We start from the raw sequence: 121,896 nt of genomic DNA, 5'->3' as shown, positions 1-121,896 counted from the left end.
ATTTTTATATATATATATATAGATTACGTAAATTTTAATTTATTTACAACATAAAATAATGTGTATGTTAATAATGTTAATCCAATTATATTGTTAACTTATCATCATTTTACTTCCACTTAATGAAGCGCAGAATTAAAATTTAAAACATGAAAATTCAGGAAACCGTAAATTACCATTTATTTAACTAAAAACTATTAATTGTGAATTAATTAATATTGGTTCGATATATTTATAAAATTCATTTGCCCCATTAGCCAGCAATATATCCAATAAATAAATAAATAAAATTAAAAGAGGGAAATGCGATGCGCGCACATTTTTATCGCTTTTCATTTCAATTTCTTTTAACTCGTAAAACTTAATGATGCAGTGCTCTCAGCAACATCAACTTCAACTCGCATCACAGCATCAATTTTCTTCAGCCGCACAGCCCGAGCGCATCTTAATATTTATATAAACATTAAACATTAAACAAGTAACATATTAACTTACTTAAGTTAGCTTAAGTTAAGTTTACTTAGGTTTTTTAGAGCTAATGTAAAATAAATCATTTTGAACATAAAATTATATTGATGCAGGTCTTATTTTAGTGGTTGTAGCGGTGTTTTCTCAAGTTTACTTAATTTAAGGCTTAAGTTTACTTTAATTTAGAAGAAATAATATAATATTAGTATATAAAGAATTAAGTGTGCTAAACGGCACTTTAATCACGTTTAGCGAAGGTTCACCCCGTGACTAAAATACTTTAGTCACTGCTTTGGCCATCCGTGATTAACTTGCCACTTTTTATGTCTCAAAACTTTGTAAAAAGGAAAAAGAAAATAATTTTAAAGTTAAAATTAAATGGTGGAGGAGCCTACAATACTGATATGCTTTTACTTGTAAACGTTTGACAGATAAGCGGGTTTAAGTACTTTGCTTTATGTGCTTTACGCCCATGCGAATTAACAATTTCATCATTCGTCGCGATGTGGCGACTGCTATCATCTCATCAATCGTGCCCGGTCGTAATGAATCATAATGCGAGTCGATTACACGCAGCAAGAATACTGCCGAGCTGTAATTTGATCAATTTGCGTGATAATAGTTGTTTAACACAAATTGAACTTAATTTTCATTGGTAGAATATATTAATTGAGTCATTAAAAATCGTTAAAATTTTATTGAAAAAAAAAAATTGGTGAAAATTCAGGTGAAAGACAACTTACTAAATCTTCTTCTAGATGGCGCTGTAGTTGTTGAAGGACAAATTTAATAAAAAAAGTAAGTAGAAAAAGGTTTAATAGTAAATAGAATTTAGTTAAATAATGTTTTTAATGGTTAAAAATAAGAAAAAATGAAAAATGAAAAAAAAAACTTAAACATTACATCACTAAACGTAGATAAAGTGCCACTTAGCACACTAGATATTTAATATGCTATTTATGTCAATTTAAATACAAATAAGTTGTATTATACTAAAAATGCTTCATTTAGTTGCATTTGTGGTTTGAATGTTTAAATGCAGTACTGATATTATTGTTATATGGATAGACTATAGCAAGCCGCGCATGTGTATTGCGTTTTGCTCCGCATGGCAATGTCGATGTTGTTCATTGCTCAAGGTTTCCGCCGGACTTCAGTCCGCATTCAGCCGCCACCCGTGCGCCAGCCGGAGGAATCCACTCTGCCATTCCGCCACTCCGGGCACTTTGGTTCAGTACGTCGCGTACGCTCAGGTGCGCTTATTACGCGCTACCAAGGTGCAATCGTCGCGTAAATAAACCACACACACAAAACAAAACAATAATAAACAATCAATTAAAACACTTATAAAAATAAAACGTGCAGTTTTCACACTTGGAGGTTATGTAAACTACAATAGCGGTAAGTTTCATGAAAAATTTATTAACCTTAAATTGATTTTAAACTTTGAACGTGTAACCCGCCTGATAAGTTAATTTCGAGATGTATTTTACGAGTGGTTTTACGATCGCTTCGCTAAACCTTTCTTACGCAAATTGTACACCTTGGATATCGCTAGTGAAGACATGAAATGTTTTTCTAAACTGACTTAAGTCAAATAGCTAACAGTTAATCAGAAAACAACAAACATACGAGTACCAAATATAGTCCGCTATATAATGCCTCTATCGATCTGCAAACGTTAATTAACATTTTGTAATTAATGCATTAATGTCTATGCGCATGAGCAGTAAAGATTTGCGATTGACGGCACTGGGAATAATCGTAAGTAAAATAATGAGTTATAAATATGTCGTAAACATCAATAACTTTTATCCAATGTTTACCGGTGCTTGTGGTATTGTCAAATGTCGAGTTTGCGGAGTGGTTTTCTCTGTGCGCCCAATAAAATCGGTTACGAAAGCGAGTAAGCGCGAATTCGGGTTACGTCAATATTTACTCGCGTTTATTCGTTAGTCAAAGAGTCAAAACTTGCAATGTGCACATGTAAAACACACGCGTGCAACAGACGCATTGTAATATGTACATTTGGTTGCATACCATTCTCAATGAATGATGGTGTGTAAGGGGCTTTATAATTCAGACAATATCCAATGATGAAAAAGGAATTGTAAGTCGTGAGGAACTTGAACTTTTTGTTATGACAATGTATTCATATTCATATCTATATCACATATCTTAAATCTTAAATCTTTAATATAAGCGGATCTGATCTTTTTGAGTATAACGGTATTTTTATTTACACAATGACGTCATTATTTGGAGATATTTTCTGTATTCATATGGAGAAAATTACAATTGTAATTAGATATTCTAGATAAGTGGATATATGCCGCATAATTAGTGTGTTTTCGTGCAATTTATTCGTAATATTTTATAATAGATCTCAGTATCGCGGAGTACAAGTAGAGGGCAATTATCTTCACGATCACAAACATGTGATTGTATTCAATTTGTTGCAAGTTGCGATACAATACGGAACAAAGAACAAGTTTTATTGTGCAAAACTAGCGGCTTCGCTCGTGTTGATAATGTTTTGGTGTATTGATACATCAAATTATATTTTTTTTAGAGTCCGACCGAAACTGGATTTTAGCCGAAACCGAAACCGAAATTTCGGCCCTGCAACCAGTTTCGGCCGAAACCGAAACCGAAACCGAAACTAATTTACATAAACATATTTTTCTACTTCTACCTACACAGCGCCAGTTTTTCCACGTTTTTTAGATACAAAATCCATCTCGTGAGTAAAGTCCCCGTTTAGTCACTCGATACTTAATATAATATTAATTTGAGTTTTTTTGTGCGAACTGAGATGGCAAGTAACCACCGCTATTAGCCGCGAAGTTAGCCGAGCGACGCACGACAATTCACGAAAAGTGAGTTTCGGTGCGGCCGAAAGTTTCGGCCAATTTTTGGCCGAAACCGAAACTGAAGCCGAAACTAGAATTCTTGGCCGAAACTGGCCGAAACCGAAACCGAAACCGAAATTTCGGTCGGTCTCTAATTTTTTTACTTCCAGCTTTAAAATTTCACTCATGGTCTAGAGACACGAAAAGTGATTATTTAGTCACGGATGGCTAAAGTCGTGACTAAAGTACTTTAGTCACGGGCTGGAGCTAAAAACGTTCAAATACAACAATTAAACGCGAAAATAAAGTGGAAGTAGAAAAAATAGCGTAAGAATCACATCCCTAAACGTGGATAAAGTGCCGCTTAGCGCACTTGATATATAATATACTCTTATTTTTCAAAATAAAATTTAAAAAAATTCAAATGATCCTTAAACAACTATAAAATCGATTTTTTCCAAAAATAATTGACAATATCAATACTCGTATAAATGTTACACCTCATAACGCCTCACGTTTAATTTACATTCACGCAAACATATTTATAGCACTTAGCATCCACTTTATTGACTTATTACTCCACATCTCCACATCGCCACATCACATTACGTCATAAATCGTAAAATATTATCTCGGCTCTTAATTAAAATCCAGCCAGTTTTCCATACGCGCCCGATTGATCGAAACGGTTATAAATTATTGTTATTGGCAGTAATAAAACAACATTATTGTAAAATAAACTAAACCACGTCTAGTATCAAATCCTCCTGTTGCGCCGAACACATAAACCAACCAGAAACATGATACTTACGATAGTTATATTCGTTTTTGCGAATAAATCTAAACACTGTGTGGAAAATGGTGCACAACGGCACACAAGTGGCGTGTGCGTGCGTAAAATATCGTGTTCGGGTCACTGGTGGACCAAAGTGGCTGAGCTAAGGAGACAAGTCACGCTTGCGCACCGCTAATATAAATAAATTCGCCAGTTTACGACGGGACAAAATTGTGTGATAGTGTAGATGCACTTTAAGTGCACCACGCATGCGCAGTAAAACTGGTACACGTGTAACACGATACTATACTAGAAATATTTAAATAAATTGAATTCTCGGAAGAAGAAAAACATAACCTATCATTCAAGCTTCCGTTACGTCATTTTTACGCTTTGCATGAGTCATAATTATGATAATTAGCGTGTTTCGAACGTGTTTATTAAGATTTCATCACTTTTCATCATCAGGTCAGTGAGAGAATCATTTTTATTGACTTGCAAAAATATTATGTAAACATACAGGGTGTTTTTATACATAAAAATTTAAAAATTGAATTTTTACGTAGGAAACACTCTGTATAACATAGACACGAACTAGTTTTGTAATTTATAAGTTGCAATTGCAGCAATTTTACGTGATTGTCATAGAAAACTTAAGATATCGCAATATAGGCAACACGTATTGCAAATCATCCCATCCAAGGTTGAGACAATTTCCATTCAAGTCAAAGAAGTAATGATACATTGTTAACAACATGTGTGTTGTGTACTGACACGAAAATTAAACAATTATTATATTATCTCTTCGAGTTATGGTGTAAACATTTGAAACAGTTAGTAATAAGTTATAATAATTGCAAGAAAATACGCAAGGCATCTCATCTTAATTATCATTACAATTATTCTAACTATTATGATTATACAGAGTGTTAATTATAATATTTTAATGTTAAAATGTATTTTTTCTACTTTCACCAGTTTTTCCACGGTTTTTAGACACTAAAAGTGGTATTTTATTAACGGAGGGCCAAGCCGTGAGTAATATTCATTATCTACGGGTATTATATACGGGACGGAGCTTGCGCCTGCGCAGTAGCCTACGGAGCAGCGCAAGACCGTATGAAATGCCATGCGTTAGTCAAACATGTCAAAGGAGGCGCTGTTGTTGCTCGTGTCTGAGCTGCGCGATATGGCCCGACGTGTCACGTGGCCCAGCGCGTAGTATGGTATTTATAACCTTACATTTTGTAGTGGTGTGCGAGCAAATTTTGATGATTTAAAATAAAAAGTTGAAATACAAAAACTCAACGTGGAACTAAAGTGAAAATAAAAAAATAGCGTAAGCAACACGTGGCTAAACATTATTAAACACTCGATTGCTGAAACTTAATCAATCTCGTGAGTAAAGTCCCCATTTAGCCACTTGATATTTAATATAAATTTTTATTAACACCCTGTATATTTTATGGAATGCACGCGCCTTTATGGAAAACGCCGCAGAAAAAAACGCGCTACAACTCAGACACGCACCGAAAACGTGCGCAAACGATGCTTGGAAAAGTGTAACGGAAAAGTCGTTGCTAGATCACGTCACAAGTCACAATATGTCACGGCACAGATAAAACCTGACTGCCTTTTGCAATGCTATGCACTTCTCGGTATTCCGCGATGAAGTTTATCTCGACTGCTCTGCACTGCGTTTTCCGGGCATTTGAATACTCGGAAGTACAATTAAATTTAACTGCTTTAAGTGTAGCGTGTGTAGTAATGTGTAGTGTACTCGTAGGTATGTTTTGTGTCGGCGTGCGCTTTGTGTGTTTGCGGTCGCAAAATGGCGCTGTGACACTGATAGCGTCGAATGCCACACATGCGACGATGCGGCGGTTTTTTATTGCGTTTCCTGCACGAATAAACCACGAAGAGCTGCGCGATAGCGACCGCAAAAACAAAGCGCTGCAAAAAATAATGAGTGGAAAGGTGCTTTACGGAACTGTCAACATAACCACACATTATCTTGATTCTTGTGTGTTTGTTTACTTTTAACGCCGGACGCATAATTTATTTTTAACTGAAAATGTTGTCAAGTGTCATTTTTCGTGGAGTTCCTCGTTGTATGTCATTAACCACTTTAGTTTTATCTTTTATGTCGCTTGTAAAAGTTTCACGCACGTGTGAATACAAAATTTTAGGTTTTTTTGTTAAAATTTGTTATTTTACTAATTTTTGTGCACAAAAATTAATTTTTTATTTTCATCTTTAAAACGCAACTTTTTACACGGTTTTGAGACAAGAAAAGTGGTAATTTACTCACAGACAGCTAAAGCTGTGACTAAAGTACTTTAGTCACGGGGTGGACTTAAAATACAAAAACTAAACGTTGAAATAAAGTAGAAATAGAAAAACAAGCATATGCATCACTATGCTAAACGTGATTAAAGTGCCACTTAGCGCACTTGACACTTAATATACTATTTTACTTATAAACTTTATAAATTCCTGATTTTAATTTTTTCTTCTTCGTTAATATCTAAACGATTGCAAAACGCGTGCGGTGCAATGATTGTATCGACAGTCGATTAGAAATTTAAATTTGAATTTTAATCCACTGCAACGAGACCAGCTCGGGTCTGCCGGCCACAATATTTTAATCGTTTTATGGCGTTTTAAGGCCGATTGCGCCAAGGCGTGCGGAAAGTGCGTGCGATGTGCAAAGAATAAATTTGCGCGGCGTTTTTTGCGCGACGGCGCGTCGATAAACTCGCCATGGCGGACGTTGTTGTCGAGACTCGATGTGAAAATCGCGGCTATCTACAGCGCATGGCACATAACTTTGACTATGGCGCTACTTGATGTAATCCTTTGCCCTTTCCTGGCTTTCTGTTAGAAACTGACTCATGAATAAGTGATAGCATAACGTTTTTCTATGGAAAATTAAAAGTAAATAACGTTTTTGCATAAGTCAGAGGGACATAACCTCAATTTAAAGAAAACTCGATATTATGGCAAAATTTGAACCAATTGGTTGGTTTATATTAATTTTATCTGGGTAACGATGGAAAATATTTTAATTTCTAGCAATTATGAGCTAGTATATTTTTTTAAAGACATGACATCGATGGTAACATTTGAAATATTGTTGTAATTATGCAACCCAACATACATACAAATTGCAATGCAAATTTCTATAACTTAAGCACGATTTTTCAGCTAATTTGTTGAGGTGCACGTTGCGTTACTAGAAAATCATTTAAACAAAACACAAGTGAATACAACTGAGCGACGCGGAATTCATATTTAGACTTCAGCAAATATTTATCAGCATTTTTACTAGAGTAATTGAGTTTATAACCGCTTCACAAAAGATTAAATAGATGCTAATCCACGTAAAATCTCAATATTTTGATATTTTTTGATTTTTTTACCTTAAACATCATAAAAATCAAATTAAACCTAACCTCACTTAAAATCTACTAAAACCTAACCTAAAAAATTCCCTAACCTAAAATATAACCAATAAAATTTAGTACCAAGCAATAAATCATATTGTATAAATAATACAATTAATAACCAACGAGTTATTGCAAAATTATGGTTTGTCATTCCCCATTTATCAATTCATAGTATGAGTACAAATGTATTCCTAGTACGATACTAAATGCAAACGGAATGTTACGATGACTCCTACTCGCATCATTCAGGATTTATATCAGAATCGTAATAAACTCAAACAGGCGAGAAATGCATCCCATCCCGCTTTATAGGTTAGGTTATAAATGTATATTTCCTGTACTTATTGTAACAGTAAGTAACAGTATTACAGATAAATCAAAATGCGATATGATTGAAAACGCAGCCGGAAAAAATGCGCGCGCGTTGAAAATCGTTGTCATCACGCACCAGAAGCATCTGTTTCCTATTACCCTAGTTCGCGACGATATCCTTGTCGCCGCGCGTTTGTTGTGCGTGTCATCGTAAATCCTAATGTGGTACATCTTCGTGCATCGTGCAGATGGCATTCCGGCCGCGCGATTTTTATCTGTCCATTGAGTTTTTGTTTTCGTTTATTTTCACTCATAACTACCAACTGTAAACAACTTACGAGTTAACTTGGGCTATAAAACAAGAAACAACCTGGAATATAACCTATATTCTTATTTTGTTTTTTCTGTGATGCTATACACGTAGATGCAGATAATAGCGAATAGTAGATTCCTGTAATTTTCTTATTGCAGCTTAGAAAGTCGTTAAATTGATCAGTCCTAAAACTTCTTAATTAAACTTAATTGATAGACATCTCAACGTGCACGCATCAATTAATCGCAATAAATGCGTTTAAGTGCTTTCTTGTTAAACAGTGATTAATACACAATAAAAATACATTTTTACATTTATATTAATTAAAACGTGTGAATCAACCAGACCTAGTTTAAGATTAATGTAGGCAACCAACATTACACAAAAAACGTTGAAAATGATTGAAATCTTAATCAAATGAGTAGTAATTCATAAATAAACAATATTTATGTATCTATTAGTAAGTTATATATGATAAAATTTATGTTAAAGACATAATATGATTTGTTTGTCCGTAAATAAAATATTAGCGCACATTAAACATGCGTTCGTGAGTAGTGGCTGAGCAATGCGTATGCATATTATGATCATTGTCGAGATGTGAAATGCTCGTAAAATCATCACATCGTCGCTGCGATGCGTCGATTAGGATCGCAAACGCATCCGGCGCGCCGGCGCTGTTGGTACATAATCGTAAAATCATAAGCACGCGAATAAATGCGCGCGCACAACACAAGTATACACGCAACTTGTGGTACACACAGTGCGCAGCTAGGAGTAATGAGATGTCGTAAAATTTACGATTTAAATTATATATTAAATACTCGCGGTGGATTGCAAGATGGTTGTTTAAATTTAAATAAATCTATGCGAGGATGTATAAGAAGAATGGGAAGAAAAGAGAAATTTTAATCGAAAATTGAAATTTTTATTTTTTAACGTTTTTTTGATTTAAATTTACAAAATATTTGTAAAATTTTAAAGTCACAGCAACTATAAAGTTAATAAGTTTTAAAAATTGAAGAAAAAACTGCAAAAAATTAATTTTTTCTTTTATTTTTGTGTATTTTAAACTTTTTTTGTATGTTTGTTACACTTTCAAACAAAAACTACTCAATCAATCATCATGATTTTTGTCACACATATTTCCAAAGATAATACAAAGAACATAGAATACTTTTTATTAAAAAAAAAACAAGTTATCCTCATGTTAAATATTCATATATGACCGCCATGAACAATAATTGATTCGACTGCATTCGTTTTGACTTTGCTTCTGAAACCGATCTTCTGATGATTTGTTACCGATTTGATATAAATTGTTAAATTATCGGTTGCGGCTACACCTACAGACGCATCGACAGGCAAGTTGAGGTTATGTTTATCGTTGATAAAAGTGTATGTCGTAAGTTAAGCGTGAGTGCATGCAAGGCACTTGCGATTCAATTCGTCGACGCCTTAATTAAACGTTTCGCGAGCGATTTATTTATCTATACACTTTGACAAGCAAATGAAGCAAATATAAAATCAAAAAATAAAATGTTATAACCGGTATTTATGTTTTTATCATTAAAATGTGAATTTTATTTAAAAATATTAATTTTAAAGTTTAGATTTGTTACTAATCCACTTATATAATAAACTATGGAAGTTATAAGCATGCTGTCTTGTTGCATTTGTAACTACAACGACAAAGCCTGTAAATACCGGTATTAACTGCGTAGCGTGTTAAAGTGGTAATGATAAATATGATCGCGTCGTGCTCGAGCTTCCAGTTGAATTCAAAGCGCAGCGCACTGTTTCTGCAGATTCTTCTATGCGCCATCCAACTTCACACAAGACCGGGTTTTGTTTGCCTTGAAAAATGCGCTTATTTATCGTCAAAGTCAAAGCACTTTGTACGCGCTGTGAATGTGGAGTTGTAGAGTCAAAGACGTAGACGTAGAGGCAAAGAGAAAATAGCGATAGTAAGGTACATGCTATACGACGGGCAATGCTGTTTATTACGTGGACAGTGGAGTAAAGTGGAAAATGTCACGACGCGACGGTCACGACAAAGAACTTGAACCAGAACAGAACACAACGTGGACTTGAATCGGAGCGGATATGTGCTCGAATGGCCGCCGACAGAGTACACACAAGAAACAACACATAATTTAAGTGCCTGCTTTTGCTTTGCGTGTTCAAAATTTTAAAACTTGTTGTTGGTAATTTGCAATTTCACACTGATTTTTGTCTTTTAATTTCACAGAAGTAAAAATTAAAAACGAAACTTTAGGATAGTTTAAATTAATTTTCTCTGTGTAACGACAAAAATATTTTAATTTCTAGCAATTATGAGCTGGAATATTTTTTAAAGACATGACATCGATGGTAACATTTGAAATATTGTTGTAATTATGCAACCCAGCGTACACACAAATTGCAATGCAAATTTCTTTAACTTAAGCACGATTTTTCAACTAATTTGTTGGGGTGCACGTTGCGTTACTAGAAAATCATTTAAACATAACACAAGTGAATACAACTGAGTGACGCGGAATTCATATTTAGACTTCAGGAAATATTTACCGGCATTTTTACAAGAGTAATTGAGTTTATAACCAGCGCAACAAAAAATTAAACAGATGCCAATCAACATAAACTATCAAAATTTAATTATTTTGTTTTTTTGATGTAATAAAATCAAAATTTATTAAAAACTAGCTGTTGTCCGCGACTTCGATCCGGCAGTGTTTAATAAAAATGTAATTCGTTTTTTCTCTCTTGTTCTAGACATACTCGTAGTAAGAGTCAATTCTATCAATAAGATTAGCAATTTTAATTTAAAGAAATTAATTATATAAAGTTTTGTCAATAATGCACTTCAGCGCGCCATCTCGAATTCAACCATTTAACTATAACTATGATTGAATCTCAATGTCAAATTTTATTCTATAGAAAAGAGCTGTTTTGAGGATTTTCCCGGCAATTATTCGAATTTTTCTCACCTTTTAAACCTTCCCTAGACCTCCACGAATAATTCAAGACCAAGATAAGATAAATCCGTTCAGCCGTTCTCGAGTTTTAGCGAGACTAACGAACAGCAATTCATTTATATATATATATATATATATATATATATATATATATATATATATATATATATATATATATATAGATTAGTAAAAATTATTGTTGTTATAAAAAGACTACACTGTATTATATTTAACCTTGAATATTTTCTTCTTGCAACTTCCAAGAAAAAGAAAACCAGAATAGTTTGCAGATATGCACACAAGGACTTGAAATAAAGAACTAGAATCGTAATCGATGCGCCAATCGCACAGTAATGATTGTAATTACAAGTAATTCGCTGGCGTCGGTACTTACAGACGCAGCAGGACAGTGATGGCGGCAAATATTGCTGAGTGAATGAAATAACCTATCCACAAGCGCACTTAACTCATATAATAAGCTTTGTAATTTATTTACATCTGCTCAAATCAAAATAAAACAAAAACAAAAAATAAAACAAAAATTTAAATATTTAAAATATTTTCAATGAATTATTTAATTATTTTTAATTGTGGTTAATACTCTGACTTGCGGTATAAGTACGAGCGTTGCAAATATGCAACCAATTATACATTTGTTTCCCTTTTTGCTGCAGCATATATTTTTGCAAAATAATGAGTTACTTGGTTATCTTCAATTAGTCGCTTATTAAATAACGAGCTAATTGCATTCAAGCTTCAAGTTTAAGATAATAATAACTCAATCTTGAAGAAATACAGAAAGCAATAACACTTACCCAAATTATACCCAATTATCCAGATGGTTATTATTAATTAGTCGGCCTCATCAGCACAATGAAGATTTCATGCGTTTTGCGCGTTTTTAACGAATTCAGAAATTAATAATCAACAAAACAAAACAATACTCAATCAAATAATTAATTTATTAATTATCTTCGTACACTAAAATTAAATTTACAATCATCCGAACGGAAATATATAATTTTTTAATAAAAATAAAAATATAATTATTTTGATTATTGTGTAAGGATAAAATCACAGAGCGCGAAATATTTAATTGGGTATTGATTCAATAACGGTAAAAACACTTAAAAAGCATAGTAATATTAAATTGAAACTTCAATGACCTTCAATGACCTTGGAAAGTTCTTCAAGTGTTCTGGTTTCTTAATTAACCGGAAACAAGCGAAATAATTATATACCTCATCGGATGTGATGAGTTATTGTAAAGTAAAACTCACAATCTGGAATATAACGTATAACGAATTGAGTAAATGTCATTTCATGCGCTTAGGTTATGTCTATTGCTTAAAAGCGCACATAAAACGTCAATTCGTCGCGAGTGACTTAACTTTAATTACAAATTAAACATTTTCTTTATGTCAATTCCATATTTGTATTGAATACATTAAATTTATTCGAACATTTGCTGTATTTGTTGATTTTTTATTTTCGCTACGAGATGGCGTTGAAGTTTTACGCCGCATGACTGATCGTAACCTATAAAACGGATAAATTCAACGTTAAAAATTTACACCTTGGTGTTAATTAAACATTTATCAAGCGCGCTCACAATATTTTTAGCGCATTTTAGCACCTGTAAACTTTTGTTTTATCTTTTTAACGTTTTTATAGTCAACCGCAACGAGTTAATGCAGCTAATAAACTTTGATGTTGTGTTCGAAACGTTAAAACTGTTTTCATGCACCTCGCTGGCGAATGAAAGACGAGATTTACATGCGAAAGGCGAATGTGACGTGAATAAATCACGTACAATCTCAGGCAGTGTCACTGCATCATTCGTACTCATTGGTCATCGTTCACAGATAAGAATTGACTAATTTATGCAATTTGTGTTTTTTTCTGTGTGTAGTTGGTTGCCTATAGTTGGAAAAATACACTGCGTCGCGCACATGTGACTACTCTCGAGTTCTCTAAACGGTCGCCTTGAACTTGACTCTCCCTCTGTTATTGGCTTCCTTGGAGACGCGCAACACGCTCGCGCTCACGGTCAAGCACCATTAAATAAATCTATTAGAAGTTAGTTGATTCAGTGCAATACGAGTGTGAAGTGTGGAAAAAGTGCGTGTGTGCCTTTGAGGTTAGGATATTTCATCGTCAACAATGTGAGTTAATCTTGATTGTTCCGAACACAAACGTTGCTAATGTTGGTGTTAATGTCGCTAATGTTGATAAATGGTGTTTTAAAGCGTTTTCCGGCTTTAAAATATATATATACGTGTTTGTAGTTTATTGTAGCATGGCGATAGCGCAAAACGACTGCGGACTTGTGCTACGTGTATTTTCGAAACCGTTAGATAAAAATGTTGCACACGATTGTCGAGGTGATCTTCAGACTGCAGGCTACTACTCTAGTCGTAGATGTCTACTTGTTGTCTGTTGTTCGCATTCTTTTAGTTTTGGAGTCGGAGCGTGAAGCATGCGAAACAATAAAAGCATTTTTTTTAAACTGTATTATGTTGTGTTGTGGTAAAAGTATGCAACACACGTTACAATAGGAAAAATTGCAAGTCATAAACGGGCAAAAACAAAGGAGACTTGTTTTACAACTATGGCTTTTGTGGTTTAAGATGAACATTAAACTAAACTAAACTAAATTAAACACGGAAATGAGAATGAGGAGAGAATGGAAAGAAATAAGTTATTTTTTGTTTTGTTTTTTTGGTTTAATGTGGATAGTATTGATGGTATAGTGCGTAAAATTTAATTAAATCAGTCGGCTGTTTGAAACGTTTCAATTACTGCACGTAATTTGCGTCAAATCAGACAGCCCGCTAGACATTGAAGACTCCTACCGTGTTTGCATATTTCCATTCGCTGCGTGCACTTTAATCTATTTTCCGATGCACAGCGTGAATAAATTATACAAAACCACAAAATAATACAAAATAAGTTCGATTATTACTTGGTATTTGAACAACTATTTTATTATAATATGAAATATCTATTATTTTATTTGCTATATTAGTTTTGTTAGCTCCAGCCCGTGACTAAAGTATTTTAGTCACGACCTTGACTGTTTTGGCCGTAAAGTACCACTTTTTGTGTTTAAAAACCTTAGAAAAGTGTTATTTCAAGAGTGGAAGTAGAAAAATTGACTTTTTAGTCTGTAGTTTTTAAATTTCAGCCAATTTATTAAATAAACAATTAAATTTTCAAAATTTTCAGTTATCTTTCCTCTTCAGATACTTCATAATTTATTATTCTGCATAATTTTATTGTACTTTACTTATATTTTTTCTAAATCTTAATTTATCTCTCACTAGACAGTTTGTTTAACTTTAATTGGCAATTAATTATCGCTCGTACTCGTAATGTGCGTAATTCGAGCGCGCCGCTTAACCAACTTCGCACACGCCATTAAATTGCGCGTACGGGAAAATAAAAACAATTGCACTCGTAATGCGGCAAGAAGAAAACGCACGCCGAGCGGTCGTCGCGTTTTGTTTTCGCGAATAAATATTATTTACTCGAATGATTAATTATAATTGGTAATTAGGGACAGATTGCGATCGTTTCGACACGATTCGCACGGACGCTGCGCGGTTTGTTGTGGAAGGAAGTCGATGAAACGCAATGACTTATTAATCCACCGCAATTAGCGTCACAACAAACACGCTCGTAAATTAATGCGAACACACATCGGACAATTATTCAATTAGGTGAATTAAATTTATGTGGGGATATAAATTTTGCTAATTAAATTGATTTAAGTGAGAATTGTTAAAAATTCATGTGAATATGTTATAATTGCATGCAATTAATTTGTTTTTGTCATGGAAAATTAATAGAATGGTATATTAAGTATCAAGTGCGCTAAATGGCACTTTAACAACGTTTAGAGACGTGATGCAAGACATAACATTTGATTATTTGATATGACCTTGTACTGCACCGTAGACAAATGCGCAGACGCAACCTCCACCCCGTGACTAAAGTACTTTTTAGCTTTGGCTTTTCATGATTAAATTACCACTTTTCGTGTTTTTAAAGGTGGAACTAAAAAATCTATCTTCATAAAAAATTAAAGTAATTTTTCTTCATTTTTTTTATATTTACTGATTTTTTTGCCTAAGAAGTAAAAAAACATTTATGTCCTCAAAATTTTAATTATATTACTGTTAAATTAATTACCTGGCCATAAATCACAAAATATTACACATCAAAAACAAGAAATAAATGTAGGTATAAAAAACAATCATCCACCTGGTGTCCAACTTAAGTATTATTTACACGAAACGCACTGTCAATTTCCTATTTGCGTCTCGCCCATAATGTAAACAGCTCCGCATCTTAAGCGTCGAAAATTATTCGAACGTGACTTTATCATAAGGCACAAGCCGACAACGCCACAGCGCAGCCACTCGCCGCGCCAGGTGTTGGTTACAAATTTAAATAGGTTCGCGGACATTCTCTCGGCGCGCGCGCGTGGAAAAATTATGGAAATGCGACGTGCTTGTATGGAAATTGTGCAATTCCACCACACACACACACAAATATATATTATAGAGCGAGCGGAAAAAGGAAAAGAAAGGCCGAACGGGTTTGTCCATGCGAACAGGCGATTAATGCATCAATGCGCATGCGATTTAGAAACGGTTACTGAGTAAACCGGCTCAAGTGAAAAATTCGGTGGACATCATGTGGACATTAGCATTAAACGCAAGACTAAGATAAACGTGAAAAAGGAAAAAATCGACGGACATGCAATTGGAAACACGAGCTACGACATCATGAAGATGTTTCTGTACTTAACGTTTAGTTTAATGCTTTAATGTGCTTATTAATGTGCTTAGTATTAATCATAGTGTTTTATTATATACAGTATGATGCAGTAAAAACATTAATTTTGTTTTTATTTTGATATTTTCATAAATAACTCGAAAATTTAAAAAAAATCAAAAATTGAGGTTAATTTTCTTCTAAAAATTTTAAAATTTGTTTTATATTCTTTTCTAGAGTTTAATTTATCTTTATACAAAAATTTATTAAAATATCTTCAGTGGTTTAGGCGTGAAAAGTGTACAAACATACTTATTTTACCATTTTCATGTTGTATGTCAATTTAAATAGACATTACGCGTGATTTTTTCCTAATTCAATGAGTTTTCATGATGATGCGTGATGTGACAAGATGGGATGCATTCGCACGCGCGTGTGCAGATCGAATGTGGCGCGATAAACACATGTTCGTAATTAATTACCGGGTAATTTGCAAGGCGGCGTGTTTGCGGCTTGAACGCGCGCGTGGACGGCCATAACATTATGCAAAGCAAGCACCGCGCGCTACAAGCCGTAGGAAATGCAGAAACATCGGAAGAAACTCGCAGAAAACGCACAAATAAATAAACCTGGATAAACATTTTTTAAACATTTAGTTTAATTTTATTTTATAAATGATATTAATCAGTTAATTAGTGCAAGTGATGCAAATGTAGTTCCGCTTGGCGCATCATTTACCTCGGCGTTTACGCCCCAACGCTTAAGAAATAAAAAAAAGCGCAGAAAATTCAAGAAAGATAACATAACTCAGCGGTTAATTGCGTACCAACCTGCGTGTCTGGTCCGCGTCTGTGCGTAGCAATATAAACTACCAACGATAACGATAAAATCACCTCTAAGTAATAGCGAAGTGAAAATAAAATAAAAATAAAAATAGATAACTTATAAGAACGATTAGTGATTTGAATTTAATTAACATGGGCGCCAATGGAAATTTATTATCAGTTATTATTTAATTTAAGAGTATTGCGGAATATTGATTATCACAAACGCGTATTTTAGTTTTATTGGTCTGGATATTGAGTGGATGGTGGAGGCGTTGCCCCGGCGCATCCACCATTATTTATTATTTAAAAAATTCAAGTCATTGAATGTGAAATGAAATTTGTGATTGCAATAAAATTTGCAATTTTAATTCATTTGTAATTTGTATGTTAATGTTAATAGGTATTGGCAATAGGCATTGACAACCGTGTGTTGTTATCGCTTTCGGCTTTGTGCGAGATTAAGAAAATGCATTTAACCCATTGAGAATCGATGAGGTCGTCTGTATGCTCAAGAGTGTGCTCTTACCAGCGACCGCAAGAACTACTAACGCCGTTGGCACATCTATCTACGAGTATTATGAGAAAACTACCTACACATGACATTTTCTTCTAATTCTCTGGTTATACTTACTTGTTTTATTAGTAGTTTTACTTGGTAATGTCGTTGAGACACTCTGTATGTAAATGCATAGAGTTATTTAGTTGGAATTTTTGCGTTTGTTTGCCGATCGCCGATTATCGCCTCGAGATGTAATTGGAAATGGGCATTAGTGCATTAGTTATTGCTATTGATTGTGCGGACGAGTTACGAGGTGCTGGTGCGGAATTGCTTTCATTTGCCAGGGATAAATCGTGACAGTTTTAAAGACAAATTGTCGTGTAATGTGGAAATATTTTAAGGATGCGCAATTTGAATATAAGTATATCTTTAGAAAATTTATCTTTGTCTTTAAATCTCTGTGTAAGAAAGAAAAATATTTATATTTGTAGTAATTATGAGCTAGAATCTTTTTTAAAGACATGACATCGATGGTAACATTTGAAATATTGTTTTAATTATGATCTCAACGTCCCTTCAAATTGCAATGCAAATTTTTTTAACTAATGCACGATTTTTCAGCTAATTTGTTGGGGTACACGTTGTGTTACTAGAAAATCATTTTGACATAACACAAGTGAATACATCTGAACGACGCGGAATTCATATTTATACTTCAGGAAATATTTACCGGCATTTTTACTAGAATAATTGAGTTTATAACCAGCACAACACAATTCACAATTCGCAAATTCACATTAAATCCCAATTTTTTTTTAATTCTTGGATGTAATCACTTAACAATTTTTTTTTAATACAGTATATTTACCAATGCTGAATATCTAATACTTTTGAAGATATTTTAATTAAAAACAAACTTATAGATTCATTTGAATCAAATTAGTTTCATCAGTGTCCTTTGACGCAATTTTAAATAGAAAATTAAAAGCCTATCTTGACATTTATTAGCATTTTTGCATGGTTGACATATGCATAGCAACGAAGCAAAGAAATAGCTCAAAAACATTCAGATGAAGAGAATGACGCAAACTATTCAGACATCGCCGAGATTTCAACGCGCATACATTTTACGAGTTTGCGTCATTCTTCGGCCATTATTTTACGTTTGCATTTGCTTTAGTTGCGCGCAATTTGTACGAGTATATGCACGCATCGTAAAAGAAATACTCATATTTCATTTGCGCAATAAATCAAATTGCCAACGCATTACTTATTTGCCGTAATAACTATAAAGATTTACAAATCGCTATTGCATTATCACTATTAATTAAATCTCAGAAATTACAGAAAGTAATTTAAATATATTAACTAAATTTAATGTGAAAAAATGAATAATTAACGCAGAAATGCAGAAAATTAAACATTTCCGATTAAAATTATCAAAATTACTTAATATCACTTAATCTGCATTTACCAACTGATCGAAATAGTTTCCAGTCGATAAACCTAAATTCACTTGCATATTTTCTCAATAAAAATAATCATTTCTTAATCATGATCATAATCATAATCAACTAAACGCTGTTTTCTTGCACACACATCGCATGCATTATTAATACGAGTACAATCCAACGGTCGCGCACTTTTACTTTCGGCATAAATTACAATATGAATAAATAAATCGCCAACATGGTTCATATCAGACCGAAAAATTCACTTTTCGCAACTGCAATCGCAACCGCAACCACAAATTGCAACAAATACTTTAATACTTAACAAACGAAAATTTCAACGTTGGTATAAATCATTAACCTTCACACAACTATTCTACAATTATGTTTAGTACATTACAAGCTGAAACCCAATCAATAACAGTAATTTATTTGCGTTTATAATTAAAACCTGTAAGGCATTAATCATCCTTTTGCAGTCGATTAATAACATCATTTTGTAACGTCTCTTGCAAACAAGCAACAATTTATTATCCACTTGTGTAGCTATTAAAATTTACAAAAGATTTAAGCGAAATAAAATTTCAATCTGGATCATTCAGGTGTAAATAATAAATGCTTATGCAAAACGCGCTACTGGAAATTAAAGTTAATCACATGTGATGTGGATGCAATCATAGCTCTCCGACATGATTGAATACATGTATTAATCAGTGTAATCTTGAGTATATAATTTGCGAGTTTTGTAATCTTGGCGTTTATGATCGGGCGTTGAAAGTGTGCAAATGAAGTAATTATTTGCTTGCACAAGCAATTCACATTTAATATCTTGCAAATTCAAACCGAAATAAAAACAAAATAAGTCGATGTGTAGTAAATTGATATTAATCGTTTGTAATTAACGAGTAATTAGTTTAATGCGATGTCTTTAGTTTTACTTATACCTGTATCTTGGTAGTTGAGTAGACGTGTGAAGCTTGCGCAATGTTTCAATCAATCATGCTATTTATCACTTGGGCATCGTGTGTGTTTGACGTCGCTATCATCTTTAATTAATTAATTAATTAATTAATTCTATGCGTTTTTAGTTTTATTTTATTTTTTGTGTGTGTGGTTTGTAGATTATGGTTGAAATTATAGGTTATGACAAGTAATGTTTATATGTATTAGGTTATGTTGTTATATTATTAGAGTTATGTTCGCGCAATAGTTACATACAGTTATAAATATAGTGCAGATTGCAAACGAAAGCTCTTGAATAGTTATGAATGCGTGCGATTGCATATATGAATATTTATTAATAATAGCAAGTGGTTTGTAGGTAAATTGGTAGGAATTATGCTAGTATACTGGGAGTTTTATCGCCTTCTGCGGATATTTTAGAGAAAAAATTTGAATTTTGTAGGTTTTTATGGATATTGGTGTTTTAGCCAGAGAAATGTAGATGGCGTTAGTTTCACGCGTGAAGTATTCATGTTTTTTTGTAAAATTTATTAATTATTCTAGTAATACATCAAATTCATACAATTTTTGTGTGATTTTATGCCTAATTCATAAATTAAACATATTGGTAGATATTTTGTGAAGATGCGCTTAACCAATTTAAAATTTACATATTTCAATATTTAGGTTATGTTTGTGGATACTTACCGATGATATTTGTAGGTCCGCAGCTGACTAAACTGTTTGCTGCAATCATCGCATTTGAATGGCTTTTCCTTCTTGGATTTATCAGAACTTTCAGATTTTTCAGATACTTCAGACGTTGGTTGATCACTTTCGTTGTTACTATTATTAATATTCGACTTTTTATTGCACAGTGATAATGGCGATGAAATTTTTTCACTTTCTGCATTTTTATCACGTTCTTTGATGATTTCCGGTATTGTTTCACATTTTTCAGTAAAAGTTTGATATTCACTGCGTTGCAATGATGTTAAACAACTTGGAGAGCTTCTAGATGGCGACACTATCGTCGAACTTTTAGTGTAATGTGATTTTTGTATCGCAAGATGAAAACTTTCAATATTATTATTCGAATCATTACAAATCTCAAAATAAAAAATAACTTTTTGAGCCTAGTAATTAATAATTAATCATTTTTAACACTAGCGCCATCTAAACCATAACGGTTTGAACTAAATCCAGTGATTTATGATAAAATAACTATGCAACCGTTAGATTTGTTCAAGAAAATCGAATTTTCTATAGAAATATACTTACCATAAGCAATCTAAACCGCGCAATAATTCAATTTCTATCTACCACGCTATTATATCCAGAGTAAAACCTCATCTTTCATTCGCAATCTCCGCGCGAGGCGTAAAACGCAAGCGAGCGAAACGCGCCGCTGCCATCTCACGTATACGTTGTTTATGTCGTCGTCGTTTGTTTCGCTCGCTGATTTTCCGCGCGCAGACGTTTAAATTTAACGATAAACGAACAAAAATGACTGACAAAACAAACAAACCGCAAAACACCAGCGCATAACATTTACGTCTCACATTACAAACACAATAAAATCACAATGAATGAAAACAGAAGCACAGAAGCGCACAAAAAATCACATCGCAGAAGATTGAATCAAAGCGAAGAACATGGAAAATGTAACGAAACAAAAAGCGTGTGTGCGTGCTGTCTTCAGAACGTTTGACATTGTCATGCGATATTGTTAGGAATCATCGAGCGTGACACACTCGACTGCACAAAAAGCGAACACACACGCGGAAGAACTGCGTCTACGTCTCGTTAACTTCAATTGAAATGATGAACGAATCGCAAATCAAATCAAATCGACTAGAAAAGCATTAGCTTAAATATATTTCTATTTGCGCAGCAATTAAATGTAAATTTATTCCGCGCATTGAGGTTACTAATTGTCAGTTGCAACGAATGTGTAAACATAACCCAAGTTTAGTGCGTAAAAATCGTTAATTTGAAATTCGAACGTTCACCAAAGCGGAATTTAAAGTATGCAGTGTAATATCACTACGCACAGATGGAAAATGTATCGAAATGTATGTAACCCACTCGCTGTGAGCAAAATACACGTATATAATTGCAGAGCGAAGCTTTAAATTGAAATTTAAAATGAAAATTACAGCGTGAGTGTAAAAGTTTTTAAGTGAGGTTAAATAGTCCAGCTGGCGGTGGCATGACGTCAACAAGCATTTTAACCTAAAATTTCAGTTGAAATTGATTTTTTGCTGTTTGGTAGTCGTGCGTGTTACCAATCGACAATCGCAGCTTCTGACAGCGCACCGCAAAGTGAAAAGTCTAACATGCGCGCGCGGATCCGGGATGAACATGAAATAGTGAAATGCTCGGCGTGCACAGTTAGCCGAACGAGCACGTTTCGCCATCAGATATGGACCTCAACAACGACGACGACGTCGTCGCAAAGACAAGAGAACACGAAGCTTCCTTATATACTATATATTCTTATTTAGAAAACTTTCAAAGTTATATTAACATACCTTTCAAATGTGCTTGGATGTTAATTTGGTTGCATATATTAATTTTTTATTTGTTTTTATGTTTTCAGATATATCTTGGTTGCCTATATTAATTCACTCAATATTTTTTGTTTGGTTATGTTTACTGATGTAAATTTGGTTGCCTATATTAATTTTATGTTTGTTTGTTTACAGATAGAACGTGACATGGCCACCACATAAACCACAACTAATTGCGACCGGCAATTACCGGCCAACATGCAAGACGTGATCCGCGAGGGGTCGCTGCGTCTGCTCGCCACCGAGAGTTCGTGCGACGTGATCATCAGCTGCATTGGTTTCAAACTCGTCGCGCATAAGATTATCCTCTCGATCGCGAGTCCTGTCCTGCAGGATTTACTCCAGGAGAATTCCACGCAGCAGCCGACCATGTTGATATTTCCCGACATTGCCGCAACGACAATGTCGTTAATACTTGATTACATCTACACCGGACACGTGACACTTTTTCTAGCGCAAGTTTCCGAGTTTTTAGCACTGATTAAAATGCTGCAGATAAAATTAGAAGATGATTGCGCGAAAATATTGGTAAATGCTTTGGAGGAGCAGCGATTACCGAAGGAGGAGCCGGTTAAGAAGGAATTGGAAATTAAGCTGAAGAAACTCGTGCCTGATTTGATTCCGATCACGCGCAGTAATCGGATTCGCGAGCGACGCTCACGTGGACATTTCAACAAGGTCATTCCAAGTCCATGGACTCCGAGGGACAAAGAAGTGTTGGAAGATCCGAGAAGTGATCGATTATTTTCGGTGAGCAATTAATAATAATAATATGCATTCTTGTGATTGATATGAAGATATGAAAACGTCACGGTGTGTTTTTTTTGAGAGTTAGATTAGTGATATATCAAGCGATAAATATAACTATGCGTTTGTTCGTTAAGTGAACGTTGGGTTGCATACTAAAAATAAAATCGGACGACCTGCACGCATGGATTGCAACTTATTTAATGTTAAGTAATCTATTAAGCGCGTCGCGATCGCTTGTAACTGCCAATCAAACGTTGATTGCTCTTTTACTTTGCGGATAATCATCTAATACTGATGGATTAAAATCGAATGACTTTCAGATTTTATAAGCGTTTTAGGTTAGGACTTTGAAATCGTATATTGGGTGTTTTTTTATTGCATAATTAATTTTTTCTTAATTTTTGTTTGCAGATTTGTAATGATTCGAATAATAATATTGAAAGTTCTCATCTTGCGATACAAAAATCACATTACACTAAAAGTTCGACGATAGTGTCGCCATCTAGAAGCTCTCCAAGTTGTTTAACATCATTGCAACGCAGTGAATATCAAACTTTTACTGAAAAATGTGAAACAATACCGGAAATCATCAAAGAACGTGATAAAAATGCCGAAAGTGAAAAAATCTCATCGCCATCATCACCGCGCAATAAAAAGTCAAATAATAATAATAGTAATAACGAAAGTGATCAACCAACGTCTGAAGTATCTGAAAAATCTGAAAGTTCTGATAAATCCAAGAAGGAAAAGCCATTCAAATGCGATGATTGCGGCAAACAGTTTAGCCAGCTGCGGAACTACAAATATCATCGGTAAGTATCCACAAACATAACTTAAATATTGAAATATGTAAATGTTGAATGGGTTAAGCACATTTTCACAACTTTGCATCGGCGCACATAAAAATCGCAATGTGCGCCTTTTCGGCGCGCGGACGATTGGCGAATGCCAGTTGATAAAGATAAACAAAACGTTAAGCGTCGAAGCGTCGTAAAACGTTCCGCACGTTTCCTATTGAAGCGATTGGAGATCAAACGCAGCACCGCACCGGCGACGGCGACGATGCCAAATACGCCGTGGTCTCTTCGTGCGCATAAGTGGCATAAGCTTGTTAGGCGCTGTTTGCAGATTTGCGCGCTTATTATTTCATTTGCATACCGCCAACGATGGGGGAATGTTATGGTGGACTAGTTGGAGTGTTAAAATGCACATTGAATCAATTTGTGTGTTTTACAATTTCGAAAATGATTGAATTTTAACATGATTTTATAGAAAATTAGATTTTACACGCGTTGGTAATTTTTAAGTACTGTAATATTGTAGGTTATGTTTGAAAAATAGAATTTTTAGACATATAACTAACTAGCTTTATCCCGCGGCTTCGCTCGCGTTGAATCCATCAAATAAATATTAGAAATCAATGAAGTTGCTTCCGTACGCGTCTGTAGTCACAGAAGAAGTAACAATGAAGTAGAATGGTGGGAAGTTTAAAATGGCTGAAAGTATAGTCTATGGAAGTATAGTGTACAGTCTCCATAGTGTAGTCAATTGGATTTGATGTTGACGTAGCTGTCGGTAATACAGTGTGATAATACAGTGAGATGGTACTATAGTACTTAGGTTTGAGCTTCACTGCTGGAATGCTAGATGGCGTTAAAGTAGTCAACTAACCAGATGCAGGGGTATTATTGACTAAACAATTTCTTTATTTTATTTAAAAAATAAAATTTTTTATTCAATAAAAAGTAGCCTATAACCATTCGGGGACCACTAAGAATATATGTACAAATTTTCATGATGATCCGTTAATTAGTTTTTGCGTGAAAGCATGATAAACATCAGGACTTTCGCATTTATAATATTAGTAGGGATGAAAGATCATCAAATTTTGAGGTTAGTTTAATTATTAGTATTTTTTATTTGAAAATGCGCAGGCGCAAGCTTTGTCCCGTAGATAATGCCCGTAGATAATGAATATTATTCACGGCTTGACCGAAAAACATCTTTTCCTACATTTGTTGATTGTTTTAGGCGTGAAAGATTAATAAACATCATTCAAACATCTCATAAGTAGGAATGTAACTCCATATGGGGGTAAAGTAATTGTAAACATTAACACGTAAGGTAGTTAACTACTTATTTACTTAGGTATTCTTTGAGAAAAGAAATTAATTATCTTTGTTCTTACCAAAAACAATTCCGGTTAGTGAAAGACGTTGCCATGTAGGAAATCTAATGTAATTAAAGTACCTACTACTATAATAAGTTTATTTAAAGTAAAATTAACAGTAAACTACACTGACATTTATCACCTTGCCTGGATCGCTGTTTTACCTTCAAAAAAAAACTTTGCGTTTTTCTCTATTTGGAATGGAATCAACTATACAGTAATTTAATTATGTAAATCATCGTTTTATAAGGTAATAAATTATTTTCGCGCTTGAATAGAAACCAAACCTAAAAAAATAATGATTTCTTGTAGTAATACATCAAAAATACTTAACTCACATTTCCACATATAGAAAATTAAAATTAAAATTAAAATATTTGTTAGGATTACGCGAGAGTACTCGTTAAGATGAAGACTGTGAAAGATTTGAAACCTGAAACTTGCGACTGTTAATGGTATCGCGATTGCTTTTGCCGGAGCTTGAATTTATTCGGTATGCAAATGCAAATGAGTGCGTGCCACCGTCGGTGGATTTATTGCGCATTGGTCGCCTAGAAATGCACGGGCTGTCGGGCAAGTGCTTAAAGAATATCGAAAAATGCGCGATTTGCGAGTTCCATGAAACGTTCCCGGTGTACGGAACCAGAACCAGAACCAGAGCTGCGTGAGCGTGTGTATGTGATAGAACGGTTAGGATGGTTTGGAGTATTAGAACACGCGCATTGATATGGACACCGAGGCGTTGTTGCCGCTGTCAGGAGTGTCAGGCGTACTGCGACGTAAGCTCATAAATCAAATTCTCCTCCAACGATGCGAGTAGTTCAGCGTGTGCTTAATCTACGTATTTATTTTTTAATTTAATATAAGTAAGTATTCACTTCTTAACTTGGATATTGTAGTGGATGAATTATGAGCATTAAAGTGTGCTAGATATTTTAATAATATTTAATAATAATATTTAATCCCTACGAATATTATAAATGCGAAAGTCCTGATGTTTGTTACACTTTCACGCAAAAACTACTCAACCGATCATCATGAAAATTTGTACACATATTCTTAGTGGTCCCTGAATGGTTATAGGCTACTTTTTATTTAATAAAACAAAATATTTTTTAAATAAAAAAAAAATTGTTTAGCCAATGATACCTCTGCATCTGGCTATTTGACTACTTTAACGCCATCTAGCATTCCACCAATGAAGCTCAAACCTAAGTACTATAGTACCATCACACTGTATTATCACACTGTATTACCGACATCTACGTCAACATCAAATCCAATTGACTACACTATGGAGACTGTACACTATACTTCCATAGACTATACTTTCAGCCATTTTAAACTTCCCGCCATTCTACTTCATTGTTACTTCTTCTGTGACTACAGACGCGTACGGAAGCAACTTCAGTATTTTAGATATTCGCAAGCGAAGCCGCGGGTTAAAGCTAGTATTTAATAAAATTTATTTCTTGGAAATTATTTAGTGAAATGCGAGTAATTTAGAGGTTATGAATAATGAGAATTAGGTTATCTGCTGAAGTGAGTGAGTTTGAAGGTATATTACCAACATTACTGAAGTTGTATAGTGGGTTGCCTACCCTGAATATTTTTCAGGCGTAATTACAAACTAAACTCACAATTTCTGAAAATTTCATATTCATTACCAATAATATATCTTTCCACATATTAAAAGTCAATTAAAACATTAATAACAAAAATTTTAGTAACAAATTTCACAAGTTTTGCACAATTTTCAAAATTTTCTCTAAAATTTTCCAAAATTTCCTATAATAACTTTCAATATTTAAATTCCAGATCGATTCACGACGGAACAAAAGAATTCTCCACCCGGTGTCCAGAATGCGGCAAAGTCTTCAACGATAAAGGTTACTTAAGCAGCCACATGAAAATCCACCGCGACCGCAAGGAGTACGCATGTCAACACTGTCCGAAACGTTTCAATCAGCGTGTGGCTTACAATATGCACTTACGCATACACACAGGTGAGTTACAGTTTACGACATTAACAATTCGATTAGATTCGCCGTGGATTGATAAAGTAGACTTATACGACTTGTCGTTAACGTTCGTGTCGTCGCCGCGGCACGTGCAACGGCGCTTTACATCACGCTTAAATCATCTTTATGCGCTGCGCGCGCAGATGGAAATTCTTTCATCTCTGGCTGGTCGTCCACGTGTGTGGTAATCAAGGCGATAAAAATCGTTAAAAGCAGGAAATATTAAATTAATCAATGCATAAAGAATTAAGTGCATTCGTAGATTGAATTATTTGATTTATTGAAAGGTAAATAAATCAATTTGATGCTTATTAGAATGCATATTGTTATAATTAATTTTAGTCGAAATTAAATTCAATCTTTGATCATTTTTCAATATAGACCGTTATTCACCGTCAAGTTGTATCATGTAGGTTCGTTTCCTAGCGTTTTACTATCGCTTGAGATGCTTGCGTTGTTTGCATTTAATGATAATGTAAATGTGCGCAACAACGGCGCAAAGCCGTGTCTCATTAATAACGTCTTGCTGCATTTACATCTCTACTTGCAGAGGTATGTTAGTAAAGTACAAGTCTTGTCTGTGCAGAGAACGGAAAATGTAAAAGTAAACAGAAAATACATCAGAACAGAACAAAGTAAAACTTAAAATTACCTACAAGTAGGATAATGTCTACCGCGGCAATATCATTTGGTTTATTCTTTAGCCTCAAACAATGCTTGAAATTATTTAAACTGCGGGAAAGTATCACAAGTAGTCGGTTAAAATTCAAAATGGGAGATTTTTATCAAAAAAATTAATTTCTTTTGATTTATTCTTCTTTTTGAAGCGAAAACTCTTTAGAATCGTTGTGATTGCAAAATTAATGAAACGACACTAAAAAGATACAAACGTATTCGTTTATATGGTTTTGCTTGCGAGAGAATAAGATATATATAGTGTTTCCTATTATCTTCGTCTCTTCTTTGTGCGATGCTTCGTAGCTTGCCACAAGGCACTTGATTCTGAATCTTTCCTGAATATACTGTAATATGGTAGGATAAAAAGGCAAAAATGTGGCTCAATGTACTAAAAGTGACATTTTCTAATTTTGCCCATTTTATTCAATCGCGAATATCTCGTAAACTAAAAGAGATAAGAGATCTGATCGCTTCTTAATCTACGGACTGATAGGATAGTTAAAACGGAAATCTAAGAGATGAAATTTTAAGTCTTAAGAAAAAATTGCCAAGGGGTGCTTGATACTTTTTTTCGACGATTTTCAATAATTAATATCTCTTAAACTAAAACCGATAGCTACCAACGAATTGCCAATTAGGAAAGATTGGAAAATTCTCTATCAGATAAACATATAAAATAATTATATTTCCAACAGTAAAAGGTCAAAAACGCGACTAAAAGTGCTAAAAAGTGACATTTTGCAATTTTTGACCATTTTCTTCAATTGTGAATATCTCGTAAACTAAAAGAGGTAGAAAGGTCAAATCGCAGACTCTTAATCTACGAAACATTCTCTACAAGATAGGCTAGTTAAAATCGAAATCTAAGAGATGAAATTTTGAGTCCTAAGAAAAAATTGCCAAGGGGGGGTGCTTGATACTTTTTTTCGACGATTTTCAATAATTAATATCTCTTAAACTAAAAGAGATAGCAACCAGCGGATTGTAGATTATGAAAGATTGGAAAATTCTCTATCAGATAAAGATATAAAATAATTATATTTCCAACAGTAAAAGGTTGAAAAACGCGACTAAAAGTGCTAAAAAGTGACATTTTGCAATTTTTGACCATTTTCTTCAATTGTGAATATCTCGTAAACTAAAAGAGATAGAAAGGTCAAATCGCAGTCTCTTAATCTACGAAACATTCTCTACAAGATAGGCTAGTTAAAATCGAAATCTAAGAGATGAAATTTTGAGTCCTAAGAAAAAATTGCTTGATACTTTTTTTCGACGATTTTCAATAATTAATATCTCTTAAACTAAAAGAGATAGCAACCAGCGAATTGTTGATTATGAAAGATTGGAAAACTCTCTATCAGATAAAAATATAAAATAATTATATTTCCAACAGTAAAAGGTCAAAAACGCGACTAAAAGTGCTAAAAAGTGACATTTTTCAATTTTTGCCCATTTTTTTTCAATTGCGAATATCTCTCGCAGTGCAGTGTTCTGATGGTCACTTCTGCCGAACTGCACAGATGATTTTTTGCATAAATAATTGCAGTTAGATTAAGATTAATTATTATCTCAAGTTTAACATATTTTTCTGACGTGAAATTAATGTATAAACACACAATTCTATTGTAGCGCTAGTAACATTAATTAATCTCATTAATTGCGTCTGCAATTATTGTGTAAAATTTAAATATTTATGTAAATTCGTTGATTATTGGTTTGCGTGGTGTTTTCAGGCGTGAAACCGCACGAGTGCGGCGTCTGCGGCAAGAGCTTTTCACGGAAGATGCTCCTCAAGCAGCACCAGCGCGTCCATACCGGAGAGCGGCCATACACGTGCGCGGAATGCGGAAAGAGCTTCGCGGATCGCTCCAACATGAGTCTACATGCGCGATTACACACAGGTATCTAAATAACCCATTTTATGCTTATAACGTATACAACCAACATTCCTCCGCGTGTATGTTTGGTTGCCTACATTAAATATGTTTTAGGTGTAAAGCCGTATTCATGTACGTTGTGCCCGAAGAGTTTTACAAAGAAGCATCATTTAAAGACGCACATGAATTTCCACACCGGACTTAAACCGTACACATGCGAAAAGTGTGGATTGTCATTCTCGCAGAGCAGTAATATGCGCACGCATTACAAAAAGTGCATTCTTAAGACAGTTAGTATTAATAACAATAACAATAATAATAATTCGAATAGCGGTGAGGCTGATAATGATAATACCGCCATTGCCAGCGGAAATAGCTGACAAAGTACTGATTTTATGCCAAATAGTGTTTAGATTTTTTTGTTTTCAGAAGAATACTTAATATTTTTACGTTTGACGTTTTTTTTTTATATATTTATTTATATATTATTTATTGTATTCTATTTATTAATATTTATATGCAAATATTTTATGTGACCAGTTGACATACACATTTAAATTGTCATCATCATCAGATTAATCAATATTATATGCAATATTTGATTTTTAATCATGAATTTCTTGTATCCTTGCAAACTTACGGGCAATAGAGGCATCGTGTCCTTCATGTGTCGAACAGAAGTGCCATCAACGGATGTTTCAAGTCTTAAAAACAGACCACAGACTAATACCATCAAAAGTATCATTAATGAACGCAAAATCAGCAACTATTGGCATAATGAGCGTGATTTTTACTTGTATTCAGTGCTTGTGGGTAATACCATCGATGGAATACCTTTATCAATATACTACGCTTGTGTATTATCTGGTGGTAAGTAAATTATCTGCATAAACATCAATTTTAAATTAAATTATTTACAGGAGTTTATCAGCTAGTCCATTTCATAACATGCGTGTTGTTTGTGTTGCCTATCATGCGCTTGGAGATCTTCTATGGAGAGTATTCTAAGTTGCCTAACTCTCAGATGTATAAATTATCATCTATCTTTTACGGTAACTAAAATATTTTTTATTTATTATATTTTAATGTTTTTCAATGATATTTTTAGGATTCTGCATGTTAATTATCATTGTTAACTTGATCTACATTCCTTTACAACTAACAGACATTTCTTTTATACTTTTAACCGCTATTAATTACCTCATTTTTCCACATATGATGAAAACTTGTCCAAATAATGTTCCATCTTGTTATGATATTATAAAACAAGGGGTTATTAATGCAACATGTTATAAAGATTATTTAGGGATGAAATGTGACGGTTATGATGGTGTTGTAAGATATATAGGACTCTACCGCTCATTGTTAATATTTTACGCCCTAAATTGTTGTGTTACTATTATTATTGTATTACTATTTAAACTTTATTTACAGGGAATTGGGTTTATACCAAAGTGATGGCTTCAATTTACAATTAGTTTTCGCTGCGTCGGTAACATTGGCGTTTGTAATCTGTTATCAGTTTGTTTCAATGGCGTTCATGGGCAATGTAAACACATTTCATATTCTTGTATAGGCCCGGTTCAATTTTGACATGTTTTAGTTCTTATTGGGGTGTTATATTATAAACTTGCCCATGAATATGATTCTATTCGTAATGGCGCTCATAGAAAATGGCGGCACTAACTGTATAACCGAAATGGTTGCTTTTAACGTTGAAATAGTCAACTTTAGTGATGTATTAATGGCGATTGGGTTTACAACATTCAAGTTGGGATTAATTACACCTATAGGATTGATGACACATTCAGCATACATCAAAAAATGGAAGTTGAACACTGGAGTGACTACAATATTACTGATTATCCTACATGGTATTATGAATATATGGCAAATGAGTATTATTTATGGCGCTGCGGGTATTTTATCACATCATTCGGGTGTTTCCTGCAGTGCATTACTTCCATACGGTAATATTAATTATATTTTCAGTTAACACTTTCTTTAACGTCCTGTATTTATGAAATATGTGTAATATTGGTTGCCTATATTTTAAATGTAATATTTTAGGTCCATTTTATATCCAGCCGTATTTAGTCATTTCTTTTCATATTTCCACGTTGTAACCGTGATTGTACCAGTTTTTCACTTATCACATTGGATACTTGAAACGGCAAAAATAGTAAGCAACTTAAACACGATTAAAATTAGTAGAAACTAGTTGAAATTAATTGTTTTTATTCCAGTCCATACAATTACACTTCTTAATCATGAATATTATTGATTTAAACCCAAAATTAAGTAATTTTCAAAGTTTAACTTCTGCTGTGATAGGACTATACTGTATTGTTGTTACAATAGCATTCAATTCAAATTATTTTATTAATTTTGTGAATACTTTGTTGAGAATTACGCAAATTCACACGCAACAATTTTTTCTTCTTGCAATTGAAGTAAGTTTATATTTATACAAAATATTTATGGAATTTTAATATTTTCTTAAGGGAATTTTATTGTTTTATTGTTATGGAGCCCATCGCGTGTTTGATGACATACAATTCGCCACCGGAAGGCGTCCATTAAAAGCTTGGTTAATGTACAGTTTTCTGTATCCATTTTTATGTCTAATTTTAGCCGTATGTATTAATTCATTACATAAAATTATCTTAAATTAAATTAATTTAATATTTTTAGTATTACACTCTTATGCACCATATCGACAACACCATCGTCAACGAATTAATAATCAGCGATGAATATGCATTCAATTTTCGTCTTGCGATCATTTTATTTGATTGTGCAGTCATAATTACATTATCATGTTTTTATATCATTTATATTTGGAGGAGCGAATCGGTAATTATAAACATTAAAATATAATATTTATTAATATATAATAATTCTTTTTGTAGCCAATGGATGAATTAATAAAACCTGCGTTTTACTTTGGTCCAACTTTAACAATGGACAGAATCCGACGCAAACGGTTTTTGCCTCATCTTTCAACGCGTTTTCAATATGTATGGAGACAAGCGCAGAATGATCGTGATATTTCCAAATTTTATTATCGAATTGATAAATGTACTTGTGGGGATCATGGACGCATATTCTTAGAAGGCGATGATGATAATTTTCGTACATTATTTCCAAAACTTGCGCCTACTATAGAACAAAATTAGATTTTTGAAGTTAAGTCACATTATGACTGATATTTGTCAATATTTTTGCTAAGTTATCAGAATGATCTGTAAATGTACAAGAAAACCAGATATTGTGACTGATTTACGCCGTTTTGGTACTTTATCACCGGACATATTACGTGTTAGACGTGGCAAAGATGAAGAAGCAACAGTGGTTATTCATGAACGAATTATTACTAACTTCTGGCATAAGCAACGCGATTTTTATTTATATTCAGTACTTTTGGGTAATACTGTTGATGGAATGCCTTTGACAATGCATTATGCTTCAATACTATCAGGAGGTAAGTAAAAAAAGAAGAATATTGTTTGTTTACAATAACAGAAACAGCGAGAACCGGTATCACGACGTGTGCAAGTCAGTCGGGTAAAGATTGTTGTTGGTGTCGGTTGTGTTAACATTTTCTCGTGTGTGATACAAATTTTGTTCGTTTTACGTGTAATAAACCGAGAATTATCCACAGGTATTTATCAATTTGTCCATTTTCTAACATGTGTACTATTTGTGTTGCCCATTATGCGCTTGGAAATGTTTTATGGAAATTACACAAAACTAACAAACTCTCAGTTGTACCGAATGGTGCCTATATTTTACGGTATAAATTGTTATTTTACATTTTCAACAATAAACCAAAACAATTTTAGGATTCAGTATCCTAATGCTTGTTGTAAATTTAGTTTATGCTTATTTAGCTGTAATAAACACGGCGTTTTTACTTTTACCTGTGTTTCTGAAACTATTTTATCCGAATATGAGAGACTGTCCTGATGGCGTATCAAGTTGCTACAACGCATTGAAACAAGGTCAAATTAATAGCACATGCACTCAAGATTATTTGGGAATGAATTGTGATGGTTACAATGAAACTATCAGATATATCGGACTTTATAGAACATGGTAATTCAATTTTATGTTTTTTATTTATTTTTAACAATAAAATTTAAGGGAATTTGGAGCAAACCAACTAGAATCTGGTAACTGGCAATTAATTCTTGGATTATTGCTAACATGGTGGATTATAATTGTATTGTTGATTGTTGGAATACGATTTCTAGGAAATGTAAACAAAAACGTAATTTATTTGAAATAATTTCATTTAATTATTACATTTTAGTGTTTGTTAATAATATTTATCGTAAATATTTTTATAAATTATATATTCTTCATAATGGCGGCAATGAAAGATGGCGGCACGAAATGTTTGGGCAATATGATATTCTTTAACTTTGAGAATGTAAATATTTACGATATATTTATGACAATAGCGTTTACAACATTCAAGTTGGGATTAGTAAAACCTATGGGAGTGATGACACACGTAGCATATCTTGTAAATTGGAAATATAGTGCTGAAATCACAACATTATTGATTATTGCACTTCATAGTGTGATAAATATTTGTCAAATGTTTATTATTTATTTTATAATGGGTGTATTATCTGAGAAAATAGGTGTATCATGCAGTGCATTACTACCACACGGTAATATTAATTTATTTTTGTTTACTTATTACTGGTACATGCTGTGGTACATGGAATTTGTGTAATGGTGGTTGCCTATAGTAAATCAACGATATGTATTAAATATTTCAGGACCAGCTATGTATACTGCAGTATTTGGTGAATTTTTCACGTACTTTAATACACCGGGCATAGTTGTAATACTTTTTCATTTATCGCATTGGTTATTAGAAGTATCTAAAATTGTAAGTGTAATAATATAACAAATACATGATTAACCAACCTTTAAAAACTTTTCTTTTACAGTCGATACAATTGCATATGTTGACATTAAACATAATTGATCTAAAACCAAGTTTTGGTCGATTTAAACAATACATTATTTTAATAATGGGATTTATAGGCATTTTTGTAGCAATAATCTTGCATTTTATTTATTTTATCAATGGAAATATCAATCAAATGCTTATAATAACACAAATTCATGCAGAACAGCTTTTTCTACTAGCAGTTGAAGTAAGTTATTATTTTCATATGTAATTGTTAATATTTTACTCCTTTGAAGTCCTTTTTATTGTTTTACTGCTATGGAGTCAAGAGAATTTGTGAAGATTATGAATACGTAACCGGAAATTGTCCTATGAAAATTTGGAAAGCTTATGTATTAATTTATCCTGTTTTATGCATTATTTTAACAGTATGTATAAAAGTTTTGCATAAAACTTACATTAAAACTATTAATTTTAGTATTATACGCTTGTTATTCCAATTGACAAGTCCATTATCAACAAATCAAGAAACACCGATGATTTTACAGTCAATTTCCGCTTTTCTGCAATTTTAATCGAATTTTTGATTTTAACAATAACATCATTTGGTTATGTTGTGTATCATTTCAAGAAGATGAAAGTAAATATATTTTTAATAGCGTTTAACAATTATATTACATTAAATTTATATTAATTGTAGCATGCTAATGAATTATTTAAACCAGAGTTTTATTTTGGTCCACCATCGGAAGCAGCTCGCATTGTACGCAAAACTTTCATAAGATTACCGAAACGTTTGATAAAGTATAGACTTGAGTCTGTGCGTGTCGAACATCGCCTGGATGAGTTGAAACGCTATCGACATGCACGAGTATTTCAAGAAGATTACTCACAATTTCACGAACAACCAAGAGCACGTAGAAATCGAGAAATTAATCTACGGAATAGAGAAGAAATGAAAAAATACTTAAAAGAGATAACAGACTAGGCAACCACGTATTCACGTAATGTTAAAGTCAACCTATTGTATGTGTAAGCAAGTAAATACTCTATTGTACTCTACACGTTATATACTTTTTCAGTATTGTATATGTATATAGTGTGAAGGTAGCTTTAGATTTATTCATACTAGATGATGCACGACATTATCCGAACATTGCCGAACGTAGCTGAGCTCGCCTCGCCTTGCGCTCTGCTCGCGCCGCCGATTAGTTCGTTATTGTGCGTGTTTGCAAGCGTTCGCGCTTGGCAGGAAGGAGCGTCCATCCGTTCCTTGCTCAAGTGAATCGCACACACACGCTCGGTGTGTGCGGACTGTTTGGTTTGGCGCCGGTCGTGGTCCACGCACGGTGAACATGCAACATGGCCGTGCTCGCGACGAACACGAGCGGACACCTGCAGAATCAGTTGACGCGCTCGCTGGAGCGCATTCTCGAAGACGCCAACCAGAGCGGCGAGCTGAAGCTCAGCAATCGCAAGCTGAAGGACTTCCCGAAAGCCGGCCTCAAGTACAATCTCAGCGACACAGTCATTGCTGGTGAGTTTACAAAACAAAACAAATGCACACCGAAAACAAACAGAACGCCATCTTCATATATTCATATCGAAAAGATGAACTCAATGAAATTGTGATAAAATTTCGATATCACAAGAAAACAGGATGCGGGAATGGGTTATCTTCATCGTTATCATTTGTATACATTGCTCCACATTGCTTTTCAGCAATTTGTCATAGACGTGGGTTGAAAACAACGTTTGTTTTATTTATCACACAAACAAAATGTCGGAATGTTGACAACTACGCATGTTGCCATGGTTACAATTACACTATTCAATTGTTAAAAACCAAAATCAAAGTTGCTTTCAACGCGGAACAATAAACTGCAGAGGCGTAAAAAAGTCGTAACGCGTGTTCAGCTGTTAGTTCAATGCCTTAAGACACTTGATACTTTTGTTGGCTCTTTCATCTCTAATTTCTCAATGGAAATGCATCTGCTTTTTGTTCGTGGGCGCGTTAATTGCGCCCAAACAAACGAACGATAGTGAAATCAATGAAATCGAGGAAGTGCCAAGTGGGAATATACGGAGAAGTCGTTCGGGAACAAATGTGAATCGCGAATGAATGACTTTATCAACGTTTACGATCCGTGCGCATGCCTCATGCGCCATTCTTGTGCTTTGAATAGACACAAGCATTGTCTGGAATAATCAGCGAGATAGTTTACGACGCGTAATAGAAAGAAAATTCTTGGAATACAAATGTCGCTTTCGTTTAAGTATTGTGGTTGCTTTTCCATTTATTCCTACGCCACGCCACGCGCGTATCTTGAATCAACTTGAATCTAAATTTACAAACATTTTTCACTCCTACAGCTTTGCTAGTAACAAAAAAAAGAAGGAAAGTTTTGCTTGCAAGCTGGAAATAATTTTATGCATTTCCGAGAGGATGAAGATTCCTCGTTCCTTGTGGCTTTTTGCTTGTACTTGATACAAATACAAAGTTCAAGCACGTTGCATGCATTTCTTGCGGTTGTTTGGAGCTATTCTTGAGTTTTCCGCAACGTTCAATTATATAGCAATTAGACTTTGGTCTTGTAGGATACATGTACATGAGAATGTATTCTGGGAACGCCAATTTGCCACTACAGATTAAATTTTTTCTTAAATCTATTTTTTTTAAGTTGACATGTGTTACGAATAAAATGATTAAGAAAATTAAATGTTTTGCGCGCACACATTCTACGTTCTATAAATATTGTCGCCAAGGCTCCGCGGGCGCCGCTGGCGAGAAAACTGAGTGAAAACAAACGACAAACTGGCGGTCAGTGAGTCATCGTTTTAAAATCCAAACAGATGCAGATTTCAAACATTTTCAAGTAGCAACGCTTGCGGTTAACTAATTTATATCATATCAAGAATTGGCTACTGCGGTAAATAAGTTGATTGTAGTTTAATTGACGTCAAACAAAATAATCACGAAAATTTGTGTTTTTTTCTTTATAAATCGTATTTTTAGCTTTTTTCTGGTTGCAGTAGAAAGAAAAAATAAGCATTCAGAAAAAGTAGCTAATTGCAGCAATCTGCAAGGTCTGCTGAGTTTTTCTCACACTTGAAAGTATTTATTTCATCACATTGTACACACATTGCAGCTAGCGCTAATCAAGACGTCTTACAGTTTAATTTATAAGTCCATGAACTTGTTTATGGTTTTATTCTAAATACGAAACAAAATTAACACAAAAAAAAACTAAGAGAAACGTTGAAAGTAAACGTATAATTCATTTTTTACTTAATCCTAATTACAACGTCTAATGAATATTTAGGTTTTATGGCTGTAATTTCACCGGTTTTCTTTGCATGTTGCCCGTTTCACTCCATAAGGGTAAACGCCCTTCGCGTGTCAGCGTCTGCTTGTGCAGCATGCACATCGGTGGTTTTCTAGTTAACAGTTTACACGTTGTTGGATGGCGTGTCAATGCACCTGCTACCCTTTTTCAAAACTGGCAACTTTCAAACTAAATTTACAACATTTCTGCTCGTTTGCCTAAGTTTTAAATCTCCCTGAGTGTTTTTAGGGCTTAAATCGAAATTTATTGCGCACTGCTAGTTTTATTAAGTAATATACACATTGTGTTAAATTTATGATCATTTTTAATTCATCAGGATGTTATTACGCTCTGTGCGCTGCTGTTTTCTATTAACAAGAGGAAAATATCGCATCTTGTCTGGTCATGTTCCATTTTTAGCGCGTTGGCTAACATCACTAATGCGACATATTTATTCATATTTCCGAGTGAGCAGCGTGCAGAAAACAACACATAAATAATACATCAGTTTATTTTTTATATTTTGTGTTTTTGTTTTAATTTTGTTGTTGTCATTTTTTGCATCATTATTATACGTAGGTACTACAAATAGTGAAGTAGTGGAGATAGCACACGAAGTGTACTCGAGTTGAAAACGAGCTAAAAATAACTGGAGCTTGAACATTTCGAGGTAATTTTAGTAAACATCGCATGATATGTGTTTTTCTATCAGAGTGCAACATGCAACGTAGCTACATGATAGCGTGATGCAGTTTTACAAGAATAACATCATCATAATAACACCGCACTAAATGTATTACAAATTATTTTTCCTACTTCCACTTTTTTGAGACACGGAAAGTGGTACTTTAATCACGGACAGCCAAAGTCGTGAATAAAGTACTTTAGTCACGGGGTGGAACTTGCGCATGTGCAAAACTCTACGGTGCAGTAAAAGTTCAAATAGAAAAACTAAAAAAACTAAAACGTTAAACGTTGTTAAAGTAGAGTTTAGCGCACTTGATACTTTATATAATATTTAACCATAGTAAATATTGTGTTTATTGGCCACGTTATAACTTTAGTTTTGGGTGTGATTGACTATTGTGCGGTGTTTCCCATGAATGATTTGAATAATTTAGTTGACATTAAACCGTAAAGTCAGATTTTTACACATTTCGTTCATTATCATTTACTAAACGTGCGCCTGGCAGTTAAAAAATTACTAGTCATTGGTTGGTGTGTGTAACCATAACCGTAGTAAATATTGTAGTAATACCCAAGCGCCCAACGTGACTAACGCCTCGTAATTACCCGAAGCTAATGAAACAAATTACGAAAATCATTATTCCCCAGCCTGCTGTTAGACGAGCAATCATAGCAGCAAGCGTTGTGTTTAATATGCTACAAAATACAACACAATACACTGTATTCTCTATAATCTCAAATGAACTTTACAGTAAATTCTATTAATATGCATTTCGGTTAATTGTATAATCAATACGAGCATTTTGGTATTTTTAACTCAGTCGCATTAAACTAAACTGAAATGTTGAAAAATGCAGTCGTTAAAGTTGACAGAGATGATTAACCGAAATGAAGGTAAAGCTGTCATGACCGGAAAAGCTAAAATAGACGGAAGAACAGCGATCTCTTTCTTCAGGTTGGAATTTCTTTGAATTTTGTTTCATTTTTTTGCTTCTGGGGTGGTTAAAGATTGAGGAGATTAAGCACAGACGTCAGGCATTAACCACACAAAACATCATTACATAAAAAGGTCGGGAGAGCAGGTAGATTTAATAAAATGCAGGGAACAGGTGAACTAAAAGATGCGATGAATTTGAAAACGCATAAAATATAATTTACTTAAAAGTTTTACAAGAACTTTCAAAACTTTTCAAATAAAATGAAACTTTACAGCTTTCTAATGTAAATTATATTTTTATGTTTTATCTTCTCTTATCTTGCTTCTCTCAAGGTTAAAACAGTCATTTTGGTGGTGAATATTCTCCCAGTTTGCTACTACTCGCTTGGGAGTAGTAAGTCTGAAATTTTAGCTTAGTACATGCTGCTGTTCGTGCAGATTCATTTCCCCGATGGCTGAATGCCCAAAATGTTTGAGAGATGATGAAAAAAAGAGGGCAGGAGTCCGCCACTGCAGTCGGTTTGGTAATCTATCAACGCACAACCAACCGCACCCGACACGAGAGTCTGGCACGAGTGCAGGAATAACAACGGGAAAAGACTGCAGACCAATACTAGTCGATGTTGTATACATTTAGGGGAGAAATAATGCCCGGCATCGTCACGCTAATATACTAATACGCTTATACAATTTTATGTGCATCCTAACCTAAACAAAACTCAAGTAATAGCAGGAATGGCAGGAAACACGAGTGTAAAACTAAAAACATTTGATTTTTTGTTTTACTGCATGTGTGTTTGGTTAGGTTTTAGTATTCAAAGCAAAATCCGGTCAGAGTGGTCAGGATTACGGCGCTGTGTTACTCATTCCACGTTTCGCTTTCATCGTGTATGCCTGGCGGCGGCAGACGCAGACACGTGGTTCCCAGCTCAAAAAGACCACGATTTTATTTGACTTGTCTGGAATAGGAATCATATCACATCCCGATTTGTTAATTTAGTTTTCTCTTTTTATGTTTGGTTGAAATTCATTTCATTCGGTGATTCCCCGTCGAATATACACCCGCGCACGCTGTTTGAGTATGAATGAAGACGGCGAGACGCAATCGATAAACGCCCGGCACAGCGTGGCGGCGGCAGACGATGCCAACAACACATGTGCATTGTAGGGCCCTTGAAACTTTTCCGCCTCCGCTCTTAACACCGCATTAAATGTCGATAAACTCGCTGGATAATCGCGCAAAACTCTTTTCTAGGCTTAGTGCATCGTACTTCATTTTATCTCGTGGTATTATCTTATCATTAGTGAGCAGCGTAGTGGAGTAAACATGCAACTGATTAAATAAAACCTCCGGGAAGGGATTACTAATAGCTAAACCTTTGAGGTAATCAGCCGTGAAAAATTTGACGTAATTAATAAAGGGTAACGTTTTATGTTCACTGAATGATTAAATTTAATGGCATATTGATTGAGCTTTCTGTTATCTCGTCATTATTTTAATAAGGTGTTATTAGTTGTCTTGTCTTCACAATGATAAAATTTTATTTCTTTTGTTTTGTGTCGTGTGGAATTAAAGCATACTTCCAGGAATAAGGTGTAACTATGTGGATGTATAGCGTGCAATGTGTGTTAAAGTGTGTATTATGTATCTTCTCATGTTTGTGGAGCTTGCGCCGCGATTGTTTTTTCTTCTATTGTTTCTGCTTTGTTCGTTTTCCTGTCACTTTGGGTTTACATCCTTTGTTTATATGCAAAAGCATGATGAGGAGTTGGAGTTGAGCTTTCAGTCTGGTGAATTGTATTAAGTCAAGATACTCTTGGGTTCAAATTTGAGTATTTTCTTGATTTACATTAGTTTTTAGGTAGATTTTGGAGTAAAATTTCATAGAAACGCAAGAAAACGTGAACTAAAAGATGCGATGAATATGAAAAGACATAAAAATATCATTTTCTTAAAAGTTTGCGTAAAACTTTTGTAACTTTAGCAATAAACTGTAAGTTTTTATAGTTTTCTAATGTAAATTACATTTTTATCTCTTATCTTCCTATTCCCAAGATTAAAAGAGATATTTTGGTGGTGAATATCCTTAGAGTTTGCAACTAATCGCTTGGGAGTAATAAATCTAAAATTTTTATTCACGAAAATTCATTTCTCCGTTGACTAAATACCAAAAATGTTTCTAAGATCATGAAAAACTGCGTAATTTATAACTTTTACAAATTATTTCGTTATTTTACCACAATTTGCGTCCCATGTCTGCATTTCCACTTTCTGATGTGATGTGGTTGTGGTTAGTTTTACTAAAGTGCAGTTCTAACCTGGTATTACTGTACTCGTATGCAAAGCAGGACGTCGTCGCGGTCGTGCCGGAGTCGGAGTCATGCGAACTTAGGCACTCAGACAGGAAGCGCGTAAAGATATCATCCTGTCCGGGGGCCGTTTGGCGCGTCGGACGTGTCCGCGTCTGGCCACTTCTTGGTTCTTACGTCTTTTGTTTTTCCTTCTTACACACTCACAACTCTTGAGCTTTTTTTTTAACTTCAACAACGTTGAATCGGGTCACGCAAAACCAATTTCAACACGTCTTCGGTCTCCACTTCTTGAAGACTTTACACTTTACATTTATTTTTTATTTTTAAAAAGATAATTATCAGAAAGTTGTCTTAAAAATCTTTGTGACGCAGAAAACTTTCTATTTTTCTTCATTTATGACGTTATAATATGATTATCAAATTGAATTAATACTTGACTCACCTTGATTCGTTCCTATTCGTATTTTACTATATCATTACACAATGCGCACTCACAATCACGTTCGAAATGAAATCATACTTACTCATTGCTACATTATACATTATACTCGTAAACAATAATCGTACACATATTGAATGAAACATTGTTATTGCTTTTGGCGTGTTATTGAATATTTCGGATTATTACGCTTCGCATTCGATTTGATTGCGGATTGTTTGTCGACTTTTAAAACCGTTTCGTAATTGCATGACGTGTTCATCGGCCATTATCGTAAATTCATACCAATATAAATATCTACAACGCAGAGAGATTTCAGATTTCAGTTGAATGACTTTTTCTAGTTTTTGGCTCGTTTGTGGCTCGGGTTTATTGTGTCATGTCGCCTTTTCATTTCGATTCGGATGCAACTCTTGTGTATTCGTACGAGGGAGTACCGTTAGTCGCTGGCGCATGATACCAACGCTGAATCTAAATTTAGACACTGACAGCGCGGACCTCGTGCGACCAGCGCCGCAGCTTGGTGATATAATGATTAATGAAGTGCCTTCATGATTGCACACGCCATGTAATCTGCAAGTTGGATAGTAGGATGCATACGAAACGGGGCAAAAATTAACACTAGAGGAGAATTTAGAGCTAATTTTAACATTAATGTCAGGGTTAAAAGTGAGTGCTTTTGGAAAAGTGGCCTTATTATGCAGGGAAATGTGATATTTTCACAGAAATTGTTAGTTTAATTCTTGAAAAGTTAAATTTTAGACTAAAATTTGTGTTTTTTATACTTGAAATTGATCGTTACATCAATATTGACTTAAATTTTTTTGAAAAGTAGACATTTATTACTCGAAAACAAAATTTTGTCGCAAGAACTTGCAAATTGGGTTGCCTATGGGTGTTATCTCTACCTGCGTCTGATTGGTCACATAGAGGAAGTGACGTCAGTGTTGAGTTGATTGTTCTTATTTATATCTTCATGAATTTCCGAATTTTCTTTTAATATCGCAGCTACCAACTCAATAAATTCCTATTTTCTATTCTATTATTAAATTTTCCCAAAATATATTCAAATTTTAGTTTTTATGAGTTTTAATGAAGTTGTTGACATTTTCTGATATCAATCTCTTTAGATATGAGTCTCTTCATGTTTAGTCGATATTCCTCATCGTATAATAATGTTATCATGTCAAATTTGATCATTTTATGGTTATAGTCATGTGCGTTTGTCGGTTTTTACGATCCGCACGCAAGTATTATCCTAAACTTGCGCTGCGAGTGCAAAAACTATTCCAGACTCGAAAAGGGTCGGTCTTTCGGCAGGAACCCTCTTGGAAAAAGAATCGGGGACGAAAATAGCGATCAATACGCCTGGAGTTACTAACCTTGCTTACTCTACATGCCCAGCTCTGTCATCAAATTGTACCAATCAAGTCGTCGGCGCAGAATATGAAAGTGTGACCCCTCGTAAAATAAGAGAAGTTTATTCTCTTGAATGTGAGTGCATGCGCGCATTATTACGGCATGAATCACACGTGCAGTTGCAAGTCATGCGGAAAGTTATATATAGGCAACTAAAATTACGTTTTGAGGTTAATATTGCGATATTGTCGTGATGGTTGCATATATTTTATATTTTTACTTGGTCTTGATATATATTTGATGTTTGATGTGAATGTGTAGGCGTATAATGGAGGATTAAATTTCCAGGCGCGTTTCTCATTCGATTTCCTTTAATGTGATTGAAAGGAAGTCACGTTTCATCATCATCAACATCCTACTACCTTGAATTTTATTTCTGCGCGTGGATTTTGTATTAAAGTTGAAAAGGTCATCACGAAGCGCCCCTTCGACGACATTACGTTTATTGCGTTTACTATTTTTACCTTTTTCATATCAATATCGCGCTCTCTGACCTAAATAATTATATACTCGGTGGAGTTTTAATGTCAAACCACAGTGGCACACGGCTATCTGTTTCTCCGCTCTTCCTTGTGCTTCCTGCGTTGAAACAACCTTGGAAAGGTTTCACAAATGTCAAAGTGAAATCCTAAAAATAAAGAAATAGTAATTGATGGTAATTTACTACTAGTAAATTGTTTAGTAACTTGCTTCTGGTTAAATCATTACCTGCGACAAGAAGCCGTAATGAATTTTTAAGCGTCGTGGAGGAAATTGTAAGAAATGTTTGCTGTGCGCGAAGATTAGCGCCGGGTTGTTGTGTGTGCGCCGCTCGCGAGGATAAGAATAAAAAAACCGATTTATGGGTTCAATCAACCGAACGCAGCGATTACGACTTCTTTATAGTCGTCACAAGATGTATGTACAAACACTTCCAGAGTGGATTGCTTAGGAAAGTTGTGGTTCTTCGAAAATGTTGTATAACAAGTTACAAACGTTGCCTAACTTTCAATATGCAACCAATTATACATGTCGTAAATACATTCGGTGTTTATTTGTCTGGTGCAGATTTATCCAAGAACCGATTCAGTGAACTCCCCGAGGAAGTGACCAGCTTCTACTTCCTGGAGCGCCTGCAATGCTACCACAACACAATTCGATATATTCCAGACACCGTCGGCAGTTTGCAGTGCCTCAACTATTTGGATCTCAGCCGTAACCAGTTAACATCGCTACCGCGAGAAATCTGTCAGTTACCTATACAGGTATGTTAGGCAACCAGTTATACACGTATTGGTTGTTATTGAATGCGTTTTGTATTGTTTTTATAGATTCTTTTGGTATCTAACAATCGGTTAACATCGCTACCGGACGAGTTATGTCGAATGTATCGACTGACAGAGTTGGACGCCTCTTGCAATCAACTCACGCATCTACCACCGCGGCTTGGCGAGCTGACTGAATTGCAGTCGTTGATTCTGCGCTCGAATCAGTTGCTCTGCGTGCCGATCGAGATTACCTACTTGCAGCTCGTCAGGCTGGACCTGCGGGCGAATCGCATCGGTTGCCTACCGCTCGAGATGCGTGATATGGACAGTCTTATTGAGTTTTATGTCGATGATAATCCACTTACGCTACCACCAGCTAGTGTAAGTATTAATTTAATATTTTAATATAAATTATTTATTACAATAAATATAATTATAAATTGTTTAGTTGTGTAAACGCGGTCGTATTCACATCTTCAAACACCTGGAGAATGAAGCGATTCGTTTGGGACACAAAATAACATCGAATTTGAATGGTACGTTGAGTCGCCGGCCTGGCAGACGGTCAGTAGGCTCGTCGAATGCGACATCAGCGTCTAGTACACCGGTGCCGCCGACACACATCCCCGAAAGACTGAAGCATAAGCGCGCGAACGTCGACAGCGGCTATAGCACGAGCAGCGATGATAAGCGATGGTCGCAGGAGTTGACCAGTGAGATGGATAAACACTGGTCGGCGTCCACGCCGGTGATGAATCGCCTGGCGGATATGAATGGCTCGAGTACATCGACGCCATCGACGATCTCACCGGGGCCGGATGGTTCGTATGAAGAGAGTACGTTCGTTGCTGGAAGCGAACAGGATGTTTGTGATAAGAGAGATAGGATAGATAAGGAAACTAATTCAAGGTAGGTGTTTGAACATCATTTCACGTCTTATTTATAGAAATTATGAGTTTTTATTGTTTTCAGAATTAAAATTATTTATTTTATGCAAACTATTTTATTTTTGATTATGGTGGTTGTCAATTTTGCGAGGAAGTTGTTTTGATGAAATCAAAAACTGGTACTTTTGTTGGTTTTTGTGGTTTTATGTTAAATTCGTGTGGGTTTTTGCGATTTATCAGAGATTTTTTATGTTTTTGTGAAAATTTCACATATTTTAACCGATTTTATTGTTTCAGTGCGAGATTAAGTCCGTGCCATGACAATATAACGAATGGTAACGGCATCGACGATAAAAACAGGCCTTTGCATCAAATACAAACTTATCGGTAGGTTTTATGTGACATTTTAACACACCCAAAGTAAATCAATTTAACAATGTCATTACATATTGTTTTATAAGTGATTTACATGAACAAAACATCAATTTGTTGTATTATGTTGCTTGTGATAAGTAAAACAATTCAATTTGTTTCTCTACTTTAGAGAGTATAAGGAAGCTTTGCGACAACAACGCGCCCATGATATCGGCTCCATCTACCGGCCGAAAGATGCGGACGAACAAGGTTATAAAACTGAACCCAATACGCCTACACATCAACCCACGCGAACAACGCTTGCTACATCCAAGTCGGATCCCACACCATTAAACGCCGTGCTGAGTAGTCCGAAACATATTTTCGACGATACTTCGGGCAGCAAGAAACCAGTACAGAAAGTGCAACCGTCGCGTCTTTGTAATACTATTTATGCCTCTCCGCAGACTTCGCCAGGCAACCCGCACATCAACGGCAATGGATTGGACAACAATAAGAAATATATTTGTGATTATGTCAAACCGAGTTCACCGGTGAAAGCTACCTCAGGTAATTTTACTTTTTTTTTAAGAAAAAACTTAGTTTTAAATTTGTTTTTCTTGTGATTGTTAGGAATAATGACACATGATAATGTGCCAATTACAAATGGCTGCTCGAATTCGAAACCGGGCAGTCCTCGTGTGCGAAGCAACGGGTTCAAACCGAGCAGAACCATGCCGTGGAGTAATGGCGAGGCGCTTGCGCAAAAGGACAGAATTACGTTTACAATGCGACGGGAGATTGATAAAGCTCGTGAGGAAACTGATTTGATTAATCAACTACGTACTGTAAGTACACTTAAAGATCTAATTTAAATATTTGCATTGTTTTTATTGTTTGTGTTTCATTTTGTTTAGATTTTGGAAGCGCGATTAAAAATGGCGCTGCCTGCTGATTTAGCACCAGCATTAACAGATGGCGTTGTACTCTGTCACTTGGCAAATCAGATTCGCCCGCGGTCGGTTGCAACCATACACGTTCCATCTCCTGCTGTTGTAAGTTTTAATAAATTTAACCAAATTTACAGTTGATTTTATGTGTGATTGTAATTTATTTTAGCCTAAATTAACAATGGCACGATGCAGACGTAACGTCGATAACTTCCTTGAGGCGTGCCGCAAAATCGGCGTGGACGAGGTGAGTGCGCATCCATTTTCTTTCCGTTGTTTTTCTTTGTTTACCTGTTTGGAAATTAGTGATGGGGTGAGACTGTGGTTGTGGTTGGTTGCAGGAGCACCTGTGCAATAGTGTAGACGTTACCGAAGCGCTGGCCGGACGCGGCCTGCCCAGACTGGTGGCGACCGTCGAGGCGCTCGGTGCCATCGAGCGCCGCTGCTTCCTGCACGAACAACCACAACTACAGTCGACGTTGCAGCCGCCATCCGAGCAGATTCCCGCCGTTATTACGCTCGGCGACCATTGCGCTTCGCTCGCTTTAATTTTATTTGCGTTTATTATGATGGTGTTTCTATACACACACCCTGAACTTGAATAGTTTATATAACTACTCTATTTTCTCGCAGCCACATTCCAATATTTATTCGAAAAAAGAGAAACGAAGGTGCTTTATTAGGTATTCTAGACTAACAATGAGATTAAAACAAAACAACACATAATATCAACATACTTGTGATCAATTGAAACAATTGAGTGCCTATATTAATATTTATACACGAAACGCTTAGTATTAGATTCTTTCGTAATATCCTAACGCAGAAAGAATCAGTAGCAACAAGTATTATTGCAGCTTTTTTTAGTATTAATGAAGTTAAACTTGAAATCGATGGAATTGATATGAAATAACAGAAGATATGCAACTATTTTTGCGCGTAGCTATTTAAAAGTAAAAATTAGCCTAACTCACAGGCGCTAACAAAGTACGAATAACAATTGAATATTACAACAACGCCAAACGATGAAAAGTATCTGAAGTATTGTTATTTTCTAGTCATTTTTACAACAAATGAACAAACAACACAATCACATTACTAGATTCTATAAGGATTAATAACAAGTAGGCTAAAGGTGGCATTTGTAGTGCTTTCTATGATTAACAAACAGTATTAGAATAATACCAACATCAATTTCAATGCATCTTCCAAAAATGTTCCAAATATTTACAACAAACGTTTACAACTTATTAGCGATTAAGAATTATTAATTATTACATATTGCAAACTCAACAAATTCGTTACTGGGCTTTTCAATTCGATTATTTTCATTATCATGCATAAATTTTGTTCTAAAACTGTGAATTTGTTGGGTTTTTCTGCATTTATTTTATAGCTAAGTACAATTTACTTAAAATATTTTCGTAGTACTTAAGGTTTGTTTTATTTTACGTTTCTTTTTGAATTGTTTGTACAAAATATGAAAACAAGGTTGTATTTATTGCTTTACTTGGGTGTGTTTATTATTACGATTAGTGAACCCAATGTACTGTATGCATTCAGAAATATAACCTTAAAAGTTAACCTAATGTTTTGTTACAGAATATGGTGTGTTGCTCATCGGATGTGTTGGAAGGTCGCGGTGTCGTGCAGGTGGCGATCACTGTCATCGAACTGGTGCGGTTTCATTCGCCAAAATCGCCGCAACATTCCGCCTCGGCTGCCACGGCGACTTAAATTTTCACAACGCTCTCTCACCTTTTCTCTCCCTGATTTTCAACAAAACAAATTATTTATTTATTGGATCTCTCGTTGGAGATCTTTTCCTAGTACCCTCGTAGCCTTTCCTCTATATGTAGTTATTATATATAAACGTCCTCGTTTTTAAAAGTTCACTTTAGTTTACATTTACAGTAAACTTAAGGCACGTTACGCCATCTGTAAGTGTAAATTGGTACTTATGAAAAGAGTTGAGGCTCTGGACCAGCTCGAAGACGCTCTCGATCGAAGGTGTTTCTTTTAAGACATGTTTTGTGTTCATGTTCATTGACCATGACAAACGAATTGTGACTAAAGCTCAATGTAATCATAATCAAATGTGTAACAAGTGAACAAAACAATGAACAATTGGCCTATAGTTAGACAACTGATGGATTTACATTGTTAAATTGTATTAAGTTGTGTTTGGTGTAGACATATCAGAATTAGTTCGTTTTGCAAGCGTGATTCAAACAGAAACCAAGTCTGATTGACAATAAGACAAAATTTTGCAGTTTGTGCCAAAGATTTTCAACATTTTTCGCATACAATCGTCATATTTTAGAATCTGTGTTGGAATGGATCAACAAATGGAATGAAAGACTTGAAATCGACTTTAAATTTAAAGTAAAAGTAATAAATTCTAGGAATTCTTGGCCGTTTTGTAAATACAATGTAGTGTAAAACGGTGTAAAACAATTGAATTGACATTTATAGTAATGCGTCCATTATTCGATTTCTTATTCGTGTTTAAACACTACAATTGTACGATTACGAATTTAATTACACGTTCACGAGTTGTGTGACCGCGCAGGTGTGTGCCTGGGCTTTTGATAGTTCCGAGACTTAATTATCAAATTATTAATTTAACGATTTATCCAGTACATAATAACGTTTGTATATTATAATTAAATTATACCATACGGAAACAACGCGTTGCGAACTGATCGCCACTGCGTTTGATTTTCTAGTCATGTCATATGCATATTAAATTTAATTTTTATTTCGTAAACGTTAGAGAAAAATACCTCTCATCCAAGCATTATTATTATTAATAAGAGTAAATGATTTCACGAAACAAATATTTAATGGCAATTTCGAAAGGAAATTGGTGTGGTAGGCAACCAACTTTGTTCCTTATTTGAACCTGTTGTAAAATACGCGGTAAAATTTTCCCGGAACTTTGTAGGTTACAATCAACATATCAGTTGATATACTCAGGCTCGTTTTGTTTCGTGTTTTTTGTTATAAACTTTAGTGTTAATGCGTAATTAAGTGTGTAAATATAAACAAAATGAATGCCTTTTTAAAATCAGGTAAATTATCCGCTGATTCTGCCGGTGCGTCAGGTTCATCAACGAAGAAATCAACAACTAAAAAAGCACCAGTCCCATGGGTTGAAAAATAGTAAGTTTTTCTTACTTTAATGTTATAAATGCTGTAAATAAACTGTTTCTAGTCGACCGAAGACAGTTGCCGACGTTGTGGAACAAAGTGATGCAGTTGCAGTGCTGCAGCAATGCATGTCAGGAGCAGATTTGCCCAATCTTTTATTCTATGGTCCTCCTGGCACAGGTAAAACCAGTACAATTCTAGCAGCGGCACATCAATTATTCGGTGATATGTATCGCCAAAGGATCTTGGAGCTGAATGCTTCAGATGAGAGAGGAATTCAAGTTATTAGAGAAAAAGTTAAGACTTTTTCACAGATTACTGCAAGTGGTACAAGACCAGAGTAAGTTTTTAAAGTTAATTGTATCAAATTCTTTAAACAATTAATATATCTACTAATATTAGTGGAAAACCATGTCCGCCATTTAAAATTGTCATCTTGGATGAAGCTGATTCAATGACAAACGCAGCTCAAGCCGCGTTGCGTCGTACAATGGAGAAACAAACGTTAACGACGCGTTTCTGTTTGATTTGTAACTACGTTTCGAGGATTATAGAGCCTCTGACATCAAGATGCACCATCTTCAGGTTTAAACCATTACAGGAATCTATGATCTATGAAAGGTTTGTTTGATTTAACTAAAACAACACGTATTTAATTTTAAAATGCATTTTTTAAGATTAAAATTTATTTGTACTGAAGAAAAAGTTGAGTGTAACGACGAATCTCTTAATACTTTGGTGGAGACCTCTGGCGGTGACATGCGACGAGCTATTACTTGCCTTCAAAGTTGTGCCAAACTAACCGGACAATATTCACCGATTAAGATTGATCATGTTTATGAAGTCACTGGTGTAAGTTTATTTTTTAATATTGTGATAATAATTAATATATGGGATAAAATTGTTTAGGTTATTCCAAAAGAATGGGTCGATAATTTTATGAAGGCTTGCGCATCTACGGATTACAATGAACTTCGGAAATATATTGAGAAAATGTTGTATCAGGCGTATTCATCCAGTACTTTCCTGGAACAATTCAACGAATATATGATTAAATCAAATAAGTTGGATGATAAACAAAAGGCTTGTATTGGGCAACAATTAGGGGTAAGTTTTGCTGTTTTTAATGAATTATTTCATAGTTTACCTTATTTTATGAGCGTGAGAGCAAAAACAAAATTCGTATTAACAAAAAATCAAATAACAATTTGCATTGCAGTTGATTTCATTCAGATTACAAGATGGCGGCTCCGAATACGTCCAATTATTAGATCTGGGGATAACGGTAATGAAAGCGCTCAAAATGAAAACAACATCGAAGTAACTTATTTATTACATTTTAATGATGCATTTTCTACATGATTTCAATACGAATACCAACTACGAATTATAATATGCTAAGACTTCATCGTCTTTTGGTTTAAGAATGACTTTATCCCGTAGATTTACAACCCAGCCGGGATTCAAACCGAAGAATATCTGACGCGGGTCCTTCCTTGTGCATAACATGTCATAATCCTTATCGTCCTCGATCCGGGGCAAAACATAACCGTACTTTTGTGCTAACGCGAATCTTTCCTTCGAGACTTTCTCGGGATCAGCTAGATATCCACGCTTTGATGCATCTGTGTAATATTCAATTGCATCTGGCGGTGGTATCATCCTTTTCGGGATTGGTGTTCCTCTTTGGAAGAAATGTTTGGTGTTGCACATTGCCTGTAGGCTATGTGGATCATAATAAGCGGTTGTGATAGTCCCACCGGCTTTCTCTACAGCTGCAATTACTAAATCTGTGGCCCATTGCACCTCAATGTTGATCTTTGACTTGAACTGATCTGCACCCTCATCAGTGAGGTTGACACCAAAGTGTTTCTCATCTGGATTCATCTTGTATAAGCCTGTGTTTATTAGTGAGACTAGATCAATTGGTTTTGTGGTGTCAATTCGGTTTGTATCAATTAACAATTGAAGTTTTTCTAGACTTAGAGGTGGATATTGTCTCCTTAAACTATAAAATATTAGAAATAATTAGTTTATGGCTAACTTTTGATGTGAATAATCTTACTGATGGCCTTTGTAGTATGGTTCTTGTGGAAATCTAAGGTAGAATGGATTGTTTCCAGTTTCATAACCCAGACGCATGTAGTTTTGACGCTGACCGGACCCTTTATTGCCTGAACCATGTTTGTCACCACCGTGTTGCCCTCGTCCACGTTTTTGGCACTTTTAATAACAAATAAGTTATAGTTTAGGTAGAAATTGTAAAAAGGGACTTACTTTTTTTGAACCGGGGTTATCTCGGATATTAGCCAAGGAAACACGTGGCAGGATACGTAGAATATTTAAGGCTTTGTCTGTTATGTTCTTGCTGCCCATTTTATGTGTTTTCCGCTCAGATAATTCAATTCCAAATGAAAATATTGTTAAAATGTGTTCCAACCTCACAAAATTCCGACGTCAGATAGGTTAGACCGAGAATAATATCGAAACCCCCACGCAACAGCACATACTCAACTCGAGCAACAACGATACATGAACACACAACAGTTGAAACAAGTCGAAGTACGTAGTTAGCAGACGTGACTGAAAGAAGGTTTTATTTGTGTAGTTTAGTTGCAGTTCAGGTTACATGTTAGTGTAATTTACAGTAAGAAAAAGAAACAAATCCACCGTGTCAGCAGTAAAGTAATAACAATGAAACGAGTTGTTTAGCACTTAAAGTCATGGATAAGGGAAGGTATAATTTTCATTTTCTTAAGCACACAGTTTACAATCAACTGCAGTACCTAACAACACACAAATACATACTAATAATGCCTGTAATTTCAAGATTCTCCTTGCTGCTCTTGGAGCCTGGTGAAATCTACTTTGAAGACTTCAGTGCAACTCTGGTAACATCTGACACAACAATAAAAACCTATGACCTAAAGAAATCTGAAGGAAGACTGAAACTCTGCTCTAAATCTCTGGTGTTTGATCCCAGAGACATCCAGAAACCACTCATCAAAATACCACTCAAAGATGTGCAAATCATTGAGAAATGGAAAGGTAGCAACAAGTTTATTGATGGTGACAATGTCATGAGGATTGAATCAAAACAATACATTGAGATGTTGGAGGGAAATGTCACAGCTCCATACAAGTTTTGCAATGATGGGAAATTTATAATTTCTTTGAATTATGCACAAATTAATACTTGCCTGCCTCAAATTACTCAACTGATGAGGGCAGCCACACTGCCAAGTATTGAACAAGCAGATATGGTAAGTTGAAAAGAAGTTGTTTACCTGTATTACTCATATATGCAAATGTTATGTCTACATTATTAGTTTTTATTGTTTTTTACATTTATCATGTTGTCATGAGTCATCATCTATTTATGATTAAACTAGTGAATATTTCCACTTAGTTAACTTGTTATGTGTATGTGTTAAATTCTATGAATATTTTTCCATAGATAGCTGTAATTGTTCATGCGCGGCATGCACAAATCAAATTTGATCCACTTTGGATGGATTTGTATGAAAAAATCCAATTCGAGTGTCAAGTGAATAAAATAACGCCGCTGGTTGTAAATCCCGGCAGGATTGTGCTAACGAATTCGAGACTTTATTATCAGCCTTACAATAATTGTGAAATTGTAAGTTAAACAAACGAAAAAGTAAACTTTTATGTATTAGTAAATATTTACTTTTAGAGTCATGTGGTTAAAATCAACTTAAACAGTATTAAACAGATATTCCGACGGAGATTTTTACTCAGACACATTGTAAGCCAGAAAATACAATTGTTTATTTTTTTAATTTTTATTTTCCGTTTTATTTATGTACAGGGTATTGAAATATACTTCAATGAAAGCAATTCAAAACATGATCACATTTACATCTCACTGCTCAATGAAAAAGAGCGGAATAATTTGTACGATATGATTTTACAACAAAACGAACTCAAATTATCCAACAAAGACCAGGATATGATGACTCTTCAATGGCAAAATGGCGTGATATCAAATTATGAATATTTATTATATATCAATAGGTATTTTTCACTTTTAAATGTAATGATTTCTCTTTAATTGTTTAAATTTTAGTTTAGGAGATCGTACTGTAAACGATTTAACTCAATATCCAGTATTTCCGTGGATCCTCTTGGACTACACGTCGAAGTCGATCGATATCAACGACAAATCAATCTATCGCGACTTATCGAAGCCAATCGGTGCCTTAAACCCGGAGCGTGCGAATAAAATCGCTGCGCGTTATGAAGAAATGTCTGAACCTCGCTTTATGTACGGCTCGCACTATTCTACGCCTGGATTTATTTTGTTTTATTTGGTTAGGCTATATCCGCATTATATGTTGTGTCTTCAAAATGGCCGATTTGATCATCCGGATAGGATGTTCAATTCATGTCAGCATTTATGTAAAAATATCTTGGCGGATATGTCAGATTTTAAGGAATTGATCCCGGAATTCTTTGATGTTGATGCCGGTGGAGCGTTTTTGGTAAATAGTTTGGGGATTAACTATGGTTACCGCCATAATGGAGTCAAAGTTGGCGATGTTGAACTTCCAGCGTGGGCCGAAAGTCCCAAACATTTTGTTCAAACATTAAGAAATGCTCTTGAAAGTGATATTGTATCAGAAACATTGCATTCATGGATTGATTTGATTTTTGGGTATAAACAACGTGGGGAGGAGGCAGTGAAAGCTAAAAATTGTATGTTTTCAGTAATAATTTACCTAAAATTTCGTTTTATTTGACTGTGTATTGAATTTTGTAGTGTATTACTATTTATGCTATGAGGGTAGCGTAGATTTGGACTCTATTACTGATCCAAACGAGAGACACACGTTAGAAGTGCAGATAATGGAATTTGGGCAGATTCCTAAGCAAGTGTTTCAAGTTCCACACCCGAAACGAAGAAAACCCCTACAGATGTTAATCGAGCCTCAAATTCAAGTAGAAATGAACAGTAAGTTAACTTTTAATTTGTGTAGCCTATAATATTAGTAAAATTAATTTTAGTTGCGGATATTTGGAAACAATCAAAGCAATTGGAATTAAAATCTACGTTTTCATCTCATAAAGATAAAGTTACATGCGTTTTTATTACCGAGGACAATGAAAAAGTGATATCGGTTGGATACGACTTCAAAATGAAGGTGTTTTCGCTCAAACAAAACCGACAAGTGCGTAGTGCCAGCCTGGGTAACATGCCACTAAGTTGTTGCCTAAAAATCCCTAATAGTAATACACTAGTTATTGGTACATACGGCAACGAAATGTAAGTTTTATTAAATATTTTGTATTAATTAGTTGTTTGTAATAAATTTTTCTTCAATTAGAATCTTATACGATTTGGATTTTGGTAAAGTAATCCAAACTGTCACCGGACACGACGACGCCATTTTGTGCCTAGCCTACAACTCAAAACCTAATTCACTCGATGTAGTTTCCGGTAGTGGGGATTGCACGGTGTGCGTATGGAACGGTTCTAATCTCAACGGCGTCATCAAACCAATTCAGTATCATTCGCACACGTTTGACCACAATTCTCATGTAAAATGCGTTGCTTTTCATCCGATGGACGATCACTTAGCCGTAGGTACCGAAGACGGTGAGATTTACATTTGGCAAGCCAATGAACGCACATTAGAGCGCAAATATCACATGCACTCGGCCAAGGTCACTGCGATCAGTTACAGCCCCGATGGGCAGAAACTCATCAGTTGCAGTGCGGATAAAACTTTTCAAGTTTTGGATATCAACACAGGAATGCCGGTGTATAAGAAAAGTTTTAATGCGGCATTGAACTGCTTAAAATGGAGAGAATTTATTTTGTTGTTAGGATCTGCTGATGGGAAATTATATGTGTGGGATATAAATGCTGTGAGGATGTTGATGGAGGTGCAAGCGCATAGAGGTAAAGTGATTTTCTTAATAATTCTGCATGATTTGTAACGATTTTCTTAAACAGGTGCTATTTTATCATTGGACATGAGTTCCGACCTGAAAACAGTGGTGAGCGCTGGTGATGATAGTGATATTAAAATTTGGGGCCCGAATATTAACTTATTTTCATAGCATAAGCTTGAGATTAAAAGTATTTTAATTATTAAACATGTTTGCGTCCGTTTACAAAATGGCCGTCTGTCATTTCTGTTCACTTTGAGTTGTTGCTTCTTTAGTTGCAACAACATCATCATTATCATCTTCATATAATTCATCTTTCAATTCTGGTTTTGTTTTCGAAATACTTTGAATCTCTCGTATTTTTCTCTTGTCTTCCACGACAATAATATGATTAATTGTGCGATTTATCAATTCAAGACATTTGTTGATGTATGTTAATCTCGCTCCATCTCCACTTTGATGAATTACTAGATCTAACAAATCTTGTTCGATTTTTATCTCTTCTACTTTACCTTCTAACAATTTTTTAACAATCATTTCCATCTGCAGTAGCTTTGTATCCGGTACAAACGTACACTTTCCAGTTGTAGGATCAAAACCTTTGAAGAAAATATGCGCAAATTTCTCCTTTTGATCATCCTGTGTCTTAATTAAATTGACAACGATCTGTGCCATTAAATATAGGTCCTGTTCTGTAGGTTCTTTATTTTGGCGGCCATATTTAGTCATATTTTTTATAGCCACTATGGCTATGGTTCTCATTAAGTTCATTTTGCGTTTATTCATCGATATAATATCTGCATATCGATGTTCCTCTCCTTTGGGATATACTAATCTATCAACATCAACTTGAAAGTTTTCCCAGGATGCACCACCCTTTAATCTGGTACCTTCCAAATGCCTTCTGAGTTTCTCTTTGTAGAAATAAAATACATCCAAGACATAAGTGTGAATTGAATATAAATGGGTGCCGTTTGAATAATAAATTCGACTCTCTTCCAAGCTGATTATCAGTGTTGTCGCATACAAGTTCAAGAAACACACAGATAGCACCAGATAAAACGAATATATCAGGTAGAGTAAACTCGTGTTCATGCTAGTGTAGAGATTCGGCAAGTGTTCAGTGAAGTTTATTGACGCGAGGTACAACGTCACTAGCGCGCTGTAATAATCTCTAAATTCGTGCATATTCTCTCCAAATATCGGGTAAATAAAACTGACCATCATAAGATAGACAATAATTTGATACAGAAACATTCCTAATAAGTGCGGGCCAGCTTGTAAGATAGCACGTTCCATGATTCGAAACAAAACACCAAAGTGTAAGAACTTCCATAATCGTAAAGTCGCTAGTGATAGTGTAATGCCATAAATAATCGTGGTTGCCTCCGAAAGTGTTATTAAATGGTAATAATTAACGAATCTGTTGTGGTCAGTCTCAACAATAGTTTTTAACAGATCAGCGGTGTATTGTCTACGCATGAAAAACAATGTTATGAGAAGCACACTGAGAATGGATAAGGTAACATCGAGAAGATTCCAGAAGTTATTGAAGTATTTTCCTTTGAAGACCAGAATCTGCACCAGCCGCTTGAGCAGCATTATTACAATAACAATGGTGAGTAGAATTAAAAGAAACGCGGTCAATAGTTCTAAGAAAATGTCGGTGTAAATCAGTGATGTGGTGAAGATTTGGCTTGATTTGCGATATCGTCCGCTTGGTGATCGCTCGATTATTATGCGAACGCCATTGAACATGTTTAGATTCGCGTTGTAGGTGAGAAAATCTATAAACAACACGGCTGTGTTTATGTCTATCCATTTGTGTTCGCGGAGAATTTCAAGGATAAATTTCGAGTTTTTTAATGTTCTTCCGAGGTATGCAATGTAGCCACTTCCGTCATACATTTTATAATGTCCTGTGTATAATGAATATAACGCGTTACAAAATGGCGGAGGTTTTAAAATAGCTTACCTATTGTTGAGGTTATGTCTGATCCGTTATAATGATCCCATTTATCAAAAATTGGTGCATCATTAGTGCATGGAATTTGCAATACTTGAAGAGGATCAGGTACAGTACATTTTTGTTGACGGCGTTGTTGTCGTAATTGAACAACACCCAAAATTCTTGTTGCGAAATCCGCTAAAAGGCCAGCATCAGACGCGTACCATTTGCCGTACCATTTTGTTGGGTGGATTAATGGTATTATAACGTGTTCCAAATAATCATACACACTTAAATAATTATTATTGATTCGTTTTTAGTTTTTTTAAATTTGAAGTTAAGTTAACTTACTCTTCGATTTTTTCAATGTTGTCTAATAAATGTGTTCTGTCGCTGTAAATACTCTCCTCGACCATTCGATGCATCATTCTGTTGCTTCGATGGATAACAGAATCGTATTGAACTATGCAAATCAAATAAAGAATCGCGATGAAAAGAAGAAATAGACACATGTCTTTGAATAAACTAGCAACTTCAAGTCTTGTCTTAATTGTTTGCCGTAAATTCTAAAAAATTGAATTAATCTCACCCAAAGTAAAATAATTTAAAAAAATTTACGAATAATTCATTGGGTGTTAGCAGCCGGTAATGTTTCCTGAAATATGGCCGCATCAACACTTCTCCAAACTTTTTAAAGAGTACTTTTCGCTGTCGTTCGATTTCAATCACAATTGCATCAAACCGATACACTAATTTTTCCACCTGAAAAGTTTTACAAGTGAATTAATGTGATTATAACCTATTTAGACTTACATAGCCAACATGTGAGGTTATAATATCAACAGCAATGATAAATACATTTTCCCAGACGATGATCGACATCAAAATTGAGAGAAAAGTAATAATTATCCATAAATATGCTGATTTATATGGCATCCAAAAACCAAAGATTATCAAATAAGCCAAGCAGAATATAATCCATCCAATTAGAGTATATCTTATGACTTTTCGTGTTTTGAACGGGAATCTTTTGATTGCAACAACCAAAGCCACAGACAATTCACTTCGTTTACTATTTCGTAGGAAATAAACAATAGTTAGGTGAATGGCACTAGATATTACACTGCTTGCAAGCACGAAGCAAAATATTTCAGTGTAAACTCGCAATGATCCATAACCAAAGGAATCCGCTCGTGAAAGACTAGGCGGTCGAAGTAACCAAATCACCACGGTATAAGTTGTATAAATCATGCTTAGAATCACTGTTAATCTCTCTGGATAAGTCAATTCTTCATCGTCTTTCACAAAAATATTCCATGTGTGCCTTCCGAGGTAATGAAACCTCAAATGTTTGACTAAATTAACTTTTTCTTTAGTTTTTTCTCCTGTGTCTGGAGTAACATTTACTCTTATGTAATATGAATGTTTTTCTAAGGGTGATATCCAAGTGTTGACTTTAAACTGATATGGTGTTTGTTTTTGTAAATCAAAAATGGTAATATCTTGACAGAACCATTCGGGGTACAAGCCGATTCCATCAGTCCATAATAAAATAGACTCCAAATCACCGAGGTGTGTTGCATTTGTCAGTATCATCCAGTCAATACTATCACGTTGTAATAGTAAACATCCTGGATCAGGATAGTTTAATACATGCGGTTTGGATTTTCCTTTCGTACCGGTAATCTGCGCCATTATATTCGACGTTGTGCCTGCAGATGCCAAGGATCCTGTGCGTACAACCAGCATGTAGCAAAACCGGTCATTTTTTAGATTATCGGAAAGGAAGAAGATTTTATCACGTCCAAATATTTTCGGTTGACGCTTGATACTCAAAGCCAAAGCTATTGCATAAGCAATGAGGACAACGATCACGTGAATAAATATTATATAGTTGACAAAGTCTGCGATGACGTATTCAATATCCATTTGGATTTCGAGGCGATTTGGGATAGGTTTAAAGAAAACACTGTGTAGGGACGTTGTTGAACAGATACAATGTACCAAAGAGTCATTATCACCTCCGGTTACTTTAACCTGTTTATATGAATTTAATTATTAATTTAAATTTAGTTTTTTTGCTGAGATTTTAACATACATTGCATCCTGCAGTTGGTACCCATTTATGTTTTGATCTGCTGTAGGTAACGCATGCGATTTGTGTGAATTGTACTTCATACGGAATCATATCAGCAGGATTATCCTATAATAGTAAATTAAGTATCAAGTGCGCTAAACGGCTCTTTAGTAACGTTTAACGGCGTTATGTTTATGTTTTTTCCACTTCCACTGAAAATCCACGTTTAGTTTTTATATTTGAATTTTTTATTTTTTAAATTTTGAAATTTGTTTTCACACTACTGGAAAATGTAAGGTTTCTTGATTAAAGCCTGTGACTAAAGTACTTTAGTCACGGTCTTGACCGTACATGATTAAAGTACCACTTTTTGTGTTTCTGAACCGTGGAAAAAGTGGCATTTTAAAAGTGAACGTAGAAAAAATTGTATTAAAGTTGATTATGTTAATGTTTTATCTTTAAAACTTACATGTAACATATCAGTATGTGGTATCACAGCCACATAAAACAAGGTGTCGGTTTCAGATCTAGGGTAAGGATTTTCAATTGTCCAGCTACTAGTTTTGCTTCCATCAACAGTAAATTTCGATGGTTTATTAGTAAAATGATGATTTCTCGGGCGTTGGTTAACACTTAGAGCTACCTGTGATAACAACAATTCTATAATATAGTGTATGTTTTAAATTATGTGTAATTACCCTGAGTTTGACATGTTTCTCTATCTTAAACCTTATTAAACATGTCTCCAAAGCGTATAAACTCAGCCTGTGCACGTTCATTTTCCTATCAATTTGTAAAAATTCATCATCTGCTTTGGGTGCTTTCACTTTATAACTGTCATATGGTACACTCTCATTTAAAATGGGAAATTGTATATTGTAACTTGTTCCGGACATTTTCTTAGAGTCCTTAAAAAAGTTTACTTCTACGATGTTTGATGATAGATCGCTACTTGGTGTTAGCATGTCCTTATCATAATTGCTGATAATAGCAGTGATTAAATTTTCTCCTTCGTCTTTAAATTGCTTTGATGGGAGAACGGATATGGTGCCGATTTCCATTGGTTTAGATGCCATATATTTCCCTTCTTCAACTGCAATCAATGATTGAGTTGTGTTGGTTGTTTGAAGATACTGTTCACCTCCGCTGAGTGTGGTTGCTATTGCTTTGGAACTTTCTGTTATGATATCTAGACCGCTAGTTTTGATAGCATCTATGGCAGGGTTGCCAAAAGGCATTTCATAATCAGGGTAATCTTCTTTGATCACCGGCTCTACATCAGGCATTGTAGTGGTTTCGACTTTTTCTTCTTCTATGGTTTCTTCAAGGAGTTTTTCACCGCAATCAGCATTTAATCTAAGAAGTAGAATAAAAATGAGGAGTTTTGATAGTTATATAAAGAGAATTCAATATTCATATGGTAACCGGGAGTAATTTGAAATGTTGGCAACCCTGAAAAATAAATAACCACAGCTAAACTTACTGGGCTTGTGCTTTAGCAGTTGTCTCCTCATATTTAGCATAGACATTTTTGTGTAGTTCTTTTAAATGTATACTCCCCATTCGTTTACAAAGATTAGCCAAGTTTTCTTTATACTTTGTATCTACCTGACCAACATCTACAAATCTTGATGTTATGCTCGAGATTTGTTCGTAAGTGGACATTGCTTGAATGTCAACCTAATAACATGAGCATAAAATTTATATTTTTAACAAAATTATAGTAATAAATAATATTACTTCGTTCATTGACTTCATAATGTTTGCTTTCACCATTTTTTCAATATCTTTACCAACAGCTTGTTGATTCACTTCGTTCAGTAAAGCAGCCGCATATTGCGGCCCAATGGGATTCCCTTCTTTACTTAACTCGTTCAAAGTTTTCAAGTCTTCTTCTATCTTCTTTTTTGAAAGATCAGCTTTTCTAATCTTGAATTAAATTTAATAGAAATTAAAATTTCTAACATAAAATATGAAATTTGTACCGTGATTGGATTGACGTTACACTCGAAAGAATTGTGAAAAATATCTCGGCCTTCTATTACTAATGTTTGTGAAGGTTGCCCTTTGATTGAAGAGAGTAACACTTGAAAGTGTTGATCCGCAGTTGACACCACTAAATTATCTAATAAAAAAAGTAAAATGAAAAATTAATGATTTTAAAAATATAAAAATGCATATTTTTGTACTTTTTCCATTTACTATTTGATAAACAGTATAATATGGTCCAAATGTATCCAAATGTTGGTCTTTAGCGGTACAAGACACTAGAAACTTTGTCTTTAAACTGATACCACTCGACGGCGTGATTTTACAATCGGGTTTTACTATTTTCGGAATGGTTTTAATTCTGAACCACGATTCAAAATTGTCTTTTACAGTCGCTACCACAGCAACAGAGTCGGAATACTTCATAGAATTTTTTGGAATAATCATTCGCTTATTTTCGTTGATTATTTCTAACTTATCTGCAGGTATTTCTAAAATAATTTATAAGAATTATTAAAATAGATGTATTTAATTACTGTTTAGTACTTTGTGATCCTTGAACAATCCATTTGGGTCTCCAACTATTAAAACCCAAACAATTAGCGTTTGAAGGTTTTAACTTCAAGACAACGTTAAGTGTCGGATTGGACATTTAAGAACCACCTTTATCACAGTTTTTTTCACAGCTTATATCAACTTTACAGCTGAATATTTTCCGAGGTGTGACATAATGTGTCGCGGAAACTTCTCCTTGATCGTGTCTTACCATCGCGGTAAATTGCAAATCATCGAAGCATGGATTCATAATCCCAATAAATTTAAGACCTATGAATTATGTTTACAAATATTGGTGTAATTTATGTAATTATTTAGATTTTAGACCTTTCATTGGAGCAGCATCTTGACATTTAATTTGCTTCATGCATATTTCTTTAGTTTCTTTCTTGTATACGCACCTAATACTCCAGTTTATTTTTGGTTCTCTTTTGAAATGAAAGCGTGAATCTGTTATGTCCACCGTGTACGCAAGACCGGTTAGAACGTATTGTAAGTGTCCTTGTTTGAATATTATCACGGGAGGTTCCGATATGTAATTTATCGGACACTTAAACACAATACAAATTACAAGAGAAATAAAATTTATGTAATTTGCGGCAAACTTGTGCAATTGTTGTTCCTCCACCCTTTTCTACAGCATGCAATTGTAAGATATAATTTCCCGGTGGTGCAATTCGTGCTGGAAGAGTAACAGTAATTTCGGTAGTTGTAGTTTTTGGATCTTCGCGATGCGTGAACACCGTTTGCTTTGAATGTAACGAAGTTAAGGTCCATTCGGCATTTATTATATTGTTACCAACACATCCTGGCTTTACATCAGCAAGTTGATGATAAACGTAGTACGTGAATCGTTTATTGGCTTTCTTATCACTATTAAATGTAAAAGAAAATTGTATGTGGAATTAATAGTAAAGATTTTGTTTACCATTTAATATCAACTGACGGTTTGCAAGTCGCTCGTTGTTCACGCTGAAATTAATATATTTAAAGTAAAAATATGCAAAATTGTCGTTACACTTAATATTATACCAGGTTTGATTGGATTATATTAAAAATACTGCAAAATATTGTTATTATAACTATAATCTTCATTTTGTTCGTGTATTTTTTCGTTATAATTGTCTAACTTGCTGTAACTATGAGACATCAAATTGTATTTATGTGGTTAATTAGATTTTTTGTTTCCATGACAAACAAAATCTGATAAGCCAACTTTAAAACTGGAATTTATTGTTTTACCAATGCTTATTTATTAACTAAATGAATTTAATTGTTTGAACAAGTACATTCTTTCATTTTATTTTAAGTTTGTTTGTATGAAGTAATACATATTTTGTTGCAGTATTGTAAAGTATTCTTAGGTGGGCTAGTGTACACGAATATGAATGTATGTAAACAAGTTTTTATCTCAAACAGCGATAGTGACCTCGTGCAGTTGCTGTCGGCTGTGTGCAACTCCAGGCGTACGTAGTTCCATTTCGGTTGTCGAGTGAGTCGCGCGTTTTCATTGCGACTAGTTTTATTTCTTCAAATTATAATTAGATAAATTGCGGAATGTTCAATTAACAATTGACGGCATTTACTGAAATTGGATGTGAATGTGGTTTTGCTAGCGATATAGGATGCGTTGAATGTTCATCAATCGCCGAGTTATCGGCGGTTCACCTATGCGCGTGTTCCGTCGGCCGTCGGCCGTCGGAAGAAGATTCAAGAGCCCGTCGATGATTTACGATTTTTAAAAAAATGTATGTAATTTTTAACGTTGTTAATAAAATATAATGTAATATTATATACCTCTTCATATTTTTTTCTGGTTTCCCCATTGCCGTTTGCAGGATTTATGTCTTAAATCATATTCCATATAAATCATAAGTGCGTCGAGCGTGTACAACATATAAATGATGTGTTGTTGTTTTTAAAACGTTGAATAAAGTAAAAACATAAATAGAAGAATCAAATATCAATAATAAAAACACTCGGTGGTCGAGTGGAGACGAGCACCTGTTGGCATGCCAGCAGACACGGTTCGAGTCTCAGGTACAGAAGGCATTTTTCTCAAATATAAAAATATCAGGTGAAATTTGGGTTGCATATATGAATTGCAACGAAATATAAGAGAAATTGAAATACAAGTGAATGCAATATGAGAAATATGAAAGCAAGTGGAGGAGCGGGAACAGAGAAATAGAAGAAGAACAAGGAGTAGCAGAGAAGAGTAGAGACAGAAGGAAGAGAACAGAGTAGAGAAGAGGAGGAGATAGAAGAAAGAGAGAATAGGGGTGACGGAATTTTTAAATTTTTTGGCACGTGTCGTTATAAGACAGTCTACGGTCGATCTCCCAGCGCCTCCGGCGCTCTGGTCGATCGCCCACTGCTTCCGTCCATTGCTCCCGGCCCAACCTACAGCTACGATGTCTCTGCGCTTCATCCCCGGAATTATCAGGCATATCAACAATTTTTATGGTGGGGATCACCCCAGAGAGGGGAACTCCTTATAAGGACAATCTTGTAAAAAATATTTCTAAGTTTTAAGTCGTCTCAAGAGAGGTGACACTTAAAAATATTCTTACAAGTTCTGACCTCTACCTGAAATGAAAGAAGGAGTACACAAATCATACAGGTTACCTTAACAATTTTTATAGAGGGATCATCCCTGAGAGAGGGAATTCTCTTAGAGACCTGTACCTGAAATGATAGAAGGGGTACATTCAACGCATAAGAGATACTATTTCTTAACATTTCTTTATTAATAAACACAATGTAATATAATACAAGTTTAGTACCTTAACAATTTTTATTGTGGGATCATCCTCCGAGAGAGTGAACTCTCTTAGAGACCTGTGCCTGTAATGATAGAACGGGTATGCATAAATCAAAGAAGTAAATATATCTTACTATTTATTTATTAACAATAGAATACAAGTTTATATTTTACAAGTCAACAGAATACGTGCCGCCATATTGAAGCAGGACTTACGAACTGCATAGCCGCGCACGTGCAAACAAGTACTACTTTGTAAAGTTCTACCGGGATAATGAAATTAACAAAATAGCCTATTTTCTATGTGATTGAAAATGAAAACAAATATACAGGGTGTTACAAAAAGAAAATTTACAACCCAAACAGCGTTTTCTCTAGACAATCAGGGAAACTAATATACCGGGTGTTTTAGAAAGAAAATTCAAAGTGCAAAAAAGAAAATCCTAAAAACAACAGTTGAAGCAAAATTTTCACGGACACAAAAGAAAACTAATATACAGGGTGTACCAGAAAGAAAATCCCAAGTTCAAAATAATGAACATTCAAAACTCAGAAATAAAGACAATCTTCTACGTGCGGTTAGGAAAACAAATATACAGGGTGTTACAAAAAGAAAATTTTCGAAACTACACAGATGCTAGAAAAGAAAACAATTATATTTTAATATATTGTGAATATATATTTATTAATGAATTAAACCGACGGGTGAAGCATCATCATAAATTGATAGAATATCCGATGGAAAACATCTAAATCAACAGACGGCAAGCGACGGCGCGTGGCATTACTGCCGTTAAATACGATAAAAATAACTAATTCTTTGTAAATATTAAGATATAGGAAGACTACGAAAACGAAGAACTATTCACCGTACAAGATTTTATTACGTCAACAAAAGACTTCTTAATTTAATGATGCTAACAAGTGCAATTCGATTAAAAACGTTCACGTGTTCAGCGAAAGGATGACCGAGCCGACGGCCGACGGCAAACTGAGCGCGGTCGACCACATGAATATTGTCTTTTAATAATCCACAGATAATTTTTAAAACTGTCTTTGTAATAATTAAATCATGCATGTTATTTTCGGAAACGGGACTAATAATTCTGATAGGAATGGAACCACGTGTTTGTAATTTGCAAGATAATACAAGCAAAATTAATATTCCTCAAATGGAATAATCAATTTTAGTTACACCGCCTTAAGTTTCCCTGAAAAAAATTTATTACACACGTACCTTTGCATTGATGAGGAAATTCTATATCCTGTAATATATTCTACCAACTAAAAACTCGCGTAGGGATAAACAAACACTTATATCTGAGTTAAGAAGACTCTAACCGCGACAAATCATTAAACCAAACAGCCGCACATGCCTGTCCCGAATATTTTGCTGATGGCCGAAAGAATACACGTCGATTAACCCAATTAAAACCTCAAAACGCGTGGCGATTAGAAGAACACGACTGCGGACCACGCGGTGTAACGACTGCCGTGTGCGCTGCGCGTTGCCAGGTACAAGGCAGGTACGTCGCGATAATACGCGTCAGTCGAACAAAAAAGTTGTTTATAACAAACGTAGTGATAAGCCCGTAGTTGAGAAAACCAAACTAAAATTTCACAATGTTGAAACAACCGACATACACGAGTGCAAGTGTACGAGTACGAGTACACGAGTACAAGTGCGTATACACACAACTATCATTATAACTCGCGTTACGGAATTTTCTCGCAATAAATTGCGATACCGGGAAATAAAGAATTAAATTCCGCATCTGGAAAAATTATTCCGAACTAAGTTTGAGACCGCGTTCGCGAGTTATAACAATAAAACTGCAATTCCTATTATAACTCGCGTTACGGAATTTTCTTGCAAAACGTTTTAATACAGGGAAATAAAGAATTAAATTCCGCATCTGGGAAAATTATTCCGAACTATATTTGAGACCGCGTTCGCGAGTTATAACAATAAAACTGCAATTTCTAGCGCAACGAGTACAAATGCGTATACACACAACTATCATTATAACTCGCGTTACGGAATTTTCTGGCAATAAGTCTCAATACAGGGAAATAAAGAATTAAATTCCGCATCTGGTATAATTATTCCGAACTAAGTTTGAGACCGCGTTCGCGAGTGATAACAAGAAAACTACAATTCCTAGCGCAACGAGTACAAGTACAAGTGCGTATACACACAACTATCAATATAACTCGCGTTACGGAATTTTCTCGCAATAAATTTCGATACAGAGAAATAAAAATTAAATTCCGCATCTAGGAAAATTATTCCGAACTAAGTTTGAGACCGCTTTCACGAGTTATAACAAGAAACGGCCGACGGCAAAGTAGCGTGGTCGACCGCATAAATATTGTCATTTTAATAATCCTCAGATTATTTTTTAAATCCGTGTTTGTAATAAATAAACCATGCATGCTATTCTCGGAAACGGGACTAAGAATTCTGATAAAAATGCTACCATGTGTAATTTGCAAGATGATGCATGCAAATTTCATATCACTCAAATAGGATAATCAATTGAAGTTGAACCGGCGTAACATTCCGTAAACAAATTTAATTACGCACCTACCTATGCATTGATGAGGGGATTTTATGTCCTGGAATATATTCTATCAACTGAAAACGCACGCACTGATTAATAGACACTTATTTCTTATTTAAAGAGACTCTAACCGCCACAAATCATTAAACAGAATAGGCACAGATGCCCATTGCGAATATTTTGCTGATGGTCGGAAAATTACACGACGATTAATCCAATTAAAACCTCAAAACACATGGCGATTAGAGACACATGTTCGCGGACCACGCGGTGAAACGACTGCCGTGTGCGCTGCGCGTAGTCGGGTACAAGGCAGGTATGCAGTGATATCACGCGTCACTCGAACAAAAAAGTTGTTTATACACAAACGTACTGATAAACACGTAGTTGAGAAGACAAAACTAAAATTTCACAATGCTGAAATAACCGACATACACGAAATCGACTTTTACCTTCAATATTTATCGGCATAAGAAAGGAATTTATTGACTTTGGGATGTCTTAAGATTGAGACAAAACAGGAATTTAATTTTCCATTATATTATATATAAATAATTTATTGTATATGTAGTTAACTGTATACCTTATATGCTGCGTCATTTTTTTTGAGAATTGTTTGTAACAAATGAGCCGTTTATTTTGAAAGTGACCTAACTCCGTTTTTCAATTTTTTGCCGGTTACCATGGTTACATGTACAACTTCATGTTATTTATCAGTGACGCACTTCAGATTGCTTATATTCAGAGAAAATACGGTACATTTTTTACACATAGGTTTTCCGAATTAATTGAATAACTGACCCGTGTGGTTTGAAAGTGGCCTAACTCCATTTATAGTTACATCAAGGTATTTACTATAGTAGTATTGATAATGTCGGAAAGCAGCGATGAAGGTAATTTCAATTAATTAGTATTTACAAGTCCACCTCATTTTTGGGACAATTGCGTTAGTTAATTAACCTGTACGTTTAATTAATATAAAACTTAAAATTTAAGATTAAATTATAGAAATTATTGCACCCATGAGGAAGAACCGAAGAAGACCACTTAGTTCAGATAGTGAAAAAGAAATAGTAATTAATAAAAAAAAGCGAATAAGAAAAAGAGTTATAAAACAATATTCCTCGTCAGAGGATGAAGATTCAAATAACAATGGAGAAAAGATTGATGCACCATATATCCAAAAAGTGCGAAAGATAAAGCGGAATTCAGGAAAAAGATATTGCAGTTAAACCGGAAGTATTATTCATGAAAAAAATTTCGAAAACAAAGATTGTGGTTGTCGGAATGCGTGCACAAAAAATTATAATGAAGAAGAAAGAAAGAATATTTTTGAGAAGTTATGGGGTTTGGCAGATTTTAACAAACAAAATGTATTACTTCACGAAGCTGTCTGTGAAACGAAAACGTTTTTTTTCTTCAATTTGAAACATCTTAAATTATGTTGAATGGACTTGGGCATCTTCAAATTTTATAATGAATCTGGCTGTTAATTTTGAAAGTGGCCCAACTCCATTCTTGATAAGGAAACGCACGTTATTTACTTAATAATTGCCACTATTTTAACAGGAACTTTAAATTTAACATCCTAAGATATGCTTAAGCAGTATGACTCCTTTGTATCTTATACGTATATTTTTAAATTCATTGAAACGCAAAACTTTCAATATCTCGATTTGAAGATAAATGGAGTTAGGCCACTTTCAAAATAAGCGGCTCAAATATCTTTTAAATGAATAGCGCTTGCGGCAAACGGATTGATGATTATGAAAGTTTGAAAATTCTCTATTAGCTAGGAATTTAAAATTATTTAATTTTCAATAGTAAAAGGTCGAAAAACGCGACTAAAAGTGCTTAAAAGTAACATTTTTCAATTTTTGCCCATTTTTTTCAATCGCAAATATCTCGTAAACTAAAAGAGATACATAGGATCTGATCGCAGTGTCTTAATCTACGGACCAATCTCTATCAGATAGGATAGTTAAAAGGGAAGGGGGGGGTGCTTGATACTTTTTTTCGACGATTTTCAAAAATTCATATCTCTTAAACTAAAAGAGATAGCTACCAACGAATTGTTGATTATGAAAGATTGGAAGATTCTCTATCAGAGGAAAGTATAAAATAATTATATTTGCTACAGTAACAGGTCGAAAAACGCGACTAAAAGTGCTAAAAAGTGACATTTATCAATTTTTGCCCATTTTATTCAATCGCAAATATCTCGTAAACTAAAAGAGATAAATAGGATCTGATCGCAGCGTCTTAATCTACCGACCAATCTCTATCAGATAGGATAGTTAAAAGGGAAATCTGAAAGATGAAATTTTAAGTCTTAAGAAAAAATTGCCAGGGGGGGTGCTTGATACTTTTTTTTCGACGATTTTTGATAATTAATATCTCTTAAACTAAAAGAGATAGCTACCAACGAATTGTTGATTATGAAAGATTGGAAGATTCTCTATCAGAGAAAAATATAAAATAATTATATTTGCTACAGTAACAGGTCGAAAAACGCGACTAAAAGTACTAAAAAGTGACATTTTTCTATATTTGCCTATTTTCTTTTATTGTGAATATTTCGTAAACTAGAAGGAACAAATAGGAACAAATCTCGGTGCCTTAATCTACGGAAAATTCTCTATAAGCTAGTTAAAGCGGAAATCTGAAGCGGAAATTAATTTTAAAAAAAAATGGGCGAGAGTCAGCTATGCATTCATCGTCATAAGGTGTCCGAACACAAGTCACTTGTACCGCTGCCCTCGTACGGTACCCTGAATGTGAGTCACTTTTACCGGCAACCTCATACGGTGCCCTAAACACGAGTCACTTCTATCGCCACCGCTACAGTATCGCTGCAGTACACCGAATAAGACTCAACTAAATCAACAAAACCCCTCTTAAAAACGATAAATCTTTTTATTTTACGATAATTATAGAGTTTCATCATGTAAGTGCCTCAACAATTCAATACAAAAATTAAAACAAAAACATTTCATACAATGGAAAACAAACTTTCTGAGAATGGCAATGGTCAGATAAAAATTACTTACGAGTACGAATATGTTTCCGGTTGATCTAGCGACTGACCACGTCACACAATAACCGACATTAAAACCGCAGCATTGTAATTTAAAATATAAACATCAAACGCACAATTAGCAAAACACTGCAGATGCATATTACAACTAAGTCGATTTATGACCGAATATAATGCAAACTTATAAAATAAAAATCCGATAAAACGACACGCGTTGCGCGATACACGTCTGGATACGCCAGAGACCGGCACGAAACTAGTTGCAATCCATCAATAGCATGCCGAAACTGCGCACGCAAGAATGCGACAATTCACAATAAGACTCTGTGCCTGCTGCATAAACCCGGCAGGTAAAAGCAATAGATGCGCAAAGCCAGCGCGTCGATACCACGCGACCTTGTGCGCGAATTGCAATAGATGCGCAAAGCCGGCGGCGCGTCGATTGCACGTGCGTGACCATGTGCACAAATTGCAATAGACACGGTACATGTTATCAGAACTAAACTAAAATGTGCTGCATGCAACTGAGCGGCGAGAATCATACACGTAGCATCTCACACGGCGAATGTGATAAGACAGTGGTTTATACACAAACGCTGATATGATTCAAAACGAATACAATTCTATTTTATGATTATTAGTTCATGCTAGTGCCATCTCTAAATATAATTTACGATGCGACAATTCACAATAAGACTGCACCTGCTGCATGAGCTCCGCAAAGTAACAGCAATAGATGCGCAAAGCCGGCAGCGCGTCGATAGCCTGCGACCTTGTGCGCGAATTGCAATAGACGCGGTACCTGCAATAAGAATTAAACAAAATGCGATAAAAAAAGTGCCTTATACACAAACGCTGATAATTGAACTGTCTTCAAAACTAATACAATTCTATTTTATGATTTTTAGTTCATGCTAGTGAACTATAATTTAAAAAAGTGCTAAAAGTACTAAAAAGTGAAATTTTTCAATTTTTGCCAATTACTTTCAATTCCAAATACCTCGTAAACTAAAAGCAATACAGATGAAGGGGTTGAAGAATATGAAAGCTTAGAAAATTCTCTATTAGGTAAAAATATAAAATAATTCAATTTCCTGAGCTAAAATGTCCAAAAACAATTTATATTTTATGAATACGACTCACTTCTACCGCTACCCTTGTACGGTGCCCTGAATCGAGTCACTTCTACCGCTAACTTCATACGGTGCCCTGAACACGAGTCACATCTACCGCTACCCTTGTACGGTGCCCTGAATCGAGTCACATCTACCGCTACCTTCGTAGCGTATTCGTCAAAATATAAGTAAGACTCCATTTTATACTTTGCCAAATAGCAATTAATCTTTATTTCTATTTAGAATTACAAAGTATCAAAACAAAGAAAAATCAAACACATATTCAAAACTTATCAATAAGATTCAAAATATGCTGCTCCTCCTGATCCCTCCATTCCTTCTCACCTTCATCCCCCAAATTCCCAGCGTATTCCCTCATCACATGCCTGATGGTCTTCACAGACGCATTCCTTAAATTCAAAATCTGCAACACCCTTGCTTTAATGCTCGGCGGGCCTGCATTCGACACTTCCAACACAATATAATCAACCAATTGCAATGTAAACAAACCGCCTTCCAACCGCTTTATATAACTCTCATCCTCATCCATATTCTCATCCAATTGTTCATCGATAGTCTCCACCTTCTCCAAGTACTTAAAATGCAACTCCATCAATCTATCCACCTTTTCATGATCATTCTCTGTGAACTTCGAAATCAATCGCTGCCTCTGCCCACCTCTACAATTTCTCAATAAAGAAGCAATAATCGAAGCAACGTGTTCTTCGTGTTCTTCAGAAGAAAACACACGCTTGCGATTTTTCTTTGGTGTTTTCATAAATAGGGGAAACAAAGTCCTCAAGCCCAAAATATCAACGAATTTGTTACAGTTATCTTTACCATGTGGCCCTGACACCGCATAATCTAATACTTTCAGGGAACCATTACGCGAAGTCTTCTTTTCTCTCAACATTAAATTCATCAATTGTAGACCTTCACCCTTGAGGAATTTGTCTCTGTTGGGGATGCACATCAACGCGCTACACAAACAATTGAATAAATTCTGCATAAGTTCATTCTCTTCGGCGTTTGTTGGATCATGTCGTTTGTAAATAGCCAGCTGTTGTAACAAAACATCGATACCGTCAATATCTCCAAGTAGAGATCGGTTTACATCGTTATCTTGCAGTAGAATGGACAACATTTCACAAGCATATAGTTTATTAGCATCAAATGGACCTTTTACCTTCAGCCTCTTCAATATCCACTGGAGTAATCCTTGTTTGGCAGCATCTACGCAGATTTCCGGGCGTAATTCAGTCAAATTCTCTACAATGGCGAGACTGTTATGAACCCCATCCGCTTCCTCTTTGACAGTTTCATCTAGTCTGTCTAAATTTTGCACTAATAATGCAATTATTTGATGTTCAAGCAGAGCGTCAACAAGTGCCTCAGCTCCCTCATCTGATTCGTTTAGAATATCAACATCTGTTAATTCTTGCAATAATTCGATACTACCAACAGCTACGTCGCTGTTATCATGTGATAAAAGTTCTAATAAACTTGGAATGACTTGAAGTTTGACTATGAGTGGATAGTAATCAGGGGCGGTTGCTAATATGCGCATTTCCTGCAGGATTTCGTGGAGTTCCAATTCGCTTTCCATGAATTTCTCAGGGGAATCGGGGAATTTAATCCGCATTTCGCGATTTTTCAATGCTCGCTTTTCGAAATTGAGGACGATTTTCTTTATAGCTGCTTCATCAAGTGCTTCACCCTAAGTCACATGAAATATGATTAGAATAGTTGGTAGTTGTAGTTTATTAGCGAATAAATGTTACCTCTGTGTGTTCCGTTTCTACAAATCGAAGTATTTCGGCACGTTCTTCTTCGGTGATGGTGTCGATTGCAAGTGAGGGAGTAGGCGATGAACGACGCGTCATTTCTTTGGCTTTTGCACGTGCCAAACGCCGCATCTTCTTCTGGCGGTCATCGTCATCTTCTTCGTCGTTTTCACCAGGTCGTTTTACAGCTTGCGAAGGCTTTGATTAAATTAATATTGTATTATTAAATTATTATGGTACTATTTATAATACTTATTTAGTGGAATAATAAACAAAACGAGAAACAAACGCAAAATTTTAATTTAAATGTCAATGTTAAGCATTCGTAAAGCAATGAGTTGTATAAAAAATCGATGTTAAACTTATCTCACCTTGTAGTTTAACAACTCCCCAACATCCATTTTAAGATATAAAGTCTAAGATTGCAGAAAAATGTACTGAGAACTAATATTTATTTATTCATCCTTGCGGTACTGCTAAAATGTTTTACGCGTTTTTAAGGTTACGACAGTTTTGGATGCGACTATAGGCAATCAATTGTGCAGCGTATACATTTTGACGGCACTATCGGCACTGAATGAACGTAGAAAATTCTCGAACGGCATTCAAAAACCTCCAAAAGTGAAAAAGACCAAGGCGTATAACCAATTTTCGGCGTCTTAAAGGTCATTCCTAAGAGAAATTATTGTTATTTACATCATGGTTGATTACAGCAAGTGGAAAAACATCGAGGTGTGTATTTGCGGCACACATTCCGCAATTTAACCCTAACATTTGTTTCAATTTCACTTTCATTCGCATTTTATTTACATTCAGAAATAGCACAAGTATGCTCTATTAAAATAACATGTGTTGATAATATTGCAGATCTCAGATGATGAGGATGATACACATCCAAACATTGACACACCTTCACTCTTTCGATGGAGACATCAAGCCAGAGTGGAACGGATGGATCAGCATCAAAAGGAAGTGGAAAAACTGAAACAAATCAAATCCGAACAAGAGAAAAAAATCATGGAAGCTAAAAAGAAGCTTGAGTCAGGTGGTGATAATATGGATGAGTTGAAAAAAGAGCTTGAAAGGCTACAGAAAGAAGATGAGAAGCTGAAAAAAGAAGAAGATGAATTACATAAGAAAGAAAAGGTAAATTTTTAAGAAAAATCGTTTAAAAAAAACTATTAATAATATAAACATTTCAGATTATGCCATGGAATGTGGACACTATCAGCAAACCAGGCTTCGCCAAAACCGTAATCAACACGCGCCCGCCCGCCCCAAAGGACGAACAACTCTCCGAAGAAGAACGTGAAAACCGCCTGAAGAAATTCATCAAGGATCACGAAAAAGAACTCAAACACTACGGCATGCTACGACGGTACGACGATTCCCTAGCGTACCTGAAATCGCACAATTATCTCGTCTCCGAAGACACCGCCAACTACCTGGTCATCTGGTGCATAAATCTCCAAATGGAAAGCAAGACGGAGCTGATGAATCACGTCGCGCATCAAGTCATCTGTATGCAGTATATCCTCGAACTGGCCAAACAACTCAGCTGCGATCCACGAGCTTGTCTAGACGCGTTCTTCTCAAAGATACAAATTGCTGAACCAGAATACAAAGCGTCATTCGAAGACGAACTGGAACAATTCAAAAACCGCATTAAGCGACGCGCCGCCGAAAAGATGGAGACGTTAATCAAAGAAGCCGAAGAAGAAGAACGACAAGCACGTTTAGGTCCAGGCGGATTAGATCCAGTCGAAGTGTTTGAAACACTTCCAGACGCGTTGAAGAAATGCTTCGAGAGTCAAGACGTGAAGTTACTACAGGAAACAATCGCAAATCTGCCCGAAGAGGACGCAAAGTATCACATGAAACGCGCGGTGGATTCCGGTTTGTGGGTTTTGGACGCAAACAAAGATAAAGGCGAACCCGAAGGCGATGAGGCCGCTGGCACTTCATCATCATCGTAATAATCATGCAAATTATACAATTTTATTATGTACATCAAGTAATTTCTTCAATTCACACTCGCTTTTCATTTATTATCTAAAATGGTTCCAAACTGTCATTAAATTCCGATGTGGACAGATACATTTTTAAATATTTCATTGTCCGAAACTTTTCTACAAAATACATCAGCTCGTTACGCTCGTCAATAACCAACACCTCCAATTGTTTCGGCAGTGTAAAGTTTGTTCGCAATGCTGTGCAGTATGAAACATCAATAAATCGCAATTCTGCGCATTCCGTGAACAATGGTGTTATGTTAGTTACACTCCGGCATGATTTCAATATGATTTTTTGTAGTTTGCGGCAGATTGCCGCTATCGCCTCGATACCAATATCGCATACTTTGACACAATAAGTCAGATCCAATAGTCGCAAATCGATGAATACATTTACGCCATTCTGGAATAATGCGCTCACATCATAACCGCTGATGATACAATTGTGAGTGAAGGCAAACTCATCAATCGAGTAGAAATTCGTCCAGAACTCCGATAAGAAGTCGCCGGTTAAATTAACGCCGTACTTTATATAAATGCGACGCAACAGTTTGCAATTTTGGAGTTTTTGTAGCGATCGCATTGTCAATCGACGCGAATCCAGCGATAATGATGTTAATTTCGCGGCGAGATTCGTAATCACCATCATCACATCGTCATCCTGCAGGTTTACCAATGGTGGACATAGTCCTATATTCAATTCTTCAAGTTGTGTGCAGTTGAGGACAATTTCCAGTATTGCTTGGGTGCTTAAACCCATTGCTTTGACATTAAAAAGATTCAAACTCTTTAAATTCTTAAACACAACTATATCTGTTGATATATTGTGACAATGCAAGTTGGAAGAATCAAAATTTAATCCTTCCAGTTTCGGGAATGCTCTGCTAATGTATGCAATGACATTGTAAGAGATATATTTGTAGTTTTTAAGTGAAATCTTCTTCAAATTCGAGCAGACTTTGTGTGCCTGCATGAGTATCACTTCTATGTCAGGCACATTGATTAAAGTGAGTGTTTGCAATGTTTTAAACTCTCGTAGAAAGTTGTAGACGAATGATAGGCTTGCTTCGTTGTTGGCGATTGTAAGCGAAGTGATAAAACACTCGCACATGATTGCACGTCGCCAAAACTTGCACACCAATGTACAATAGGTAATAAGATGGTGACGATCGACATACTGGAAGATTTTTGTGAGGATATTTGATGGTAGAGTGGCCCATCCAGTTGGTTTCAGGATTAAAGGGGGTTCACGCGTGCTACAATATGATTGCATCAATGATTGACGTGCTTTTATGTTGTTCTTTAATATATCCAGGGTTTTATTGAAGTTTAGTGAGACTGGTGCCATTTCATGTTCGCCAGTTTCCATTTTGTGTTCTTGGGTGGTTTTCGTTTGAAAAAATTAGGTTTTGATGTAACGCGCGGCACACAGTGACAGCTAGCGTAACTGGAACGTCTACGTCAGCGAAAACGCCGGGCTGCGGTGTACGTTGTGGAAAGAAAACAATTTCTGACGTGTCGAATTGTCTTCATCAGTATTCAACAATATTTTCCAACTAAATCAAGAAAACTTAGTTAATAAATTTTAATTTCTATTTGAATATAAAGTTTAACGCTTGAAAATGGCTCCTAAAGATCCTACCAACCCGAAAGACGAAGAAAAGGTACGATTTTTATACAAAACATGGTTATGTCAATGGGAAATCTATTAATTTTATATTCCAGCCTCTGAAAATCAACAAATGGGATGGTTCTGCAGTGAAGAATGCTTTGGATGATGCTGTCAAAGAAGTAATACTGTTTAATTATACCTTTTTAAAGTTTTAACTTGTGATTTTCTTTTAGGTATTAACTACAAAGTTCAATTATAATGAATCTTTTCGCCTCATGGATGGCAGACTTGTTATCTGTGGTATTGCTGTTGGTGTTGCTGGATTTGCATTGATCTGGGATTACTTGTACCCATTCCCACTGTCAAAGTATGTATTTTATCATTTTTATTTGATAAAATTGCTTATTTATGCATAAATACTATTTTTCAGACCTATTTTGATTTTCTGTGTCACATCATACTTTATTATGATGGGAATTTTAACATTGTACACTACTTATCTGGAGAAAGGGATTTTTGCTGTTGCTATCCAGAAAACAGACACAAAAAGGAATGTTTGGGAAGCTAGCTCATATTTGAAAAAGTAAGATTTTAAATTAACTCGAATTTAAACTTAAAATTAAATTAATTTAAATTTAATTATCTCACATGAAAAATCAACCGACGAGATTTTATTTATAATTTATATGATTATTTTAATTTCTGGTTGTTTACGGTAGGCAACCCAAATAACACGCCGCCATTACTAAGTTTAAAATTTAATTTTTATATTTCTTTGCAGATACGATGACATGTACACACTAACGTTAGCATTGATATCAAAATCATCAAAGATTCGCCTGGAAAAAAGCATCACCAAGTCAGTGGCAGCATTTATCGACACAGAGGGCGGAATCGTTGACGAGATCGTCGAATCCACAGTGAAGAAGATGCACGACGCCCTCGTGAACGAGTGTAATTCAAAGGGGAAGAATACGAAGAGCGATTAGCTCCCCTCGTTTTTATAAGCTCATAATTACGAAATAATAAACATATACCTATAACCCAACACAAACGTTAATCGACTTGACGCCATGAATTTTAATTCGAAATCCTCTATTCTTTATTCTGTATACATAGTATACACACATAGGAGAGTTTTATGATGTCTATAAGATAATTATTCTTTTGCAGCGCGCTTAAGATTTAAGCTTGAATGCGCACGAGAGTTTCTATTGTTTCGTGCGGTAATTAGACATTCCGCTCGGTGCGCGCTCCCGACAGGTGCGCGCTAGTTGTAGATCAGTATCGGTCGGGGTGCGATGCGTACGCATTGTCAGTAGACCGTCTAATCTTGACGATCGCGCCATGCTTCGAGGAGTCGGTCGACTTCTTGCGTGCGGCGTGCGTTTGCAGGCACCTACACAACATGCACAGGTGGATGAAGAGCAAGAAACGCGAAGAAGAAAACAACAACAACTTTACGTTATGCAAGCGGAACACACGCAAAAGGAAATGTTGGTTGCCTAACAATACAAAGTTTGGTTAAATTTCCTACAGATTTCTTCTTTTTTTACTAAAATTATTCATTTTTTGCATATTTAACTCGTTAAAGATTAAAATATTTAATTGTTTGGTATATTTTTGTAGGAAAACAATGCTCCCTTAATACCCTTTCAAGTTATACACTTGCCAACTAACCACAGCACGGACAGGTTGAAGACTCGCCAGAAGAAACACGCGCAGACCGCGCACGGAACGAGTCCATTGCTCTGCACACTCCACTAGAGCGCATCTCCACTGGCTACCTCATTACTCGCGACAATTGCACCTCTATTTCCTACGCGCCGCACACCGCACGAGAATCTCATCGCGGATCGCCCAATAGCGCACCAGACGTCGATTATGTCGAGTACCTGCTGCTATCCGAGACGATGATGATGCTTCAATCTATAATCTTAAATTCTTCAATCAGCGTGCAACAATGTAGGTAATGAAAGCAGTTTCTGCTAAATGCTAATAGTTGTGTACCTTATAGTGTTCGAGTTGTACTCGTTTATATTGTTGATTGTTCGTTGTAGTATGGTGTGTTGTTCGATTGTTTACCTCGCACTTCGCACTCGTATGCCAATTGTGGAGAGAATCGAAATTAGAAATGACCGTGGTGGACGCGTGATGAAATTGAAGCACAGGAGGAGGCGCAGGACGATTCTTGAACTCTCGTGCGCGCAAGACATTCGATCGCGTTCGGATTCAGTCACGATCGCAATGAAATTGACTTGCGCAATTCGGCATCAGGCAGATTCAACGGTTTTTCTCACGAAAACACGCGTTTTTAAATTATAACCTGTTAACAACACAAGAGGGCGCTGATGAATGTATGAATTTAATTATACTCACAATTTCCGTGGGTTTGTTTCAAGTTCAAAGTGCAGTGCCGTGTGTGTGGCGTGCATTTCTAATTTCCACCGGCGACATTTGACCCTCGAAAAAACAAAACCTGAATGAATTTTAAAACCCATATTAACATTAACAACTTGGTGTGTGTTGGTTTTTCAGTGGAGGTAGAAATAGGTTATGTTGAAGTTATGCCCCGAAGCGACGTTTTTTACATTCAAATCGTAATCTTTACATAGTTAAAATAACGTTATGAATGAATTGCAGGATGACTAGATGACTACAAGTATGCGTACAAGCAGGAATGACTTGGAAGTTATTTAGATTTGAGTCGACGAAGAAAATTACACGTTTTCTTCGGGCAAAACGCTCATTAATTCCGTATTACGCGTTGCGTCAGCATGGCCGCGCCACGCCATGATGATACCACAAAACAATTTTCGTTTTTCGATTGTTTTTACACCCAACACACACACACACACACACTTGGACATTTCCTCAATCGCTATCGGATGAATTATGTTCGGTTTTCATTCATCCGCTCAGGAAATTTATTGTTTGAATTAGATCATTCTCGATTTCTCATCGAGCGAGTTGTCGACACATCGACGCCGGTCGACCACAAGTCGATTCCTTTGTGTTTGTGATTGCGGCGATTGCGGGTTTGTTCGGTATTCTCGCGCGCGCGCGCACCGTGTGCGTTTTTGAGCGGATGCTGAAGAAACTCATCACCGACAAATCGACGCTGGATGTGCTCCTCTTCTCGTCGACGCTTTTTCTGTCGGCCATTCTTTCGCGTCGCTCCGTTGTTTCATGCGTTTCATGGTCTCAACCAAATCGATTCACAATGATATTATACCGACGATTTGCTGTCGGACCGCGACCTCAGGTTGCGCCACACGAATGCCATGATTTCGTTTCGTGCGAGATATATCGATGAATTCGTGACGAAATCCGTGCATCGTGCAACTATTCTATGATTTTCAGCTTTTTTCATTTCATCCAAATCTTCAGTTTAACAACAAATTTGTCCAGTGCTATAGATTTACTAAGAAAACTGTATCATATTTAACCTAAGTTTGTATAGTTAGGCAACCAACATTTCATTTTGCGTGTGTCATGTGTAATCAAACATTTTGAAAATTTATTGAAATAATGTTTTGATACGTTATAACTCTGTTATTTAAAGTCGTAGAATATTGATTGATATGTCAATTGATAGGTAATTTATTAAAGAATTAACTTATGAAAGCAAAAATACTTTATATCGCGTTGTTTATGTGTAATTACAAAAATAATGCAACAATTACAAAGTTTTAGCAAAAAAATACAATTTTTAGGTCCTACAGCGGCCATTACGGATAGAAAACTGTTTAAAAGCATCGCAAAACATTAAAACTTTCATTCTTTTAAATTAGTCACATAAATAAATACTTTTTAAATAAAATTTCTGTGTAAAAACCGCGGAAATTCATCAAAATAAGCGTGGAAACGCAAAATTGTCGTCCACATCATCGCACAATGACATTATTATATACTTTGCGTCCACATTATAACAGTAGATAGGTACTTATTGTGTTTCCCTGTAAACACACGTCGATCAAGCGATCATTTTCATATTAACTCGAATCCCAGCTCACAAATCTAAGCAGGAAACTAAGCAAACAAGTATAATTTTGTTTTTAGTAAAATTACATAGTAAATTGATAAATTTGGTGAAAAACCGTTGCAGGAAGACTGCATGCAGGAATAGAAAGATGGAAGACAATAAAAAGTGCCTAAAACTAACGCCAGCAATCCGAAGATATTAAAATCTCGTTACCGTGCGCGCGGTCCACGTACTGTCATATCGTCGGATGGTTGTAGGATGCGAGTCATCCTCGTCTCGGACGAATAACGCCACTTTTTGATATCTCTTACAGCGTTACATCAATAGCACGCAATGCGCACTTGTACAGCGTTTATTCACATTGCCAAAGGCATTTTTACAGTGTTTTTTCGGCGTTTTAGACGTTTTTATGTTGGCTACATGTATTAGACTTTTTCTTTTCATTCTTTACATTGTATACTGTGTGTTAGAAATGATTTAAATAGTAAAATTAATAGGAAATATACATAAATGTTAGTATTTCGTAATGTGGCTGTATATTTGTAAATAGAATTGCTCAAGAAGTCATGATCAAGAAGAAGCATGTCAGGAAGAAATTGTTGTTCATGCTTTGTGGTGAACGGATGACGATATTACATTATAATGACGAATTTTGTTGTTTGTATAAAGCTACTTGGGAATCTGAGAGGATGAGAGGAAGAAGTGCTTTTAAGATGACTTTTCTTTGACGCTTCATGGATTTTAAGCATCAACGACTTCCTTTTTGAAGGAATTTTTTAGATAAATTATAAATTTTTAGTGTTTTTCAATAAATTTAAACCTTTTTATACGTTTAAAAGGCTGGTTTGCATGAAATAATAAGTTTCACTTTCAAAATGGCTGCCGGGAGCATGAAAATTTATTTTTTTAGGTTAAAATTCACACTTTGGACAAATTTGAGGTTAAAAAGTAAGAAAAAATAGTGAATGTTGCAGTATTTTTGCGATTACACAAAAACAACGCAATATTTAGGATTTTTTCTTTAATAAGTTAATTCTCAATTAAATTACCTACTAATTGATATATTAATCAATATTGTATCACTTTAAATAAGAAAGTTATAAGCAATCAAAAAATTGTTTTTAAAAAATACTAAAATTCTGTCTATAAAATGAAAAACAAACAAAATTTCGAAGAAAAAGCTAATATTTTTATTTGTTTGTGGTAAAAATGCGTTTTAAAAAATTTATTTTGAATTTTGGAACCATTTTCGTGCATTTCACTAAATCTAAAACTTTAGTGCTGTTTAAAAAGTGATTAAAGTAGCATAAAACTCTTAAAAATCGTTTAGTCTCTAGTCTTTCACAAGACACTTAATTCAACTTTAATTTAACAGTGGTGATTTAACGCAGCGATAAAAATCGCTGCTTAGTTTGACAGGAAACAAAGAAAAATGACAATTGTCAAGCTCGAAATACGAAAATAATGCTCGCGTTGTTTTTGCTTTCTGCTTGGCTTCCCAATTCGGGCTCTCTGCAACGCTTCGAAAAACTAATCTTAATCGTAGTTTTCTTCGGCGCGCACTGTTTTTGTTCCTCTTTGTGTTGTTCCTCACTGCACCAGTGCTTTAATGCGCGTGCATTGTTATATTAGCATGCTCGGTGCGCTCATCTTCATCATAACCGCTGATGATTTTTCCGTTTTTAACGCGGCGCAAGAGAAAAAGAGCGCTCAAGTAAAGAGTCAAGTCATGTGCGGCGTGGCAAGAGCTACGAGTAGGAACATTGGTTTTTACCAGCCACGCGAGCGCGCGTTCTTGTTTATCTAGCCAACGGAGTGAAGTGAGTTGAAGTTCAAGTCGGATGGTCGGATGGTAATTATCGTCGTGTTCCGGTGTGCGGTGCGGAACTCTTTTTCCATCGCCAAGACACTGCGCTTGCTCTCGCACGTTTGCGTGTGCTCTCGTTTGGGATTGTGTGCGCCGACGCCGACTGCTAATGAGCGTTTGATTCCTTTTATTTGTTCGTTATTTGGATTTTTCTACGTATATATGTATTTTATTTTATTCCGCGCGTTCGTCTCGCCGGTGTTTTATACGCGAAGCTTCATGGTGTGTTCTTTGGTGTGTTTACAGAATAAAATTAGAAATGTGGAATTAACGCGCGACCGAAACGAACCGAAACACGCTCGGAATATTTCATTAGGATGCGCGCAAAGATTAAGAAGCGAAACACATGAAAAGTTGCACGCAAACAAAAGTAATGTTTTTGAGGCTTTTGAATGTGTTTAAATCGATTTTAAAGAAAGCAGAGAGGTGAAAAGTTTGGTTATATTGGTGAATATTTAGCGTAGCATAAAAATTATTGTTTTCTTTAAATTACAGGTTAAGTAAGATAATTAGGTAATTATTATATTAACCGTCCTTTAGATCTTGATGAGAACTATTAATTGACACAAAAATAATTCCATTATCTCTATTAGTTTCTGAGTTATGATCAATTTTAACTTTTTTGAGGTTAAAAATTCAAAGTTGCACTATTTTAGCAATAACCCCAAAACAACGCCATCTAGAGTTGTTTTTTAAAAATAAATTAATTCTCTATTAAATTATCTACCTCCTGATATACTATTCAATACCCTACAACCATAAATAAAGAAATTATAAGCTTACAAAAAATTGTTTTCGTTAAACACTGAAATTTTCCTTGTAAGAAGAAAAAAATGCGCGATTAAAAAGTACAAATGAAATTTCTCGTCCGGCATGGGGTGTCACACATGATAAACCAAGGATGACCGAAAACTCAGGGCACTTATCTTTCTGCATGGCGGTACCCTCTTCGTGCGGCTGCGCCTCGCTACTTTCCAGCGCGTTTTTATTCACTTTATTCGAACTCGTATGCGTACAACTCGAATGAAGTTAAACTTTTTTCTTGCGCGTCGCGTTCCATCTTATTACCATCGTTAACCGTTTAAAGTTTACTCGATGATTTATTCCGAGAAAATGTGCATGTTTAGTGCAGGGAAAGAGTTTCTTCATAGAAAAATAAACATAGTAGATACACAAGAAATGGAAACAAGGCGCACGCGATGATAATTAATACAGTTTTTAATTAACAGAGTGAATTTCATTGGAATATGAAATTATTGATGTGTATTTGCTACGCCACTGGTGGATAAGTTTTGACAGAAGTGTCAAAATGTGTTTTTGACATTTTAGACTTAACCACACCTATTTCTAAGCTTAAAAATCACATTTCTTTGAAAAATCGTAATTTTGAAGATATATAAAGATGTATTATGAATTTAAGTTGGAAATACAATGCATAACTAAAACAGTTTTTAATTATCAAAGTAAATTTCGTTGGAATATGAAATTATTGACTACTTGCTACGCCACTGGTGTAACCTATGACAGAAATGTCAAAAAGTGTTTTTTGTAAGTAAGTAAGAAGAACCGTGCTGTGAGGTTGTTAAAAGTTGTAAATTTGTTCAAAATCAGTTGGTAAATGTATTGAACTAGTGTAGTATGTCAACATATTAACATCTTTGTGTTTTTTAGTGATCATTCATCGATATTGCACTTTTAGACAAGACACAATCAATGCAACAACGCAGATTTAAAGCCTCTACATACCAATCATAGATTTTTTTGGTTAAAACGACATCTAACGACATTTATACACAACTAAGTGTCAAACAACAGACATAACCTTATAATATCATGTAAAAGTAGTAAAAAATAAGAAGTAACGTCCTGTGAGGTTGCCGTAAATTGTAAATTTGTTCAAAATCTGTTCTGCTAACATATTAACATTTTCATGTTTTTTAGTCATCATTCATCGATATTGCAATTTTAGACAAGACACAATCAATGAAACAACACAGATTTAAACCTTCTACATAGGTACAAATCATAGATTTTGTTTTTAATTATCAAAGTAAATTTCGTTGGAATATGAAATTATTGACTACTTGCTACGCCACTGGTGTAACCTATGACAGAAATGTCAAAAAGTGTTTTTTGACATTTTCAAAGCGAAATACCACTTTACCAAAGTGTTTCTAACCTTAAAAAGTGTATTTTATTAAAAATTAGTAATTTTGAAGACAAATAAAGACAAATATTACATTTTTCTTGAGATAAATGGAAAGAATGCGAATTAAAGGTCCTAAAAAGTGACATAACCTAAGTTTTACTACAAAATTTCACCATTTAAAGACATCTTGTAACTATAACAACTTCCTCTCCCTCCTAAAGTTTAGTTTTAATAGCCTGGCTAATAGACAGGTGTCATCTTCAAAGTCTAACACGCGTCACTGACGATGCAATGAAAAGCAAGCAAGCAAGGTGTAGGTGTAATTTCAGCTGTTCTGGTTATCGGTTATCACTGAAACCGCTCGACGTTAATAACCGTAACGTGTGCTCACATGAGTGTACAGTTGCAGATAATCGACAAATACAAACAAAGCTTATTATTTTCGATATCAATACAATGTAACTGCCAACTTGCAACTTGCAACGTGCAACTTCATTCGCAAAACAAACAAATATGTAAAGTTTTTTAACTAAAAAGAAAAAAACCGCAGATTTATTGCAAAGTTTTGTTACAAAATTGATTATTCAGCTCGTAGTCTATTAATTAGCACACTATCTAACGCAATATTAATTAACCACAATTAAAATGCGTACATCTCGCCCAGTTTTAATGCTGCATATGCTTTTCCACTGCAATATGAAGTTACACATCATGAAATTAACAATCAATTGTTTGTTTGCTGCAAAGTGCAACTTCCAACTGCAGTATACAATTTCACAATGTGATTTCTCACTTATTACGACTTTACTGTAAGCTACATCGTGAGCAAACGAGCGTTAGACGCTCATTACGATTTATTATTATAAATTAATTAAAGCGCGTTGCGTTTATTCATTTATAAAGCACATTTTAATTGCTTAATTAACCACTCCGGCGCGTTCAATAACCCCTCAAACGTGTTAAAAACGATTCCTCAAAAAATCAATTTATTATCAATCTGTCATGGTAAATATAAAAAAAAAAGAAGCGTCAAGAAGACACGACAGTCGACGGCGCACGGATGAATGGCGATGCAGCAGCTCCCGGTGTTGGGATATGAGTGAATTCGACGCATCAGCGACACAAAACGTGTTTCCATTCTGTCGGCGGGCCGCTTTTCTTCGCATTGCGCAATGCCAGCAGGCGCACAATGTAGCCGGCGACCACAAGAAAAGAGCGTTTTTAATTCGGACAAATTCTCACGGTGGCTAATGAAATAATTCCGGAGTGATTACCTGCGTGGCTGTTTTGCGTCTGCGTACAGAGAGAGAGTTCGTAGTTCTTGACCACAATTAAACCTATTACACATTATGAGCATGAATTATGATCACCTCCCGAGTGTCATAAACGTGTGATGTCCTGTGTGCGCATGCGTGGATGACGCCATCCTATTTAGCAACATGCGCGCCAAGCAATTATAATAATTATAATTAGAAAATTGTGATGGGATGCGTTCGCGAGTGCCAGCTTGTGTGATGTATCCGTGCATGGCGTTAATAAGATGCTCGGAATTCGAGGAGCCATGCAGGAGCGCCCGTCTTCCAAATGCCACTCGTTTTCTCATCGTTTCGAGGCACAATGCATGCCACAGCGCAGGTTTAAACCCTCTACGCGGTAATCATAGACATTTTTCGTGAAAACGACATCTAACGGTGTCTATACACAACTAAGTGTCAAACAACAGACATAACCTTATAATATCATGCAAAAGTGGTAAAAAGTAAGAAGAACCGTGCTGTGAGGAAGTTGAAAATAGTAAATTTGCTTAAAATCTGTTGGTAAGTGTATTATACTAGTGTGATATGCCAACATATTAACATTTTCTTGTTTTTTAGTCATCTTTCATCGATATTGCAGTTTTTGACAAGACACAATCAATGAAACAACACAGATTTAAACCTTCTACATAAAAATCATAGATTTTGTTGGTGAAAACGACATCTAACGGAAGCTATACACAACTAATTGTCAAACACCAGACATAACCTTTTAATACCGTGCAAAAAGTGGTAAAAGTCAAGAAGCAGCGTTAGTAAGCTGGTTGAAATTTGTACGTTTGTTCAAAATCTGTTCTTAAGTGTATTATACTGATGTGGTATGTTAACATGTTAACATGCTTTGTGTTTTCAAGTCATCATTCAACGATATTCGCCGTCTTACACGACAGATGGCAGTCGGCGGCACGTCAGCAAACTGTCCCTACAGGCCTGCGCGAATGCATTCCAGCGCATTTTACGCGCTGGCACTTCGTTATTCATCTCTGGTGCACTCGGTTTATCCTAGGATCATCCTGCTGACGAGTCCTACCATTACACTGCAACTTTTCTACCACTTATATCTAGCTTGTGAATTTTCTAGAAAATCAATTACATTGTGTGTAACACAACAGCATAAGAAATAAGAACAACAACGGGCGCACTTAGAAGTGTAAACGCTCGCTCGGCTGTGGGAAAACTATTTCCATTCTTGCACCAGAACGGCCGGAACGAAGTCGTTTCTCGTCTTCATGCTGAAATTTCTCAATCCGGCGTTGTGTTGTTGTTGCTAAACGTGTTACTTCATGGTAAGAAGGTGAGACACATCTAGATACTAGACATACCTTCAAAACCTTACAAAATAAAAGCATTTCTAAGCAGTTGTAGAGTGTTTAGATGATCATCATTCGGCGCGTTGGTAATTACCTCTGACTGATGATGGTACCTCGCGATTGTCGTGCTGGTAATGTTAATTGTTCGTAGTTTTTAAATTTTTAATGTCCTACCCGCAACGACATGCTTCAAGGAGCCGGCGAAGAAGATCTCGCGATGCGTAAAAAATAACGAAACGCACCTGTGTACGCACACCGGCACCGGTAATTTGGTTAATGCGTGTTCCGTACCGTTGCGCGGCACCGCATCTAACATTTAGAAATAAAAAATTAAATAAAAATTCCGACATGGAAATGTGCGCAATCTGAAGAAAAAATCCACTTTAATATTATTAATATCAAGTCTTGTGGTGTACCAGCTTTTGTTTAAGTTTAAGTCGTTCTTGATGGCACACCATGAGGTGTACTTAGGTGTACACCATGAGGCACAGGTGCAACGTCCGTCTTCCTATTTCTTGTGCGAGTGAGTAAAGGTGGTGGTGGTGGTACCCGTGGTACCCCACTTACTTGCGACGGTATGATAATTACTCAGTCGCTTTGTGTGCACGTAGACGGCAGGTATACCTATGTTGCGGCTGGGGAGTGGGGGAAGAAACGCCGGCAACCTGTCGGAGCTAGCGAACCGTGCGTTCTACCTGTCGTCGTGGTGCACCTCGTCGCAGCTGACAATTCAGTCGAGGCTTACTCACCACCGCGTGCGGACGCGCACACCAGCTCACCTCTCCTCCAACAATCTCCTTCGAATAGAAAGGTGTACCACTCACCAGTTTGCGATACGTCATAAACATTAGTTGTTACCATCATCATCGTCGTTGCGTAAAAGTGGTACCATCAATTTTTCAACTGGTGCCCGCCTGCGAATGGCACTGGAAGAATTCACGGGTGATTTCGATAATTTCGTGGTCTTTGAGTGCCATCCACAGCGACGGGCGCCGTCTCACACACACACCAGAATACCAGCAAATTAAGGCCAAGTGCAATTAACGTGGTGAAATCTCTTTCTAACGCCGGGACCCCTCCGGGCTTCGGAAAGCCACCCGAAAAAAGTGCGTGAGTGAATTCCGTAATTGTAATTATCTAACACGCTGCTTCACTCCTCCTCTCCCTCTGGTGGTAGTGGCCGCGCGGTGTGGAAACCGGTAAAGACAAAAGTGCACACAGTGCCGAAGACGTCCAAGTTGAGATGTTCCCAGTGGCCGCGGCGACGCGCATAGAACAGGTAGAATTATAACCGCATTACATAAACGCAACATCGACATCGACATCAACATCGGCAGCACTCACGAAAAAAAAAACCACACACACAAGGTGCGCGCGCGCGCGCGCAACAAATGACGAACGCACGAAAACAGTCCCAGGCACAAATTACCCACCAACCAGGCTGAGTAATGTAATAATTGAACTCGCCGCGCGCAGCCGCAACGAAAAAAGAAAGAGACGCATTATAAAAACAACATTATTATAACATCACGAAACGGTTTCACAACACACACACAACAGTCAAGGAAAAATAACTATTAGCATTGCCGGGGTCTTACTAAGCATTACACGCATTAAAATGTATTACACGAGCGCCAAGCCGCACTTAAATCGAGGCGCGAGTTGAAAAAGTCAAAGAAATTAAAATCGAAGATTGTGAAATTGAGAAATCACACATTACGCTTCGCACGCTTGCGCTTTTAATGAGTATTAATGAGCTTTTCATGTAATTCACGCGGTTAGGCACATTTTCCACTTTCTATCGCTTAATTTTCAAAGAGCTATCAACAAAACGCTGGTAATCGTTAACGATTTGTGTTTCGACTTGCATTTTTGTTTTATTGTCTTTTTATATGCTTTGGAAAGCTTTTTAAATTCTTTGAATTCAACAAAAATAGTTTTATTTATTCCTGGAGTTGAAAACAAAGTTTTCTTTGGAAAAAATTGTTTTTCATTCTTGCTATGTAATTTTTTAGTTTTCACTGTCATTTCGCGATACTAACGCCGCCAACGGTCATTTTTTGAAGTAAAAATATAGACTAAAACATTAATTGCATTACTAATATTGTTTTAGCGCATAATTTGTTTCGGTTTATTTATTATCGCGGTTGAAAACAAATTTTCTTTGTAAAAACATGTATTTATGTACTTTTTACTAACATTTCGCGATACCAGCGCCACCAAACTTAAATTTTCGTACTATTAGGTTTTTTAATGCATAATTTCGTATGTTTAATTTACTTCTACAGTTAAAATCCAAACTTTCTTTGCAAAAACAGCATTTTGTTGGTTTTCACTGTCATTTTGCGATACTAGCGCCACCTACGAACAGTTTTTAAACTAAAAATCTAGATTAAAACACTACTTGTCTTACTAATTATATTTCAGCTCACAATTTGTTTTGTTTTACTTATTATTTTAGTTGAAAACCAATTTTTCATTGCAAAAACTGCAAATTTTAACATTGCACTGTCATTTTACTATACTAGCGCCACCAATCGGTCATATTTTAAACTATAAATATAGATTAAACTATAGTATTTGAATTTTAGCACCAATAGTTTTTCCAGTGCAGCAATGGTTTTGTTGGTTTTCTGCACACACTCGCCGTGTGCACCTTTCCTCCGCCTGCTGCTTAGCAGTTCGTCGAACGTAACTGTAGTTCTTTGGATGGGTACCACACTCTAGCACGTTTCTATCTCCTCCGCGTCGATGCATCGCGTTGCATGCAACCACACACACACACATTGAATTTGTGCGGAATAGAAATTACCACACCGCTAGGAAACAAACAAAAAGACCGCCACGAGTCCGAGAAAATGACTTCAATAAGACGCGGAATAAAAACGCGCGCAGCAAGAAGTACGAAGCGCGGAGAAAAAAAAAACAGTTTTAAAGGCAACGCGCGCGCCACGTTGTAAAATGTAATGTACGAATGTGCGCTCGCGATCGCGGAACGCAAACAAAGCGGAAAGAAGTGAAGAGATGTCGATGAGTGGATGAGCGCGCAACAGCCGCGGACATTCTCGACAGAGAGTTCCCATTGACGCTCAAAGGAAATCGATTACGCAACAAACAGCCAAGTGCAAGTGTGCAAGCGTTCTGATGTGCACGTTTTATTGTCGCTCATTGTCGCATAGAAATTGAATGTGATACAAAGCCGGACGACGGACGATTGCAATCTGCAGATGGATATCGTATGATTAAAGCGCGATTTTCGCCGAAGTGCCGCTGCTTCCCAAAAATCGTAAAACGCTTGTCGGAAACGCATCGCACACAGGAAACACCACATCAAATTGATAATAATTACACAGTCGATTCTATTTTTATTACGGCGAATGTAAAATACCAGAGTTTTTTCCCTCTCTAGGGTGGTAATAACTTCGCTTAGCGACGTCACACGATATATAAATAGGTAATTTATGCACGCGTCGAGTTATCACCGTGCGCACAATAATTTTGCTGCTTGTCGGCTGATGGTTACCGAAATGTAAGTTTATCAGAGTTCGCAGTGTATACATTAAACACCGGCGAGTACAATAATGCGTGTGTGTGTGTATGCGCGCAACAACAAATTCATTTGGCTTTTGTTTGCGACTGCGCGCCCGCCCAAACAATGGCCAATTTTCGACCGCCTGAATTATAATTAACGTTGCCAATTTGGGCAACGCACGAAAACACACAGGCCAACAACGATTGCACAAAATTTCAACACATAAATAATATTCACTCATTTTTCGACAGATTTTCACTTTTATATGCACACGCAGCAACATCTAGTCCAAGTTATGCAACCCAACATACACCAAACAACTTGATTCACGTTTAAACTGAGTTTAAACACAATTAATTGGTGTTTTACACCTAAAATAATCAATTGGCGATTGATTATATGGATATTTAGTGATTTCGTGAATGTTGTTTGGATTTTTACAGGCCTGAGTCACCTGAAGTTAAACATTGAAGCAAAGTTTAAACATTGCGAGGCGATTGTCTGTGTGTGTACGCTTATGGCGTGGCATTGAGATATAATTGTTATTACCGCACGATAGCCATAGCCCGTCATAGCCACCGATACGGATATTCATACTTCTCATACATCATACTCACGATAATTCACACAGCCGAAGCGAGCAGAAAATATTCGCGTTTTTATTGCAGAATTATAGCACGTCTACTCACAACGCACAAGATTCCAAGTAGTATTAAGTGCAATAAACAATTTTCTAGATGATTGATTCGTCGAGTGCTGAAGCGTTGAAACGGTTACTTGTTAGTTGTAAACTTGTTACGCTTGTATCACTTGTAGCTCATGGCAGTACGTAAATCAACCTCAATCTTGCATTACCGGTAGCATAACTTCATATTTTTTTAATAAAATAATTTCTAACACTTTGTATGTGATTTTTTTTAGGTTTTAGAATTCAAAAATTGTACTTTCATTCATCTATTTCAAACAGGTCATAAAACAAAAGCAATCGTTGTAATAATCCGATTAGTTCCCAATGTATTAGCAGCGTGCAACGTTGGTTGCGTTCCTGCTGACGTCATTGTCTTTCCCAATGACTGCGCAGAATCCACTATTGTATTATGCGCGGTGTTGCCATGACTACGTCAGTGTTACCACACGAATAACTTCGAGTATGCGCGTTGTGTTGTGTGTGTGTGTGTGTGTGCTAATGCACATTGTTCTTGCGCCCGGTGAGTGCCGTGCCGGTGGCTTGATTCGTTTCGTGATAATTAAAAAGCGGGCGTGTGAACGAACCGCGACTCGCAACAAAACCAGCAACATTGTGTCTGTTCGTTCCATCGTATTATACAATAAATCTACCATACGCACAAAAACTGGAAGCCGTACGCATTCACGATACACGCTTTTGTTATACTTACATAAAGTTCATATACACTTACGTAAATTTCAAGTTGAAAAAAAAAAACTGGAAACGATAATTAAAATGGAATACGTGCGCTCGGCTCCAACGCCGAAATTCGTGGAATTGTTGAAATTACGAATTAAATTTTTTCATGCTTTGCATTGTGATAGGCAACTATATATACACATATTGTGTGAGTTTATTGTGTGTTTGTAGTTGGTAGCCATGTTGTTGTTGGCTATCACAATCATCAAACATCATCTGTTGATCGTGATGATGATTCTTATATTTATGTACCTGCGTTTGTATTAGTATCACAACTTGTTGTGAGCTGTCGGAGCTGTGGTTGTCGGTTATTAATGTCGATGTGTGTTGCTTTTGATGCACTTGACATTGGTGTGATGAGAGCCGTCGCGGACGACGTAATAATGTTCCGCTTCGCTTCGCCCGAGCAAAACCAGCTACAAGCTACAAACACACACGCGCGCGCGCTACCAGAAGAAGAGAGACAGATAGGCGAGCATGTCCGGGAAGTCATGACCGGTTCCGCATGGCCGCCGTTTGTTGCCCACTGCTTTATTACCATCTCGCAGTGTTGCCAACGCACACATCAAAAACCCTTCGCCTTAATAAAATTAACTTCGTCAATATAAAAATGGATGAATTTAAATACATGCCTTGTATATATGTGTGTGTGTGTTGCTTTCATGATTGAAGTTGAGGATGATCGAAGAGGAAAATCGTCGAATCGTCCGAATGGTGGTCGCATTCAGGTTTGTATCATGTCATTATCGTCGTCTTCGTGCGCCCGTGGCGCGCAGGCACCGCATACCAATAACATCTCTATTATTATTTCAATTATTTCACGATTACGCTTTCGATCGCCATCGCTCATCGAAGACTTCGGTGCATCGCGGCTGGCAAAGACACAAAATATTCAGACAACTTAGATATAGGTACATTTAGGTTATATGCAACCTGTAGCTGCTGCCATCTGACGGTGAATTTCTATAATTTGTTACAACTAAAAAGGTAAGAGTAATTCTTGGTTTATTCTTGCCTTATTTATAAGTTATAAATAAATTATTAGTAGAGTTTCTTGATGAATGATTTCTGATGATTCCGATGATAAGTTTTGATGATGTTTGTGAATGAGTGAAAGCAGTCGGTAATCGTAGTCGTGGTCGGTCAATCACAGGTCGCAATTGATGGAAATTAATGGAAATGAAGTTATTAACGAAATTGACTTTCTTTGCGTTATTAATTATTTGGCCTCGTAACATTCAGACTTTCCAACCTTTCACCTGTAACGCAATTAATATTAATTTCTGGCAATGTTTATTTATTTTAAATTATTTAATTAAATAAAATAGTAAAAATATTCTGAGCAAAATTAGATATACGTAAATTCAAGTATTAAATACTATTATTTAACTAGTGACATATTGCGACATTAATCGTAAATAGTGCTGATGAAGAGAGAACTCCAGAACTCTGCAACTAGTCTGTTGGACAACTCAGACACGACTGAGAGCATTGTTCACTGAGAGCTGCCCTTTTATACCTGCGGTCAAAAGATGGAGTGGGGGAGCGCTTGTTGCACGCACCCTTCGCGATCGACGCCGTCTCCCACCACTTTGTGCAGGTATAAAAGCACAACACGCAGTACACTACGCGTTCACTCGTGTTTAACTCGTCCAGCAGATCAGTCGCAGTCTCTAGTCTTAATTTTCTATAAAATGTAAAATATCTAATCTAAAAATATTAAGTTTTTATGCTTTTGTCGTAACCATAGTAACCGTATAAATTAGTACATTTTTCTCATCTCGTTTAAAAACTCCTCGCAGGTATTTTTATGATATTTACCGAGAATTTGAGTTTTCGATGAAGTGGGTACTTTTGCCTGAGTACATTCAGTTTTTTCGGTTGGCGCATCTACTTTTTGTGTAGTGTCAACGCTCTCTACTTTATCGGCAATGTTTTGAGTGATTACCTCTTGAGGAATCAAAGGAACGTAAATATCACAGGGGATATGCACTTCGCTGACGATGCGGTCTCGGCCTGGAAGCAAATCAACGAACATCGTTTGGCTCCAGTGGGATGGTACCATTTTTGTCTGGAAATAAAATTTAAATTGCATTTTTCTCTTAATTACAGATGAATTTTAATAAAATTTAAAGAAGTATCTTTAGTTAATGTAAAACCTGTTAATTCCAATAAAAATTGTTGTTTTTTTGCAAATTTTAAAGATTTTAGAAGAAAAATGTAATTATTTATCTATTAAACCAACAATTTCTGAGAGAATCTTATATTTATTGCAAGTAATAAAGATTCCTAAGCATTATTCGCCTGTTTTTGCAGAAAAAAGTCATTTTTTAAACCTTAACCTCATTTTTGTTTCATGACGTCATAAATAAAGGTGCAACTCCTAAATACTCTGACTAATCTGTGCAAAGTCTCGCACTTTTACATTATCTACAAATGACGCACACAATTTGCAAATCTCCGAGTAATTTATTGACTATTCTGTCAGCAAATTCAAACAAATTAATAAATTCTCACCTCGTATGCGACGCTTTCGAAGTATCGCCTCTTCGGCGAATTCAAATGCACAATCATCGTTTCAGTATACTTCACTGGAACACGTTTCGGCTGGAAGTGGCAAGTACTAACAAAACTAAAACAATAAATCAATCAATAAATAAATATTATTCAATCACACAAATTGTTTTCTCATACGTTTTTTGCCCAATACTCCTGCCTGCACCTTCATTCCAATTGTAAACAGAAATATCAGTAGCCATACTGCCAAATTCTCGCTTGGGAACCTTCGGAATATTCACTGCAGACAGCCGGATTCTAAAACAATTTAAGAAAATCAATAATAAACACTATAAATGTGTATTTAATACTTTTTATAAACACGACCGTGTGGAACGTCTTCATTTTCTTCTCGCGCCCGCACATTGACATTTCTACGCGTGTACATCATATACAAAATGAATGCAAATGAAAAATCGTTGATAAATAAGATGTAGACGGCGCTTAATCGAAACAAAATGCATATAAATTACGCCCGCCGCACGTAAATAAAACTACGCATGCAACACGCAGGAGGAAATGTCGGTTGCAAAGCGATGTGGCGCTGCTGAATAAAGCAAGAGGGCAAGATATCATCTCGCGGTGCTCGCGAACGCACATGACTTTTAAATGCTATCGCGATTCGTATCGGAAATCGAAGCGATCGAGAGCCATCGACAGAAAATGTGCGCGCATACCTCACCTTGTTTCCTTCCCTTTTCGTGCTGCGCTTCGTGTGGGTTCGTCTTCTAATGCAACTCTTCTTTGTTGCTGTGTTTTGCTACGGGATGTCGTCGTCTTGCAAAACTTCAAATTTCACCCGCGCCTTGTTTTCAGTTGCTCAACACTCGATTGTTTTCGACTCACGTTATTCACTTGTTTATTGATTAGCAGTGCAGCAGGTTTTTTATTTCGGTTTTGGTCTAACAATTAGCGTGTTTATGGCGACGCGTTTTAAACAAATGTAAGTTGCGAGAGTTTGATCGCTTTGTGCTGCTTGGAATCGAACTGGAAAGGAAATGAAGTGGTTTTGAGGTTGAATGGGCGTCGCAGCGAGCTGTTAAACATTACGACACATATTCACTAGTGTCGCTGACTAATGCATTCGTTATCAATGAGTAACTCAACACGAGAAAACCTCACGCTCCTACCGTTATGAGAATACAAATGTATAATATTTATGTTGTAAACTTATTTGAAAGTTTAGAAGTTTACTATAGGCAACCAAACATCCTCCATAAATTTAAATTTGTTATAACTAGATGTAAACTCATGTAATAACTCATAAAATTATACAATAAAAAGCTTATAAATAATTTATAGCTCTTATAAATAAATTGACGTTGTAGTAATTAATTATTTCGTTAGTTATTTGTAGGCAAACCAAACAACAATCTAACCTTAAACACGAATAAACTTGAATGCTTAATTTAAAGCATCAAAAACAGCTGATTATCAAAACTTTTACATTTAATTTGTAAATAATTATGTTTTCAACGCTTATCTAACGTTTAATTTAACCGTAATGGAAACCCTAACAAAACCGCGTCGTGTGCAGCCACAGAACATCGTCATACGACTCGCGGAACGCGAAATCTTTGGCTGCAAGAAACCTGGTACACATTTTCACACGGCACGAAGATTCTACCAGAACGTATTTCCTAATTACACGCTTATCAACGTCGAAAAACCTCCCTGTTTCGTGCGCAAGTTTAGTCCTGACGGAAAGTACCTTATTGCGTTCTCATCTGATCAAACATGTGTGGAAATCTACATGTATCGAGGAGCTGGTGCAGCAGGAGACCTGTTGCACAATGCAGATGAGAAAGATAAGAAGAACTTTGACGTGAAGCATAAAATATTTGATAGATTTTTCAAGGTATGCAGAAATTTAAAGAAATACCTAAACAAATTATTAACAAATGTTGATTTTTGCAGTTAAAACATGTTGTTAACATTTGTTCATCAACCGAGCAATTGAATCGAGAATGCAGTTTGTTTACGGAGGATGGGCGATATGTGATAGTCGGGTCTGCAACGTTCCTGCCTGAGCCAGTCAGGCCACATTTTTATGAAATCTACACGAATAACGAGTCTGTAACACCAAATCCAAGGTAAAATTAATATTTTTGTGTTTGTTACAAGATAAAACATAAAATTTATTTTTTCTCGTAGATTTCCTTTGGAAGACTTCTCAATCCATATTATTGACTTACAAAACGGCAAACTCTGTGATACGCGCCTGTTCAAAGTCGACAAGATCCACATGTCGCACAATCAAGGCCTCTACCTCTACAAAGACATGCTTGCAGTCCTGTCAGTGCAGCATCAAATCGTCCACATCTTTCAAATCCTCGACGGGATGTTCGTCGACTTTCGTAAGATCGGCCGCTTTTGTTTCGAAGACGACGCGTATTTCTTTCAATCCGTCTTTCCGGTCGAACGTCCGTTTAGAGAAAAATATATAAACTCGCTTAAACATCGCATTTTGGCGTTTTTGTATCGCCGCGCGCAAAGGATAGCCGCCCAGACGAAAGATCCGTATGAAATACGTAAATTCTATCAATATTTCGACAATTTTCAAAATTTACGCATTTGGAAGATGCAATTACTCGACGAGACACATTTATTATTAAAATACGCTAGTGAAGATATGGTTACACTGAAAATAACTGATCCTAACAGTGAACCGTCGTTTTTTGTCATTTATAATATAATCGAGAGTAAAGTCTTGGCTATTTATGAGAATATCAGTCGTGAACTTTTGGATTTATTCGAACAGTTCAGCGATAGTTTTCGCAATGCGTGTATTCACAACGAGGTAAAATTCACGTGTAGCGCATCGAATAACATCTTCGCGCGTTTGATTCAACATAGATTCAAACAAACGATCATCAACGCGAAATTCGGCGGAAAAATCGAAGCAACGAAACGTTTGTTAGCGCAAATACCAATCAGCGCGCAGAGTTTCAGCAGCTCACCCTACTTAGACTTATCTTTATTCTCATACGATGATAAATGGGTATCGGCCATGGAAAGGCCCAAACCATTCGGTGAATATCCAATCAGATTCTACGCACGTGACTCGGGTTTCCTAAAGTTTCGAATTTACGCCGGTAAAGCGCCACGGTCGATGCCAATGGCGCGTAAGCTAGTCGCGTATATTTTCCACCCGACTGATCCGTTCGCCATGTCCGTCCAACGCACCAACTCCGAATACATTGTGAATATTCATGTGCGATTTGACAAACCCGGTGGGAATTCAACGGACGAAGACAATGTCATTAATTTTAGCTCGTAATACTTACAACGAAACGTGTACATTACGTTTTTTATACAATTTACAATATGATTGTGCAATCATATTGAGAGAGAAAGAAATATTTTCATACTCATGTACAAATTAAACAATTTATTATAAGTGAAATTGGTTTTTGATGAAATTACTTATCACTATACTCACGTAGGAGGTTTGTAACATGTGCGAGTGTTTCTTCATCGCCGTGTGTTGTTTCAAACGCGTGGTATTTCTTGAAAAGCGTTCGCATTTTTTTGTAGGCGAGTTTTTGTCCTACTGCTCGTGATAATACATTTCTAACAAAAAAATAAGTTTTAAGAATGAAAATCATAAATGTAAATGACAATTCTTACCTAGCAACATCAATTTTATCTTTTTTAATCAATTGATCAACATAAGTACACCAAATATCCACACGTTTAGGATCAGCTTGTAGAATTGTCTCGAATAATGCTTCACCTTGATTACTCTCGCCGTGAACGAATTCCATGATGGCGTATTGTACGAGAAGTTGCATTTCTAAAAATTGAGGTTATGTGATGATTCTGTTTCTTTTTTCAAAATTTAAATTTAACTTACGTGATTTTTGTCAATTAACGTGAGTAAAGCCTTATCCTTAAGTTTTCTCGCCTCGGAAAACTTCCCGCATGTGTAATATACTTTACCAATCTCCAACCACATTTGCAATTCCTGTTTGAATTTACCACGCGCTTTCTTTATCTTCTCTTCCATTTCGACAAACTTACTCATCTCCGCCATCATCTTTATAGTTTCGAGATAAATAGTCAAAGTATCATTACACCTAGTTGCCTCTTCAAATAATGTCTGAAAACTATCCTTAGTACCATACATATTCTCTAAGTTTAGATACGCTAACCACACGTTGAGTCGGTCTTGCATCGCTGTGAATGATATGCGTTCAATAGCACGTCTTGCAACAGCTCGCGCTTTGTCAAATTCAGTCGATTGTGCGTGGAAAGCGATGTATCTGGTCCATAATTCTGAATCGTCGGGATTACCAAGTAAAGCGCGATCAAATTGTTCGGCATTCTGTGGTAGAAGGGAGGAATCAGCAAGGTCGTTTTCGATTTTCCTCAAACGTGCTTCTTCATCTTTGGCCTTTTGCAGACGTTCTGCAGGTGTGAGTTTTTTCTTTTGTTGAAGTGAAGTGTCTTCATCGTCGGATTCTTCTTTGGGGGTGATTGGAGCTTCTTCTTCGAAAAATGAGGACATTCCCGAGAGGACAGCGGGTTGTTCTGAGGATTTATTTGGTTTAAGGGGATTAGTAGGTTTGGGTGGTTCAATTGCTTTCTTCTTCTTTTTCTTTTTTGATGAGGGTTCCGCTGGTTCTTCTTCGACAAGTTTTCGTTTCTTTTTGGTTTCTATTTCAGGAGTAATTGCTGGAAGTGTTTTAGTTTCTTCTGAATCAGATTCTGAGTCGTTTTCATTTTCTTCTGTTTCTTCCATTTCAAAATCATTCTGATTTTGTTCCGTTTCCGAATCGTTTTCATCAATTTCATCTGCTTCAGAATCAACCTCATTTTCATCTATTTCAGAATCATTTTCATCTATTTCAGAATCGTTTTCATCTTCTTCTACTTCAATATCATCATTATCCTCATCTTCTTCTGCTTCAGAATCATTTTCACTTGTCACCATCTCAGTTTCGGACTTAATATCTTCAGAACTAGCAATACCTTCATCTTCTTCTTTAATTTCCATTTTATCTTCTTTGTTGTTCTTCACCTGTTTTTTCTTATCCTTAATTTCATCCTTTTTCAGATTATTACGCAAAGTAATAATTTTTGTATTATACATTTTCAATTTTTTCTTAAAACTCTCAAGCATCGGCACAGTAACCCCCAAAAGTCGACCCGACTTCATCTTGATCACTTTACAATACTCTTCTTTGTCTATCAGTGTATCATAATAATCTATTTTAGGCGTAAAATCATTTTCATGCAGTTTAACAGGCAAATAAACCAATTGACTATTAAAATCCTCTCGGAGTACACCCACGGCAACATTACGATTAGCATGGAGAATCCTCACGATAACATTTTCTTTCGGCAGATTGGAAATAGCTTTACCTTTAAACAACAAAAAAAAAACACAAAATTCAAAGTTAAATCCAAAAATTATGAATCACAATCAAATTACCTTGTTTATCATTAATTTTTTGCATAATTTGTGGCTTAAGCGTAATCCCCGCATACTTCAACTGATAATTCACCCATAAAACCTTCCCCTTTACAGTAGTACCAGGTTTAAGCTTGTTTGGACAATGTTGCTTAGCAACCAAACCTTGACAGTTCATCGGCAACACCGAAACACTGCATCCACGTTGTAAATCCACTTGATTAACAACACAATCAACAGTTGCCCCAATTTCCAAATCAACCAATGGATTCCCCGTGAGTAAATACCTCTTTCTCAAACGTGCAATATCCTCAAGATATTGATCCAAGTAATTAACAGTTTCCTTAATAAAACAATAAAAACAGTTAAAACCTATCACAAAACAGAAAAAGAAAATAATTAAATACAAAAACTTACCATAAAACTAAATCCGAAAACTTTATTAAGTCCAACACTCCATAAAATCTTCCCCTTCCCTTGACGTTTCGCGACTTGCGCACTAATCGACTCATATCTATCCAGCGCTTTCAAGCCATTATCATCAATCCTAAACTCACCCGGATGTAATTTCATTGGAATACTAATAGTATTCTTTTCTTTATAAATGCCTCTCATTACAACATTCACAGCAAGTTGCGGCAGGGATGGAATCTTCAACTGCTCTCTTTTATGTACAACATATTCCCTCACACTCAACACCGGCGGATTACTATCAATCACACAAATCAATTCCTCATCCAAAGTTTGATTAACTTTATACGTCGATAGTAATAACTTCCCTAGACCTTCAACGGCCAACTGTTCTTTGGGAACAAATGCTTTTATATCACCAATCATCACGTAGATACCCTCATCGGTAATTTCGCATATTTTAGGTTTAACAATAATTTTACCAACTGGTACCTTTTTCTTTTTGGGAAGATTCAACGTGAGTGTAAGTCTATCACCTTCAACGACTTCACAACGCGCTTTGATAATCTGCCCGCGGTAGAATTCATTTCTTGCGTCTTTATTGCCAAGTTGTGGGATGTTACGCACCGGTAGCCATCCTTTAACACCTCCGTAGAACAATAATAATACACCTGTTTGTTTTACGTGGATTACCACGCCTGGATATTGTTCAGAGAGTGATAATCCTTCATAAGAAGATAGATGAATGTTAGAGGAGAGAAGATCCGGCTTTAAAGTTAAGATAATTTCCTTTTTTTCAATGTTTAAGTTCCAAATTCTGCATTTCAGAGAAAAACAAAATGGCGGTTCAAAAATGACGTCAGATATAAAATTTTAAAATTTTACTTACTTTGCATTCACTTCTTGACCAACTTTAAACTGTTTCCTAATATTTTCGCTGTACATAACATTCGATAGATTATCTTTCGGCGCAAATGCTTGTAATTTCCCAACCATAATCACAAGACCATGATCGTTGATTTCCTTGATTGTTCCTTTAACAGTCTGTGCGATTTTTAACTGTTCAACGTTCATAACATCCGTTATTCTCTCAAATGTGCAAATATACAGCCTTTCTGTATGATTATAATCCAAAATCGTGCAATGTCTTGCAACTCCAACAGGAAATTTGTTAGCTATTAGTGTAGCTAAGTCCTCGCCTTCTCTATCTTTCATATTTACTGATTTTAGTAAACGTTTATGCGTAATAAAACCTTTCTGACCGCCTGATAACTTAACAATCAATCCAGATCCGGCTTTTCCTGCCACAGTGCTTAAAATCCACGCACCTATAGGCAACTTCTTTTCCTTTTCAGGAATCTTTTCATTTAGTGACTTTAAAGTGAAATAACCAAGTTTAGATACAGGGTGAACATATAAAAGCCTCGCTTTTATCGCTGTAAACTCTTTGTATTTCTTAGCGCTGTCAAATGACTTCGCCAAGTATAAATCATTGATAAAACCGGTACATTCATCGAAATATTGTCCTTGCAACCCGTCTTTCAACTGTTTTTGTACTAAAAACTCAACTTGCATGCCTGGTATTACTTTATCTATGGATGTACCCATGCTTTCAGTGGTTTTATCAAATGCTGCTTGTGTTGCGCTTAATGTTAAAGTGGTTGCTTCTTTACTGCTCACACTTTTTGTTACAATCATGTATAGAACTTGTCCTAATGAATATTCTTTTGCGGCGTCTACAGCGTCGAATGGAAGATGTGCTCGGCAGTTTTTCACGCCTAAGTCAATGAGGTAACCATGATCGGATTTCTCTTTGATTGCGCCCCAGACGAGCATGTGTTTAGTGAAATCAGGGTGTTTGAAGTGTTCGTTTATCTCGGCGGGGTTGCAAGTGAGAAAGATGCGGAGTTTATTGTCGTTTTCGATTTGGATAACTTTAACAGGCAGGAATGTTCCTACTTGTAGAACATTATCTAAAGATGGTAGTTTTCCACCGTCTGCTTTCACAGCGTCGGTGATTAGTTTGGTGTAAGTTGCGGAAATGTTTTGTACGAGAATTTCGCCGAAACAACGACCGGGTAACTCAACGGCTACAGTCATTGTGTTGAGGCGTGTTACGCATGCGAGAACAGACATTCCTTCGTGGATTTTCTAGAATTTTTAGTGGTAAAGAGGAAATTTTAGGTTTTTATGATAATAAAAATAAATAATTGTTTATATAATAAATCTAATGTTAAATTGTAGATATTTTGAGTTTGTTTTTACCTTAATTGATAGTGTATCAGCTGAAACAGCAGTCAAACTATCAGTTTTGTTGATGAATTCTGGTACTGAAGTTGCCTCAACTTCATCTTGCTGCTTCTGGCGCTTTTTCTTGCCTTTAGACTTTTTGGTTATTGGTTGTACATTACCAAATAACTAAAATTTAAATATAACTACATTAATAACTTCAAACAAAGCGCATTCTATTAAATAATTTCAAATATTTTCAAATATCCTGTTTGAGGTTACATACATTTTCTTGTTTTTGTGGCTTTTTAACACTTTGATCTTCACTCGCACTGATTTTAAAACCACCACGGGGAAAACTTTCATCCGTTGAAGCCATAATTTCGCCTCAGTAATTATGTTTTCATATAATTAATAACAAAAACACGTCGGTTAACACACAAACTCATAAGACGTATGGAAACACGTGCGGTACAAAAACGTGCGCTATGTAGTACACTATGTACACCGGCGCATGCGCATTACACATTAAATCTAGTAACATTCAGTTTTACAACTAAAACATCTGGTTCGGAAAAGTCAAAAACTGTTCAAAACTATAAAACAAGCAAAATTAATAGAAATAATCACAAACCAGTGAGCAACAACATTATATAATGTAATTCCACAGCATGTTTTTTATAATTTATACATTTCTAAACGTTTCCGTACAATTGCCCACCACGGCGCATATAAATTCATTCGAGAATATTCGAAAGCATTCGTTCACAAGTTAGAATATTCAACCCTGATTTAATTTTGAATCTTCTCTATCATGTACTATATATATATACTATCATCGGCAAGGAGTAAAATATTCTCATTAAATTTCGGTTTACATTTATAAAAATGGACGTTCATCATGAAACGTGTGAGTGGATCAGGGCGCTTCCAAACGTTCACATTATATAAGTATATATATATTCCGGGGGGGTAAATATTTGAGTGTTTATAACAACAATATTACTCACAGCTTCGATTATAGTGCGTCTTCACTGCGAAACAATTACCATTACAACACTACGCTCACAATGTAATCGTTTCGAGTAAAACCTTCTGTTACAAATCTTAACAGGTAATCACAACACACTAAAAACATTCAATAGTTAATATTTCCATATCAATTATCAATAATATAACTACGCGTGTGTGGATTTATGTATGTATTATGTGTGTGTGTGTATTTTTAAAAATGTGTACTCATTTAATAATGTATTGCACGAGGGGTTTCTTCTTACATTTTGATTTGATTGAAAATTGAATCCGACTAGATGTGTGTATAAATACAAATATACGTTCAAAACGTGTTTCAAAATTCATATTGTCACGGGTTTTCTTTAGATTATACATATTTTAATCATTTCGTTTTAAAATTAGCCACGTTTATCGCTTCCGGGGAATATATGTCACGTGATTTTAAAATTGTTCCAGTTATTGACTAACATACAGGTGGCCAGGACCAGTGTACGTGTGACGAGAGTTGTTTTCTTGGCACGATTCGCTAAAAAACTTCAGTCTTCTGTAAATCAAAACGCTTCAAGCGCGACGACGAATATTCCTAGTGTATAATGAGGTCGATCACATTTCTTAATTTCATACGATTTACATTTAAGCGTTGCGTTACGCGGTTTCTTTGTTTTAACTACTTTTTCTTTTTAAACGATTGAACAAAAGCTCGGCGCCTGCGTCTAGACAACAATTGACTCTAGCTACGTCTATAAAATAAAGCTCTAGTTAAGTTAACATAGATATAACATACTTGTGGTGTGTCTAGAATATTTTATAGTTAATATGGAAGTCGTTCGGGTTGGACTTAAGCGAGATATCTCGCTCGGAGCGTGGAATCGCCGTCAATCTCGCGCGACGTGCGCCAATCGCAGAAATGCGACTTTACAAGCAAACCCAATCCGATTGTTATGATTGGAAGACCCAGTAGTGCGCAGATTAACTCACCGGAAATTGTTGGGTACCATATTAACAAACCTGAAGCAAAAATATTAAAACAAACTAAATTATTGTTTGGAGTTAAAAAATATGAATTTTTACCTTTTTCAATATTTATCGTCTTAAATAATGACCACCAAATGCCTGAAAGTGGTAGTGCAACACTAATGGTCGCCATTGTATGCACTGCACTCTGACACAATATTAAAAATCTGAGTGATGAGAGCATAAACATCACATAACTCAGCAAAAACACCCAGGCATACACTGAAGTATTACCGCAATTCGTTGCGGATGCATTTCCAAACTCCGGCAGGGTAAAAACACACGCTAAACCCACTGAAGTTTGATTTAGGAAGTGCCCCAAATGTGTACTCTATAATTACAATAATTTCATTCATAAAAAGTTGTTAAACTAACAAAATATAACTTACTGTTCCGATATTAGGTAATAATTCAACCCAAAACCCACATATCACTAGCACCAACAACACGAAATGCAACCAAAGTGCAATGTGTGTTGCAGAATATTCTTTTTTGCTACTTCTTGCACCTGTACCAACCGCTGTTCCTGTACTAAGCGGTGTTAATGGTTGCCTTAATTCATTGGAACTATTCGAGTTACTCTGGAATGACACCAGCCTGGAGATTGTTGACAGGAACTGTGAACCTAAACTGGCATTGTAATGCAAACTGGCGGCAACTATGCATCTATCCAGAAGCATATAAAACGCCGAAAACAACGCTAAACCCAAAATGTACAGCGCTGACCACAAGGAATGCGTTTGCCATGACCATGGGCCAGCATCGTCTGACTTTTTATCTCTTTCATGTCCACGACAACGAAATTCATTACACAGACCGTAATCAACTGTGATAAACAATCCAACGATTACCGTTGTCGATGAAAATATTCTCTGTAGACCCATTACTTCAAATAAAAACAATTTAAATTAAAATTTAAAGTAATTTTTGTGTGTTTACTTACATTTTTTGCAAAAAAAGAAGTAATAAATCAATGAAAAGACTAACAGAAGTCCTTTCATAGGATCTTGCAAGTGACACAACACTCTCTTCTTGTCCAATGCATAAACAATCAGAAAACCACTCGCTGCTAACAATACAGCACCCAAGAGCAGTTCTCGATACTTAATAGGTGTCTTTGAGTACTTAATGTTGTTGATTCTCGGGCAGAATCTCTGATTCAACAACAATGCCACCAAAATCAGCAGCAGACTGAAACTGGTGTTGAATAGTAAAATAGTATATGCATTGCCCTTTATATCCATTGACTGCTGATACACTGGCAGCAATATCAGCAGAATGGACGATGAAACAATCAACAGCACTTTGACAACAAAGAATTCAATAGTCGTATGGGATGCATAGCTGAATGTAGTATGAGAGTGTTCTTCATGTGGCTTGTCAAGGGAATGACAAGTCTCTTCACTCTCAGTCATTGATTCATCATCAGACACTTGCAGCAGTTCATCATTATCATCCTCCTCCATATTTGTGAATTCTAAAAATGTATTATTAGTCACACTTGAAAATAAATGAAAACAAACACAGGAATGACAATGGGTAACCTTAAATTCAGCGTGAATACGCTGTTACCTTGGCGAATATCCGACGAGGATTAATCCGTTGTAGCGAGATTAGCCAAGGTGGTGGAGGAGCCGCTGTGCAGCAGCAATTAATGGTTAATTAAGTCGTTTCGTCGCCCTGGCGTCATTCGGCCGACTGGCGCGGCTCGTGGTTTTTTCATGCGACCAGGGGTGGGAACAGCAGCTCGGGATTCTGGGCGTCCTTGTCATGCCACCTCCTCCTTCATCCTTTTTATCCCGACAGGACGCCTCTCTCGTCTCTCCACGTAAATTTGCCATTTACGTCACATTTTCAATCACTCCCTTGTAGCTACCCAGCCCGCATGGGTACAGCATCTCGTAATTAATATAAATTAGATTCCATTAAGTCCTCTGCTTCCTTATTTTCTTTAATGTCGGATGCTTTGAATGAGATTTTTTCACTTAGCCAACAATTAAAACAAAAAGTACATTAAATGGATGTAATTTTTTATATTTTTTCATTAAAAACAATCACATAACATCAAATAAATTACATTACTTACAACTATATCACTAGTTTTGTAAAACGGATTAAAATTTACTTTCATTGGAATTGTCACCGCCATTGTACGCGGAGTTAATGTTACCGGGATTATGCTGCATGTGAAAATCACTTTTTCGGTCCCCACGGTCCCGGTAGACCTTATCACCCATTTTGGTACCACCAGCAAAATGTTCATTAATCTGCCCGAGAGTTTTACCCTCTGTTTCGGGTAAAAAGAAGTACAAAACTAAGAATGCTACAACCGAAAGTGCAGCATGTGTGAAAAATGTCCCCGGTAGAGTTAGAACGCCTACAATGGCGAAGAAAGCTTTATTCGTTGCAAAACTAACGATGTAGGTAAAGGCACTGCATAATCCTGCAGCTGCAGCTCTTGTTTCATTCGAAAAAACTTCCCCGGTAAGAATCCAGGGAAGAATTCGCACTCCAAGATGTGCCATGAATGCAACACCAATCAAAAACGTCATTGGTATCCAATTGTGGGGACTGTTTTTAACCAGTTGTAAATTAGGTGTTGTACTGTTGGTAACATCAACCAAAGCTTCTAATGTAGAATTTAATACTGAAGGTAATGTTGTCGTGGTGGTTGCCATTACTTTTTCTTTACTTGGAATGACAATCTGAGTTAAACCATTGATCTGTGCGTAGATAGCAACAATCGTAAAACAAACACCTATCCCAAGAACAGAAACAAAGTTCAAGAGACGTTTTCCTGTGTAATGTACCAAAGCAGTCGAAGCAATCGATCCCAAAAGTTCAACACATCCCAACATAACAGTCGCATAATATCTATCAATTGGTGCGTTGACACTTTGAAACAAAGGCACTGCATACGTTTGCAGCGTAGTCATACCAGTAACATGATTAAAGAAGAAAATAATCGCTACCAGAGAAAACGGCCACAGGAAACTTTTCCTTGTGAAAAGTTTTAGAGTTTCTAGTCTGCTGTTCTTCTTCGCGTGTCGTTTGGGTTGCCTATGTTGATTATTACCATTAAGCGTAACACCATTTGACACACCATCAAATGCAGGATTGTCTTGTGCTAGATCATCATCATTCACACGTACTTCTCTGTAGATTTGTTTGTATTCCGGTTCGATTTCATCTAGGTCTGTCCAACCACGAAGCCAAGCGAGGGATTTCCTTGCGTCTAGTAGACGATTATTGCTGATTAACCAATGTGGAGATTCGGGGACGAAGAAAAGGAATGTAAATGACATCACGTTGAATACACAACTTACTAATGCTACCGTCCGCCAGGGGAAGAATGTTCCAAGGAGGAACATTATTAATACTCCTGCAATGACGGCCATGCTGCTTGTGGATGATAATACGCCACGAAGACGTGGTTGGGTTATTTCAGCAACATAAGTTAACACCTGAAATGTTTAAATTTAGTATTTTTGAAGTATTTAATAAAAAATGACGTACCGGTGCTTCTAGGAATCCTCCTGATAAACCAGTCATGGCCAAAGCGACAAAAACTTGCCATTCAGCATTACAGAATCGAAAGAGTAACCAAGCAGCTAAAAATGGTAAATTAACCACTTGCATAGCACGTTTTCTTCCGATGGCTTGTGATACTGCTCCGGAAACAATACTGCCAATCGGCACACAGATTAAATTAACTGAACCAATCCATGAGATTTCCTCAGGTGTCATCGTAAAAGTTTCCTCGGGAGCTAACAATCCAGGGATTAAAATTGTAGGAAATCCTAATGTCATGCCAAAAGCCAAGAGGAGAATATTTTTTACTGATACAGCAAGGACTTGTGGTAAAGTCTGCATCCACATTGATTTCGGTGGTTGGGATAAACCCATTGCTTCGTTACTAAAAAACAAAAACAAAATAATTGATTACAATGTTTGTTCTGTTTAGTAACGCAAAGAATTCAAAGAATTCAAGATGTCCCACGGACAAAACGTGTACATTCATGAAAACAGTTTAAAAATACAAAAACAATTGTTATTTTGTTATTGAAGTTCACTGTTATGTTGAAACTGAAACTATTTTAAGCGATAAGCAATAATGAAATAAAAACCCGTTAATTACATTCCTCAGCATTCCTTAAAATCGGCATCGCGTTAGAATTAGTATTATGTCATTTTAATTACGATTTAGTTAAATATTTCCGCCGTCAACACGTCTACAAGGTTAAAAACTTGAATATTATGTAAGTAAAAACAAATTAAAACTAAATCAACTGGTATTTCTTGTATGTTACTTCTTTGTAACGTGAATAATGACTAGTTATGAATAAAAAAGTTGTATTAAGGTTGGGAATATGAATTATTTAGAGTGAATATGATATTTTTGCAGAAGTCATTGTTTCAATTGGTAAATAATTAATAATTAAACATTTGAATGCGTAATTTTGAAACAAAATGGAAAATTTGACGTTTATTGAACCTAACTTAAACACATCGAATTGTTCGTGATAGGCAACTCTTGATACATTCAATAAATCTCATTGGAAAAGTAACATGAGTGTTGGGTTGCCTACTATGATTAGAATTTAACATATCTCGGGAATTTTCAGAATTTCTAATGAATTTTATATAATAAAACATGAAAAACAACAAGAAATAAATGCGGTTTTGTATTAAATGACCTCACTTAATAAATTTCTTTAAATAAATACATTTTTAGTGATTTTCTCTAAAATTCATCTTGCCAAATATAATTAATTATCTTTCCGTTGTGTTAATTTGTTAAATCTATTTAGAATGTGTTTTATTTCGCACTAAATTCAATTAGAAATTTGCGTTGCGTTTTCACATCCATCAACATCAAACACGGACGTATCTCGGCGCTCAAAACTTTAAAACTTTCAACTCTTAAAATTTCACCTTATATGTTTTTATACACTAAGCTCAAACACAAACTTTTTTATACATCTATGTAATTTTTTTCCCAACGTAAAAATCGAGGTCATGCAGACATGAGAACTTGAACTTCAAACAAACAAACATTGAAATTTATACCGCAAACTAATTTGTAAAGCAAATTCAATTCTCGAATTTAAATACGAAACACATCCTTATTCTTACCTTTTGATCACCATTTTTATAAATCACAAAAACTGCACTTTTATTAAATATTAAATTTAAAATTTTTATTAAAATCGAATTATATTGAATATTCTGTGTCTGATTGACACATTAACTGTTGATGCACTGCTGGATGCACGCTGGAATGCATTTAACTATAGTACAACGTCGATATAATTATTATCATTATTGTTTACTCAAGTATACGTTATTTACACGAGCGAATAAACAACGTTTAAGATTTACGAGTTTGTTAATCGCTTATTATGAATATTTCTTTGTGTTAAATTATTATTTTCCGATTGTAGGACTAATGAGGTTCTTGACTCAAACCCAATTCAAAATACTAGGTCAATAAATAATTATTTATCACTTAAATAACAATTTTTTAAAGTGTTTTTTTTTTTAGTTAAAATGTGCGTTTTTATTCAAAACGATTCAAATGTTGAAATAGTTGATTGCCGGGCGATTGGACGCTGTTACACAACTTTCGATTTCAATAGCGGCGATTGCTGCTGCATTGTGTATTGTCGTTGCAGCAACAAATATGATCGCACGGCTGATGTTTAAGTATCGCCGGATAAAACACGGATCCGAGGACGTACGTTCGACGAATGCGCTTAATGGCGATTTATAATTGCTTTACGTACACCTTGATAATTTTCTTAGTAAAAATTTCCTCATTTGTACGCCGGGAAGTCCAAAAAACAATTTTTTATTCGAATTATATTTAACACCATTTAACACACTGTTTATTTATTGATTTATTAGTTATTATTTATTATTTGTGGACGCACGTTGCGGTTGAGTCACTTGATGTGTTACTTAAGTCAATACAACATGCGCACCGCGCGCGTTCGCAATCGGCAATACGCCGGCCAAATACTTTCTACTTTGCTTTATGTGGATGTGCGACGGCACCGCCACCGCTACCGCCATCATCGTCAGTTTCCATTTTGAGAATATAAGCCGCCTTAACTTTGTGGTTTCAACCTGTGTGAGGCGAATATGAATTTTCGCCGTGGATTTCCCACCGAGTTTTATGTTTTATTTTATAAACACACTCAGTAGCTTTGAAATTAAGGTAGAATGTGTGTCTGGCTGGTATTATTTGTTAACAATGCACGCGATGAAATATAATCGACACGTTTAAGCGTACGCTACAATTTACAAACAATTTCGACAATCTTACAACAATAGAAATGTTAATAATGAGTTTATATGTCTGCAGGCATGTATTATGCATTCAATTACACAAAATATGACAAATTACTCGATAATCTAATGCAAAATTATTTTTTACTGTTTTACTATGAAATAATAGAAGAATAGTAATTTAATTAATCAGATTATATGTGTGTTGTTGAATCCGGGATGTTTAATTGAGATTATATTCGCATTAAACTTGAGTTAAGTTTTATCTCATTGAAAATGAAGTGTAATTGCGTTGGAATTGCGGCGGAATGGCCGAAAACGAGAAGATTCACGCTTTGGCGGACACACGGGATAATAATTTGATTCGTCCGCCGTTGGTGCTCGTATATGTAACAAAATGACATGTTCTTGTTCATGTGTTAATGTATGTCGAGGATTTCATTTTTTATTCGCACCAAATTCGTTTTCAATGTCATAAGTACTTATTTCTTTTTGTGACCAGTTGATTTATTATGGAGTTATATAATTTGTACAATATTCTTGTACAATATAACTTCTTGTATGTAAAATGTAGGCAACTTGTTGTGTTGTTTTTATACACAGGTGGCCTTTGGTAGGCAACTCTCCTTACTTCTAATTTTCAGACTGCAAAAGTGAATTATTCGCTTTGATTTGAGTTCTACATGTCTTCCAAGTAATTTTATTAGCATAATCATCAAGTAAAAGCATAAAAAAGTATTATTTAACTTATTCACATTCTTGTACAACAAAACCTCAACATAACTTCATGTAACGAATATGTAGGCAACTTGTTGTGTTGTTTTCGTACATAAGTTGCAAATGATTGACATGAGGCAGAAAATAAATTAAAAAAAAACTAAAGGAATAATACATACCAACATTATTTACATTGTAAAATATGTATTGCCTTATCAGTTATCACTTTTGCTCGTGTTACATTGAGGTAAAGTTGTCTATTTTTAAATTTGTTTCTATTTGCATCTAAACTAACGTAAATTTTTTAAAACGAAAAAAAATGACAAAAATTTAATTTCCCATGAGCGCATACTAAATTCTTATCGATTACATTATTACACTATTGTTCTTAATTTTAAAAACTCATAATTATTGTTAAAATTTTAAGTAGTTAACATGGAAATACCAAGGTCAACACATAAACCTATGGAATATTTTCTTTCGACCGTATTAAACAAAATTACAGCCGACGTAAAGCGGAAAAGTGAGGCGTTAATAGCTCACGATTATGGAAACGAAATTAACGTGATTGGTACCCGGAACATCCACATCCACATGTGCCTATAAAAAATTAATAGTGCATTTTGTTGCAAGTGTTAAAAATATACCTATTAATATATCCCAACATAGACAAGACCTTGTAAATATGCAAATGTTATGCATTTTGTCTATATTCATTTTATTCACGTCAATAAAACATCCGCAGAATTTTCAGAAGCCTTAGATTAAATTTATAACAAGCAACACTTTTATGGTGATATTATTGCCACCTACTTTCTAGAAAATGAATAAGCGTGGAATAAAAACATCAAAAAGGTAACAAAGAAATAACGCCGGTAAATATTTGACGAGGTAAATAATGCAATGATTAAATGTAATTAGCGTCTCGTGGTAGACGCCAATGCCAATTGACGATGACATTAACGTGGAAATATTTATTTTGTTTGCGCCGACACATTCGTGATAATGCAATGTTTCATTTACAACCTGCAATTTTTGTTAGTTGACTCATTTTAAAGAAATATTAGTCACAAAACATTAAAATTTGTTAGGAAATTTATTTTAAGATTAAATCAACTATAGGCAACCCAAAATACACGAATCAATACAAAATTATACAAAAAACAAATTTTCGTACTTTTAACACCAAAAATATAAAGATATTTAATAGTTTTAATGTTTATTAATTATTTACAAGTAATATACAATAATTTCCAATACTGTTGTTTAAATATCGTTTAAATTTAAACTCTCGAAACGTTTATAACTTGGTCCTGAATCATTAGCAGCCAAACGATTCAAACTTTGTATATAATCATCACTGGAATCAGTTCTCCTTGCTTTTACTTTATTATATGTAATATTATCATCATTATCCTTATCACTATCAACTGTTTCCTTATTTGTTGCATATAAATCTTTATGACTTCCCTTGTATTCTTTAATCTCTTTATTGTTATTATTATTTCGCTCAATTCTTTCCCCATCTACAGAATTTTTATCATTGCGTGAATTCGCAAAATATTCACAAATCTCCTCCAAACTTTTACCCTCTGTTTCCGGCATAATCACATACAGCACACACCCGCCGAAAAACAAAACTAACATGTACATTATAAACACGCCATTAAGAGTTAACTCATTGACTAAACCATAAAACAATTTGTTTGCGAAAAATCCAAAGAAGTAACCTGTAGCAGCGGATATTCCCGAAGCGATTGATCTAGTCTGTGGTGTGTAAACTTCACCAATCAATATCCATGGTAAAGTACGCAGAGAACAATGTTGAAAGAAGCAATACGCAAATAAACCACTCATCGGGATCCAATTCCGGTCTTTTCCTAGTGATCCATAACTATAAATAGGTATAGTACTAAGGGCTATGATGCTGCACCCCATTGTAAAGAAGGTCAACTTGCGTTTTCCCAATCTTCTGATCAGGCAAACACAAGTAATACATCCGAGTAGTTCAAAAACTCCCATGAAGGTGGTAGCATTGTATTTATCCATCGGTGCATGAAGATGTTGAAAGATTTCAACCGCATAGGTTTGAATATTGGTTATACCCGAAAAATGACGCAGGAAAAACACTACACTTATCAAAAAGTAAGGTTTCAAGAAGCTGGGTGATGTGTAGTTGAAACAACTCGTTGGTTTGGACTCAGAAGTAGGATTGTTATGTATGAATGCATTCAGGGTTGCATACTCTTGATGTATGTCTTCCTTTGTGACCCAACCTCGCAACCAAGCTAGCGATTTCTGAGCGTCATCGAAACGATTCATTTTGATTAACCAATGCGGGGATTCCGGGATGAGGAAAAGCAGGTTTATTGATATAAGCGGTACGAGGAATGCGATTTGGGCGACAGAGCGCCAATAGTAGATGCTGCCCAAGAAAAATGAGCATAATGTGCCTAAAATTGTGAATAATGTGCTTGTAGAAAATAAGATTCCTCGTAGGTTGGGTGTTGTTACTTCAGAAACATAAGTTACAACCTAAAAAATTAAAATTTTAACGATTTTATGTTTTAAAAATAAATTTTTGATTGAATTTACTTACTGGTGCTTCAATGAGGCCTAATAATATGCCAATCACTGATAATGCAAGATAAAGATGCCATGGTGAACTGGAATATCGAAATAATAACCAAACTAACGCTAATGGAATATTCGCCATTTGCATTGCTTTCTTTCTTCCGAATTTATCACAGTACGGTCCTGATACCAGACAACCCAGAGGTACAAATATTAAGTTAATGGCTCCTTAAATAATGAATTATTTTAAGTATTTGCAGTAAAGTTGAGTTAATCTTTTGTTATTCTTACCGATCCATGATAACTGTTCGTGAGTCATTTGAAAATCCACTTTGGAGTCTTCCAGCCCTCCGATTAACACCGTTGGAAAACCTAATGTCATTCCAAATCCGATTAGCATCACGTTCTTGACGCAAACTGCCAAAATTTGCGGTAAATTCTTGCGACATTTTGTTGTTGTGCTCAACACGTTGCAGATTAGGTTTTTATTTCGTGGATTTCTGCTTAAATAAGGTTTCATTTTAATAAAATTTAATATAATTTAAGAATATGTTATTAAAAGTTAAAAGTAAAAAGAATAATGAGTAATTTTGAACAGTTTTAACGATGTTTTATGATCAAAATATTTGTGGTTAATATTTGTGTTTATATTTACAATAATAATTAAAATAAAAAGATAAAATTTTAAGAAAAATAACAATTACTTACAGACTTGAGCTAAGTGCATTATTCTGATGCATTTTTAAACAATATTTGTTATTAAAACGGTGATAAAATAAGGTTAAACAGTTTGTTTCAAGATTTTAGTGGAAACATTCACGGATATTGACTGAAAACGTGTTTTAAGTAAACAATTTGAAGAAATTTAAGCAAAAAACACAAATTTTGATTAAACAGCGCCATCTGTCAACAAAACAATAATTTAAAGCAATTTCAGCCATTTTCTTTCATAATTTCTATGAATTTTTAAACATTTTCAATAAATCACTGTAAAACTTTATGAAATTAAAGAAAATATAAAAATATAGATGGATTTATTTGATGTACAGCCAAAAATGCACGAAAAACAAACAAAAATCAATCAAATAAACTGCAATCGCAATGAAGTGTGCAATGGACCATGAACGCCCCGCCAGCATAACGCAATAACATCCGTCGTCGTCGTCGTTGTCGTACATCGTTCGTCGAAAACAAAATTGATGGAATTGCACTCGCAAGCCTCGCACTGTACCAATCCTACTACAATTCTTCCTTGCGATGTGCATTACTACGTGCAAGCAATCGCTGCTCGTAGCCCTCTGGTCTAATGGGCAACTCCCTCCAAAATTCGGCGCGCTCGATGAACAATCCGTCTTCGTTACGCATCTCCCGCGGCGAATCGCCCCCAATGTGGAAATAATTCATCGCGCCGGCATCACGGACCGCTTCCCATTTAACCGGAGTCTCTGCATCAGCATCCGGCGTAGGATTGCTGAAAAATCAACATTGGTATTAACTGAAAATTTGTTCAAATTAGTTGGGGGAGTACCCGTATCGTGCAAAATTTGTCCACAAAGCTGTCATTAAGTCAGTGACACGCAAATCTTTCTCATCTTTGATTTTATCCGGGAAGAGGCCGTCGCCGACAGGGAAAAGATATTGTAACTCATCAGCGTGACAAACACCGTAATCGTTGATTTTGTCGCCGAAAATCTCCGAAAAACTTCCAACACCACGATGGGCAAAGAGGTAATAGTATACAGGGATGTCCGGAAGGTGTTTTTTGTGGAGATATGTCGCAAGGTCAACTCCATGATGGAACCAACCATCAGTATAAATCTAAAACACAGAAAACATCAATAAAACACAAATAAAACAAAATTTTAAGTAAAATACATTAATAACTTCCTGTTTGGTAGAAGTGGAAGCATTTTCACCCTTCAAATAAAACTTTTTGATATCCTGCGATACTTTGGAAGGATTATCAGCTAATTGGTGGTATTGTAGGGAAACAGCAAGGTTATAATCAAAGTTTTCATTGAGTTCTTCAATTAATCCCGGAATTCCAAACAAAGCTGAAAGAACAAAAGAAAAAATGTTATTTTCTTAAATTTTATGTTTAAAGCAACCTAACCTGAAACTCTCAGTGCGCCATCATCTTTATTAATACCATTCATCCAAGGAACATTGTGAATCCTTTTTCTTTAATCAAATCAGCTGGGAATCCTGTAAGAAAAGCTCCGGCGTGTAATGGTTCCACTGCGGGTCTAAACGGAATCATTGGGTCTTTATCCCATAACTAAAATTATTCATTAATCAACAAATTATTCAAAATTTAAAAAAAAATCATTACCATAAAATCTTCATCCATGGAAGCAATCTCCAAAGCATCTTTCCCTCTTAAACACTCAACCAAAACCTCAGAATTCTCCACAGGACAATTCAACAACTTCCCGAGTTTCTGCGCATGTTCCCATCCATGGTCCATATGTCCACAAGCCCATAGACACAACCCAGTCCCACTTTGAGATATCCCCCGATTGAAAAGTCCTTTGGTCAATGGAGACATCATATGTAGATGCACACTAGCGCCACCTGCACTCTCCCCAAAGATAGTAATCGACTCTGGATCACCTCCAAACGCTTCAGCATTATCTTTCGTCCATTTCAAAGCCAAAGCTTGATCTTTCAACCCGTTGTTACCAGGAACCACTAGGTCTCCTGTACTGAGGAAACCCAAAGCTCCAAGACGATAATTAGGAATGACTAGGACAACATCCCGGTCCAAAAGAACTTCAGGGCCGTAATAATAAGTATTTCCTGCGCATGCCAACCATCCACCGCCATGAATGAAAAACATAACAGGCAGAGGTCCATTTGTGCTAGGTTTTGAAGGACGATACACATTTAAGAAGAGACAATCCTCTGATCCTTCAAGGATATCACTACGGGTGTAAATATTACGTTGGGGACATACTCCGTGTGGTTGGGTTGCGTCGAGGACACCTTCCCACTTATGATATGGAACTGGTGCCTGGAATCATAAAAAAATATCATAAGAAGCCGTTGACTTGACGGTTAATGTGTTAATAGCCTTGTAAAATGTATTTATCACTTGTTTTTCTACTTGGTTGGCGTTGTATACGTTGGGTAATTGTGGTAATGATTTATTTTATCGTTTAATTGATTTGCATGTGTCCAATGGCGACTAACAAGCGTAAAGTTGACCTATTTACATGTTAAAGATAATAAAATAATAAATAAAATAAAAAATCTGTTGTATTATGCGTGAAAGTTAAGAAAAAAAGCTTTTAAATGTACAGTTATTGCTAAAATTTAATGATTTGTAGTTCTATTTTTGAAACATTTATTCTAGATTCAAATAACGTATGAAACACGATCAGAAACCAGTTTTTGTCACGTCTGTATTCATCGGAAGATGTTCCACAGTATATATTTCATGTTCCTTAACCAAAATATCGATTTTTACTTGAAATAAAAAAAAGCAAAGAAAAATTATTTTTAATTTTTTACCTTAAATCTTAATTCTCCTACAGGTGGTTCAGCAAATGGCACCCCAACAAACGCATCCACAAGTCTCCCCTTTTTCGTCTGCATGTGTGTACCACGTAGAGTACCATCTTTACTCTGCACCAGTAAATCCTCATTCTCAATTTCGACTTCTTCCCCGCGGATTACATCGCAATTGCCGAACAAAGTCGCCACCAGTAAGGCGCACGCGGCGAGACGCAACGACGCGCAACGTTTCGATTTCATCGCGCTGCCGAAATGACCGGTATACGCTGCCGGTTTTCGATTAAATACCTCTCCAGCGCTGTTTCTAATCCGCATCCAGTACTACTATACACAGCGTGTGGATATAAGTTGGAAGCAACAACCGGCCGACGATTCGCCGTCGTCGCATCCATTTTATGCAGACAGACGTAGAGAAGTGGGCGACATGAATAGAAAACTCGTTCAGGTGCACACAACTACTCGTAGAATCAATTAGAAATCTGAATGAGATAAAAGCTAAAAAGATTAAATCTAAGTAAACATGTCAGTCTTCCATTTGCAAAACGTGCGGAAAAGTGAAAGGTGACCTTGTAATATGCTGTCTGACGCTTGACGCCAAGTCAATAGTATATTTCAATAGTAGTTAAATATGTAAATTTTAATTTTCCATGAGGTTATTTTGTACATATCAATGATTTATTAATTTAATCAGGAGGTGAACCGCAGAATCGTATATTTCTGGTCTTCGGGATATGTTTATAGAGATGTGCGCGTTTTTCTGCTCTTGTTCTAGGCTGAGGCACTACTCGTTTCTCATATGGTGACAAACGATGCACAACTTGCGGATCTAAAATGGTTTCGGCTGGAATATCGCAAATCATAAACGCGCAAGTGTAATTTCCTGATCCTGGATCACTGAAAATCAATTCGTTGTTGGACTTGTCTCTCCAACTTGTATAACTGACTTCTTGGATTAACTAGAATTTAAACAATTAAACAAACAACTGTAATGTATGCAACCCAATATACATACTTTGAATCCTAGCTTTTTAGCGTTTCTTTGTAGGTTAAAACTGCTGAAAATACCACTAGCGACGTGAATATTCAAAGATCTTGCTACATCCAAACCAACTCGCATTAATTGATAACCTAAACCTAAAAATAAATTAAATTAACTTATTATTATTTTTAGGTTATGTGTAGTATAAGGTTATAATTACCATTATTTCTGAACTCTTTCTTAATACAAAGAATATAATACCTCAGAAAAGATTCACAGTTGTACGTTTCGTAAATATTAAGTTTTCGACTCAACGCTGTTTGAATCGCTATGCATTTCTTCCGTGCATCGCCATCTTGTAATATCGTCCTGCTAAAAACACGATCAAAGTCTGCTTTTCTCGATACACGCAGTAGTAACACTCCAACTAGTGTTTCTGAACCATTTTCTATCAATTTAAATTAATTTTTTATATTTTTTTCGTAAAAAAATTGTTTTTTAAAGTTTACCTTCATTTTTGACAATTTTAATGGACGTCGTATCCTTTAAAGTATACAAAATATGATCAAGCATACTTTTCAACGACACAGGATCATCAATTAATTCCGTATTCCGACACAGGACATCATGTGGAATATAATGCTCCTGTAACATTTCCAATATATCCTGATGGTCAGCATCAACGACATCATGAATCGAAAATCCGGTATTCAACGTGGCCCACAGCACAGGCGCAGTGGAACTATGCTGATTCTGCCTGACTTTATCCTCTTCCTCCTCGGCCTCAGCCCTTAACTGCTGCAGGTACTTCTGTTCCAGTCGATATCTGCGACTCATGTTTAATAATAAATGAATTTATAAATTTTTCGCAAGAGAAATGATTGCAACTGACAAGAAATAAATAAAAAATGACTTGCGAGTGTTCAGCACGTCATAAACATGTGACAACCTCTTCAAGACGACAAAATAACCTAAAAGTGCAGCCAACTATTAATAATAAACTTGATATACGCGCGCTTTTCTTATTTCCTGCCACGTCCTGCCCGCTTCCTGCAGTTTTCTCAGCCTTGCGCGTGTGCTTTTTACATGCGAGAGGTATAAATTATTTTCCACATTCTTCAGGGCTGCAGTAAAGTGCATCGGGCGTATACAGCCGCATAACGCATACTTCCTTCCTTCCTTGGTCCTGTGTTCTATCGTCCTGCTTGTGCGGCGCATCATGCGCAGGATGCGCGTTCGATCGGCGAGTGCGCAACGCCGGCAACACGTAATACACCCAAGTTGGAGAGTATGTTTTTGTATAAGTTACGAATAGCGGTCTAAAATAGGTATAAATATGATTTTTGATAGATTTGAATTAATAACTCGGAAAGTAAAACAGATATTTGTAATCTCTTTTCAAATTATGAATCTGCATTAAATTCTACATCTAATTATTAAAAGAAATATTTTAAAATATTAATATTTACGTAATTACAGCCAAAAATAAAACTGATTAATTATTTTTATAACCTAATTTTAAAACCGCTATAACTAAGAGAATATTTAATTAATTTATATCAAAATAACTTCAATCGACGCAGAATTTAATATAAATTGATACTATAAAAGAATCATAACTCAATCTCTAATAGTATTTGTGTAATCCTCAAAAAACTAACAAAAAACACAATATCCTACATTTCAGACCGCTATCCCCTACTTATTACAAAACTAACCTTTCCACTCACAGCTACCAATAGCAGCGCATGTCGCCCACAGTATAGTCGGAGCATTTACTCCGACTCGAGCTCTCTCTGATTCTCCGTCCTGTCAGTTCGCAACGAACGTGCCGATAGCGCGGTCGTCGGTCGAGTGCGCTC

General features: G+C 35.7%; 19 protein-coding genes and 5 long non-coding RNA genes across 32 annotated transcripts in view; 12 read left to right on the top strand and 12 right to left on the bottom strand.

The window, feature by feature from the left end:
• Window positions 1-1,611: 1,611 nt before the first annotated feature.
• LOC135795921 (zinc finger protein 260-like) lies at window positions 1,612-30,326 on the top strand. Of its 3 annotated transcripts, none has more exons than XM_065307749.1 (6): window positions 1,612-1,869; window positions 22,361-22,971; window positions 23,383-23,783; window positions 26,960-27,147; window positions 29,574-29,741; window positions 29,832-30,326. In XM_065307749.1, the coding sequence occupies exons 2-6, from the start codon at window positions 22,420-22,422 to the stop codon at window positions 30,095-30,097; spliced, it is 1,575 nt and encodes a 524-aa protein (XP_065163821.1). In that variant the 5' UTR covers window positions 1,612-1,869; window positions 22,361-22,419; the 3' UTR covers window positions 30,098-30,326. The 3 variants fall into 3 exon arrangements, with proteins under 3 accessions (XP_065163821.1, XP_065163819.1, XP_065163820.1); XM_065307747.1 differs by having other exon boundaries at window positions 22,357-22,971; XM_065307748.1 differs by lacking the exon at window positions 1,612-1,869 and adding an exon at window positions 13,170-13,312 and having other exon boundaries at window positions 22,357-22,971.
• A 119-nt stretch (window positions 30,327-30,445) lies between these two features.
• On the top strand, window positions 30,446-35,647 carry LOC135795918 (sodium- and chloride-dependent glycine transporter 2-like). Of its 4 annotated transcripts, none has more exons than XM_065307744.1 (16): window positions 30,446-30,769; window positions 31,152-31,266; window positions 31,321-31,899; window positions 31,964-32,170; window positions 32,222-32,353; window positions 32,412-32,573; window positions 32,630-33,201; window positions 33,382-33,513; window positions 33,563-33,815; window positions 33,864-33,978; window positions 34,033-34,399; window positions 34,511-34,623; window positions 34,685-34,894; window positions 34,944-35,075; window positions 35,126-35,287; window positions 35,348-35,647. In XM_065307744.1, the coding sequence occupies exons 7-16, from the start codon at window positions 32,958-32,960 to the stop codon at window positions 35,633-35,635; spliced, it is 2,016 nt and encodes a 671-aa protein (XP_065163816.1). In that variant the 5' UTR covers window positions 30,446-30,769; window positions 31,152-31,266; window positions 31,321-31,899; window positions 31,964-32,170; window positions 32,222-32,353; window positions 32,412-32,573; window positions 32,630-32,957; the 3' UTR covers window positions 35,636-35,647. The 4 variants fall into 4 exon arrangements, with proteins under 4 accessions (XP_065163816.1, XP_065163815.1, XP_065163814.1 ...); XM_065307743.1 differs by lacking the exon at window positions 30,446-30,769 and adding an exon at window positions 30,841-31,081; XM_065307742.1 differs by lacking the exon at window positions 30,446-30,769 and having other exon boundaries at window positions 30,841-31,266.
• Window positions 35,648-35,850: 203 nt separating this feature from the next.
• Window positions 35,851-49,976, top strand: Lrch (Leucine-rich-repeats and calponin homology domain protein). Of its 2 annotated transcripts, none has more exons than XM_065307741.1 (10): window positions 35,851-36,184; window positions 44,816-45,012; window positions 45,079-45,396; window positions 45,464-45,924; window positions 46,200-46,289; window positions 46,447-46,826; window positions 46,890-47,104; window positions 47,174-47,311; window positions 47,376-47,453; window positions 48,809-49,976. In XM_065307741.1, exons 1-10 carry the CDS (start codon window positions 36,010-36,012, stop codon window positions 48,941-48,943), a joined length of 2,187 nt encoding a protein of 728 aa, XP_065163813.1. In that variant the 5' UTR covers window positions 35,851-36,009; the 3' UTR covers window positions 48,944-49,976. The 2 variants fall into 2 exon arrangements, with proteins under 2 accessions (XP_065163813.1, XP_065163812.1); XM_065307740.1 differs by lacking the exon at window positions 48,809-49,976 and adding an exon at window positions 47,548-48,715.
• A 169-nt stretch (window positions 49,977-50,145) lies between these two features.
• Window positions 50,146-51,765, top strand: LOC135795924 (replication factor C subunit 4). The gene is made up of 6 exons (XM_065307753.1): window positions 50,146-50,371; window positions 50,424-50,699; window positions 50,762-50,980; window positions 51,037-51,211; window positions 51,269-51,466; window positions 51,579-51,765. Exons 1-6 carry the CDS (start codon window positions 50,259-50,261, stop codon window positions 51,681-51,683), a joined length of 1,086 nt encoding a protein of 361 aa, XP_065163825.1. The 5' UTR covers window positions 50,146-50,258; the 3' UTR covers window positions 51,684-51,765.
• Window positions 51,675-52,772, bottom strand: mRpL15 (mitochondrial ribosomal protein L15). The gene is made up of 3 exons (XM_065307754.1): window positions 52,637-52,772; window positions 52,425-52,582; window positions 51,675-52,367 (listed from the first exon to the last, which is right to left on the bottom strand). Exons 1-3 carry the CDS (start codon window positions 52,733-52,735, stop codon window positions 51,740-51,742), a joined length of 885 nt encoding a protein of 294 aa, XP_065163826.1. The 5' UTR covers window positions 52,736-52,772; the 3' UTR covers window positions 51,675-51,739.
• Window positions 52,773-53,007: 235 nt separating this feature from the next.
• Window positions 53,008-56,482, top strand: LOC135795916 (protein FAN-like). The gene is made up of 10 exons (XM_065307739.1): window positions 53,008-53,096; window positions 53,190-53,622; window positions 53,817-53,999; window positions 54,057-54,128; window positions 54,192-54,397; window positions 54,450-55,078; window positions 55,143-55,334; window positions 55,388-55,646; window positions 55,708-56,285; window positions 56,340-56,482. Exons 1-10 carry the CDS (start codon window positions 53,083-53,085, stop codon window positions 56,444-56,446), a joined length of 2,673 nt encoding a protein of 890 aa, XP_065163811.1. The 5' UTR covers window positions 53,008-53,082; the 3' UTR covers window positions 56,447-56,482.
• LOC135795915 (uncharacterized) lies at window positions 56,195-64,054 on the bottom strand. Its single transcript, XM_065307738.1, has 17 exons — window positions 63,877-64,054; window positions 63,773-63,816; window positions 63,450-63,717; window positions 63,172-63,394; window positions 62,836-63,114; window positions 62,490-62,780; window positions 62,286-62,425; window positions 62,041-62,229; window positions 61,784-61,980; window positions 60,999-61,656; window positions 60,770-60,943; window positions 60,322-60,426; window positions 59,037-60,260; window positions 58,842-58,985; window positions 58,575-58,789; window positions 58,251-58,513; window positions 56,195-58,194 (listed from the first exon to the last, which is right to left on the bottom strand). The coding sequence occupies exons 5-17, from the start codon at window positions 62,939-62,941 to the stop codon at window positions 56,516-56,518; spliced, it is 5,385 nt and encodes a 1,794-aa protein (XP_065163810.1). The 5' UTR covers window positions 62,942-63,114; window positions 63,172-63,394; window positions 63,450-63,717; window positions 63,773-63,816; window positions 63,877-64,054; the 3' UTR covers window positions 56,195-56,515.
• Window positions 64,055-68,800: 4,746 nt separating this feature from the next.
• On the top strand, window positions 68,801-69,485 carry LOC135795711 (uncharacterized). The gene is made up of 2 exons (XR_010549123.1): window positions 68,801-69,065; window positions 69,181-69,485. It is a non-coding gene; the product is annotated as an uncharacterized lncRNA (long non-coding RNA).
• A 3,038-nt stretch (window positions 69,486-72,523) lies between these two features.
• LOC135795920 (beta-catenin-like protein 1) lies at window positions 72,524-74,630 on the bottom strand. Its single transcript, XM_065307746.1, has 3 exons — window positions 74,480-74,630; window positions 74,106-74,306; window positions 72,524-74,041 (listed from the first exon to the last, which is right to left on the bottom strand). Exons 1-3 carry the CDS (start codon window positions 74,507-74,509, stop codon window positions 72,608-72,610), a joined length of 1,665 nt encoding a protein of 554 aa, XP_065163818.1. The 5' UTR covers window positions 74,510-74,630; the 3' UTR covers window positions 72,524-72,607.
• Window positions 74,631-74,661: 31 nt separating this feature from the next.
• Window positions 74,662-76,139, top strand: Cdc37 (cell division cycle protein 37). The gene is made up of 3 exons (XM_065307752.1): window positions 74,662-74,840; window positions 74,976-75,254; window positions 75,311-76,139. The coding sequence occupies exons 1-3, from the start codon at window positions 74,808-74,810 to the stop codon at window positions 76,082-76,084; spliced, it is 1,086 nt and encodes a 361-aa protein (XP_065163824.1). The 5' UTR covers window positions 74,662-74,807; the 3' UTR covers window positions 76,085-76,139.
• On the bottom strand, window positions 76,093-77,558 carry LOC135795922 (uncharacterized). The gene has a single exon (XM_065307751.1). It carries the CDS (start codon window positions 77,487-77,489, stop codon window positions 76,161-76,163), a length of 1,329 nt encoding a protein of 442 aa, XP_065163823.1. The 5' UTR covers window positions 77,490-77,558; the 3' UTR covers window positions 76,093-76,160.
• Window positions 77,559-77,593: 35 nt separating this feature from the next.
• On the top strand, window positions 77,594-78,786 carry Spase25 (Signal peptidase complex subunit Spase25). The gene is made up of 5 exons (XM_065307755.1): window positions 77,594-77,784; window positions 77,846-77,911; window positions 77,966-78,099; window positions 78,163-78,315; window positions 78,514-78,786. Exons 1-5 carry the CDS (start codon window positions 77,743-77,745, stop codon window positions 78,719-78,721), a joined length of 603 nt encoding a protein of 200 aa, XP_065163827.1. The 5' UTR covers window positions 77,594-77,742; the 3' UTR covers window positions 78,722-78,786.
• Window positions 78,787-78,896: 110 nt separating this feature from the next.
• Window positions 78,897-94,286, bottom strand: LOC135795928 (uncharacterized). 2 transcript variants are annotated; one of them, XR_010549184.1, is made up of 4 exons: window positions 93,570-94,286; window positions 80,112-80,211; window positions 79,743-80,058; window positions 78,897-79,668 (listed from the first exon to the last, which is right to left on the bottom strand). It is a non-coding gene; the product is annotated as an uncharacterized lncRNA (long non-coding RNA). The 2 variants fall into 2 exon arrangements; XR_010549183.1 differs by having other exon boundaries at window positions 79,743-80,211.
• On the top strand, window positions 85,038-85,657 carry LOC135796206 (uncharacterized). Its single transcript, XR_010549259.1, has 2 exons — window positions 85,038-85,198; window positions 85,256-85,657. It is a non-coding gene; the product is annotated as an uncharacterized lncRNA (long non-coding RNA).
• Window positions 94,287-94,597: 311 nt separating the features above from the next.
• LOC135795927 (uncharacterized) lies at window positions 94,598-96,666 on the bottom strand. Its single transcript, XM_065307756.1, has 4 exons — window positions 96,556-96,666; window positions 96,012-96,131; window positions 95,835-95,949; window positions 94,598-95,388 (listed from the first exon to the last, which is right to left on the bottom strand). The coding sequence occupies exons 2-4, from the start codon at window positions 96,074-96,076 to the stop codon at window positions 95,080-95,082; spliced, it is 489 nt and encodes a 162-aa protein (XP_065163828.1). The 5' UTR covers window positions 96,077-96,131; window positions 96,556-96,666; the 3' UTR covers window positions 94,598-95,079.
• A 580-nt stretch (window positions 96,667-97,246) lies between these two features.
• On the top strand, window positions 97,247-99,279 carry abo (de-etiolated protein 1 abo). The gene is made up of 3 exons (XM_065308839.1): window positions 97,247-97,731; window positions 97,791-97,966; window positions 98,028-99,279. The coding sequence occupies exons 1-3, from the start codon at window positions 97,378-97,380 to the stop codon at window positions 99,151-99,153; spliced, it is 1,656 nt and encodes a 551-aa protein (XP_065164911.1). The 5' UTR covers window positions 97,247-97,377; the 3' UTR covers window positions 99,154-99,279.
• Rrp5 (Ribosomal RNA Processing 5) lies at window positions 99,250-104,444 on the bottom strand. Its single transcript, XM_065308842.1, has 8 exons — window positions 104,216-104,444; window positions 103,966-104,118; window positions 102,590-103,851; window positions 101,707-102,517; window positions 101,311-101,632; window positions 99,726-101,240; window positions 99,504-99,669; window positions 99,250-99,446 (listed from the first exon to the last, which is right to left on the bottom strand). The coding sequence occupies exons 1-8, from the start codon at window positions 104,306-104,308 to the stop codon at window positions 99,296-99,298; spliced, it is 4,473 nt and encodes a 1,490-aa protein (XP_065164914.1). The 5' UTR covers window positions 104,309-104,444; the 3' UTR covers window positions 99,250-99,295.
• Window positions 104,445-104,566: 122 nt separating this feature from the next.
• LOC135796715 (uncharacterized) lies at window positions 104,567-107,718 on the bottom strand. Of its 2 annotated transcripts, none has more exons than XM_065308841.1 (5): window positions 107,502-107,718; window positions 106,901-107,434; window positions 106,347-106,843; window positions 106,015-106,288; window positions 104,567-105,951 (listed from the first exon to the last, which is right to left on the bottom strand). In XM_065308841.1, the coding sequence occupies exons 2-5, from the start codon at window positions 107,421-107,423 to the stop codon at window positions 105,782-105,784; spliced, it is 1,464 nt and encodes a 487-aa protein (XP_065164913.1). In that variant the 5' UTR covers window positions 107,424-107,434; window positions 107,502-107,718; the 3' UTR covers window positions 104,567-105,781. The 2 variants fall into 2 exon arrangements, with proteins under 2 accessions (XP_065164913.1, XP_065164912.1); XM_065308840.1 differs by having other exon boundaries at window positions 107,530-107,718.
• A 257-nt stretch (window positions 107,719-107,975) lies between these two features.
• LOC135796717 (facilitated trehalose transporter Tret1-like) lies at window positions 107,976-111,996 on the bottom strand. Its single transcript, XM_065308843.1, has 4 exons — window positions 111,094-111,996; window positions 109,474-109,873; window positions 108,674-109,421; window positions 107,976-108,583 (listed from the first exon to the last, which is right to left on the bottom strand). Exons 1-4 carry the CDS (start codon window positions 111,105-111,107, stop codon window positions 108,072-108,074), a joined length of 1,674 nt encoding a protein of 557 aa, XP_065164915.1. The 5' UTR covers window positions 111,108-111,996; the 3' UTR covers window positions 107,976-108,071.
• Window positions 111,997-114,231: 2,235 nt separating this feature from the next.
• On the bottom strand, window positions 114,232-116,443 carry LOC135795409 (facilitated trehalose transporter Tret1-like). The gene is made up of 4 exons (XM_065307089.1): window positions 116,248-116,443; window positions 115,831-116,042; window positions 115,565-115,767; window positions 114,232-115,500 (listed from the first exon to the last, which is right to left on the bottom strand). The coding sequence occupies exons 1-4, from the start codon at window positions 116,277-116,279 to the stop codon at window positions 114,232-114,234; spliced, it is 1,716 nt and encodes a 571-aa protein (XP_065163161.1). The 5' UTR covers window positions 116,280-116,443.
• Window positions 116,444-116,556: 113 nt separating this feature from the next.
• Window positions 116,557-119,412, bottom strand: LOC135795524 (venom carboxylesterase-6-like). The gene is given in 7 exon segments (XM_065307232.1): window positions 116,557-117,010; window positions 117,068-117,357; window positions 117,415-117,593; window positions 117,653-117,706; window positions 117,709-117,817; window positions 117,872-118,552; window positions 119,053-119,412. Coding segments are annotated over 7 exon segments (1,863 nt in total). The 5' UTR covers window positions 119,371-119,412; the 3' UTR covers window positions 116,557-116,778.
• A 259-nt stretch (window positions 119,413-119,671) lies between these two features.
• Window positions 119,672-121,336, bottom strand: LOC135795525 (uncharacterized). Its single transcript, XM_065307233.1, has 4 exons — window positions 120,544-121,336; window positions 120,255-120,482; window positions 120,068-120,189; window positions 119,672-120,011 (listed from the first exon to the last, which is right to left on the bottom strand). Exons 1-4 carry the CDS (start codon window positions 120,869-120,871, stop codon window positions 119,739-119,741), a joined length of 951 nt encoding a protein of 316 aa, XP_065163305.1. The 5' UTR covers window positions 120,872-121,336; the 3' UTR covers window positions 119,672-119,738.
• LOC135795526 (uncharacterized) lies at window positions 119,920-120,306 on the top strand. Its single transcript, XR_010549085.1, has 2 exons — window positions 119,920-120,045; window positions 120,101-120,306. It is a non-coding gene; the product is annotated as an uncharacterized lncRNA (long non-coding RNA).
• A 494-nt stretch (window positions 121,337-121,830) lies between the features above and the next one.
• Window positions 121,831-121,896, top strand: part of LOC135795290 (uncharacterized) — a 7,336-nt gene continuing 7,270 nt past the window's right edge. The window contains exon 1 of the long non-coding RNA XR_010549058.1: window positions 121,831-121,896. This exon is cut by the window's right edge and continues 360 nt beyond it. This is a non-coding gene — a long non-coding RNA (uncharacterized lncRNA).

Source organism: Atheta coriaria, unplaced genomic scaffold, assembly GCF_025399875.1.
Source record: "Atheta coriaria isolate IRGN ID8LTWV9N9 unplaced genomic scaffold, Caltech_Dcor_3.1 hic_scaffold_7_pilon, whole genome shotgun sequence".
Taxonomy (NCBI): Eukaryota; Metazoa; Arthropoda; class Insecta; order Coleoptera; family Staphylinidae; genus Dalotia; species Dalotia coriaria.
The sequence above is the reverse complement of the archived record's forward strand: the minus strand, read 5'-3'. Positions and strand labels throughout refer to the sequence as shown.

Bases quoted from the DNA above. Each gene is read 5' to 3' on its own strand.
- LOC135795921 (XM_065307749.1), top strand. From the start codon at position 22,420: ATGCAAGACGTGATCCGCGAGGGGTCGCTGCGTCTGCTCGCCACCGAG. The intron at 23,784-26,959 runs GTAAGTATCCAC...TTTAAATTCCAG, and splicing joins CGGAACTACAAATATCATCG to ATCGATTCACGACGGAACAA. The intron at 27,148-29,573 runs GTGAGTTACAGT...TGGTGTTTTCAG, and splicing joins GCACTTACGCATACACACAG to GCGTGAAACCGCACGAGTGC.
- LOC135795918 (XM_065307744.1), top strand. From the start codon at position 32,958: ATGATCTGTAAATGTACAAGAAAACCAGATATTGTGACTGATTTACGC. The intron at 33,816-33,863 runs GTAATTCAATTT...ATAAAATTTAAG, and splicing joins ATCGGACTTTATAGAACATG to GGAATTTGGAGCAAACCAAC. The intron at 34,895-34,943 runs GTAAGTTATTAT...ACTCCTTTGAAG, and splicing joins TTTTTCTACTAGCAGTTGAA to TCCTTTTTATTGTTTTACTG.
- Lrch (XM_065307740.1), top strand. From the start codon at position 36,010: ATGGCCGTGCTCGCGACGAACACGAGCGGACACCTGCAGAATCAGTTG. The intron at 45,013-45,078 runs GTATGTTAGGCA...TTGTTTTTATAG, and splicing joins TCTGTCAGTTACCTATACAG to ATTCTTTTGGTATCTAACAA. The intron at 46,290-46,446 runs GTAGGTTTTATG...TCTCTACTTTAG, and splicing joins CATCAAATACAAACTTATCG to AGAGTATAAGGAAGCTTTGC.
- LOC135795924 (XM_065307753.1), top strand. From the start codon at position 50,259: ATGAATGCCTTTTTAAAATCAGGTAAATTATCCGCTGATTCTGCCGGT. The intron at 50,700-50,761 runs GTAAGTTTTTAA...TACTAATATTAG, and splicing joins GCAAGTGGTACAAGACCAGA to TGGAAAACCATGTCCGCCAT. The intron at 51,467-51,578 runs GTAAGTTTTGCT...TTTGCATTGCAG, and splicing joins GTATTGGGCAACAATTAGGG to TTGATTTCATTCAGATTACA.
- mRpL15 (XM_065307754.1), bottom strand. From the start codon at position 52,735: ATGGGCAGCAAGAACATAACAGACAAAGCCTTAAATATTCTACGTATC. The intron at 52,583-52,636 runs GTAAGTCCCTTT...TGTTATTAAAAG, and splicing joins ATAACCCCGGTTCAAAAAAA to TGCCAAAAACGTGGACGAGG. The intron at 52,368-52,424 runs GTAAGATTATTC...AATATTTTATAG, and splicing joins CCATACTACAAAGGCCATCA to TTTAAGGAGACAATATCCAC.
- LOC135795916 (XM_065307739.1), top strand. The intron at 54,398-54,449 runs GTATTTTTCACT...TTTAAATTTTAG, and splicing joins TATTTATTATATATCAATAG to TTTAGGAGATCGTACTGTAA. The intron at 55,079-55,142 runs GTATGTTTTCAG...TGAATTTTGTAG, and splicing joins GGCAGTGAAAGCTAAAAATT to TGTATTACTATTTATGCTAT.
- LOC135795915 (XM_065307738.1), bottom strand. From the start codon at position 62,941: ATGTCCAATCCGACACTTAACGTTGTCTTGAAGTTAAAACCTTCAAAC. The intron at 62,426-62,489 runs GTACAAAAATAT...TTTTTTTATTAG, and splicing joins TCAAATAGTAAATGGAAAAA to ATAATTTAGTGGTGTCAACT. The intron at 58,514-58,574 runs GTAAGTTAACTT...TAATTATTTAAG, and splicing joins AACATTGAAAAAATCGAAGA to TGTGTATGATTATTTGGAAC.
- LOC135795920 (XM_065307746.1), bottom strand. From the start codon at position 74,509: ATGGATGTTGGGGAGTTGTTAAACTACAAG. The intron at 74,307-74,479 runs GTGAGATAAGTT...ATTTAATCAAAG, and splicing joins GGGAGTTGTTAAACTACAAG to CCTTCGCAAGCTGTAAAACG. The intron at 74,042-74,105 runs GTAACATTTATT...CATGTGACTTAG, and splicing joins TAGAAACGGAACACACAGAG to GGTGAAGCACTTGATGAAGC.
- Cdc37 (XM_065307752.1), top strand. From the start codon at position 74,808: ATGGTTGATTACAGCAAGTGGAAAAACATCGAG. The intron at 74,841-74,975 runs GTGTGTATTTGC...ATAATATTGCAG, and splicing joins GCAAGTGGAAAAACATCGAG to ATCTCAGATGATGAGGATGA. The intron at 75,255-75,310 runs GTAAATTTTTAA...TAAACATTTCAG, and splicing joins AATTACATAAGAAAGAAAAG to ATTATGCCATGGAATGTGGA.
- LOC135795922 (XM_065307751.1), bottom strand. From the start codon at position 77,489: ATGGAAACTGGCGAACATGAAATGGCACCAGTCTCACTAAACTTCAAT.
- Spase25 (XM_065307755.1), top strand. From the start codon at position 77,743: ATGGCTCCTAAAGATCCTACCAACCCGAAAGACGAAGAAAAG. The intron at 77,912-77,965 runs GTAATACTGTTT...ATTTTCTTTTAG, and splicing joins TGGATGATGCTGTCAAAGAA to GTATTAACTACAAAGTTCAA. The intron at 78,100-78,162 runs GTATGTATTTTA...ACTATTTTTCAG, and splicing joins TACCCATTCCCACTGTCAAA to ACCTATTTTGATTTTCTGTG.
- LOC135795927 (XM_065307756.1), bottom strand. From the start codon at position 96,076: ATGGCTACTGATATTTCTGTTTACAATTGGAATGAAGGTGCAGGCAGG. The intron at 95,950-96,011 runs GTATGAGAAAAC...TTATTGTTTTAG, and splicing joins AGGAGTATTGGGCAAAAAAC to TTTTGTTAGTACTTGCCACT. The intron at 95,389-95,834 runs GTGAGAATTTAT...TTTTATTTCCAG, and splicing joins TCGAAAGCGTCGCATACGAG to ACAAAAATGGTACCATCCCA.
- abo (XM_065308839.1), top strand. From the start codon at position 97,378: ATGGAAACCCTAACAAAACCGCGTCGTGTGCAGCCACAGAACATCGTC. The intron at 97,732-97,790 runs GTATGCAGAAAT...TGATTTTTGCAG, and splicing joins TATTTGATAGATTTTTCAAG to TTAAAACATGTTGTTAACAT. The intron at 97,967-98,027 runs GTAAAATTAATA...TTTTTCTCGTAG, and splicing joins TCTGTAACACCAAATCCAAG to ATTTCCTTTGGAAGACTTCT.
- Rrp5 (XM_065308842.1), bottom strand. From the start codon at position 104,308: ATGGCTTCAACGGATGAAAGTTTTCCCCGTGGTGGTTTTAAAATCAGT. The intron at 104,119-104,215 runs GTATGTAACCTC...TTTAAATTTTAG, and splicing joins AGCCACAAAAACAAGAAAAT to TTATTTGGTAATGTACAACC. The intron at 102,518-102,589 runs GTAAGTAAAATT...TCTGAAATGCAG, and splicing joins GGTCAAGAAGTGAATGCAAA to AATTTGGAACTTAAACATTG.
- LOC135796715 (XM_065308841.1), bottom strand. From the start codon at position 107,423: ATGGAGGAGGATGATAATGATGAACTGCTGCAAGTGTCTGATGATGAA. The intron at 106,844-106,900 runs GTAAGTAAACAC...TTTTATTTGAAG, and splicing joins CTTCTTTTTTTGCAAAAAAT to TAATGGGTCTACAGAGAATA. The intron at 105,952-106,014 runs GTAAAAATTCAT...TTTTTGCTTCAG, and splicing joins GACGATAAATATTGAAAAAG to GTTTGTTAATATGGTACCCA.
- LOC135796717 (XM_065308843.1), bottom strand. The intron at 109,422-109,473 runs GTACGTCATTTT...TAAACATTTCAG, and splicing joins GAGGATTCCTAGAAGCACCG to GTGTTAACTTATGTTGCTGA. The intron at 108,584-108,673 runs GTTTAACTCAGA...CTACATTAGAAG, and splicing joins TATCTACGCACAGATCAATG to CTTTGGTTGATGTTACCAAC.
- LOC135795409 (XM_065307089.1), bottom strand. From the start codon at position 116,279: ATGCATCAGAATAATGCACTTAGCTCAAGTCT. The intron at 116,043-116,247 runs GTAAGTAATTGT...ACCTTATTTAAG, and splicing joins AATGCACTTAGCTCAAGTCT to CAGAAATCCACGAAATAAAA. The intron at 115,501-115,564 runs GTAAGTAAATTC...TTAATTTTTTAG, and splicing joins TAGGCCTCATTGAAGCACCA to GTTGTAACTTATGTTTCTGA.
- LOC135795525 (XM_065307233.1), bottom strand. From the start codon at position 120,871: ATGAGTCGCAGATATCGACTGGAACAGAAGTACCTGCAGCAGTTAAGG. The intron at 120,483-120,543 runs GTAAACTTTAAA...TTAAATTGATAG, and splicing joins TAAAATTGTCAAAAATGAAG to AAAATGGTTCAGAAACACTA. The intron at 120,012-120,067 runs GTATGTATATTG...TTTAAATTCTAG, and splicing joins CTAAAAAGCTAGGATTCAAA to TTAATCCAAGAAGTCAGTTA.